Source organism: Alosa pseudoharengus, unplaced genomic scaffold (genome assembly GCF_046254945.1).
Source record: "Alosa pseudoharengus isolate Yale_2024_CS ecotype anadromous, Long Island Sound unplaced genomic scaffold, YU_APseudo_1.1 YU_APseudo_1.1_scf_19, whole genome shotgun sequence".
Lineage (NCBI taxonomy): Eukaryota > Metazoa > Chordata > Actinopteri > Clupeiformes > Clupeidae > Alosa > Alosa pseudoharengus.
This window is the reverse complement of record NW_027468657.1, coordinates 34,434,042-34,577,769: the sequence shown is the minus strand read 5'-3', so window position 1 is coordinate 34,577,769 and position 143,728 is coordinate 34,434,042. Positions and strand designations below refer to the sequence as shown.

The 143,728-nt window shown below is 40.7% G+C and overlaps 8 protein-coding genes and 1 long non-coding RNA gene across 18 annotated transcripts; 4 read left to right on the top strand and 5 right to left on the bottom strand.

The window, feature by feature from the left end:
* Positions 1–6,539: 6,539 nt before the first annotated feature.
* On the top strand, positions 6,540–23,035 carry LOC143132800 (glutamine--fructose-6-phosphate aminotransferase [isomerizing] 2-like). 2 transcript variants are annotated; one of them, XM_076292593.1, is made up of 20 exons: positions 6,540–6,672; positions 7,584–7,691; positions 8,906–9,013; positions 9,707–9,832; positions 10,248–10,306; positions 11,039–11,173; positions 12,760–12,821; positions 13,778–13,857; positions 14,124–14,201; positions 15,341–15,458; positions 16,613–16,776; positions 17,175–17,270; positions 17,936–18,033; positions 18,427–18,547; positions 18,678–18,835; positions 19,950–20,064; positions 20,414–20,541; positions 21,061–21,228; positions 21,442–21,603; positions 21,817–23,035. In XM_076292593.1, the coding sequence occupies exons 1-20, from the start codon at positions 6,666–6,668 to the stop codon at positions 21,859–21,861; spliced, it is 2,136 nt and encodes a 711-aa protein (XP_076148708.1). In that variant the 5' UTR covers positions 6,540–6,665; the 3' UTR covers positions 21,862–23,035. The 2 variants fall into 2 exon arrangements, with proteins under 2 accessions (XP_076148708.1, XP_076148709.1); XM_076292594.1 differs by lacking the exon at positions 14,124–14,201.
* A 4,875-nt stretch (positions 23,036–27,910) lies between these two features.
* On the top strand, positions 27,911–36,874 carry LOC143132803 (mitogen-activated protein kinase 9-like). 3 transcript variants are annotated; one of them, XM_076292596.1, is made up of 12 exons: positions 27,911–28,062; positions 29,918–30,072; positions 30,527–30,656; positions 31,177–31,235; positions 31,332–31,470; positions 31,703–31,868; positions 33,874–33,945; positions 34,599–34,781; positions 35,079–35,203; positions 35,302–35,365; positions 35,458–35,535; positions 35,664–36,874. In XM_076292596.1, exons 2-12 carry the CDS (start codon positions 29,957–29,959, stop codon positions 35,807–35,809), a joined length of 1,278 nt encoding a protein of 425 aa, XP_076148711.1. In that variant the 5' UTR covers positions 27,911–28,062; positions 29,918–29,956; the 3' UTR covers positions 35,810–36,874. The 3 variants fall into 3 exon arrangements, 1 of the variants encoding a protein (XP_076148711.1); XR_012988366.1 differs by lacking the exons at positions 35,079–35,203; positions 35,302–35,365; positions 35,458–35,535; positions 35,664–36,874 and having other exon boundaries at positions 29,956–30,072; positions 33,874–34,268; positions 34,599–34,735; XR_012988365.1 differs by lacking the exons at positions 35,079–35,203; positions 35,302–35,365; positions 35,458–35,535; positions 35,664–36,874 and having other exon boundaries at positions 33,874–34,268; positions 34,599–34,735.
* Positions 36,875–37,578: 704 nt separating this feature from the next.
* On the bottom strand, positions 37,579–43,242 carry LOC143132972 (uncharacterized). The gene is made up of 2 exons (XM_076292802.1): positions 42,383–43,242; positions 37,579–38,014 (listed from the first exon to the last, which is right to left on the bottom strand). The coding sequence occupies exons 1-2, from the start codon at positions 43,240–43,242 to the stop codon at positions 37,777–37,779; spliced, it is 1,098 nt and encodes a 365-aa protein (XP_076148917.1). The 3' UTR covers positions 37,579–37,776.
* A 27,149-nt stretch (positions 43,243–70,391) lies between these two features.
* Positions 70,392–89,988, top strand: LOC143132799 (ras-GEF domain-containing family member 1C-like). 4 transcript variants are annotated; one of them, XM_076292590.1, is made up of 15 exons: positions 70,392–70,830; positions 71,624–71,671; positions 81,325–81,518; positions 82,191–82,313; positions 82,760–82,897; positions 83,767–83,979; positions 85,017–85,091; positions 85,514–85,612; positions 85,892–85,994; positions 86,139–86,218; positions 86,629–86,724; positions 86,900–86,995; positions 87,091–87,214; positions 87,386–87,458; positions 87,563–89,988. In XM_076292590.1, exons 3-15 carry the CDS (start codon positions 81,327–81,329, stop codon positions 87,585–87,587), a joined length of 1,437 nt encoding a protein of 478 aa, XP_076148705.1. In that variant the 5' UTR covers positions 70,392–70,830; positions 71,624–71,671; positions 81,325–81,326; the 3' UTR covers positions 87,588–89,988. The 4 variants fall into 4 exon arrangements, with proteins under 4 accessions (XP_076148705.1, XP_076148704.1, XP_076148707.1 ...); XM_076292589.1 differs by having other exon boundaries at positions 81,321–81,518; XM_076292592.1 differs by lacking the exon at positions 71,624–71,671.
* Positions 89,989–92,087: 2,099 nt separating this feature from the next.
* Positions 92,088–95,907, bottom strand: tmem129 (transmembrane protein 129, E3 ubiquitin protein ligase). 3 transcript variants are annotated; one of them, XM_076292588.1, is made up of 5 exons: positions 95,680–95,907; positions 94,994–95,468; positions 94,437–94,596; positions 93,934–94,214; positions 92,088–93,840 (listed from the first exon to the last, which is right to left on the bottom strand). In XM_076292588.1, the coding sequence occupies exons 1-4, from the start codon at positions 95,882–95,884 to the stop codon at positions 93,960–93,962; spliced, it is 1,095 nt and encodes a 364-aa protein (XP_076148703.1). In that variant the 5' UTR covers positions 95,885–95,907; the 3' UTR covers positions 92,088–93,840; positions 93,934–93,959. The 3 variants fall into 3 exon arrangements, with proteins under 3 accessions (XP_076148703.1, XP_076148702.1, XP_076148700.1); XM_076292587.1 differs by having other exon boundaries at positions 93,942–94,214; XM_076292585.1 differs by having other exon boundaries at positions 92,088–94,214.
* Positions 95,908–98,583: 2,676 nt separating this feature from the next.
* Positions 98,584–104,219, top strand: atoh8 (atonal bHLH transcription factor 8). The gene is made up of 3 exons (XM_076292584.1): positions 98,584–99,578; positions 100,946–101,137; positions 103,540–104,219. The coding sequence occupies exons 1-3, from the start codon at positions 98,910–98,912 to the stop codon at positions 103,543–103,545; spliced, it is 867 nt and encodes a 288-aa protein (XP_076148699.1). The 5' UTR covers positions 98,584–98,909; the 3' UTR covers positions 103,546–104,219.
* A 2,389-nt stretch (positions 104,220–106,608) lies between these two features.
* Positions 106,609–125,759, bottom strand: st3gal5 (ST3 beta-galactoside alpha-2,3-sialyltransferase 5). Of its 2 annotated transcripts, none has more exons than XM_076292582.1 (7): positions 125,560–125,759; positions 121,105–121,201; positions 118,681–118,798; positions 118,107–118,444; positions 111,295–111,481; positions 110,639–110,797; positions 106,609–109,328 (listed from the first exon to the last, which is right to left on the bottom strand). In XM_076292582.1, exons 2-7 carry the CDS (start codon positions 121,140–121,142, stop codon positions 109,071–109,073), a joined length of 1,098 nt encoding a protein of 365 aa, XP_076148697.1. In that variant the 5' UTR covers positions 121,143–121,201; positions 125,560–125,759; the 3' UTR covers positions 106,609–109,070. The 2 variants fall into 2 exon arrangements, with proteins under 2 accessions (XP_076148697.1, XP_076148698.1); XM_076292583.1 differs by having other exon boundaries at positions 121,105–121,185.
* LOC143132796 (uncharacterized) lies at positions 114,735–116,346 on the bottom strand. The gene is made up of 4 exons (XR_012988363.1): positions 116,014–116,346; positions 115,348–115,417; positions 115,108–115,262; positions 114,735–114,826 (listed from the first exon to the last, which is right to left on the bottom strand). It is a non-coding gene; the product is annotated as an uncharacterized LOC143132796 (long non-coding RNA).
* A 10,204-nt stretch (positions 125,760–135,963) lies between the features above and the next one.
* Positions 135,964–142,542, bottom strand: LOC143132793 (cysteine-rich and transmembrane domain-containing protein 1-like). Its single transcript, XM_076292581.1, has 3 exons — positions 142,411–142,542; positions 138,747–139,060; positions 135,964–137,438 (listed from the first exon to the last, which is right to left on the bottom strand). Exons 2-3 carry the CDS (start codon positions 139,042–139,044, stop codon positions 137,335–137,337), a joined length of 402 nt encoding a protein of 133 aa, XP_076148696.1. The 5' UTR covers positions 139,045–139,060; positions 142,411–142,542; the 3' UTR covers positions 135,964–137,334.
* Between the last annotated feature and the right edge of the window lie 1,186 nt (positions 142,543–143,728).

The following is a 143,728-nucleotide window of genomic DNA, read 5'->3' as shown; positions in this document are numbered from 1 at the left end:
CCATCAGGAACATGGCCATCAAGGGGTGGAGCGCACATTGGAACTACTTCGTCAGCGGTGTTATTGGCCGAATATGTCGGCTGAAGTGGCACAGTGGTGTCAGGCATGTGAGAGGTGCCAGGTTGCCAAAGATACTCACCCTGTGGGCCGTACTTTTATGGGACATCTATTGGCTTCTCGACCGAACGAAATACTGGCCATTGATTACACTTTGTTGGAACCTGCAAGGAATGGACTGGAGAACGTCCTAGTCATGACCGACGTCTTCAGCAAATACACCCTTGCTGTCGCCACTCGTGACCAACGTGCCTCCACTGTGGCCCAGGTCCTGGTTACTGAATGGTTTTGCAAGTTTGGAGTACCGGCCCGCATCCATTCAGACCAGGGACGCAACTTTGAGAGTTCTCTTATCCAACAGCTGTGTGACCTTTATGGCATTGTAAAATCTCGCACCACTCCATACCATCCAGCTGGTAATGGCCAGTGTGAACGGTTCAATAGAACCCTACATGATCTGTTGCGCACCCTGCCTGTGTCCCAGAAGAGAGACTGGAACTCCTGCTTGCCTCAGGTGCTCTACTGCTACAACACCACGCCTCATCAGTCAACGGGTGAGTCGCCATTCTTCCTCATGTTTGGCCAGGAACCGAGGCTACCTGTAGACTTTCTGTTGGGCCGTGTTCCAGATCCAGTTTTTGGCACCGTTCATGATACCAACCAGTAGTCCACCCCCTATGGCTATACCACCCACGGAAGAGGATTCCTCCGGGGAGGACTATCTATTTGTCTTAAGGGAAGCGGCTCCTGAAGCAATCCCTAGGCCACCACCTGCCCAACCAGTAGCTGTGAGTCAACCTGCTTCCGCGTTGCAGCCTGCACCATTGCCTACGGACCTCTTGGCGTCCGCTCCATTAGAAGTCCCCCATGCCCTAACGAGAAACCAAGCATCTGTCCCTGTGGCAACCCCATCTGCTAGCCAGCATGACAGTAGTGAAGTGGGACTACGAAGGACCACACGCTCCACAGCTGGCCATCATTCCAATATCCACCATCTTCCAAGACCATTGGGGAAACTGGCACCAGGGGTTGCGAACTCTCTTGATCCTGTGTCTAATTCAGTTTCTGCTCATTTTAGGCCATGGAGTTAATGCTATTCTAGCCCTGTCTGGTCCATCGTTGGGGCAACGATGCAAGAAGGGGGGGTAGAGTGTAGCAGAAAGGAATGTGGTTCCTGTCTGTAGTCAACGTCACGTCAACTAGCAGGTAATTGGTCAGCCAATCGCTTTGGTGAGACTCATACATATATACTCAGTGACTGCCTTTTTCTGTTACGTCCGACTGGCTGGTTGTTGCTCACCCAATTTCCGCTATTTACACAGGTAACAGCGTTTCGGCGTTTTCCTCTCGAGGCTCTGCTTTTGTTTGACTTGGTGGCCGTTTAGTTATACTAGTGCCTTTTTGTGTATACAGCGTCCTTGTGGATCCTCCCCCATCTCTGTAGCTGGCGTCGCTTCGCAGCTGGTAGTTGCTGCTACTTTCACCCTAGTGCTTTTGCCCTCTGCAGTGCAAACTTGCTGAAACTGCGGGTAATTAACAGCGGGATGGGGAACTGCTGCCGTGCTGCTGTGTAACCGCTGCTGCTTTGTCTTGACTACGTCGGACCCTTTCTGCCACCAGTGTTTAGGCCTTCTACACAAAGTGCTGCAATCTGCCCTTGTATTTTTGTTTTATTGTTAGCGCCGCATAGACAAGCGGTCGTAACGCCGCAGCTTACACCTAGCTGGCTAGCGGGCCATCACTCTTCCTATTGTGTATTATCGTGTGACCATCATTGTTGTCTCGACTTCATGTTGTCTTATGTGTCACCCCCTCCATTCTGTGTGTTTAGTTAAGGTGTCCAGCCATCTCACCTCTCCAACTCTGATTTATGTTTGATTTTGTAACTTGTTTCTAACGTCTGATTTCTTTTGTTGATTTGATTTGCCATTGGCAGGAGGCCCATTCACTTGTGCTGTTGATAACCAGTGTCTTAGCATTTGTTTTGTTATTCACTTCTTTATTTTGTATATTTTGTTTGTGTTGCACTGGCAGGAGGCCATTTTTCCAGCTGCTGAGAGCCGGTGTCCAACTCTTAGTTATTGTTTTTCTTTAGTTAATTGGTTGGTTGACTGTGACCCCACTAATTGTCCTACCCTGTCCTGTGTCTTTCCTAGGAGCTGAGGCCTGCGGTGGAGGGTCTGCTATCTCCTGGTGGCGTTCCCCTTCTGGTGTGCTACTTACATCACGGGTGTTTCAGACTTGACCTGGCGTGTGTGTGTGTGCGCGTGGACACTTGCAGTGGTGTGACCTTTTCCTGGACGCCCCCCTCACTAGTTAGCCGGTCCCTTCACTGGTAAGCCTCAGTTCCTGTTGGCTGTCACCCCCTTTGTGTGTGTGGTGTGCTTGAGCTACATCAGCTGTAATTTTAGACATTGTCAATAAAATTGTGTTTTTTACTTGGATGAAACAACGTCTCTGTCAGTTAATGAACCTGTGTGCATATTAGACCAATTCACTATATACATTTCCCTGGGTGCAACTCCCAGGGTGGCGTAATCGATCTTACCTGGGTTAGTACCTATGTACTACTCAACTCCCATCTGCCACACCAGGCTTCCACGCATTCTTGTTTGTTTACACTGAAGCTGAAGTGCAAAACGAAAGTAGGTCTAATGTTTGCCTAACTGCCCCCATCAATGCAGATATTTAAAAAAAAAAAAAAAAAGTATAAAAAATATATCCTTGATTAGACTATGTTGGGTTTTGTGGAAGAGCAAATGGACTGTTTTAGTAGTAGTATTCAGTATGCAGTCAGATAGGTCACCATAGGCATATTTGGATTAGCTAAATTAACAAAATGTAGGAAAATAGAACAGACTGAAAATAAAGTAGGCACTGATCTTTAAAATTCTGTAGCCTAAATGTCGTCAGTCATTCTTAATCTTTGCAATTGGTGCACTGGCATGTTTAACTGTTAGCTGCAGTGTAATGTTAGATTATGTGTAAGTTAAGTACAGAACTGGCCCAAATTTGTGTCTGTGCTCCTAAATTTTTTAACTTGGGCGCACAAGTGCTCCTGGAAATTATTTTTATTGTAAAGCCCTGTATTATATGGAGACTTATACAACAATAGTAAGTCAACTATAATGTGTTCTCCATAGGTTTAAATATGTATATTATTTCCACAGGAACAATACATTTACCATTTCTTAGTGTATATAATTGTATAACATGGACACCTTTGAAGCCATGCCAGCCTTAGGGAACCAAAGGGTGAGTAAATGGTCTGATACTGACATTTCCTATTATATCATCCATTACAAGGCATTTGATCTCTTGGCCAATACTGATTGGATAAGATGTTCATAGACCACAAAGATTGAACCATGTTAACTCATGCGGAATAAAAGAGATGAAACGCAACAAATCCCACACAAACCCACACCATCACATTTACACACACAAACCCACACCATCACATTTATACGTTGATGCAACGCAACAAATCCCACACAAACCCACACCATCACATTTACATGATGGAACGCAAATCCCACACAAACCCACACCATCACATTTACACGCTGCACAACGAAAACACACCACAGCAAGGAATTTGAATCAGTTGCCCTTCACACAGAATTGCACATATCTGCTGTTCCTCGTGATAGTGTTTCGGGAAACTGGGGAGATTAACTAATCTACCAGCTCAAAACACATCATGTCAACCTGCACAGTGGGTAGAAGGCCGGTCATTAAGGTACGTGTCATTTTAAGTGTTGTTTCACACAAAACAGAGAACTAACTATAGGCTACCAACATTTATTACAGCTTGACCATAACATGATGACTAAGAGAACAAGTGCAGTTACTAATAGCCACAAAATAATTTCAACCATGTATTGCTAAACCTACAGACAAGCAGAAATGACTAAGAAATATCTTTGAGAATAAGATAGCAATATGTGACAGAGACGTATCCTTTATTCTCCCCCAACCCTATACAATCTAAATTACCCCACAATAACTGGAAGCTGCACAGAGGTTAGATATCTAAGTGAGCCAGTGATATCACTTGTATCCAATTGAAACATGACATGTACTTGTCTGAACTGGCAGGTATCATCTGTTTGACATGTGTCTTCTTTACTCTCTGTTATAAAGATAAACTACTATCAATAAAGGTTCATTCACAACCAACCAACCTTCTGTAACTATGGCTGTATGTGTATGTGGGTGGATTCTGGGTAAATTCCGGTAGGCCAAAGCAATAATACTGAGTGGACAATGAACTTGAGCACAGATGTGATAGAGATTGCTTTTCTCTGTGCCACTGATTGTCTGACCCAAAGCTAATCTGGAAAATGCTGTCATAGTATTACAAAGTAATACATAAAAAAGTAATACAAGTAATACATTACATAGTATTACATATGTGTTTATTTATATTCTTATTTAAAAATATGAAATATCAGTTAGCCTACCACACAGTATCATAGAAAACATGACCTCTTATAACTTATATTCGTATATCCTTATATCTTATCCTCATAGCCTGACAATTGATATTTTAAATGGAATCTAAACATTGGATATCTGAATATTAATTTAATGCCAATCCATGATATTTTTTCACAGTGGGACGTGACATCAAATGGGACATGACCAAAATTCTTCACAGATATGTTTCAGCATTACACACCTGTTCGATCTTTAGATCACGTAATGGGTGGAGCAGGTTTTAGATGCCATGCTGTGCAGCTCTGGTGCCATCCATCTTCCTGATGACATGACAGGTGCTCCAAATGTAGCCAAATTCTACACTCAAAACCAAACTGTTCTTATGCTTTTTGCTAATTGATCTAGTGCTGTTTTATCTGCTCATTAACTAACTTTCAATTACCAATGTGTATGATCTCTGCTAAACTTACCTGTTCACTTCTTCACTTACCATACATGGTCAATTCGTTTTTTTCCTGGGCGGTCCTACAGGGCTATCCACATCTGCCTTCAATGATATTGCTTGCTTTCATTTTATATTCAAGTGAATACTCTTTGTCTGATATATGAATATTAAATTAGATTAGATTTGACAATAAAGTTGAATCTAATCTAATATTCATCTCAGATGACCTTAATACAAGGGTGGTAGTATGGTCACACACATTTGATATGACTGAGCATAGGCTACTCTCAGTATGAAGCATGATGGAGATAACAAATAAAAATGATCGCTCAGATAGTAAACTGTACATTTACATTTATTCATTTAACAAACACTTTTATCCAAAGCGACTTACAGCAATAGAATAACATATCAGCTACATTTCAGAGGAGACATAGGTCTATAACCTATAGGTATCAAGGCCGTAGTCATGTCAACATTGGGGGTAGGCCTACCAAATCTGTGGTGGGGTCTGGGGGACCCCCAAACAGAATTTCAATACATTTCCTGTCATGCAAAAATATTATTAAAAATCACAAAAAGTCATTAGTTAAGTCAGTCAATTAGGGTATTCCAAACTTTTGACTGACATAGGCATAGATGAAATATGAATCCCTGGGCACAGATACAAAATACTTTTTTTTTTTTTTTTTTTTTTTAAACCTTAAACAATGACTTCTGGTGAGTTTTGTTGAAAGAGAAGAGAAGGGTGAAGAAGAAGCAACTTCATGCAGAGGCTTGGGCTTCAGGGCCCCCTGAGCTCTTGGGCCCAATAGGCCCATTCAGTAATCCATCCATAGACCTGTGGTATGACTCCATTTATCTCCAAAATGTATATTTTAACATAAATTACAAACTAGAGTATCTTTGTTAACCTCTATATTACACAGAATGCAATGGCTCTTTGACTAAAATTACAGACACCTGAGGAAGGCTTAGACTCATAGGTTTGGACCTAGCCTAATAAGATGAGGGACAGGATTCAGGAAATGGCTACTAAGACAGGCCCCTCTTCTGTCTGACTCGCCTCACGTTATCCCATGCTTTATAGCCTGCTTTCTCACAGAAACTATGTTTTGTGCCAGCATAGAAACACTACTACAGCTTTTATTTGGTGAATGGAGGTGCAAATTCCTTTCTGTGGTTAATGTCCGCGATTCACATTAACTGTAGGCTATAACCGCCAGTGCATTACACGTTTTTCCCAAGGTGCCGTCACTACATTTGAGTCCCATGTTTTGCCCGCATGGATCCGCGATTAAATGCGCAACATGCAAGAGTGCGTAACAACCATTTCTAAGAGGCCTATAAACAGGTTAAGTTCTGACATTTCCACTAGTATGCATTATTTAGGTTGTAAGACATGTAAAAGAAATGACACCGGCACGCGCAAATTCAGCATTTAAAATTTAAATTTATGCAGGCTATGGAAAATGGAAATGAAAAAGTTCCTTGTAACTATGACGATAACTAAACCAGGTGAATAGCAGTCATTCTCGGAAGGTGTTTTAATTATGCTAAAGGGGTGGAGTTGTGGTGCTAAAGAAACCGCTCTGCACAAATGCTGTCACTCAGCATACCAAGATCTCACTGTGGACACTAAGGAAGAACTGCGCATCAAAGGCATTACAGAGTGTACAGGACCACGAACTTTTATACAGTTTAAGAGAAGGACAACATAATGTGCGGTAAGATACAAACTTATATCCAGACATCAAGACTAAGACTTATCTAAGATTTGGTAATAACTCAGACGTCAAGTCTTGTAAAGAAACAAAATTTTGTCAGTGGTTTTTAATGTCGCTGTATTGATACGTTTCTAATACTTTTCTGTCAAATGAGGACATGGGCTATTCCTACTGGAATGCCCAGCGCTGCAGATACCAGAAATACAGGCTACACTCACTGGGCGCTACGTGTCACTCCTCCATCCTCTCAGGTGTTACGGCAGCTCTTGTAAAGCCTGCTTGTTTGTGAAGGCTGCTTGCTCCTTTCACCCATTTACAAAAGATATGCTATCTCACGTAGGATTTAGTGTTTCTAAGTTTTTCTTTCTTAAGTCCTTGCGTTGAGTTTGCAAACTTCTCAACGTGCTTTAAGTTGAAATACAAATAGCCTACTTATAGAGCTAATACGCTTCTGTCCGGGATTGATACTGTCTACCAAATGTGGTTCAAATTTGAATAGAAAAACGTAAGCTAGGCTTATCCAGACGCCACGTTACATGACAAGAGTTCTGTGTCTCGATGTAGTCATATTCTTTCTCTCTCTCTCTCTCTCTCTCTCTCTCTAGCCTACTGTATGCTATGTCTGTCAGCGTGTGTCGCTTTCAGTCCATTATGTCAGACAATGTTATCGAAGGCTAACACACCTAGACTGCTCAGGATGAGAGGATATTTAATTCAAAATTCAAAATGAAAATGTGTTGGCTTCCAACAGGACATAGGCAGTGTTGACAGTGTCGGCTTAAACCTGACATAACCAAATCTTAACAGCTTCAGTAGGCTATTTCTTGATGACAGTTGAGATATATAGAATTGTTTTAAACAAACCACCAAAGTGTAATGATGTGTAATAATTGTTTCTATATCTCCCACAGGAATATTTGCCTACCTGAATTATCAAGTGCCCCGCACAAGGAAGGAGGTCTTTGACACCTTGGTGAAAGGGCTCCAGAGGCTGGAATACAGAGGATATGATTCCGCTGGTGAGACTTCACTTGATCTAACTAACCATCACACAAGAGATTTGTCTGCAGATAATGTGAAATGAAATGTAGCTTCGGCCTTGTCAAAACTTCAGACAGTTGAGTGCATTCAAATTCAGGCCAAATATAGTGTTGTTTTTGGGGGGTTCCTACCATATTCCTACCATCTATCAGGAAATGCAGTTCCCTTGTTGTCCAACGTTGTTGTCCTGTGAATTCAAATAAAACTGTACTCTTTCTAATAAAGAGTGGACAGCTTCATGCTTTCATTCACAGCTGACAGTGACAGTTTAGTACCTCTAGTATTCCTGTAATTCCTAGACACATATTGCAATGCCTTTGGCAGTGTTTTCACTGTCGACAGAATAGTAAAGACATCTTATGTCTGTACAAAGAATGAATAGCCTAAACCACCCCTTAAGATGAAATGAAAGTTGGAAAGTTGAAAATATGTGCAGATGGCAGGTCAAGATATCTATAGGCAAATACTTCTCTTTTTTTGTAAGTACCCATTTCATATACCATGCCTGGTTCTTTGAATCCATTCTAAAGTAAACTCAGTAAAACAAAGTACAGCTTCAAATGTAGACCATAGTGGGAGTTGAGGTATATAAGAGCAGAAGCAGAAAGGGCTGGGTATAGACAGCTATGTATCACGTAACTGCTGGGAAGAGACAGTGCTGGGAGCCATGGAATACAGGAAATACTACAGTACATTTCCTAGCCTAATTCTACGAAAGAATGCAAAGTAACTACTAAAGAATGCAAAGCATCTTCTCTGTGTGACTTATTTGAGCTCCAAAAAAATCAAGTGTGATGCCTACGTTTAAAACGGCCTTCTCAGGTCATTTACAATTTTCCTGTTAGGAGCAAGTCAAGCAGGTATGACAGATGTCAAGCCAAACAGCTGTGTGTTTAAACCCCATGTAACATATTAACCTTGCTGTGTGTATATGATTCAAAGCCATAGGAGATATGCCTGAAACATTGCATATGTGCTTTATATGTTATATAATAACACCTTCTTAATACCATACATTAAGACATTTTTCTCAATATTCTCCGGCTGTCTTCCTACCTTGTTTATGTTTGCTTTGGAAGTATTTCATTTGTTTAACTGTGCAGCATTGTTGCCCAATCAGAAGTCATTGCTCTCTATAGACATGGGTATTCCCTTCTGTGTGTTTCACAACTGTATCAATGCTGGCTTGTAGGCATTGCAGTGGATAGTCCAGGCAAGACCACGAACAAGGATGCAAACAGTAACATCTGCCTCATCAAGAAGAAGGGCAAGGTTAAGGCTCTGGATGAGGCGCTCTACAGTAAGGCCAATAGCATTGCTTATGGTCACATTGTTCACAAACTGATATTGCATGCATTTATCCATGTATTTGATTTGCTATCTTTTTACATTTGGGAATACTTGGCTCAGAGATCAAGTCATTGAAGTCCTTCAATAAGTACATCTTTACATTCCCCATTTCTAGTCCCTCGGCATGGGTGTTTGCACAGAACAGAACTTTCTTGTTCAGACTTCATCAATTGTTCAATTAATTCACTGACATCCTCATTGGTTGTCAGCTAGGACGAAGAGTCATATTGTATGAATTTGTATTGTATTTATAATATTGTAAGCCTGTTATGTGTGCATAGTTACCCTGTTCATTCATTTCAGTATCAGTGCATTAATTGTATGGGCTTAGCATGGCCTAGCATTATAACTCCTACAAGTTGGTACTTATAGTATACTGTAAAATATCGTATCTTAAATCATTTTGTTTAGAACTAATAATCTAAGTTGCTAACAGCTTAGAGACTTGCTATGCAACAAACAGTAATTTGCTTTATTTTGAAGGAACTTTAAGATGTATTGTTTTGTCAGGGCAGCAAGCAGTTTGTGGCAACAACAAGCGTGTTATCTCTCTTTCCTCTGACCATAGAATGGTAGTATGATATAGCAGGACTGTAAAGTGGTCAAAACTGCATAATGCATAAATGTTACTACTATTAACCAGATGGAGACTCCATGGACCTTCAGGAGGAGTTAGAGACCCACTTTGGTATCGCTCACACTCGCTGGGCAACGCATGGAGAACCCAGTCCCATTAACAGCCATCCTCACCGATCTGACAAAAATAATGGTAACATTTAATTATTCACATACTTATGAACACTTAACAAGTTAATGCCTCTGTGAAACGTGTATGTTTTATTGTTATGTATGCTTGTATTTAAAAGAATTTAGTAGCCTTTTCTTTCCTAGTAGCATCCATGGATTTGTTTTTACAATAATTTACTTAAGTAAAGTGCTGAGAATGGGATGTGTGCATGAACCAGAGCAAGAACTCAAGTTATGCTTTGTTTTGAGTTGAAAGTAGGCCAAGTATGAAAAAGGAATTGCCAGTGGCTTATGCTGTAGGAAATATAATGATTAATACTAAAGGAAGTAGGCAATGTAATAATGTTTTATTATCTAACGATAGAAAATGGCATGGTACTATAAAGGATTATTTGGCACGTATGATAGAGATGACTGACTAAGTATTTTTCCATCAGAGTTTGTAGTCATCCACAATGGAATCATCACCAACTACAAAGAATTGAAGAAGTACCTGGTAAGGGCAATATATATGGACTGTGCAGGCCAGTTGCACACACCCACTAATCTTTGTGTGACAATGTATGCACACCCCACAGTTTTTTCCCTGATATTTATACTGAAAAAATTCAGTACTTATTTTTCCAATATTTGCTTATTACAAGACAAGTTTGCCAATTTAAGTTTTGTTTGCCTCATACTAAGTGAAATTCTATTGGCAAATCTTGCCAGATAATTATGCTTATTTTAAAGGTGCTCTAAGCGATGCCACACGTTTTTTAGGCTAAAACATTTTATGTAATTTACTGCAAACATCAAACTAACCGCCTGCTGTCTGTGTCCTGAATATGCTGTAAAAAAAACACGATCTCTGTGGACAGCCCAGGCTCCAAAAACGACAACAAAAACAACCTGGGCAAACCTAGCCCATAAAAACATAACAAACTGTTCCAGCAAATCACAGAAGAGATGCGCATTTAGGAGAGTTTCAATTGCACGTTATCACTTAGAGCACATTTAAGTAGTATTTCCACAAAACAAGAAACTTTCACTTACAAGATTTTCAAGAGATATTTCTTTGTAAGACCATGGCTGGTATAACTTGTTGTGCAACTGACAGAGCAAGTGTTAACAATGAAAAGGCCTAAATCCTGCGTACAGAAAGGGCATGCGTGTCATGTGTATCGTCCTGCCGCTGCAGGCTACATGGAGGTATCTCATGTTCTTTCTTTCTTCTCCCAACCCTCAGAACTCCAAAGGTTATAAGTTTGAATCGGAGACAGACACGGAGGTCATCCCCAAACTGATTAAATATGTCTATGACAACAGGGAGAAGGAACATTTGTCCTTTTCAACTCTGGTCGAACGAGTTATTCAACAGTTGGTGAGTGTGTGTGTGTGTGTGTGTGTGTGTGTGCAAAAACTTGCTAAAGGCACCAAATGTGGCAGGATCAGCCCTGCATGTGCAAATGTTTTCTAAAACCAGTCTCAGATGACAGCTACTTATACTGTATCTCGAGTGTGTGTGTGTTGTATCTGAATGGTGACATTAGTGTGATCGTTTTTATATACCATCCTATCCTATCTATTATTCATTTTTACATCACATTAGTGATACCATCTCACCATAGGAGTCGATTCTCCTTGTTGGAATGGGTGTCCTGATTTTTGTTTGCCAGCTAGGTGGGAAGGTGTCCCATTACAAGACAGGGAGGGTTACAGGAGTCAGTTAAAGTAAGATCTCCCCTCTGGAAAGCCTGAGGTAGGAGGGAGCAGTGGAGGGGTCTATCAAATAGCACCTCTAACTGTGTTCAGTCCTAATGCAATTTGTCAAATCAGTCACACTATGAAATACTATCATACCAAATAAACCATGATGTATCATACTGTGAAGACATACATATTATAGTATGCCATAGGCATGTCGCTTTAAGAATAATATAAAACCAGTTTGCATGCCATCAAGTTAGTACAGAATGGTGTTTTGGTTTTGCATGGTGTGGGGTGCAAAGATGAGGATGAGGATGAGAATGACAAATGTCATTGTGTGTGTGTCTTTGTTGGTATGATTTGTTAACTTACCACAGGCCCATAATTAGTATGTTAGAAGATGGTGTAACCCACTTAGTGACCGTCTTTTGCACCCTTGGACCCTATGACATCACAGCTTTGCAACTCAGCTAGAGCCTCAGCCCATCATGACATCAGTTTTCCATTTGGTTGGAGAAAAACACAGTTTTGCCTCTCTCTCTCTCTCTCTCTCTCTGTCTCTCTCTCTCCCTCTCCCTCTCCCTCTCTCTCTCTCTCTCTCTCTCTCTCTCTCTCTCTCTCTCTGTCTCTCTCTCTCTTTCGTTTCAAACATGCACTGGGATTGGGCTAGGTTGAAAGTGTTGCCATGTTTGTGTTGATAACATCTGTGAGGCTGCTGAGCACAACCATAAAACTCCTCCGGTCATCCACACGGACGGCAGAAGGGCCTAGAGAGGCCGCCCAGAGCCTCTGGCCTCACCTGAGCTCCTGAGAAAGGCCTGAGTTGTGAAGCGCCTCTGTGCAACCGTGCCCTCCTTCAGAGAGTGTGCAGTTTGTGAGCAGGGACCAGTGAGCGAGGCTTGCACAATAGCTGTCTTTTTCCCTCTGCTCCCCCTCCCTGATCTCAGCCCACAGTGTGTGTGTGTGTGTGTGTTTTGAGGGAGGGGGGAGGGGGATTGGTGTTACTCTAGCTCAAATGTAGCCATCAGTGAAACCTCAGTTAAGTTTTTAAGGACATGGTCACTAACACTCTCACTGCTTCTACCTGCCTGACATTTTAAATTGCTGGGTCAGTAACAGGAGAAGAATGTTCTCCTGATTTTTCTCCTTCACTGCTTCAGAAGAAGTGATTGTCTCTGTCTGTGATGTTGCTGGGTACTGGTTGGTTCGTGTTCTATCTCGTCCATACTGACAAAGCCTTTTTTTTTGCTGTGATTTTAGGAAGGCGCCTTTGCTCTTGTCTTCAAAAGCAGCCACTTTCCAGGGGAGGCTGTGGCCACCAGGTCAGTTCCAGTCTCCAGATTCCATGCATACATAAACACACACACACACACACACACACACACACACACACACACACACACACACACACACACTCGTGTCTTGGATAGTTAGGCGTCCTCTCTAGCCTGTGCTCCCTGTGAGGTGGAGGAGCCCCGCCAGACCCTTCCTCCAGTGCGGAGTGTGAAGGAGGCCTGAAGTCAGCTGAACCACAGCCTGTAGCTCTGACTCATTCACCAGCCACTCAGGTTTCCAGTTACAGTGCTGTAATGCTTGTGTAAGAAAACCTCTTTAAGTGCAGAGGTTATTGGACTTCTCAGTGACTGTCAGTTAATGAAAAATAAAGATAGGTGGCCACCACGTGTTAGTTGGTGCAGGAAGAAGATCCTGCCACACACCAAACCTGTGACATGTTTTTTTACAGTGTTCAGCTGTCTTCCTTGTTCACACACACACACACACACACACACACACACACACACACACACACACACACTCTCCCTTGCTCTCTTGGTCAGTCACAGGCATGGCTGGTTGTAATTAGGATCCAGGCCTTTCCTCCCCATTAGCTTTAGTTGAGCTCTAAGCTGACAGCAGGGCTGCTTTAGTCACAGCTCCCTCTTGCTTTTCCTCTTCCTCTTTGTTTTGCTCTTCTCTGTCTTTTTGTTATTAAAGAGGGCACTTCTCTGTTACATCACCACCACACACACACACGCACGCATGCACGCAGGCACGCACGCGCGCACACACACACACACACACACACACACACACACACACACACATACACATTGTCCTACTCAAGGAAAAACGGTCTAATGCCATATTACTGTGTATAGTCATTTTCATGTAAATATTCAAATAAGCACCTGAAAAGGTCAACATTTTGCTGTTGTCAGCGTTCATCGGCAGTGATATCTTGTGGTCATCTCTGTTTTTTCACTCCTGTGTGTCCTAGGAGGGGAAGCCCACTGCTGATTGGTGTACGGAGCCAGTTTGAGCTGCCCTCTGAGCACATCCCCATTCAGTACAACAGTGGTGAGCACCAACCCTAGTCTAGTGGCCAAAACTGCATCAATGCATTTTTGGGAGAGCCTTTCTGTTTTGAGCCTCCAATCTTGTGAATGAGGGCTGCTTGTTGTTTATGATGTTTAAATTTGTTTACATTTAATATGGAAATTCTAAAACTAACTGCATGTTTGTGGACTTCCAGTAACCAAACCAGTTTGTCCTGATTATTTTGGAGCTTTAAATAGACTGCATTCACTTCAGTCCTGATGATGTCATATTTGTTTTATTCATAGCTCCGTACTTCTCTGTCCTGCATGATGGGCCCAAGGCCTCTAGGGCCCCTGGGACTCTGAGTGAGCTGGAGCCCATAGGTGGGGTTCAGCAGCACACCAACAGCACTGGGGCTCTGCTGGGGCTTAGATACGCATGGGGAGTCTAGGGTTCTTCTTCGGGTTCAAACTTCACTTTTTAGTCCTAATAATTTGCATATGGTGCTGGGTGATTTTGCTTATTGCTTTCATCTTATCTTTGACATAAATATCCTCTCTCTAATAGCAAAAAGCTCTTTATGTATGAAAAATCACTGATATAAATGAGTTGTGAAATCTGCTTCTTACCTCTCTAAGGCACATTTACTAATTTACAGTATAAAGAAATCCATGAAGGGGCAGGATGTGGTTGTTGTGTTTGTGTGTGTGTAGTGTATAATTTTTTCAATGACACCAATCCAATCCATGCTACTCATCCCCTTAGAAATTAGTTTGTGTGTGTGTGTGTGTGTGTGTGTGTTGGGGGGGTGGGGGGGTTATCTGTTATCTGTTTGGGGTTGATTTTCTGTTATCTGTTTACACAAGATTATGCTCACTCCTCTCATAATTATCAAGTATTAAACGGGTTGAAAGTCCAAGGCTTGAAACCAGGAAGACAGTTCTGAAGACGGAAAGAGGGGAATGGATCAGGAGGAAGAAAATAGGCAAATATTCTGTGTTAACATTGACAATTGTCCAACAAAGGTCACTTAAAGTATGTTCTGGGAATGCCCCTCGTTAGTGTGCTAATTTTTGTTAGATACTAATCTTTGGTTTTAAACCCATCTCATACCACTGTTTGGCTGCCAGTGGTTACAATTCTCACAGATAGGCTAGTACAAACTGTGATGTACAATATCTACCTATGGAGATGAGTGATGTTATTATCCCATGAAAAAACAGACCGTATCTTCCTCAGCTTAATTCCCCTCTGTTTTGTCCTGTCATATCTGGTAGGTTTGGGTGCTTTGGTTCATTTGGTTCATTGGTTTTAGATCCCTCCTTTTGCTTTGAGCTGTGTATCCAACCAATCAATAATGTTTATTTGAAGTATTTACAAAGCTGGGAAAAGTTGAGTATGACTGTATAAAATACTTCAAATACACATTTTTCACCACCTGTTCATAATACTTGTCTATTTCAGTCTCCCTGGGATATATCTGAGAGATTGGAAAGGTAACCTCATGTGTTGTTCCCTTTAGCACGTATTCAAGAAGGAGTTCAGGAGAGGAATAGTCGGAACAAGACAGACTCTGTAGTGGAACAGCAGGAAGTTGTGGGTGGGAAGGCTGTCGAATACTACTTTGCCTCAGATGCCAGGTGAGTTCAATTGGAGTTCAATTGAGGTATTTTACTCATCTGTGAAAAAAAGGCATAGCAGCAGCTACGTAACAAGACCCTACTTAGTATGCAAGTTTGCAAAACACATAAGCAAAATGAAAATAGCTCACAATCCACACAGTAAGTAAAACACAGACTGAAAAAATCAAATGAAAACTTTGAACTCTCAAAGTTAGAAAACATTCAAAAAGTATGCACACGAAAAGTATAGGGCATTAATTGTGTGGTAGCCATGAACTACTTATGGAGAGAACTTTTTCTCTTTTTTGTCTATAGAGTATCCAGAGCAAATGGAGTTGCTGTTTTAACCAGGTCCAAATCCAAACACCGGGCCCCACAACTCCCTCTACTATTCATTTTAGAATCATTCACTGAACAAAACAAATCCACATTACAGTTATCACTTGCACCTGGTGCACTGCCGACATGGATACATCTCGTAACAATCGTGAAACATTACCTTGTCAGTAGATACAGTATAGCTCTATGGAGATTGCCTGTTGCTAGTCCTTGGCCTCCACAACAAAAGCATTTTTATTGTGTACAGGGGGAACAAGCCATGAGAAGTAGGCTATTTACAATGGAAAAGTCAAATGTAAATATATCGGGACTCTAGAGGGACCTCTAGAGTTGCCAAAAATACCTGAAACTGCATAGGGTGCTTCTAAAGGGAATGGCAGATGTCACTCTCACTTAAATGGATGTTACGCCCAAAACACACCCACACCCCTGTTTAGATCGCTTAAACAGAGGAATGTGGCTGCACAGGAATGTGGCTGCACAGACCTGAAAACAGACCTGAAAATCTAGATGCCACATAGGAAGACAATTTCTAGGAACTTCTGATGTCACAGCCCAGCCTTGGAGCCATTATTATTATTTTGCCAAATGGTGATGCACTGTAGGCTCCACTATCCAGAGGAAAAATGTCTAGACTTAATCAAATCTTTTCTTTGTCTCACAAGAAATAAATCACCTCTTATTGAGATCTGACCTGGTTCTCCTGACACAGAGTCAAACTTAAATTGGACTTGGGCTGAGACAAGATGAGGGTTTTTTCTCAAGAGACACACGTCAATTCCTCACTTACTCTGACATAAATAAGCTGACCTGGGTTGTATCACTTTCCTCAGTGCCATCATTGAGCACACCAACAAAGTGATCTACTTGGAGGATGACGACATCGCAGCTGTGATCAAGGGGAACCTGTCTCTGCACCGTATGAGCCGGCAAACAGGAGATTCCCCCTCGCGGGCCATCCAGACCCTGCAGATGGAACTGCAGCAGATCATGAAAGGTCAGATCCCCAATCTTGATGACAACTAATGATTACCATGGCAACAAATTTCCATTGGCCATATTACCTTAACTCCATAAGCTCCACTATTTTATTTACTTAGCATAGACATTTTTTGTTTTCATTTTAATAACATTTTAAGATAGTACATGTGCAGAATTACATCATACTACTGCCTGAACGATGATATTGAATGAAATTCATTCAGATGTTATTAAGATGTTTAATATTCCATCAATTTCCAATACAACACAGAGATATGTTGACTGTATAAGTAGCTAGGGAATTTCCCCAAGAGTAGAATGGTGCTCGTTCAAAGAGCAACCAGGAACAAACTACTGTTCTTGGTTCATTGACCTAGTTAAAATGGGAATGAACCTTCTTGTGTTCCTTCACAGGTAATTTTGAAGCTTTCATGCAGAAGGAGATCTTTGAGCAGCCAGAGTCTGTGGTGAACACAATGAGGGGCCGGATCTCCTTTGATGGCAGCAAAGGTACAATTGCTCTCCTCTGGGGTTTGCATTGGAATTACATCCTGTTCCACAAACAATCCAGGATGCTGTTTCAACACGCATGTGATCAGCGTTTAAATGCTAAGAAAGGAATGATTCATTGAAATGTAGTCAGCTTTTTCCCTTTGTGTACATGACCTGTGAAGGACAGATCAGAACAAGCATTTTATTTACTGTAAAATATTAGTTCCTTATCTGTTGTTAGACATAATTTGTGAAATTATTAAAGCGCACACAAACTCTGACAAATGCACTTTACTCTGATGAATATTATTTGCTATACTCCTCCCTGTAGTTTATTATGTACAGTGTTAATATGTACAAAGGGAGGTGGACACACAAAAGGCTCTTGGCAACAGTCGTTTTTCTCCTTAGGGCGTTCAATCTGGGTGCAATTTTATTCAGTTAATCATTTAAATGTTACTGTGGTAAAACATTGAAACATTTTGGCTTGTATACTAGTTGTATACTACAGTATTCATTCAGTTCAATCCAACTGTATTAATGAGTATTTGTGCATAGGTTGTTAGGTATGTTGTAGATTATTATTTTCACCAGATTTGTATTTTTTAAAGGAATGAAGCAATGAAATAATCAAGTGAATTGTATGTCAAAATGAATAAGGCATCTCATTTCTGAACCTGTAGTGATTTTGGGAGGCCTGAAAGATCACCTGAAAGAGATCAAGCGCTGCAGGAGACTCATCATGATCGGCTGTGGCACTAGCTTTCATGCAGCTGTGGCGGTATGAATTTGACTAACATCACAACAAGAATGGAACATAAATACAAATGGGACACTTTATACAGTTGAGGGTGGTGGGGAAATTGGCAGTGACAAGGCCATAGGAAATATATATTTGTTTAAACTACACAGACTACACAGTGGCACCTGGATATAAATATAAAAGTTAATGAGTATGACAATATATTATTTTAACAAACATAGGCTTTGAGTCTTAATTGAAACACCCACAACCCCATCCCTGCTCTCCCTCCTTGGACATCAGAATCTATGCATTTACATATTTTACACATATGAAGAGAGCGTATTTGTCTTGAGATATACAGTAGACACAAGTTGATGTATGTTAACTTGTGGAGGCATATGTTATAAATGGGATTGCTATTGTTTTTAGACCAGGCAGATCCTGGAGGAGCTGACAGAACTTCCAGTTATGGTGGAGCTAGCCAGCGACTTCCTGGACCGATACACACCTGTCTTCAGGGATGATGTTTGCTTCTTCATCAGCCAATCGGGTATTTAATGAGGCCTAGTCATATTGAGCAAAGCTATTTTGTGTGTGTGTGTGTGTTTATTTACAGGTGTTGTGAAATGTGAAAATGTGTTTTTGTGAACATGTGTGTGTGTGTGTGTTTGTGTGTGTAGGTGAGACGGCTGACACACTCATGGCACTTCGGTACTGTAAGGACAGGGGGGCTTTAACCGTGGGCATTACCAACACAGTGGGCAGTTCCATCTCACGAGAGACAGACTGTGGTGTGCACATCAATGCTGGGCCAGAGATTGGCGTGGCCAGCACAAAGGTAGAGACAGACACCGACACAGAGAACTACTGAGTGCACAGAGCACAAGTACCTACTACTGTAAAGCACATATGATGTCAGTTTAGAGCACAGAGCACAAGTACCTACTACTGTAAAGCATATATGATGTCAGTTTAGAGCACAGAGCACAAGTACCTACTACTGTAGAGCAGTGTTTCTTAAATGGTGGGTCGGGACCCAAAAGTGGGTCGCGGAACCATTCTGGGTGGTCTTGGAGCTTGTGGGTAAAAAATAAAATAAATAATCACCCATTTTAAGTGCTACTAGTACTATCTTAATATCCTGAAGACTTCACAAATGTAATGCCAAACATCAGCATGTTCTAAAAAAGTAGGCCTACAGGCACTTTGCGTGTCTTACCATGTAGTTCACCTTATCTGTTGGCTTGAACGCTAAAAAAAAAATATGGGTCGCGACTAAATGAACATGGGAAATTGTGGGTCCCAAAGCCAGACCAGTTAAGAAACACTGCTGTAGAGCATATATGATGTCAGTTTAGAGCACAAGTACCTACTACTGTAAAGCATATATGATGTCAGTTTAGAGCACAGAGCACAAGTACCTACTACTGTAAAGCATGATGTCAGTTTAGAGCACAGAGCACAAGTACCTACTACTGTAAAGCATATATGATGTCAGTTTAGAGTACAGAGCACAAGTATACTGTAAAGCATATATGATGTCAGTTTGCCATTATTTGTCATAATATACTGTTAATACACTGCATATATCTATATTATTATTTGTACTATTTTAATGTTACTGTTACTACATTGCACATAATCTGTACATGTTGTTCATACATTGTTCATATCACATAGCCATATCTATTCTGCTCTTATAAAGTAACTGCTAATACACTACACATATTTATATCTAATTTATATTACTCTAAACCACCTTCTGTAAACCAACTGCATACTACTGTCTACACTGCACTATATTTCTTGTCCTGCATGCACCACCTGTCTATACTTTGTATATCACATTGCACTTTTCTGCTTTTTTGCACTTCTGGTTAGACGCAAACTGCATTTTGTTGGTTTTGTACTTGTCCTCTGCACAATGACAATAGTGTATCACACTTTCTCAGGCATATACCAGTCAGTTTGTGGCCATCATTATGTTTGGTCTGATGATGAGCGAGGACAGAATCTCAATGCAGAAGAGGAGAGAGGAAATCATCATTGGGCTCAAAGATCTCCCAGGTGAGCCTATGTCCTGCTCCACAACCCTAGCACATCTAGTCCAAATACCCAGTCTGCTTGTGGTGCTGCTGATACATGGGGCAGCTTTCTGAGCAATCTTGCTTGTCAACCACATAACTGGTTCCATGGGATCTGGTTGGATGATCATGACAGTTTGCCTACTTGTTAAATTTATTTGCTGCCCAATATCAGAAGGAATGTGCCCTAACAACAATACTCAGGAACATTGTCCAGGAACATTGCTTAAACAGTTATTGTATGAAGTATGAATATCATCAGCTTTATGTCAATGTTGTATCTGACTCTGGTACTTAGCTCCCTCTCTCTGTGTTCCCTCTTGTGACCCTAGACATGATTAAGAAAGTGCTGGAACTGGATGAAAAGATCAAGGGCATTGCACAGGAACTCTACCAGCAAAAATCCCTGTTGGTCATGGGTCGAGGCTTCAACTACGCCACCTGCCTAGAGGGGGCACTGGTGAGTCCAGCGGTCCTCAAAGGCCTAGCTTCTTTTTGGGCCAGTCATTTGTAGCACCAGCACTCTTTAGCTTTGCCATTAGATATGTTTTGAATGATATTAGTAGGGATGTCAACCTGTTTCACAAACTCATGGAATGCAAATACAAAACGTGTGCCATAGCTTTTCACCTCCAGAACAGTTTACAACTCTTACACTGCGCAACTTAACATATCTGTCCCACTTTGACGTCAGACGGCAATGCATCATATCTGCAAAGCAGTATACTTACTTAATACAGTCATAAAACTATCTATGTGAAGATTGCTAATATTATTACTGATTCTCTTTTATGTCCTGTCATAAGATTTGCTATCACAAAAGGCTATTCAGATGTGTGGGAAACATTTCCTTATAAAATTTCAGTCTTAATTAATCACCTCACATCATTAAGACATGAAGGCAAACCCCTCATTATCAAACCCCAACATGTATTTACATGACTGAGCAGCTTGTATGGTTCACTCCTTGACCCAACAGAAAATAAAGGAGATCACCTACATGCATTCAGAGGGCATCCTGGCTGGAGAGCTAAAGCATGGGCCACTCGCTCTAATCGACAAGGACATGCCGGTCATCATGGTCATCATGAGGGATGCCTGTTACACCAAGTGCCAAAATGCCTTACAACAGGTCACTGCCAGACAAGTAAGTCAAACACAGAAACACACACACACACACACACACACACACACACACACACACACACACACAAGCTTGCCTATTCCAAGACAAAGCATGTACACCAGTAGTCACAAAGTTCTAGGAATACTTGCCTGTCAGTCTCAAAAGAGAGAGTGTCAAACTAAACATTTTGTTGCTCTTCTTTCTTCCCTCTCATCGCCACTCTTCTCCATCCAGGGACGACCGATCCTCATCTGCTCCGAGGATGACCCAGAGACCATAAAGTACGCCTACCAGACCATTGGGCTGCCCCACACGGTGGACTGCCTGCAGGGCATCCTCAGCGTCATCCCCCTGCAGCTCATGTCCTTCCACCTGGCTGTGCTCCGGGGATTTGATGTGAGTGACTTACCTTTACCTTTGTGTCCAGCTTCGGTGCCATTGGTGTCACATATGTTATGTTACCTTTGACACTCTGTCACTTGTCACCCATGCTACAGTACATGTTGCTACTGCAACCATTATTACTATTTTCAAGATGAATCGTTTCATTCCTGCATTATTTCTAAGCACTTCAATTTGACACGTGTCATTTTCCCTCTCCCATACTAGGTGGACTGTCCCAGGAATCTGGCCAAATCCGTCACTGTGGAGTAAAACAGAGCAATCGGGGATCTGGAGGAGTCTTCCAGTACATAGTGCAATTAAGTGTGTGTCTATGTGTACGAAGGTGTGTGTGTGTGTGTGTGTGTGTGTGTGTGTGTGTGTGTGTGTGTGTGAGAGAGAGAGAGAGAGAGAGAGAGAGAGAGAGAGAGAGAGAGAGAGAGAGAGAGAGAAAGAGCAGGGATAGGGAATTGTGAAGGTGAGATGGGGACATGAGCAGTGAAGCATGAGCAGCTGTGTATGTGTATGTGTACTGTATGTGGATGTGGATGTATGTGTACTGTATGTGTATGTGTATTTGTATATGGGTGGGCTATTGTGGGGATACTGTATGTTTATCAAACTGAAATGTGAAACTCCACTTTGAATGGAAGAACTCTGAATGGAGAGCACATCTTAATACTGATAGTCACTTTTAAGAAGTTGCTTTTTATCCCAAAGGAATTATATAGTTTACACAAGGCAGTTCTCAAGTATTTTGCAACCAATCTTATTACATAATGAGCCAGAGGAAAGCGTTTTGACGTGCTCACATGGTGATCTGAAGTACTTGTTAATGTGCAATATTGTCTGACATGGGAAGTTAGTGGCCCAGAGGTGAGGTCTCTCATATGAATGTAAGCTATACACAAATGCATTCCATTCTGTTAAACATATTCTGTATGATAAATTGCATACACGTACACAACCAAAGTTTATTTCATGTGTTACAATTTGATATCAGGCACCCTGACAATGGTCATTTGCAAGCTTTCACTGAAGATGTGTTAGCCTCCTCTCCAGAATTTGTGAACAGATCAGTTGATTCAAATCATAGAATAGTTTTCTTAACAGATGGCACAAGGGTATGGGCTATGATTTGTGTAAAGTTTATTACTCTCAAAGAGTTAAAGCTCTTATATGGTTTATCAGGTGATTGTGACTGTCCTATCCATGGGGATCAATCAGTAGGCCTAACTTCCATATCACTGGTCTATAATTGTTTCTTTTTAGGTGAATCTTATTGTAAGATCAAATTGCTATTTTTATTATGTATTTATATTTAAAAAAGTAAACTTTTTTTATTTAGTGATACAGTTGTAGAGTCAGAGTGGAACAATCATTAACTTTGCGATGTGTCTTTCTGTAATGTAGTGTGTAATAATTAAATAAAAAATGTCAAGAAGAAGTCTGAAAAACATTGTGCTGAGTGTGACATATCAAGCCCAGCTAAAGAACTGTGGCATGATCATGGTTTACCATTATAAATCAAAATCAGAATCAGCTTTATTGGCCAGGTTTGCGTAAACAATCAAGGAATTTGACTCTGGTTAATCTAATCTCCTAAATTTGCATAACTTTTAATGTAACCTCTGTCTTCTGAATACTGACAAATCCTCAAATTTCATATAATCATTTACATAAAATACATGGCATTTTATCAGCATTATGGCCGTGACATGCAATAGACACACTTTTATGAGAGATTACATTATGAAAAACTAGCAATGAAATGATTGTCTTTTCCCGTCAACTTTGGTAAATGATTTCCGGGTTACTGAAACACTACTGAACACCAGGGAACATGAAACTCGGTGGCCACTCCTTCACCACGCTAGGCGCCCCAGAACCCGGACAATTATGAATAACCACCAGAACCGTTGCACCCAAGATGACAAAATGTTATGGTATGTTAGTGTCAAGAGCCTGCATCAACCTAGCCCATACCCACTCATTTGTGATTTGCACATGTGCATGCACGCTCGCACACACAAACACACACACACACAGGCAAGAACACACACACACACCATTAGCCTCCTAACATACACAAACACATTCACAAGCAAACACACACACGCACACTCTTATACACAAAAGCAAACTCACACATGCACACTCATTGACATGCACATGAGTTGCAAGAGTAGGAGATTTTATTTATTTTGTGGAGAGTGGGACTGAGACTGATATTTTGTACCACCATGCGGTACATCTAGTTTATTGCTGGCGTTACTCATGTCTGGGGTATTAGCTACAGAGGATCTGACACTTCAAATGCTGGCACATCGTGTTGTAAACCTTTGTAGTAGAGACTTATGTTTCAAATTAAACTGTTAAACAGACGCGAATAGTAGGCTGAACACATCTGCCACAGAAGGAGGTTGTTATGTTAACTCAGTTAACTTATGTGAACAGTATGACAATTACAGGAAGATAATCGCTTAGATTTGTGTTATTAGGCCACTCAAAAATAGGCTATGTCAATCACTGGAGGTATTTTAATATTATGTATTGTTTTGCTAACGCTTAGGCCTTCCTATGGTTTTGATCAGCCTAATAATCTCTGAAATGTCACTTGGAAACACTAAGGTGTAATGTGTTGAAACTGGCATGCAACCAGAACGTTTATCGGCTCTGAGGTCAAATAAAGTCTCCAGTCCTGTAAATTCACATTATGATTAATCACATCCATAATGCACCATTAAAGGTTTTAAAAGTAAGAAAAGGGCACAATTTGTTCATCACACTTTACATTGATATACATCAGCTTTCCACAGCCACTTTGGACATTGTCGCATCAACACTGTGTAGCATAAACTTTTCCTAAAAAACGTTATGGATGTGACATGCATGGAACTTGCTGACTTACAAATTTAAGGAGCTGTGCTCTTAAGGCAAGCTGAGCATACACATTGCTCTACCATTCCCTTGTCAATCTGGAATTTGTCAAATGATTTGAATTTGTTGGAAGCTTGAGTCCATTTATCCCCTTTTTAAATATGTATAATATTGGGTCAGATTACTTAATGTAAATATGTATAATATTGGGTCAGATTACTTAATGTAATCTTAATGTAATGTAATAACAGGAAATGTAATCCATTACAGAGTACAGACTGACTACACACCATTTTTTGTAATCAGTAACGTAATCCATTGGATTACAAAAATAATGTAATTTGAATACTTTTGGATTACTTCAAAATAAAAAACTCAAAAATGAAATACATTGAATAAAAAAGACAGAGCTTATAAAATATATTGAATAAAAAAGACAGGGCTTACAGATAGCAAGCGGCACTTGCACTTGTGCTGGGTTGAGTGAATGGCCCAAAGATTTGTGTTGTGGGAATGCTATTTCTGCTACTTTATGGTACACATGTACAGTAGCCCCCACTTCCCCTTTTCAACACAAATTGCGTGTTAATGTCTAAACTTCACTCCTGATCTGGGTCATGGCACCAATGCCTTGTGCTGATTTGCGCGGCTCAGCCATGCACTCGCCCCGACTCTAACCCACAAACAGCAGCACCTTGGATTGGGGAGTCAAGCGTGCTAACAATCGAGCTAAAAGCCCGGTCTGCTGGCTCTCTTACTAGCACAACTCTTAGGCGAGGATCACATCAGCCAGCAGCAAGCGGCAGCGGCAAACGTAACGCAACGCTCAGACAATAATAAGTTTTATCTCGTTCCTAAGCAACACAAACGGTTTGTCAACTGAATACGCTCGCGTTGCGCTTTGAAAGTTGAACCAAGTTCAACGCTCAACTTGTTCAACGCTAGCATTACGCAAGAACCATAGAGAACAATAGGAAACCTGCCGCTGGCTAATGTGATCCCCGCCTTAAGGTGTTGGGAAGGAAGTTCACACAGTAAGTATATACTTTTTGATCCTGTGAGGGAAATTTGGTCTTTGCATTTATCCCAATCCATGAATTAGTGAAACATACTCAGCACACAGTAACACACATTAATCCCGGCGCAGTGAGCTGCCTGCAACAACAGCGGCGCTCGGGGAGCAGTGAGGGATTCGCTCAAGGGCACTTCAGCCGCGCCCACTGGTCGGGGTTCGAACCGGCAACCCTCTGGTTACAAGTCCGAAGTGCTAACCAGTAGGCCACGGCTGCCCAATATATAGTATTGTATATACAGTATACACCGATATGTACCAACTAGCTACATGTACTCAACTGGAATAGACCTACTGTTTGAGCAGACATTGGGGGGTGTCCTCATTTTGTCCTCACTTTATAGATAACTTGTACTCCTTTTCAGAGTCTGGTTGGTGGTCCCCCTAGTTCTGCTACATTATGGCACACATACTTCCTCTTTTAAACACAAATTATGACTATCAACTGGTCTTGTATTTCTGCACAGAACCACTCACATGAAGGGGAAAAAATAGGCATCCATTTTATTATCTAGGTGGGTCGCAGTTGGGTGTGCTAAAAGACAATAACCCCTTAAATTATGACTTCTGACAAGTTTTGTGCAAAAAAATGACAGATTGAGAATTAATTAATTGGATTAACTAATTAATATGATAATGATAATATAACCATCAACACATTTAAGGCATCTTGTTGTGAAAAAAGATGGCAATTACAAAGCATGATTATCACATATGTGACCCGTGTTATTTGAATGAGGGGCCCTGTTTAGATATCAGGGTGAATAATATAACCTATGTTATATGATTGAGGGGCTCTATTAAGACATGTCACATAACATAATCTGTTATTTGACTGAGGGGCTCTATTCCGATATCAGGGCTGGAGAACATAGTCGTGACTTCACACAGAGGGTTGGGCTTCAGGGATCCCTGAACACTTGGGCCCCTGGGCCTGGGTCCATTAGGCCCGTTTAGTAATCCATCCCTGCTCATAAATTTGCCTTTTTAGAACTTTTGAACCGTTTTGGAATTCCTGGTGTGTGATATTCCATATGTAGTCTTATTCGAGTTTTAATAGCCTTTTGTTTGGGATAAAAAAGCTGATTTAGAAAGTGTTCCATGTCCCACTGAAAAGAGTATTTTGAGTATTTTCAAAATACAAAAATACAGTATTTTATTTTGATACGTTATGGCTACAGTATTTTGTAGTTTATTTTGATACATTTAAAAGGAGGGTATTTGGGATTTTATTTCAAAATAGGCTACGTCCTGATGTATCCTTGCCCATCCCTGTGTGTATTGAAACACATAAACAAAATGTGTCCAATGTAACTATAATCTGATTATATTTTTCTTATTATAGTTACTTGTTTTTTGTAATCCAGATTACTTGTAATCAGCTACTACCCAACCTAGAATATTGCCATGTGAAAAATGTTGTTTCTGTATGGTTGCTCACCATTTTTGATGTACAAAGAGTGTAATTTTCCATCAAATTAAATCAGATCAGTAACAAACAATAAAATGTAGACCTAAATGAACATTTTAACAACAGTTCTATATTGTTGTTTCCCATGGTAAGGATGATATCTTTGCATGGAATTGCCTATTATATAAACAATACTGTGAAGTATACAGTATAACAATACAAATTTACAAAAAATATACAATAACAATTGAAGAGGCTATGTTTTTGGCTTACCCTGAACAAAGTCAATCCTGCCTGTTTAAAAAGCCTGTTCACTTTGCCAAAAACATAGCCTGAAAAAAGCAACACTTCCCCAATAATGTTCGAATGACAAGCCTTTATCCTGCAGAGGAGTTGCTGCTTACATCTTGTCATGGGCTTATGTCTCCAGCTGTGCTTCATAAGCACCTTTCGCTATGTTTTTTCTTGGTCAGTGGCGTAATGCTTTCTGGATGGATTTTTAGATCACCGCCAGACCACACCTGTTACGCTTATGGTGTAATAAAAGAGATGGACATGGCGCAAAATTCGAGTGTAAGAATAAACTTTGCATCGTGATAGGCTATACGCTAAGCGCTATGTTTCTGATCGTCAAAATAGGGCCCAATACCTGTAGAGGTTTATTTTGTGTGACCTTCAGGGAACCTTTAGGGAACGTTCCCGAACGATGCGTGTTTGCTGGAAACTTTGCCAAAATGGTAAGCCAGTTTTGGGCCACATTTGGGCCATAATGAGTTTGCTATCTGGGTCCCTATGAAAGGAATTCCCTGGGAATACAAATTGCATGAGCCCAAACCAGATGTTCCTCGTCACGAAGGATGCCCCAGTTTATGAAGTGTCATGCCTCCAGCTTCCCGGTAAGGGCGTGATGACGTAAAACACGTGTTGTAACAACCACCCTCCTACCATCATCACACACGTTAGGCTACTAATGTGTCGCCGCGGTACAAGGTTTAAGTATTAAGGACATAGTGTGGCTTGTAAAGCTTTTTGTTGTGTCGAAGAAAGGTTATGCGAGTGTTAGTGTTGCTCAACTGATAAAGACACGATAAAGCAGAAAACACCAGACAAGGTAGGTGGAGCCCGGTTTCATTGCCTGTGCACGCATAGGCTACAAACGCCGGTTCTTGGCTGCTGCTGAAAAGTACACTGTAATACGGCTCTGGCATTATTCCGTAAGTTTAAGGGTCAGTTAAACGTAATACATGCCTGAAAATCCGTTGAGATACGGACGAATTGCATATGCACAAAATGCAATTATAGCCTAGCTAGCCTGGGTTTTGTAGGTGGACAGCGAAAAAGCTGTCGACTAAATCACTAAAATATGTTAGTGAAACACTGGCATTATAGTGAAAAAGTAGCCTAACCTAAATGATTTTATATAGGCCTAAGTAGGCTACGGTTGTCTTTGGTGTTCATTTTTGAGAGGTAGGCTACAGCTAATCTCGTAGAGGGATGGTCAGACCAAATGACTTCAAAAAATTATTTCCATCCTAATGAACCAAAATAACATCATAGGGTGGCTATCTCTTAATCGTAAATAATATTGTCACCTTCTAGACTTTGTTCAAGTGCAATGCTTGAAAAAGTAATAATGAATTCAGCACATTCGCAAACCTCAAACTTGTACAGTAGGTGTGCTCAGTGCCCCCCTCACACACACACACATACACACATGATTGCCCACACTCATGAGTCATTGTGCTCTATTTATTTCTCTCTCATATGGAGTAGCCTATAACAGAAATATGAAATGTAGATGGGAAACTGAACTGATGAATTCATGTGTTTGAAATTCTGAAATAATTGTTCAGAAATGTTATTTCTGATCTTACATCCCATTGCAATCCTGTCCTTATATTTGTGGGAAAAACAAAGCATCCATCTATTTGTTAACTTTAATCGCTCTTATTTGGTGAAGAGACATTTCAAAGACCTAGTGAACTATATGTAGGCCTAGTGAATAGAGGTCCATCATATGAATGACACGCAGGGCTGTGTGTAGCCTAGGCTACTATCTGAAGAAAATAAATGGCTTCTTAACTTCTCGCCATCCCCCTCCTACAGCCCCTTTAAGAAAGCAGATACAAAAAATGTAGCTAAAATTTTAACATTTTGTACAAAAAAAGTGTGTGTGTGTGTGTGTGTGTGCGTGTGCATGCACCTGTGTGCATGTGTGTGTGTGTGTGTCTGTGTGTGTATGTGTGTGTGTGTGTGTGTGTACAGCAGTGCTTCACTATGGGATCATTCTGTGTCAAATCAGACAGAATCCAGGAAAATGGTTGAGCACCATCTCAAATAGCTCAGAGTTTGTGTACATTATTTGTGGATCCCGAAACTAAGACCTGTAAATATTCTCAGCATTACTGGACCATTAAAAGTTTGTAATGCATGCCCACTGATCTGATATAACCCTGTGGATTTGGAACAAAGTGCAAAATGACTGATTAGAGTGAGTCTTTTCATTTTTAGTATACTTTTTAAGTATATTTTGGCCAAATATTTGCCTGTACATCTGCCATTTTGCAGCAGTCATATTACGCTCTGTGCTATACGCCTTGATTTTTACAATCTGTGTGTGTGTGTGTGTGTGTGTCTACCAGTTTGTATGTATATGTGTGTTAATACATGTATGCATGTGTCTGACTGTGTGTGTGCTACTTGCCCACCAAGTGTCATATACCCCGGTATTTCAGTGCCCCAGGACTCATCAAGTTGGTGAAAAAATAAGAACAAATGATTTGTTGCAGTGTTAACCCATTTAAACTACTGCCAGAGGGCTTCCGAGAATATTATATTGCAGATCTGAAGACATATAGCCTCTGTTTGCTGTAAATGACCTGAGTATTACAAAATCAGGCTCAGTTTTATTTAACAAGGACTTGGAAAGGTTTAAACTATGTTTTACTGAGGTATGTGTCCTTTAGTCTGGCCAGCCTGACTTTCCGTGTCAACGCTGTGGCAGGATGACAGACGAGGGGGAGCAGTTTTACAACGTCCAAGTGGGGGACTCAACGTTCACTATACTCAAGCGCTACCAACAACTCCGCGCCATTGGCTCTGGGGCACAGGGAATTGTATGGTAAGCCACTGCTAAAAAGTGTGCCCTCAGCACCATGACATAATTTCTACAGAAGTTCATTTTTCATAGTGAGTGTTCTTTATTCTTTATTTGTTATTTGTATGCAGCCATTTAGCTGATGCTCTTATCCAGAGTGACTTACAGAGAGCTAATTACAGGGAGCAATTCAGGGTTAGGGGCCTTGCTCAGGGGCAGAGCAGTGGCAGCTCCTATTCAACCCATAACTGTCTTGCCTTACATTTGGAAGTCCAAATATCTAACAGCTAGACCATCACAACCCTAGCATAATGCCTCTAGCATCTCATATTAGACTTTTTCCTGGGTATTGCTCTCAGCAGACTTACAACATCAGTGCAACAGTATTTATTGAGCACAAGCATTTGCCCACATTTTTAAATGTAAGGAAAACATGTTATCTACATTGTGTTTGTTTTATTTGTTCCTTTGTTCAAAGCTCTGCTATGGACACAGTTCTAGAGATCCCAGTTGCAGTGAAGAAACTGAGTCGTCCTTTCCAGAACCAAACCCACGCCAAACGAGCCTACCGGGAGCTCGTCCTGCTCAAGTGTGTCAACCACAAAAATGTATGGAGCATTTTACTGAACATGAACATCAAACACATTTGACCATCACTACTTTACACTGTTTTGACCATCACTACTTTAGCACTGTTTTGACCATCACTACGTTTGCACTGTTTTGACCATCACTACTTTAGCACTGTTTTGACCATCACTACGTTAGCACTGATTTGACCATCACTTCTTTAGCACTGTTTTGACCATCACTACGTTAGCACTGATTTGACCATCACTTCTTTAGCACTGTTTTGACCATCACTAAGTTAGCACTGATTTGACCATCACTTCTTTAGCACTGTTTTGACCATCACTACGTTAGCACTGTTTTGACCATCACTACGTTAGCACTGTTTTGAGTTTCTCAGTGTGAGTCAGATTTGGGATTCTAAATCTGTATGGTATAGGGAATTTGTTCTGTCACTTTTATGGATAGGACAATATGGGAAACATAATTCTGCACCAGCTGACTGGCCGTCATGTGAATTGTCACGGCTCATTTGACACAAACTGTCTCTGTGTGCAGATTATCAGACTCATCAACGTCTTCACACCTCAGAAATCTTTGGAGGATTTTCGGGACTTGTAAGTGTCTATTTGCTTTCAGTCCCAGTCTTTAATGAGTGTGAATTGTCACCAAATAAAGACATCATTATCCTGCTGTTGTGACGTGCTCCCCAGGTACCTGGTGATGGAGCTGATGGATGCCAATCTGTGCCAGGTCATCCACATGGATCTGGACCATGAGAGGTTGTCCTACCTGCTCTACCAGATGCTGTGTGGAATTCATCACCTCCACTCAGCTGGAATTATTCACAGGGTGATTTTTGGATGACCAAGATCTATCTATCTTTCTCTATCTCTTTCTCTCTCTCTCTCTCTCTCTCTATACTGTATATATATATAATATATATATATAAATATATATATATATATATATATATATATATATATATATATATATATATATATATATATATGTGTGTGTGTGTGTGTATGTGTAACATTGAAAGAATGCTCTGAGTATAGAAAATAGTATTTATGTACTGCAGGACTTGAAGCCCAGCAACATTGTGGTCCAAACGGATTGCACACTGAAGATTTTAGATTTTGGCCTTGCACGGACTGCCTGCACTAATTTCATGATGACTCCATACGTGGTGACCAGATATTATAGAGCACCAGAAGTCATTTTAGGGATGAAATACAAGGAGAACGGTAAGGGACAAATATGTCTTCTATAATGAAGTTATAACATATGTTACTCTAGTCATTTATTACTTTAAATAATACACATAAATAAATAAAAAGTCTGAAACAAACTCATTGTTACATAATTTCAATCAAACTGCCATAAACTAGTAGCCTGGAAAAATCCGAACTCATTCACAAAGTGAATAGAGTCTAGTGACTCTCGATTGGGAAATGTTTGCAACACGTTTGCAACATGACGGGCACTAACTTTGAAATCATTGGTCCAGCCTTACCGATGACATTAATCAGAGATTCCTAACGTTACTTCCTACTTCACCTAAACTTTACAAACTAACAATAAACATTGTTGGGGTGCCTTGAGCAAGGTACCTAACCCCTCACTGCTCCCCGAGTGCTGCCATTGTAGCAGGCAGCTCACTGCGCCGGGATTAGTGTGTGCTTCACCTCACTGTGTGTTCACTGTGTGCTGTTTGTGTTTCACTAATTCACGATTGGGTTAAATGCAGAGACCAAATTTCCCTCACGGGATCAAAAAAGTATATATACTATACTAAACAGCATCAACAGTCAGGAAACAATGTATGTGGCTCTACCTTTGCGGTAAATACAAATGCATTTTTCCAACGGTTATGAACTATAGTGTTCCAGATTAGAAGATCTAGATGGGCTAATAAACTAGGGGGAGCTGTGGCGCAAGTGGCAGCACCGTATCACATATGGGTATCAGTGCCATCAGGGTCCATTCCAGCCTGCGGTCATGTCCCGATCTCACCCAATCTCTCTCCTACTCGCTTCCTGTCTCTCCAATGCACTATCAATATATGTGACCCTGCAAGGCGAAACCAGTCGTTTTGGTAAATTGTTATTGTACTCACACTCACATAAACTAAGCTTCCCAACGATATGTATATCGAGGGTATTGCAAAAAGTATCGCTAAGATAACCGCATCCAAAGTTGCCATGGTTCTCCTGTAAAGATACACCAGAAGAGGAGAAAATCACCTTTTTAAGTAAATGGTCACGTGCGATAGTGTGAGGGCACAGCTATGATTAGCCTTACGGTAGCGTGACTTTGAAGCGGATGACTGACTATGCAGTTTCAACCGTGCAATGAGTCTTTTTCTGCCCACTAGTTAATACCTGGGACGGTCATAAGGTGTCACTATAGAATAAAATTAAGGTATTTCGGGGGAAGTAAGGGGAGAGGAAGTTCTGTGTGTCACAGATTGTGTATAGCCTAGCCTACTTTAAAATGTGCTAGCCTACTTCAATGGAAAACTTCTCCTGGTCCCTAAAACGACGCCAGGATATTTCTAAAAGTTCGTGCTTTTGACCGTTCGTGCCCTGAAAGGCAAATCTTTCACATTCATGTTTGGTTACATCTGCCAAGAACGTGTATGCAAAAACGTGAAATTCGACATTTTAACCTGTACGTTTGTTTATCGTGGATTTTCTCAAAATAGCACCGTGCGCAAGATCACTGGTTTTGCCTTGCAGGGTCACATATATTATATATATAGGCAAAAAGCCCAAAAATATATACTTTAAAATACTACCATAAACTAGTTCTCACCAAACTTGTGACAGTATGAATATAACCTCTGTTCTCTGAAGTAAAACTAGAGACGTTGACTGAAGGAAAGTTATTCTCTGAGCAACCAAACATACTTATCTGAACCAATCTCTGACCACTAGTTTTTTTCACTAGTTTTTTTCACAGGCTACTGGCTATTTATAAAGCATGCTACTTAACGACAACACAGTATACACTATTAAGCCATGTGGGTTTAAGTAAAGGGGCACATTGTAGCAATATTCATTTGAATAATGACGGTAAACAGTTTTCCCTTGTTCATGATCAGTGAATTGATATTATTGTTTATCAATTATTATTGATATTGTTTTTTTAATCCTTGTATTTGCTCAGCTCTCCATAGCCAGGAGTATTTACTCATAAGTATAGTTCTGTCCACCTCTGCCATGTAACCGTGATGCTGCTTCTTTGTAGTGGACCTATGGTCTGTAGGCTGCATAATGGCTGAAATGATTCTGCACCGGATCTTGTTTCCTGGGAAAGACTGTATCCTTCTTAGCAGTGTTTTTCTTTAACCAGTACTTACTTGGCATGGTTAAAATACAGTATGTTTAATGAAGGTTTGAATATGGCACTTGTTTGCGCTATGTCATGTCAGGTTATTGACTTTTGTGTGTTCTTACATGACTCATTTATTATATTTGCATGCATTTTAATCATGATGAAAATACTGAAAATATTAAAGAAAATATATAAAAAATACATGTCCTTATAATCTCTTGTTTTTGTTTACCCTTTCTACAGATTGTGTTTATTTCTGTGGATTCTGTTTTCTGTTTAGCATCTGCATACCATTTCATAATATGTATGTATCCTTTTCCATTGTGTACCATGTTTCATTTGTTTCATTTGCCCATTTCCTTTCACTTTCTGCACTATGAACATGTTGCCTGTTCAGCCACCAGTGGGAGACAGCCTCCTTTATATGAGTGTTGCACAACAACCCTCATCATCAGTAACATGGGAGAATGTGCATGCATATTGTCTCTCCTCTAGGATGATTCAAATCATTCAAAGTTTTGAAAGAGAAACAAATTATGTGATTTTGTATAATTCATTTTTGCTTCATTTTGAGACAGCTACGTGAATCATGTCTCTTCACCATCTAAATACAACAAGCTCTTAACTACAATGATTAGACATTGACCAGTGGAACAAAATTATTGAAGTCCTTGGTACACCATGCTTGGAGTTTATGAGTCAACTCATGGAAACTGTCAGGAATTATGTCATGAGTAAGCCCCAGTTCCCAGGGATCAATTTTGCTGAGGTCCTACCAGACTGGGCCTTCCCCAGTGAATCTGAACAAGATAAGCTAAGAAGTAAGCCTCCTGCTCCTGTCCCTTTTTACTTCTCTACATTTCTGTGTATTTCAAATTAAATGAAAGTTACTTTTCCTTGTTTAGTTTTTTTACCTTTAATTCACATAGATATGTTTTTTCATGACAGTTTTATATTTATAAATAACAGAGCATCCTTTTATCAGAACTTCTGAGGTTGTGGCAAAGAGCAAATCGTTCAGATACAATTGCATTACAGTCCTCCAATAGTCTCCATTGACCTCCAAGACTGCCTTGGTAGCAAAACCATCTCTCACAGTTTTATTGTTGCCATGACAGCCAGCCAAGCACGAGATCTTCTCTCCAAGATGCTTGTTATTGACCCTGAGGGAAGAATATCTGTGCAGGAAGCCTTAAATCACCCCTATATTCAGTTGTGGTATGACCCAGCAGAAGTAAATGCTGTGAGTAGACTATTCCATTGAGTATACACCATGGGGTTCATGCCTTCTCGTGCCTTGTTTTGATGTTTTTACTTGTCTGTGTTTTTTCTGCTCCACAGCCACCTCCACAAATCTCAGATAAGCAGTTGGATGAACGAGAGCACAGCATTGAGCAGTGGAAAGGTGATTCCTCCTCAAGCAAATCAAATACAGTTCATCTGTACAATGAAAGGACTACTCTGAATATGCTATATTGAGATTTGTTTTTTCCATAGTGTTGATATTTGAAGAGATTATGGACTGGGATGACAGAAGTGAACTAAACATGGGAATGCAGAGGGAGGAGTCATTGGGTATCTATGATCCATTTCTCTGGGCTTGCCACACACATTGGTATCTTGTGTCTGCAGTCGGTGACAATATCCAATAACAAAATAATATTTTGTCCTTTGTATTTTGTGTGTGTGTGTGTGTCTGAAAGACTCAGCTGTGAGCAGTGTCACAGGCATCTTACAGTCCTCCTCCATCTATGATATGTCTTCCGTGTCCACAGAGCAGACACTTGCTTCGGACACTGACAGCAGCATTGCGGACCCTCTCAGTGACCCACCGGACGAGGGCCTATGATGGGATGCTAGATATCCACGCTGCCTGTGTCACACATCTGCCTCTCCCCCACAGAACACCTTTCCCCTGGTGTTACATGGTTATGGATGCTTTGTTTTATATTCATGTGGGTCTTTTCTTGTGAAGTCCTGTTGTTCATTTTCAGCTCATGGCGGTTCTTGGTATCTTGCCAATATCATTTAGGTCTTATATCAACTCTATTTTCATTTTAGTGGCCTTTTTCACCAAGATAGCAGCACTACTGTGGATTCCATGAGGTGGTGCATGTTTCTGAATTACTTGAAATATACTAAAGTAGACTTCAAGTAGTAATGTGCAATTCCATTTGATTTATTCCTCTGACAATTGATTAATGAACCAAAGTACTTAACATTAAACTGAATTTGGCTCAGTATGGCCGTTTTGTATTTGCCTCTCAGTGCAGGGTGTATTCGATAAGTTCTTCATTCATTTTAGGAAATAGCTTTGTGGTAAATCAGTCACAGCCAGTTGTGACCAGGGTTAGATGGATTGGTATGTAATGTAAATGATTAGTTGAGATCGCTCTTGTGATACATTCTTGTCCAGTTCACTGAAGAACTACTAACTTAGAGGTCAGAAAACTGGCATGGCAACTGAATGTTTCTTAGCACCTACTGTATAAACATCTGTAAGCTTTCAGCAGTATTCATATTTGGGAGTTGACTGAAATTACTTCGTTGGTGATCAAAATTTAAGCATGCAGTGTGACTTCTTTTACAGTCCTGCATTCTGCCTAAGTACTAATTTTTGTTTACAAACCTTCAAATTTGTTTTGTTGTTAACAAACATGTGTGCATGTTTGTGCTCCTGAGTAAGTGTGCTATATCAGAGGATGCTTTATGTGTGCATGCATATTTAATGAATGTAATGACATGAGCCACCACCATGTGCTCCCTTTACCAGTATACCAAGTGCATTCTATATGTTAAGGACAATTCTATACAGGGACACCAAAGTGGGCTCTACTCGAAGATGATCTGGATTAAAATGAGGACGTTTCACAAGTTGAATTGTGAAGTGTTCTGACCGTCTGCATTGTGTGTTGTGTGATGGCTTCTATAAATGATCTGCAAAAACGGTATTTGCTTTCACTGTAATGTGTCTGTGGGAACTGCCACCGTGCGTAAATGTGTGCTACTGCATAATAGCCCAGCAAGTAGAAGCACTAAAAGACAGCTAGACTGTGCAACAGCTGTGAGTACAAAGGCTTTAAATGGGTATTTTACTACATAATAATATGGTATGTGGCTACTTTGTACGTCACACCTACCTTAAAAGAAAACAAGATAGTTATTAGCTGTCGGCTTTTATATAAAGGTCTTCATAAATTAATTTCATGGTCATGTGAAAAGTGGTTCATGATTGTGAACCCACAGTCGCTCATGAAATACCCTGAGTATACCTTTTGAGTTGTGCTTAGTGTGCCATCTTCTGCTCATTCTGGAGGAACAGTTGCACACGATGCTTTGAACAATATTTTGCAGAAACCTTTAATCATGGCTTGAGAATGGCATATTCTATAGATCATTGTTATTATTCTTGGGTAGTGGAACACTTTAACTTCAGCTCTGAAACCTCTCCAGACATGGATAAGATCCTGTGTACTGCCAGGACAATGAGCCCTTGTGCTGTAACATGACAAAACTATTTAATTATATCCAGTGGAGTTGATTTAAACTAAATGATCTTAACCCAAGATGGAACCATGGTAAGCAATTATTTACTCTTCATTGATTAGTTACTTTTAATTGAAATGTCAACTTTAGACAATATTGCCACTCTTAAAATGTCAACATACCAAAGGAAACCCTGGGACCTAAAAACATCAACTTGGGAATTACCTTTCTCATACCACTTAAAACGAGATTACTGTTTTCCTCTGGTTAGAAATGGCATCAACACCAGTGTACATCAGAATAGTATTTCCTGGGTGTCGCTGTCATGTCTCAAAATCCCTGCACGATGCGCTCGGTTTTCTTTGCCTCGTTGTTGAGCTCGCCAAACGCATCAAAAAACTGCTCCATCTGGCTCTGGAGCTCGGTGTTGCGGCGGTCGGCGTCGGCTCGTGCCCGCTCCACCTCACACAGACGCAGCTCCACGGCGCAGTACCAGCGACGCTGCTGCTCCAGGTTGGCCCTCAGACCCAGCACCTCCGCCTCCAGGGCCTCGTTACGCTGCTCCAACCTGATGACCAGAGCACATGGACACAGACACACAAGAGCCAAATCAGCATTTGCATCTGCTGTGGTGCTTGTGTTGACTTTGGTATCTGGTTTGGTATTTACCATTCCCGATAATGTCCCTTTAGGGACCGTTCGTTATTTATAAACGGGGTCACCGGAGGAAAATAGGGGAGGGTCATGTCTTTTTATTCTTTGTTGAGGGAAGGGTCACCTAACTTTTTTTTGTCTAGGAGGGTCATCCATCTTTTGTATTAATGAAAACAGCAAAAAATCAAAGTGGCTTGTTTGATTGTTGATTTCTGTCGCCATATAACGTTCTCTTTCGTTCCATAGCTCTGTCAACATTGAACAATGAAAATGAGGGAGATTTCCCGGGTTTCTCACGCAAAATACGGAAAATGTCAACATTCGTCCCCATTAACGTTGGAAGGGTTGGAGCAACAAAGTAGCCTACTTTATTCACGCCTAACAGCCTATATCCATTTGGTCAACTTTATCCAGCCCTAAAAAAGCTAAATTTAACTTTGGTTTACTTGTAGTTTACCGTGTAGCCTAACTTTAAACAGTGTGCATGCTTAACACAAAGCACACTTGTGCTTCATTCATCCACACAAACGTTTTGACAAGCATTTCTACCAATTGACCTTGTTCCTGCCCATCTCTAGCTTTGCTGTCTCCATCCTTTCTGTTTTTGTTGTTTGCAAAAAAAATATAGCCTATAGTATTTATTGGTAACCAGCAACAAGTGCAATTTGTTAATCGCTGTCATTCTCTCTCCTGCCAACAAAAATGTGTTAGGCCTACGTTCCAAGTAGCAGTGCGTAATTCTGCTTCATAAAGTTGAACAAATACATTTGGTCATATAAATAGCCAGTTTATGGTCTACAGTGTAGTTGGTAAGTTATGGTAGGCCAACTTGGAGTGAATATACAGGGGGAATTCTTTGTCTAGCTGAGTAGCCTGGCAGGTGCGCACGTAGGCATAGCCTACGGCCGAACACCGCAAGCGCTAATGAATCTTGTATGGCAAGCCAATTGAGCATTTATTCAGATATCTTGATATCAGGCATAATTGTCATGTACATGCAAGCCATTTCTGTCCACTAGTTAACTAGTGAGCCATTTCTGTGTGAACTAGTTAACTAGTGACAGCCAAAATGCTCACTAGTTAACTAGTAAGGCCCAAATTCTCTCTAGTTAAGTTCATATGTTTCATATCTTACTAGTTAACTAGTAATGCTCAGCATGTTCACTAGTTAACTAGTGGACACTGAAATGTGCACTAGTTAACTAGTTTAAAGACTTCTATATTTTACTAGTCAACTAGTAAGGTACAAAAATGTTTACTAGCTGACTACTGAATGTCAAATTCCCACTTGTTAACTTCTATGTAATTTGGCCAGCCGCTTGGGCATTTATTCTGATATCTTGATATCAGGCCAACATGCAAGCCATTTTTGTCAACTAGTTAACTAGTGAGCCATGTTTGTGCACACTAGTTAACTAGTGACAGCATAAATGCCGACTAGTTATCTAGTGAACACATATTAGCTTCACTAGTTAACTAGTGAGAGCCAGAAATGTCTACTAGTTAACTAGTAAAGGCCAAAATGCATACCAGTCAGCTAGTTGAAGGCTTTTGGGCTCACTAGTTAACTAGTGACACCCAAAAATTTGCACATGTTTACTAGTGAAGGCAAAACACCTCACTAGTTAACTAGTTGGAGTAGGTCAATGTCACTAGTTAACTAGTGAACCATAAATGGCTTACTAGCTAGCTAGGTGATGGCAGCAGGCTCACTAGTTAACTAGTTGATGCATCCTTTGTCCAAACTAGTTAACTAGTGAGGTCATAAATGTATACTAGTAAACTAGTTGAAGCCTAAATTCACACTAGTCAGCTAGTGGCGCAGAATTAAAATGAGGAGGTGGAGAACTCTGGAAATTGAGGCTTTCTATTGGCTCCCTATGTCCAAATAGAAGATGACAACCAATCACAGCGCAGAATTTCACAAAATCCCACCCACAACATTTGCATGTGGCACACAAGTTAACATGCTGGCCAAAGGAACTTTAACTAGTAAACTAGTGGCTTCAGTGTGACACTTACATGTAAACTAGTGAAGGTAGAACTGCTCACTAGTTAACTAGTGAAGACACAAATGCCCACTAGTTAACTAGTGAGGTCTAAAAAGTGTCACTAGTTTACTAGTGTGCACCAAAACACCCACTAGTGAACTAGTGATGGCAATTTCCATTCGACTAGTTAACTAGTGAGGTGCAAAAAGTGTCACTAGTTTACTAGTGTGCCCCAAAATGCCCATATAGTGAAGGCCATTTCAGCCCCACTAGTTAACTAGTGAGATACCAAAATGGTCACTTGTTAACATGTAAAGGCCAAAATACCCACTAGTTTACTAGTGAGGGTGTTGTGGGCCTTACTAGTTAACTAGTGGCATGTATATTTTGTTCACTAGTTAACTAGTTGCACCTAAAAAGAGAAACAAGCTGACCGTTTTTGTCCACTAGTTAACTAGTGGAACAATTGAAGTCTCACTAGTTTGCATGTGTGGCAGTGAAGCAGCTTACTAGTTAACTAGTGCGCACAAGACACACACTAGTGGCTGTTTTTGGAGCTACTAGTTGACTAGTGTGAATTTTGTCTTGAACTAGTTTATTAGTATACATTTATGACCTCACTAGTTAACTAGTTTGGACAAATGATGCATCAACTAGTTAACTAGTGAGCCTGCTGCCATCACCTAGCTAGCTAGTAAGCCATTTATGGTTCACTAGTTAACTAGTGACATTGACCTATACTGCAACTAGTTAACTAGTGAGGTGTTTTGCCTTCACTAGTAAACATGTGCAATTTTTTGGCTGTCACTAGTTAACTAGTGAGACCCAAAAGCCTTCAACTAGCTGACTGGTATGCATTTTGGCCTTTACTAGTTAACTAGTAGACATTTCTGGCTCTCACTAGTTAACTAGTGAAGCTAAAATGTGTTCACTAGTTAACTAGTGAGCCTTTTGGCTCCCACTAGTTAACTAGTGTGCATATTTTGGCCCTCACTAGTTAACTAGTTCACACAAACATGGCTCACTAGTTAACTAGTTGACAAAAATGGCTTACATGTACATGACAATTATGCCTGATATCAAGATATCAGAATAAATGCTTAATCGGCTTTCCATAATCTTGCTCTCACGACAACCACGTCGTTAACTTAAATAGGCCTAGGTTAACATCACTCTGAGTTCGCATTCAAGCAAGCAAAACGATGATTTGAATACATCTGTTTCACTGGAAGGGCAAGGGGTAACAACAGGACAACACAGAGACAGGCCAGAATGCAGGACTAATGTTATGAGTATTACAGTAATATGGGATATTCTACGGGAAAATATTAAAACTGAATATGTTGATGTGTTAACATAGCATAGAGCGTAAGAGCGTGGACGGAAGACATCGAAAATTGGCCGGGGAGGGTCATGTCATTTTTGAATATGCTGCTGGAGGGACGTTGAAAATTATATTGCAGGCAGGGGAGGGTCATGCAACTTTTGATCGAAGCACTCAAAATCCCTCCGGTGATCCCGTTTATAAATAACGAACGGTCCCTTAGTTGAATTTATACAATGACAAACACATTTCTACATCAAACATTTTGAAGAGGGTGCTAGTATTTAATGACTATTGCATATACTACTTAGAGAATTGCAATAGGCCTATGTGTCTGTCATATGTACTTCAGAATTGTTTTCCAGATATTTGAGCGGGTTCCCATAGTCCATGGATACAGTAAGCATGTAAACTTCTTTTTCATTTTATTTATCCTTTTCTAAAGTTTACCTTGATAATGACAAAGTGATTGTGCTGCTTCTAGACATAACAGACCCTCGTCTTATCTTAAGAACCAAGAAATGTTCAGCAGGGATACGACCTTTCCTCTGAGTCTATATTAGCTTGCTGTAAGTATGTGGGAGTGTCTTGTTCAGCAGCAGCACTGTAAATAGCTGCTTCCAGCATTACACTAGAAATAGAGTCCATTTCATCTCAGTGCCTGTTTTCCTGTTTTGTTTATGGCTGCAGAGACTCGACTGAGGAGAAAACAACATCCTGATTTAACCATTGTGAATTAACCCTCCAATTGACCCCAAACATTTCAACCATGCCCTGTACAGTAGAAATGTTGAACGTCATTAGGGAGTGTAGCCAACCACTTTAGAAGAGGAGTTAATCAGGCGGTTTAATGATGTCTACACCAAACTCTGTAAATTCACTTCAGCATAGCCAATCATTTAAAAGGATTTTCTGCTTCTTATTTCAAAAATGAAATCCAAGGATTTGAAAGCAAAATGAGTTTTACCTCCTTATTTGGGTTTCATACTCCTCCCTCTGTCGGGCAATCTTCTGCTTGATGCTGGTGAGAAGCGCGGTCATTGTACTGGACGGCTGGCTGGACTGCTGGACTACATGGACCTCAGGTTGACTAGTTGGTGGTGGAACAGTGGCAGGTAAGGAAGAGGGGTAAGGGGTAGGGAGCAAAGGCAGATTTAGAGAGAACGTGTTGTGGAGGTCTCTAGTCCCTTGAAATAAGACTTCCCCACCAACGTCTCTGGCAAAAGGTTGCGTCTGAGGATTTGTGTTGGAGAATGGGTGTGGAACCTTTAATATCTTTGGCCTGGACTCCACTGCAGTGAAAAGAAAGGGGTCGGGCTTGCAACCGCTTCTCTTGTTCGGCTGAGCATTTGCTCCTCGACTTCTGTCCTCTAGATTCTCACAAGAGGATATCCATCTATTCTCTGTCTTCTTTGTGAAGTCTATCCAGTCCTTGGGCTCAGAAGCCTCTGATTCGCTTTCGTCACAGTCCGTGTTGAGGCTGTCCTCGGTGGGGCTCCTGGGCATCTCAAGGTTGTCGTAGAGGGAAAGGATGCTCTCGTGTGTGCTGCTGCAGCTAATGGTCTCATGGTCCCCAGCGGCCAGCTTCGGCCAGCCCTGTCCTCCCATGGCCCATCCACTGCTTCCTGGGCCGCTTGGAACACTGCCATCCTCTCTCCCTCCGAGCGTGGGAACCACGGCAGGAGGGACGGTGACCGGGATAGGGAGAGTTCTGGTCACCCCGGGGTCACTGCTCTCTGAGTGGGACAGGCAGTTATCGTACAGAGGGTCAGTGAAGGCAGAGCTGGCCCTTCTGCGTGTGCCCAAGGGAATGGTCCTCAGCTCCATGTCCCGCCCAATTAAGTGGCCAGTGGGACCAGTGGGGTCAGGGAGGACTGAGCACTGTGAGGATTAGGTCCAGTAGAGGCTTTCAGTTCTATCCCTGTTGCTCAATGGGTCTGTCGACCTGAGGCATATCCTCTGACAGGAAGTGTTGTGGTGTGACATGAGAGGGAAACGGGACCAATGTGCCCCCTCTCTCTCACTTTCTCCCTCTCCCTCTCTCTCTCTCTCTCCCTCTCTCTCCTTCTCTCTCTCTCTCGCTCTCTCTTAGCGTTACTTAAAGATCAGCTGTTGCCCAGCTCCCAGCGGGAGGGCCAAGGCATATCTAAGAGCACACCCTTATTCAGAGGAGTGCAGATATGTTCTAATTGTGAGCCTCACTGGCGGTGAGATACTTGTACAGTACAGTACTTGGCAAGCAGACATTTGACTTAATCTTGCCAATGGTATTTTGTAAATGTTTGTAGGGTCATCCTGCAAAGACGTTGACTTTGAACTCTCCTGTTGAACCTAACTTTGCCCTGTCACGCAATATGAACCAAACTTCGCCCTGTCACGCAATGAACCAAACCTTGATCTGTCACACAACATGAACCAAATATCGCCCTGTCATGCAATATGATCCAAGCAATATGAACCAAACATCGCCCTGTCTCGCAATATGAACCAAACTTCGCCCTGTCACACAATGTGAACCAAACCTCGCCCTGTCACGCAACATGAACCAAACATCGCCAGTCAGGCAACATGAACCAAACATCGTCCTGTCACGCAATATGATCCAAGCAATATGGACCAAACCACCCTGTCACGCAATATGAACCAAACCTCGACCTGTCAAACAACATGAACCAAATATCGCCCTGTCACGCAAAATGAACCAAACATCGCCCTGTCACGCAATATGAACAAAACCTCGCCCTGTCTCACAATATAAACCAAACTTCGCCCTGTCACACAAAATGAACCAAACCTCACCCTGTCATGCAGTATGAACTAAACCTCGCCCTGTCACGCAACATAAACCAAACCTCACCCCGTCACGCAACATGAATCAAGTGATATGAACCAAACATCTCCCTGTCACGCAATATAAACCAAACATCACCCTGTCACGCAATATGATCCAAGCAATATGAACCAAACTTCGCCCTGTCACTCAATATGAACCAAACCTCGCCCTGTCACTCAATATGAAACAAACCTCGCCCTGTCACGAAATATGGAGCAAACCTCGCCCTGTCACGAAATATGAACCAAACCTCGCCCTGTGAACCACAGTGAAACCAAACTCCAGCAACTGCATTCTGAGCAAGATAGGAAGACCAAGATATGGTGAGCCCTTTTGAGGGTAAAAAAACACCTAAAAACTATTTTTTTTTTTTTTTTTAAACAGAAATGTTAACTGGTAAGTAGGACTACAAGTATTATGAATGTTATCAATTTAAATTTCTATTCATTTGTAAGGGACAGTGTGCAATTAAAACATAAATGTAAACATTTGATGCATTGCACCAGAGTTAGCCTTGGGCTAATTTATAACACCCCAAACCTTGAAAGCCAAGGAGACATTTAGTATGTTTGCATTTGTTCACCTATGCCTTTCAGGAACTTCCAATATCTGAGAATATAGAATAGAAAGAGTTTGGGATATAGAGTATGTCCGAGAGAATCTTTACGTCAACAGATTTTTGACAAACCCTAAACCTAATCCTGCAAGGATGCATTTGCATTCTATGCCACTTTTTGGCTGACATCTGTAATTATTAAATGTTGGAAATGTAAAGATGGCTGTCCAAAAAAAAAAAATGTTACATTTCATATAATTAAAATGCACTGTATCTTGTATACAGTTGACATCGAACACCCAACTGAATGCAACCAAAGTAGGCATAAGTCTACCCAGAAATGACCTATGGAATGAATGACCAAAATGACCAGTAATGGCATGTTTGGCCCTTCCTTGCAGACTGACTTTGGGCATTTCATTGGACACTGCATTGTACAATGAAACTGGGAACCAGAATGTCTTCGATCTGATGTAGTTGATGACGTTGACCACTAGGTGGAGATGTATTCACATCAACTCATTTTGGTGATCAGGGATGGCATGTCTTCATACCACAAAGGAGAATGTAAAATAAGCCACAGGGCAGTGTTATGTCAAGTGCTGGTAAACCACAAAACACGTCTTCTTCCCTCATTTCATCTTTCCCTGCGCATTCCTCTTCCATCGGAATGAACTAAATTGGCAGTTGCTAAAACTCACCATGAAACAAATCATCTTATTTGAGAAAATCTGAGGATTATCAAGGAAAACATCTGCATAGACTTGATCTGAGACGGTTCCCAAATTATTTGTCGCTTAAACCACAGTTAGGGTGTTTTGATGAAAATTAAATAGCATACAATAATGCATATGAGAAAATAAAATATGAATCAGTGAGTTGTTAATGGGGTTAATAGAGGTAGATAGTAGTGATTTGGAATGTGGTATAACGTGTTGAAAGGATTTGTTTGTGTGAAAAAAAAATTCTGAGAGAGTCAAGATAAAAGTCATAGGCCTAACTGGTTCAGAAATGATAAGAACACGAAAACTACTTTCAATGTCTTGATCTTAATTGAGAAATATAAAAGATACTGGAGTGTTTCAGTAGCACCACAGTGAAACTAACTGATAGTTTAGGGATAATCTGTAATTTCTTAGTGTGAAATGTCTATTTCAGTTCATATTTGTTCCTATTCAGTTCAGCCATGGCTCTGAGAGAGACATGCAGGAGCAGAAGACATTTCTCACTCTCCTAGACCTGCGTAGTTGTTTGTAACCACGACAACAGCTGCCATGACAACTCTGATCCCTGTTTTAAATAATAAAGCATCAAGAGGTATAAAAAAAAGTAGCTAAGATGGAACTGTAATTATGCAAGGGTGGTCATTATGTAGGGAGGTGAAATTGGACGGTGCCCTTTTTTAAAAGCGTCCATACATATTTGCATACCATTACAGCAAGAGGATATTACCTTTGTGACAGATTTTCAATATAGTGAGACAGTAATGGTCCATACCAAGCTTACTCTCCTTTCTCTCTGTGTTTCTCCTTGATAACTAAGCTGTGATCCCACTGCGGCCTCTCTCTAGCCACTTCTGGCATCATTAGCATCATGCTAATCCTTTACATTGTCTTTCATCCCTGGAAGGACAAGGTCATTGTCAGTGGCAGCACAGCACACTGGAAGAGAAAGAGGAGTGGGTTTACTCAAGACTCCATTGAACTAAGCATTAGACACAGTGATGGTCAAGCGAAACTATCCCCATCCTCATTTGCCATGATGGCTGTAGTTGTGCGTTGATTCCATGGGTGGTTATTTCATTCTGTGATCTTAAAACAAGCTAAGCTAACTGGGTGATCGCTAAGTTTGACACAGGTGTTTTTTGCATATAACTCTTCTAGCTTGGAGATGGTGGAGCATGAAGAGAGCCCTGCGACGACAGCAGCAGCAGCCTCAGCAGCCTGTGCTCTGTGATAAGTCACTGTGCCGTGCGTGGGAACAGCTCACACTCCCATCCTCAGCAGCACCACCGCCAGCCCCGTGACAGAGTATCAAAATAGCTCCCCTCATCTTCTGGTGCATCAAGAACCCTTACAATCCTCAGGCAGCATTCACTTGCCCCCCACCCCCTCACTCCCCGGCACACACACACACACACACACACACACGCACACGCACACACACACACGCACACACACACACATATATGACACAACCACTGTGTATACATATAGGCACTGCACAACATACACATAACCAATTCTCATGTGAACACACATCAACTCCCACACAGGTACAAAACGAGTAACTGCATGTGTACGTCATCGCTGCTCCCTGTGTGAGTTGCTTGTCTTCTATTCTGTATTGGAACAGGTTTTCAGTTTCTGTTTTTCTCAGGGTGTGTGTGCTGAAAGAAAATCAATCTGTGCACATTATTACTGCCCATGGTAGTGCATGTGCTCTTCTTTAATACCACTTCCCTCTATTGAAGTTCAACAATAAGAGGATGTTATTGTTAGTGCTATTGTCAATCACACTAGTGTATAATATGCATTCTTACAAAGGGTGGTAATAAGACATTTCTATCACTCAAAATAATGACTTGATTTCATTCTTTCAAAGTGTAGTTGACATGCTAAATGATAGAGGAAATAACTGTACAGAAACTGACCAACAAGAATAAACCTTTTCTGACCAACAAGAATAACCTGTTCCAGGGTCACAAATCTATTTCTTTTTATCAGAATGTGTAGGAAATGCATGTCCACATAGTGAAAACATTCATTAAAAAACTGGCCTTCTGAACAACATTTGGCTTTATCTGTGTTTACGGTTGGGTTCAACACTATTCTACCTGCCTTCTGCCTAGTCTTGTCCTATGACCCACTCATTTCAAACACACTTTGAATTCTAGCATTCAGTCTTCCTTTTAAAGCCCACAAAGCAATCTGCCAGATATAATCACAGCCCTCTCCTTCAGGCCACACAAAGAGAGAGGGGAGAAGATTGAGCTCATTCCCCCTCCGTACCCACTCACAACAGAGCTCTGCCCCAATGCATCTGCTTGCTTTTTCAGCTGAAGATATAGTTTTGAAATTCAGTAAGTGCATGGTCAGATGTCTGGTCGATGATGAATCAACATATTCACCTTTTAATTCAGAGGTCTTTTGCATATTTTGCTAGTTATTGTGCTACAATCTGACATCCACTGTGTGATCTATTTCCATAGACACTAGTGGTGTACGCTTTTATCTAGAGAGATGAAGGAGACGACACTATTTCATTTCATCTATATTTAGTGTGATGGATATTCAAAAAAAAAATACATTGGCAAGAGCCAGCAGTCATTGAACTGAGATTGAACAGCCATGGACTAAGATAATTTCCTTTCATTTTCATCTCATTTCACATTCTAAAATGGGATGGAGCGACATCGAAGAATAGCTATCCATGAATATGTAGCCAATGCTACCTTTGATGACAACATATTTGTTCTCAACTGAATAGAGAGAAATAGTGGTCTATTATAATTGCCTGCATTAACTGTTGTTACTTTAGTATAGCTTACAGTTGTTTTTTATGTGTTTTTCAGGTGCTGTTTGGTGTTAATGATGCTTATTTAGTTTGTAGAAATTAAATATAATTTATGTTTATCGCTTTGTTTCCAGTGATGTGTAAAAGTTCCTATTTGAAATACCGGTACCCATCTTTGTCCTTAATTTGGCTAATGGAGACAAAGTGACTCCATCATTCCAGCCCTTCAGAGAGCATTCAGTGGTTCCAGCACAGCAGGCGATGAAAGTGGCCTTAATAGAAAGCAATAGGTACTACATTTGCAGCGTGTCCGCAGGGAAGACATACACACACAGCTCCTTTCCCCTATATATTCCACCATGTTATGAACTACCATGTGCCCACTGCAAGGTTGGACATATTCGAGGATTGTCTGGAGGTTTGATTTATCTGAGTGTGCCAGACTTCCATGCCATGGAGTGTAATTGAATTCCTCTTTTTTCACTTAACTCACAGTCCCATTGCATCTCAGGCAACATGGAGTGGAGTAATGAGCGCTCCCCTGGACCTCATTAGAGCCGTATATCCAGGAAAATCAATTAGGGCCCAGGAAGCAACTTAACGAGCCTTTGTCTGATCTCCTCCCTTTTAAGGAAAGCCTCAGCCATAGCTATTATTTAACTATTAGACACAGGGGAAAGGTCCAACTCCAGCATGAACAGCAAAATAGGGGAGTGACAGAGACCAAGAGGGCTACAGTGTAAATGTAGGTTAAATCATCTCATGCACATTTCAACTGCATCCCAACGGATTTGATATAATGGGATTTCAATACCAGGGATTTCAATACCACATCTATTATCTAAACCATTGACATTTAAGATGAAAGCTTATGTTTAAATCGAAGAATCCTGACATCATGAACAGAATGCCCATCCTTTGTGTCCCACGACTTTGGTTGGTGTAGTCCCAGATATTCCTTCAAAGGTGAATAATAGGATATCATCATAAAAAAAAACATTTTAGTATCAAGTGTAGGCCTACATAGGAAATTTCATTAGACTTCAAATATAATGGACATTCCATAATCAGCATTTGTAAATCAAAAATTGTAATGTTCATTTCTCATCCCTCCTGATCCTCCATTAGGTCACTGCCATTTGTGGTTCAAGTTGCAGAGTATTAAACAGATGAAGAAAAGGAGCTGGTTACTTCAATAGCTCAAATGAGATTTCTCTTCATAGAAGATTATGTGGTTGGATGAACTCAACTTGTGATTTAGAAGTGAAGAGAAAATGGGAATGAGAGCAGAACATAGCAGACTGAGAGACAGACTTTGAAATTGATTTTTTAAAAGGGACGTCTCCTTTGACTTGAAGCAGTTTTACATGACCAGCTGACCCAAATAGGTTACACTGAATGCCCAAAAACATTAGGAAATTCTCTCTAAACTGAGTTACTTACGTTTGCCCCTCAGTAAAAGCATAGAAGCCAAGAGTCCTCAGCTCTCAAAAAATATGATATGCCACATGCACCCATAACATGTCATGGGTCCCCAGAACAAATTACTATACAGCTTTTGCACAAAAGAAAACGTAAATGATTTTACAACCTGATCAGGGATATCTCACCAGCAATTTAAATAAATATACAAATACAGAAAATGCATATGTTTAGTAAATTGTACTAGTAAATTGGCAGCGGTAATTATATGTTTGCAGCGGTAATTACGTAAGGGATAATAATAGAACGCCGGTCATTATCAGAAAATAATTCCCTTCAGGACGAAACAAGACCCATTCGCTGGTGCATCGGGGTCCTGTCCACCCTGTCGGGACTCATTTCCTGATAATGACCAGCGTTTTATACATTATCCCTTACATAATGTCTATAACGTGTCTGATCTTTTTGGACTGCTGTTATCCTCCAATATGTCATAGTTTGGTGGTTACCTGTAACCTAATACAAAACTCAAAACTAATACAGGATCACTAGCAGATCCACATTTCTTTGCTTCGGGGGCTCGGATACGCCGCTGGTCCAATGTGGACGGGAGGGCGAATTGTGACAAAAGTATTTCGGATTTAAACGTATATGAGCTAATGTGGACTTAGCCTTCATGTCAAAGATTGAATGACATTTGCAAGTGTCATGCCATAAGGGACGTGTCTGTTCCACCATGCTGCATTGTAGGTCTGTGCATCATGTGATGCATCCCATGCACTATGTACTGGATACTTAACTTGCAATTAGGGTTCATTCACACAAGGAAGAAGGTGTGGTGTCTGGTGTGTGGAGAGGATCTGGAGAGCCATGTTTTTTTTTCTACAGCATCAGTGGTGCTTTGCTGCATCGTTGCTCTGAGAATGACCTCACTGTGGCTCCTGGGAGAGATCTGGGGAATGCCATCTAATGGACATGGATCTGCAACTCAGAAAGACCCATCAGCCGCACGCTGAGAGGGAGGGGAGGCTGGGGGGTTAGCAGAGAGTGTGTGACTCCTGTGTGTGTGTGTGTGTGTGTGTGTGTGTGTGTGTGTGTGTGTGTGTGTGTGTGTGTATGTATGTGCGTGTGTGTGTGTGTGTGTGTGTGTGTGTGTGTGTGTGTGTGTGTGTGTGTGTGTGTGTGTTTTGCCTTGTATCTGTTGGCTCATAAAAGCACCAACCAGTGAACTGTCAGAGAGGCCCCATTGCCCTGAATCCAGTATGTGCCCTGCAGCTGCCAGTGCTTCCTGAGTAGCAGGGTCAAAGCTAGAGCTCCTCTTGGTGATAATTTCAAAGGAGCACTTCCAGGACATTTATTGTATGATTTGGGCTTTTGCCATCAAATTTTGAATGGTTATAGCCTCACAAATCCTCTTCAGTTCAATTTTTAAATGATTGCTCTAACATGCACAGTAAATTGTTCTGCTAATTGGATAAAAATCTGAAGTATACTTCCATTTTCTTTTAGTCTTTACAAAGCTTTGCTTCCGGAATCCTCTCCCCCATGGATGTCACTGCACATCTCCTCTCAAGACAGTATGTAAAGAGCACAATCCGGTCCCACACATTCTACCCCACTGATTTTGATTGTTATTGTCCTCCGCCCCGTTCATTATTTATTGCAAACAGGGATTTACCCGTATGACCTTCACTAGTCAGGCGTCCGTGGAGCCATTCAAATCTTTTTGTAGAACCACTCACTTGCTCCCATGATTAATATAAGACATATTCTGGTGCCCTGGTGCTGTGCAAGGGTTACTACTCTACTAGACAAGAGACAATGAAATTCAAATTGTCCCCAACTTCATTGCAAATGATTATCCTAGGCTGACTTCTATATATATATAAGACAGAATGCAATTTATTCCTCTTAAGACAGAATGCAATTTATTTTAAATTAACTTCATGTATTCACCCATGTTCTCCATTATCGTGTCACTGAGTGCCAGGCTCCAGCTGCAGGAGACAGCCCAAGGTGATGGTCTCATGCTTGCGTTATGCATTGTAGCAGGTTGTTTAGTAAATGCCATTGCTAGAACATTTCTGAGAGAATATTTGAGTAACTGTATGTGGTAAGGGTGGAAAAGACGCACAGTACAGGACGGCAGGAAGTCTCTCAGTATGTCCTTACGAGGACATAATGGCCCAGTGTGAGCTCTCCCTCCTCTTCTCTGTGCAAACTGAATTGTGAATGGAGGGAGCAGGTAGTGAGTACACACACTGGCTGGATCCCTGCAGGTTGAGACAAACAGATCAATAACACATGCATGTTTCATACTGAGCTATGTGCACAACTGTCCCCAGACTATGGGATGGGGATGTCACCCATCCAATTCAAATGTAATGAAAGCAAAGATGACACTGTGACTGTCATGTCCCAACTCAGCATGGGGAGATCTTTGGGTCAGAACATTTCCCTCCATCTCTTTCGGACCGCCTCTTCTTCCCCCATCGGCTCTGCCCGTACCTGGACTCCTCACACTGGGCCATTATTTCCTGAATCTCAGCTGAAAGTTTATCTGAAGACCTCAAATCTGCAACCACTGACACTGACATGATGATGATACTGGTGCTGACATGGTGTGTGTGTGTGCGTGTGTGCATGTGCGTCTGTGTGTGTGTGTGTGTGTGTGTGTGTGTGTGTGTGTAGTGGATGGGGGTGGGGTGGGGGGTAGTGTTGTTTGTATGTTTTTTATTGTGCCCTGCAGATGTAAATTACCCTGTGGCTAACTCTGCTACAATGCATCAAAATGGCAACATTTATGTTTAAAAAATGGGGTTTCCTGTCTCTTGTAGCTGCTCCCCCAACACCCAGGCTAACCTCTCCTCATCCTCTCTCTCCTCCTGGCTGCTCCTGCTCCCTGGAGACCAGCAGCCCCTCACTGATCCGCCAAGCAGCCATCCCTCATCAGTCTACAGCAGGCAGGATGAAGGGAGAGGAAAGAGAGAGAGAGCACTAAGGAAAGAGGAAGAGAAATATCAGGATACTTGCCTCCTTTCTCGCATTTGCCCCATTTGATCTCTCTCTTACCAACAGAAAAAATGTCAAAAGAAAAGCTTGAAAAAAGCTGGAAATCATGGACAGATCGTTGCATATTAGGTCTTGCAATGAGGCAGGTAATAAATCTCACTGATAACAAATTGGTCCCCAAAATGTGAATGTAAATCATGACCCATGTTTCCTCTGAGACAGCAGAGGGGAGTGCGCCGCACCAAATAAAGAGGAGAGGACTTATCCAATAGTTTTGCTATGAATGTTACAGTGTGAGTCTGGAAAGGATGCGTATGTGTGTGAGTGTGTGGGTTTGCGTGTGTGTGCGTATGTGTGTGTGTGTGTGTGTGAGTGTGTGTGTGTGTGTGTGTGTGTGAGTGTGTGTGTGTGTGTGTGTGTGTGTGTGTGTGTGTGTGTGTGTGTGTGTGTGTGTGTGTGTGTGTGTGTGAGAGAGAGAGTTGTATACATCACATTAATGTATATGTATATGTATATGCACATAAGCCCTGCATGTGGAACTGTGTGAATGCAAGAAAGGCAATTTCATTAATCCTGCGTTGTGGTCCTGGACACGGCTGTCATGGTTTAGGGTGAATGGGAGAGAAATGGAATGGCTTTGTGGAAGTGCACTGCTGGCTTTGCATGATAAGCAGAGCCTGGTGAGGAAACCAAGAGCATCCCACATTCATCTATCTCCATGAAGTGGAAGAGTAGAGTCATGATTCAGTGAATAAAGATGAATAGCAAAGGGAGCTCAAAGCAATATCTTCCATGGCCGTGCTTAATTCTGTGGTTAGAGTCAATATTATGATGGCATTTTAACTAAATCCATTATGGAATCGGAAGATTCATTTCACACGTCTCTATATAAAAGCTTTATGCATGGTTTTATTCAGTTTTGTAAGAAGACATACACTGTTCACATGAGAAAAGCTTAGACAAACATGGACGTTTCTATGATAACAAGAGCTAAACAAGTTTTATATTTATTGCATTTGACAGACACTTTTGTCCAAACACTGAGTTTCTGACTGCGATTACTGGTATGGACATTTAAACCTAACCTCAAATATTGTCCAGTTGATTACCTCTCTTGAGTGCTTACAGCCCTCAGCCTTTAGAGATGCTGTTGTCAAGTGCCAAGCCACATGACCTCACAGGTTTCAAAAGCACACATATCTTCAGCATACTTCAGCATGGTTGGACCTGCAGCACATGTTGCCAAATGTTACACCTCTTCACAGGTCTTTGTTCTTTGCTGTACAGTAAGCCCCCATTTGTTTGCGAACTCCACAGATGATGCAAAACTCTTCACTGCAATTGTGGTTGGAATCATAAGATTCCAACAGAATCTTCTGTGGAGGCAAATCAATTTGCTCTAATTCATGGAATTTATTTTTTATTTCAAAGGATATTGTTATTTCAAGTCACTTTATTTATAGCTCAGTAGAATTAATCAATCTTGAGTTATGTCAACATGCTTTCCATTCAAGTATGATATATATTAACAATATATAAAAAGACAATAATAGATAATAGACAATAAAACAAAGTATACAAGGATATATAATTTATGGGAAATACAAAAAAACAACTAAATAAAAAAAAGTAATAAAAGCCAATCAAACCAAACAAATAATAATGCATAAAGTAAATACTCAAAACATGATCAACTATAAAAAATCACAAAGCATTATAAAAGAGGACAGACACACAAAATTTCCAAGTAGGGCTGATGAAAAGAAAATTAGCTATAAGGTGTATAACAGTTGACCAGCAAATAATTCATAGTAGCAGCAGCAGTACATTTATACTGTGTATATTGGCCTAGTGCATTTTCTAGCACAAATGGCTGCGCTTTACACAAAGACAGACATAGACATAGAGACAGAAAACATAAACAATCAAGTCCATGGACAATGGTATAAGTGAAGGGTTCAGATGCAAAAGCCTCTAAATGCCACCTATGTCAAAAATGAGATAAAGATGGTGAGGGGATGCTCTCCACACATAGTATACGCTAATCAAATAATTTAACTTCTAAACCCACTAAATACCACTCTCTTCCTGGTCTAAAATATCGATTTATAGGCAAAAACCTATAGGAGACTTTATTTAAATGCTCGTTTAAAAGAAAAGTGGTCAGATGGATTTAGAGGGTTTTGCATCTGAACTCTTCAAGTATATAAGTATAAGTATATATACTCTTTTGATCCCGTGAGGGAAATTTGGTCTCTGCATTTATCCCGTGAAGCACACAGTGAACACACACTAATCCCGGCGCAGTGAGCTGCCTGCAACAACAGCGGCGCTCGGGGAGCAGTGAGGGGTTAGGTGCCTTGCTCAAGGGCACTTCAGCCGTGCCTACTGGTCGGGGTTCAAACCAGCAACCCTCTGGTTACAAGTCTGAAGCGCTAACCAGTAGGCCACGGCTGCCCTATGGTGACCCTCTTGGCATCTGCAGGTTATGGTGACCCTCTTGGCATCTGCAGGTTACTTTGGTAAGGGCTGTCTGTAGAGCTCTAAAAGCAAATCTAAAGTCCTGACCAATCTCTCTAGATGCTGGAAATCCAACTGCTGATTAGCTTCATGGACTTCTCATAGCAACAGATTGCCCAACAAACTATAATGTATAACAAATATAAAAACATATAACAAATATAAAAATAGGACAAAACATTTCATATGAACATTATAAAACAATTACAAAAACAACATGCTAGATGGAGCAGCGTGATTCACCTGCATACCTGTAACCTATCAACCAAATTCATAGGATTTGCTTGTTGTTGCTGGGTGTGGATCCTTGCATGTGCAGATAGATTATGGACTTTTTGATGGAGAGACGGCAGACAGTCAGAGTAGACAGTGTAACATCTAAAACTACAGTGAGCACAAGATCACCACAAGGGTGTGTACTGAGCCCCTTACTGTTTACACTGCTGACACATGGCTGTGCTGCCAACCACATCATAAAGATTGCCACAGCACAGTTGTCGGCCTCATCACAGCAATGATTCAGCCTACAGGAATGAAATGGAGTATCTACTGTAACAGCCTGGTGCACAACACACCTTGCCGTCAACACCAACACCAAGAAGATAGTCACTGATTTTAGGAGGACTGGTCACCTGCACCATCTCCCTCTGACTATCAGCAGCTCCGAGATGGAGAGGGTTCACAGCACCAAGTTCTTGGGGATCCATCTGACAGACAATCTGACCTCCAGTGACCTCCACAGCCGTCATCAAGAGGGCACAACAGCGCCTTCATTCCCTGCGTAGGCTGAAGAAGGTTGCCATTCCCATCCCACCCATGACTGTATTCTACAGAGGCACCATCAAGAGTATTCTTAGTCACTGCATTTCTTCACGGCACAGCAGAGGAGAGACACAAACTGAACAGGAATAGTGAGAACTGTTGAAAAAATATAATTGTTGCTTCGTTGCCACGTCTGCAGGACATCCACACTAGTAGACGTATAATAAGTGGGATAATGTATAGAACGCTGGTCAATATCTGAAAAATAAGTCTCTTCAGGGTAAAGCAAGACCCCTCCACGTCCGGTTCGCCCAGTCAGAACTTATTTTCCCGATTCTGCACATTATCCCTTACTTACTTTGTAGAAATCTGCTTTCACTTTGACATTAAAGAGAGGATTTTGTAAATTATTATAAAAACAGGCCAAATAAAATCAATCAAGATTCCATTTATAAAAGCAGTAAATGGGGAAATACCAAAGGGGAGAGGGGGTGGGGTGCATACTTTTTATAGGGACTGTATAACCATCTAAAAGGTATAATTTAGAATTTACACATAGGCTTGGTTCTGACGCATCCATAGATTACTCTATACAAATCGATGTAGCCTACAGCATGTGAGTGTATGTTGGCACACAGATCCACACCTACACATATGCCCACGTGTAGAACACATTGCTTACATCAATATGTCTTAATTAATCCCATCTGTCTGCCATGGATCATCTCAAATTCTAACAAGTACTCTCAGCAATGATTGTGTTGACTCATACGTACAAGTGGAACCTCACATTAGTTTATGAATCACACCACTTTGTCTCTGGGTTCAGCTTGCTGGTGGTGTGAGCATTTGCCTTACAGCCTTGCCTCATCCATTATGGGCAAAGGGAATTATTGAAAGTAGCATGTTTGCAGAAAAATACAAATTAATTCTCAGAGTAAGTCAGCACTTTAGCAGGAGCCTTTGGGTTCTTTGAGCTTTGGATGGGGGTTGAATCTTTATGCTGCACTATGTGTCAGAGGTTGTACGCCATTTTGTAATTTTGCAGTTTATACTGCCTTTCAGATTTTTTTTTTGAACCAGTGGATTTGAGAGAGAGAGGAGATGGTACTACGCTCTGGGTTTATTTCAATACATTTACAATACATTCTTTACAATAAATGTACTTATTATTCCTTATTTTTTCCCTTGCTACTTGCCTTTGACTGCTGGACAACATGCTGTAAAGAAATATTATGGTATACAATATTATGTACATTTATATTGCAATACACTTCAGTGTAAGTGGAAATGATTGAAAATATGGTGATGCCCAGTAGCTTTTATCTTCAACACATTTTTACTTATTTCATTGATAGGATTTTGGCTGGATTTTGGCACAAAATAGTGCCTCAAAAATTGAGAATCCAGCCGTGTCCTTTTCAAAGGTCACTTTAAAGTAGATGTGGAAGTTCTTCTCTATAAATACCATAACTCTGACCACTGTGGCCAGAGGCGATGCCTTCCTCGCTAGCAAATGAGCACACTGCTGCAGGAGCACTGGGGGAAATGGCCTTGGCAGCAGCATCACCAGCGGTGACGCTGAATGATGAGCGTTGTATTTATCTATGACTGCTGCCAGCAGTTTCTATATAAGGTACTGACATGGCATGTCTGAATACTTCTGACTCACATTTGTGCACAATAACCCGTGGTGCTTTTATATTTGATGTAAAACACATTACTGAAAAGTAACCTGCAGATTAGAGTTTCTTATGCTATGAGATGGAGGCCAAGGACACAATGCTATGTGACTCCTATTCAGTTACACATCTGTTGAGCTGCAAGAAAAGATAATGAATCTAAGAAAACTTTGGAAATCTCCCAATCTGGCTGGCACATATGCAAAAATGTGAATGGACTCCCCATACATCTTACCATTATAATCTGCCCACTTATCTCTTCAAACAGAGTGGTCATGCAACTATTGCTCTGTTGCTCATTCAAACCTGTTGCTAGGAAACTGGACAAAAGCAGATAAAATGGGGTCTGGTTAGGATCACCTGAGCTACAACAGTTTAGAGCATTGTGAGCGTGTATGCCACTGTTGCTGTCAGAAATGAATGAAACATGTTTTTTGACACCAAAAAAATGATTGCCCATAACATAAAAACAAAAAGTGGTTAATTCCTGTGTACCAATGCATTTTGGGTAATGAGGTTACAGCCTACATACCTGAAAGAAAATATTAAAATGGGAAATTGCAAATGTATTATTAAAATGGGAAATGTCATCATAGAAATCCAGCCCCCTTCTGGAAAAGCGGTTATCATGGGCTCCTGGGTTTTCTGTGATTTTGGAAATCACTGTAAATTAAAGAATTGCCAGACAGACAGACAAATTCAAATGCATGAACTATACCCACATTTTCCACATTTTAATTTGACCATCACATTACTGCTTTGTGAGTCATGACTTTGATGGATGTGATTATTCAACATTCCCACCGAAAAATAGGCGGCATCACCCTAACCCAACCAAAATAAACCTGCTGATACTTATTACAGTTGCCATAAAGAGGTTATTGGTTAAATACGCTGATTATTAAAGGGTCAATATGCCAGTTTACTGTAATGTAAGTAAACAATGTACCAAGTGCTACAAACTTCAACAAAACTATGAGTTGTTACATTTTCTCAACAAAAAAAAAAGAATGGGGGTTATAGGATGGGGGTATAGGCTATTACATTGGTTAATAAGTTGTTAAGCCAAAAATATCAGATTAGCCAAAAATGATACAGTGGTAAGAAATGCATTTGGATGTGATGGTCACACTCGGGGAGTTTAACAATCTTTAGCTTAGCTGTAGGGTCATAACTGCTGTAGCTGATGAATGTTAATGAGCCAGTAAATATCATAAAAAACGCAATATCCTTGCTTCTGTGCATTTATAAAATGTAAAATCCTCACACCCCTGGCATCCTCACCTCCTTGGAGAAATTCAGCTCTGAATCTCAGGGGTTGGGCATTTTGATGTTAAGCTTGTGTCTGTCTAATTAGCTGAAACATGTACTCATTATGGGTCTGCAAGTCCATGTGCATCCCTAGGGTCCGTCCTCTGCAGTTATGGAGACCGCTGGTCTTTGTATTACACTCTTGAAATGAGCTCCTGTTGGTGTCATCTGGTGGTGAAAAGCCCTGCACTCATGTGCTCCCTGTATTCCCTGGGTACCTCATGTGGAGAAATGCATGAAGAGTCCAGAGAGGCTAATAGCCTACAGTTCATATTCATAGAAGCCTACAAATGTAACAATTTCAATGAGGTCTTTACCATTTATAACCATATTGGGTAAAATATATGGACAGATAAAGTCATTTGACATTGGTGTTGTCCTCACAGGGGTTGTGGTCATGCAGTAACAGACTTTTAAAAAAGGCATTCAGAACATGTTTGATGATGATGGAGGTTATTGTCCAATGTTTATACAATAATACCAATGGTATGAAATGGTTCCTAGTGTGTTGATAAGTGTACACATTATGAATGTGGATAATACAGTGTAATTTTTGAATGTTAAAAGTTGCAATTGGTGAATAAACTCTTTTGATAGTTAGATAAACTCTAATAATAGGGGGATAAACTCTATTTCTGACATTTCAGAGGTGAATAAACTGTGTCTACTTGCGTTTAGCCTCCACTACATCCCTGGTTGTGATCTGATCTATGAGAATATTGTTTTGTATTACTGTTGTCAGCATTTGAGTTTTGTGTGGCCAAGCAGCTGTTGGCCAAATTGCTATCCACATGCTTGGTTATTTTATCTCATTTGTTTTTTGTGATTGAACAGCAGCTTGGTGGGGTTTCATCCCCCTCTATGAGTATATGTTTGTGTGTGTGTCTGTGTGTCTGTGTGTGTGTGTGTTGATATTTATTTAGTTATGACTGACCAGGTGGTTGCACCCATTCAGCCTGGCCTATGGTGCTGTGATGAAGTGACCAGGAGGCAAAGCCAGTCTGTCTGGAAAAGACAAGTGGCCCTGTATCAGTCAGGAACAGGTTATGAGTTAGGCTAACAGGCTGTTATGAGTTATGAGTAACCAGTTTCTCTTGTAAGTTTCTTTCTTTGCCACCCTGCAATGTTTCAATGAATTAACAAATCTTGGTATTACTGCCTATTCGCATAGCATGGTTTCTGCAGCATGATAGCCATATGGTGCGCTGCAGATTCAAATTAAGGCCCATACAGTAATTAAAATATATCCAAGCACCACCAGTCAAACGTTTGGACACGCCTACTCATTAATGTGTCTTTCTTTTTGTTACTATTTTTACATTGTAGAACCTGAAATATCAAAGCTATATCAAAAAAGTACTAAGAAAGCAAAATGTGTCATATATTAGGTTCTTCAGAGTAGCATACTGCTGGTACTCTCTCAACCATCTTTAGCAAAGTCCTTATAGGCAAGTCACCCACTCGGCGGTAATATTTGTTTTCGTTTAAATTGCACTGTTGGTAATGTATTAGATTCTTCACTTAAAAAGAAAAGAATGTAAAAGAAAGACCCATGAATAGAAGTAGTATAATGTATGTATATATATCCAAATCAAAAGCACCTTGCCTGGGGAAGGAGGTGACTGAGACTGTCTTTGGCATCACTGATGCCGAGTGTGTGCAGAGGAGTCCACATGGTAGTCATGAGCTAAGATTACATAAGAGGCTGTTATCCCAAATTCATCTTGTAGACCTAGTAATGGATGTGTCATGGAGGACATGACAGCCGTATCTGCCCAAGAGGACAATTAATGAGGCCATGTCTCTCTTTAGACATGTGCAACAGATGATGGGCTTAATTGTCCTGCAAAGGCGTACGCCAGGGGTGTGTTATATGTGTGTGTGTGTGTGTGTGTGTGTGTGTGTGTGTGTGTGTGTGTGTGTGTGTGTGTCAGTGTGTGTCGGTGTGTGTGTCATGTAGCCAATGCATGAATGTGCAGACGTGTAGGTGACTTCTGCAGTGCACATGCTCTTGATGTGTTTGCTGTTGCTCTCCATGCATATCTATAGGCACAGACACACGTGTCTTGCTAGACCCAGGCATATGAGCATGTGCGTGTGTGTGGGAGTGGGGATGCATGCCTGTCTTTCTGATTGAGAGGATTTCCATTCAAGAATGTTTGTCAGTGTGTTGGACCATGTGAGCAATGCGACAGTGCACACTCCACCCTCTCTGCAGAGTGATATTACTACTGCTCTGAGCCCTTTTGAAATCTATTTTAAAAGAGTAGTGTGGTTTGTGGTATGACCATAGGTCTCTATTGATATTAAAGGATTTTCATATCAATGGTAATTCATCATTATAATAATTCACATAGAGATTCACAGGTTTGCTTCGCCAAAAGAAATAAAATCCTCCTTAAACCATATTCTTGTTATTTTCTACCAAATGCAATACAAAGGGACTTCATAGACATATTATTAGCTGTTTAATGTACACCAGGTGGTCATATTATTCTGTCACATATCACCATGTCATGTAACATGTGTAATTGGTGCTTCTCTATTATTCATTCACAGAGACAGGCCATCCTCTATGTTTCAAGTCAACATAAGAGGACATTAGTCAGGTCTGTGTTGACAGGAGCACAAACTGCTCGGTGAGTTATACTCCTCCTAATTAACAGATGTGCAATGAAATCATAACTCTCGGTGTACGGGTAGGTGGCTGGTATCTGTTGGCACGGAGCAAAGAAGGAGGCATGAGTAAAGGTGTCGTGTCAGAAATAGAAGCCTCAAGTCGACGCAGAGGCAGGTGAGCGACTTGATAGCTTGTGTTCCCAGAACGGCAGGCTAGGAGGTGTCTGGTTGTGCCTGGGCTCCTGTGACTAATATGTGAGACATGACTTCACATCTGCTCCTGGCCTCATTACCTGTGTACAGCATTAGGAGGGGCGCCGTGCCGCGCTTTACCGCCCGGGGCAGCATGGGAACACCTGCGTCAGCACTAGACTGCAACACCAGTGGAAAAGCTTCTGGCTCTGGATGGCGTCAGCTCATCCAGTGGAAGTGATGACACTAGCTGAATCATCCTCAGAGATGTCATTGCAATGCCGTTAGAGTTGTTTTTTGTTTTGTTTTAGGCTTTTATCTTTTTATAGTAGAAATCCAATAAATCCCCCAAAAAGGTTCTTCTGACACTGGCAATTAATTACGTTAAAGAGTACTGTTAGATATCAGTCAGCAATGCATGAACATCACCAGTACAAATTACAGCATTCCAACAAAGCAGTGTAGACGAGTTCAGAAGAGTCTCATAAGATATTAGTGTGGGGGAAATGTGGACATATTTTTTAAATGGAAAGAGCCAAGTAAAAGCAGGAGGAGGAGACCCATTGTTTGGCTGCCCGGCTACACATGTTTGACATGACTTTGCCATGCCCACAGGCGCTGTGTGAGAACTCACCCGGAAAACTGGGTTGTCAGAGAAGAGATGAAGTTTGACAGGACTTGTGAAAACAACATGCTGCGATGTGTATGTGTATAGAGGGGGCACACACTCACTCTCACACACACATATACACGCAGTAGTTACATGAATGCACAGGACGCATGGCAGTGCTGTATGCATGTCAATTACAGTTTTTTTCAATCGCTAACAAGCGCTTAACCATACTTCAGATACTTTTTCTAAACTCTTAACACAGACTCACACCTACAAAACACAATTGGCCAAATGGATAATTTTCTTCTCAAAAACACATTTTGTTAAACATATATAACACATCTTTCTCTGCACACACTAACTTTACCAAAACACTGGAAATCAGACACAAAATGAAATAATTCTGTCATAGAATAACACTTGTTTTCACTTCACAAGGTACATGCAGTCAATCAAAGTACACCAGGTTTCAATATGCTGGCTATTGTTGACATTACAAACACTGCATAGACTTTTATGTTTCAGTTTTACAGGTATTTGCATGCAAAACATGCAATCCACCGTTTTTACACTAAATTTCTTGGTTAGGAACTGTATGTTCACATGTAATGTTCACATTCAAAAGCATTCCAGTGAAAAACAAATCATTTTTTTTCCCTTTACTGTTTACTACAGGAGGTACAGTATAAACTGTTTACAGTACGATAGAACAGAAAAAGTTTTACAGTATTGCTTACAGTGAACAAAATATCCATGAAACACACAAGAGCATTCTAAACAAAAAACAACAGCAAAAAGCCCAGATAAAAAGGCGGGGAACTAAAAAAAGCACAAAATTACTGTATTTGATCTCTGCAATCTAAAACCATTTGGTAGCAGAAGCAGAGCAAAAGCAGAGGTTTTTGTAGTGTATCTAAGGTTTGGAATATTGTGTTTGCTATTGAATGTTGTGTGTTAACATTCGTAAATACTACAAAAACAATCCATAGTTTTGTTGGAAGGTATAGCTTGTCTGTTAAGAAAATGTAAGCATTGTGGAAATGTGTTCACTGACTGCATATTGTATGAAAACGACATGAAATGTGTGAATGGTATGGCCACAAAAGACCGATGCTGTGCTAATTGTGTTTAGAGTTTTGAAAATGTAACAACTGGTTAGACAAATGCTTGTTAGCGACTGAAAAAATCTGTAATTCACAAGTGAATAGAGGTCTAATATCCAAGGAGAAAGCAATACTCATATTCTTAGCACGATGATAGGAGTCAGTGACATACTGCAACGTTGTGAACAAGTCAGTGTCTGTTGCTGTAAACACGTGCATGCCTGGTGCATAAATCCATGTGTTTGTGGGGGTGTGTTGTATGGAAACCCTCAAGGGATTGAGTTTAATTTCTGTGCTTTGATTTAAACAGAATTTGATCATCTTTTTTTAGAGAATGTCAACAAACACCGTACTTGTTTGGGAACCAGTGGGCCCTCTCCTGCTTTCATTAGTGTAAGGTAAGCTCGTTAAACGTTTCCCTTTCTCGCCTTAAACGGAGAAGCTTCCACCTTCAAAGAACAGCCCAAGAAATCAATACAGGCCTCCGTTTTCTGTGGGGGCACAGAAGAAGTGTCTTGGCAGAAAGAAAACAAAAGGCGTGCCTGATTAAGCATTATCCTCTTTGATTCTTACAGTCCCCATAGGATATGTGTGTGTGTGTGTGTGTGTGAGAGAGAGAGAGAGAGAGAGAGAGAGAGAGAGAGAGAGAGAGAGAGAGAGAGAGAGTGGATGGGTGCACTCATGGGAATATACATGCTGTATGACCATTTGCGAATTAGTGTTTCATGGAAAATGGCAAAGTCAGGAAAAACCATAGATCCACTGGTGTTGATGGATTCTGTGATGACCAAGCAGAAATCAAATGTGCAAATCCAGTTAGGTAATATGGAAGGATAAACTGAGCCTTAGCTTTGATATACAACAGTGATATGCAGACACTCCTCACCTAGAAATTGGATAAGACATTTACAGTTCACTTCAGTATTTAGTTGCTGCAATTTTGCTTTTTGCTTTTTGCTTTTTTATTTTCCATACTGGTATGTCCATGTGTAGTTTGTTACTGTAGGTTTATGAAAATTGTAGCAAAGACTACCAAACTTAATGTCCATTGGGTAACATCAGGTGTTATGCATGCAGAAAGTAAACATAGGGCACATGAAGATGATCTCCTTTCCTCCTTTCAAATAGGCAGTGAGAGTGAGAACATCTGCCATTACATAGAGGAGCCCTGGAGATTTCAGTTTTCTGTTGCCGGATTAAAATCCATGTCTCAGAATCATCATGTTAAGTTAACTGACACTTTATGCAGTTCTCATCTATATTTTTGATAGATAAGACAGTGTGATCCATATTTTAAGCAACACAAGATGGAAAATGGCACATTGTGTACTGCAGGTGTGACTGAAGATTACCATCTGCCATCCTGCCAGTAAGGTGACATGGTTGCAAGGGGCTCTCGTTGTTTAACTCCATGCCTGTGTTGTGTTCTGCTCTCAAACCTCAGTGCTTGTTCTTGAGAGCTGTTTTTTGTAGTTCAAAAATAATTAAGATATGTGTGTGTGTGTGTGTGTGTGTGTGTGTGTGTGTGTGTGTGTGTGTGTGTTTGTGTGTGTGTGTGTGTGTGTGTGTGTGTGTGTGTGTGTGTGTGTGTGTGTGTGTGTGTGTGTGTGTGTGTGTGTGTGTGTGTGTGTGTGTGTGTGTGTGTGTGTGTGTGTGTGTGTGTATCTCTCTCTCTGTGTGTGTGTGTGTGTGTGTGTGTGTGTGTGTGTGTGTGTGTGTGTGTGTGTGTGTGTGTGTGTGTGTGTGTGTGTGTGTTTGTGTGTAAGGAAAGAGTATGTAGATCCTGTAAATCCTCTAATTTCTGGTGACAGAATTAGTCCACAACAGCAGGCCAATGGAATTATTTATGTGGACAGAAATATCCACAGATGAATATTTATTTCTAAATACGTTTCCATTCAAACTGGGGAATAAGATTATTTAAATTGAGTCAATTGAATTGACTGGTGCCTATATTTGATTAATAATTAATCTGCAAAATGAGCTTTTTCTGTCTTTTATCCATCTTCCATATTTCCTACGTGAATACTGCCAAATTTAGTTCTGGACACGGAAGACTTACATCTATTGTTTTAAATGTTTATATTTATCACTTTCACACAAAGATATATGTTGAAATAATGTAATAAAACAATAATTATACAATCTAGTCATGTCATATCAAACAATAGCATTTCATAGTGTATATTTGAAACACAGAAAAAAGACATACTGTACTGCCACTTGAGAATTGTGTTTCCCACAGTTTTATGTGACTGATGGAGGACCATGAATTACTACTTTGAAAACAGATCTAGAGACAGGCCATATTGCTGATACAGTACAGAGATTAGGACAGGGCAACCAGGTAACTGAGGAGCTGAGATAGCCAGTTTAGAAAGGACTATCTGTTATTTGATTTCCTCTAGCTGTTCAAAGACTCTATGGTACTGTCAATATTTAGCAGTGTGACTGCAGATGATATAAATGGTGGTAATTTGTCAAACACCACAAAAGGTGTATTATGACCATCTACTAGCCAATTGCTGTACTGTTCCGTCCTCATGACTTTGCTTTTAAGAAAGTATCAGTTGTAATAAATGCAAAGGTATAAGTTCTGTTCTGCTGATTTGCTGTAGTTTTCATGTAACATGTTTTACTGCAGGCTTTTTGTTACCGTGATTGCCAGTAGCCTATTTGGTAAATGGACTGCATTTATATAGTGCTTTTCCACGCCTCCGAGCACACACAATGTCACGCCTCACATTCACCCATTCACACACATACTCACACACCGATGGCCTAGGCTGCCATGCAAGGTGCCAACCTGCACATATTTCGACGGTAAATTGTTAACAGTGATGGCTACTGTCATATTGTGTGTGAAAGGTGTTTGCCAAGTGTTGGGTAGTCTGTCTCACCTGCTACCTGCTCCCACCCTTTCCCTCTCCTTCCCCTTCTTTTAAACTGCTGTCTGCACCGGGCAGTTACAATATACTGTAAGTAAATATGTTGTTAACTTTGATCTGCCCACAATAATTGGATCTGCACATTTGAATTTAACTGTGTATTCATACGCAGACATGAGGTCAAGCATTTTCAAAACAGAAAATAATACCAACTCCGTGAAGTGGGGAATGGCTGAAGTCTTTAAATATCTCACCTGTAATGTCCACTTATTACCAAGTCATTGTGACAGTTCAATGTTACCATGCAGTGTTACAGTTAAACCAGTTTGCCCCTCAAAGTGTAGACACTGAAGTTTTTGGGTATCCAAATTACTCAATGGGCCTGAAATGAATTTCCAAACACATAAACAATACATTTGTAACATATGTCAACAGATGTTTTCGTTGTAATTGTTGCAGGACACTCTGTTAACCTTAATTATCTGTGATGTGTGATAAAGTATAGAGAGGGAGGGAGGGAGGAGAGAGAGAGAGAGAGACAGAGACAGAGAGACACAGAGAGAGAGAGAGAGAGAGAGAGACAGAGAGAGAGAGAGAGAGAGAGAGAGAGAGAGAGTATAACATAGTGAGCATGATCCTGTCCTACTGAGCCATCCCAGCGTGAGCAGCAGTCATGATGTGTCGGAGAAGCTGTGTCCTGCTCAGATTAATTACTGACAGACTGTCACTCACTGGGTGTTGCTCTAATGAGCCCTTGACCATGTTCCAGCAAGACACTGGATGGCAACCGCAGCTTAAGACTCTCAGCATTCAGTCCCCAATGAATATGTCAATGTTGGAATGTATAAAAGGTAAATTAATGGCATGGATATCTCTGACCTGAGCTCAAAAGGCACTTATTGAGTGAACACTATCATTTCAGACCAATTGTGAAAATTGCATGCACTCCAAATCTGTTTGGTCTTAGTCAATCGATTAGGAATGATACACTGCAAAGTTCATTGGAGGCCTTCGGGATGGGCTACCACAGTATTATTTGAGCAAGGGAACATCAAAAGTGCTATTCATGGAGATGCCAATGTACCTAATTATATTACTGATTTTCCCAAATTATGAAATCTGAAGGCTAAACAATTGAAGTTGGTACAGTATTACAGCTCCATCTTTAAAACGAAAATTAATCTTTTACATGAAGAAGATAAAACTGTAGGCCTGTGTTATGGCACATGGAAGAGTAAGTTTTGTGCAGGATTAAGTCAAATGAAGTATGAGTGAAAGGAAGTCTAAAATAAAGTTGCTCCGCACACAATAACTGACTTTGTGACATCCAAGAAAAGTCTGTCAATTCTGAACTTCTGAAAGAACAAGGGGCTTATACACTGCTCAAGAGTGGATAAAAATAAAAATGTACCCAAATGTCATGATTTTCTTTTCATCTTATCTGAGAACACTGCGCCCCCCTCCTCCTCCCACCCACCCACACACACAGCATGTACACAGAGAGAGAGAGAGAGAGAGAGAGAGAGAGAGAGAGAGAGAGAGAGAGAGAGATGCACACAGTCAATCCCTGCATCTGCAAACAGAGAGGCAGTGTGCAGTGTGACTCTTAAGGGTTTTGCACTGCAAGCTGCCAAACTGGGAGCTGCTTGTGTGGCTCATACACTCTGTACTGCCATCACCACAAATAGGACACCTTTTTTCTCACAATCTGTTCCCACTTTTGTAGGTTTGTAGGGAGAGAGAGAGAGACAGAGAGAGAGAGGAAGAGAGAGAAAGAGAGAGAGAGAGGGGGGGGCGGTGTTCAGCTATTCTGCCTAGGCAACTAAGAGGAGACTTTGGGGCGCCAGTGAAAAACAGGCCTTTCAGGAGTAAGAAAGCCCAACACAAATAGTGTAGCTCTGTGACTGTGGCCTCCTGAGTGGCACTGATGTCAAATAATGTGTAGGTTGTTTTCTCTCCTTCTTCATGTAGGGAATTCTGATCTGTTTCTCTGCTTGTATATTTACTTACAAATATATACTGATACCTTGACTACTGTACTCATTTTCAGCATTGGAAGACAACGGCAATCTATACATCTTGTGTTTGTGACATAATTAATGATAATTCCTGCCTTGGATGTGCGCACCAACAAACTACTTTTCATTTGACAAGCCTATATTTTCTGACAGAGCAAAATCTGCATTTTCTTTTGACAATGTAAATAACTAATTTCTTACAAATCATTTGTTTGAGGGGGGCACAACATTTAGAGAACTCTCCCTCTGCCAGTGATGGTTAGTCGGCCTTTCCCGAAGCTGGGTCAAGTACAAGGTGTGAAATGCCTTTTGTGCAAGGAGAACATTCCATTGTGGATGAAGTTAGCTTGACATACAAATGAGTTAAAAGGAAAACTAGCAATTGGACCCCTCAAGCAAGGCATTTGTTGGTGGACTTGCCGATGTAGAAAATTCACAATGAATTCACTTCTCTTTTCAGAGGGTTAAATAGGCTACTATGTATACAAAATTTAAAATGATACATAAAATATTTCAAAATCTACAGCATATTTTAGCACGATGATCCCATTCTTACTTGTCTTTGACATTAAATGCCTAGCAAAGGGCATGTTGTACATGCACCAAGTAAACATAATGGAATGCTACATTTGAGAAACTAATGGCTGCTGATCCTAATCAAAGAAGACAGATATACATTAGGGTACACTCCGTCTGTGATACTGTGAAAATATCCACAATGGAATTCTGAACTCAGCAGTTGTCCAACAGGTCTCCTAATGGAGAAAGGAGAAGCTCAAGTACCAGCACTAGGACAGCGCAGCCAGGCAGAGACTGATGTACTCCCCAGGGTCCCTTTCACTCCCAATTATGATTAGCGCTGTGGGGGTTAAAAAATATCTGTGTCTACTCTCAACAAGCCCCATCAGTTACCCCTATCATTTAACAATAAAAATGCAAATGGATAAGTTAACAATAAATTCATTATACCCTGTTTGCCAAATGGGAATGAATTCCTATTATAGGCAATCAATTACTTTCCCTAACTAAATAACAATAACACATAGCCTCTACATAGTTATTTAACTCCTATTTTGAGCTGTTTGTGAAAGTAAATAAAGTTAAGATATAGTAGGCTAGTAGATGAGAAAATACACTTTTAATGGTCGTATAGTCCAGCTTTTCCTGGAGTTATTCATTAGTTGAGCAAACGACTGCCTTGAGATTCTTTTTTTTAATTTTATTTTTTAAGACACAGTATGCTGGGTAAATAGACAACATCTTATGATGATGAAAACACCCACCAACCAATAATAGGCCTAACCCTACTCAACCATCAGCCTAAACAGTAAACAGTGTTCTTTTTTACATTGAACTTTCATCAGTGGGTGGTAATGTACTTCCATCAGTGAGCACTCTCAAAAATGAAAACTAGTAACCATTTATAGTTGAGATTTGTGTGTGTGCGGGGGGTACTCTTTGAATAACAGACTGCAGAGTCTAGAGTATATAGAGGGGTAGATGGTATAAAAGGTTCCTTCCATCCTTCATCATGTAACCCGGACACAGGACGCCTAGCCAATCTTGTGTGCTGTCTGCGCTGCACGTGCAAGTGCAAGTAGTCTAAACATCAATGAAACTATCCAGCCCAGGTTATTCGTGAACATGATAGATAGATAGATAGATAGATAGATAGATAGATAGATACTTTATTGATCCCCAAGGGGAAATTCAAGAACATATCAGTTACAGAAAAGAAAACGTATTATGATGTCATATTTCATGACCATCATTTGTGGTTTCTGCTTTGCTTTGCTACAACCTAGATTGTATTAAACGTGCGCGTGATTTCCACACCAGTCCCTATCCATCTCAAGCGCGCGCCTGCTCGCGCAATTTCCTCCACTCCCTGGTAAGCTTGCTTGAGCGTGTAGCCTGCGAATTGGTGCTTTCACTCAAAAGCCACTGATTCAACGATCACAACCGAGACCGGCTGTTTGGGCAACCACACCTTGACTGCGTAGGCTATTGCGATTATTTACTCGTACTCAAACCAAGACTGCAGCAGCACGAGGAACATGAGCCTTCAAATGCATCTGCTGGAATAATATTTGCGTCTGCTACCTGTTCCATCGAGGAAACTTCGGTGTTGAGCGAGAGATATTACGTTTTCGGATATTCATGTTATTGGAGCTGCAACAGTAGCCTGTAATAGGCTTGAGAGTATCATCATCCTCGAAAGCAATTCATTTGGGTATACTTCTAGCCTACGGAAACGGACACTCGTTAAGATTTTAACCATTTTTGAATTATCAAGTCTACGGTTGTTATATTATTAGTCTGTTCTACCCACGAGAGAGAGGATGGGGACACGGCGTGTGTAGAATTGGTAAGTAAAAGCTACTCGTCTGTATCTTGATGACATGCTCAAAAGCGTTTACAGAGAACGCGTGTAGGCTGTTAAGAGCTTGACTGGCCGACGATCAGTAGGCTAAAAATGTTTAGGTAGAACTGGATTAGTGCATCTTTATATATAAATACAAAATGTATTTTAAAAACCGTTTACTGCATACAATATAGGCCTGCACTGTAATCGGCATGTGTATCCCTTTACTTTACGTGGTTTGGTCTCCTTTGTGATCAGGCTACTCCCATACCCTTCATTATGCACCGCAATATAGCCTATACATTTACATACACCAATGATTCTACAAATTTCAATTTTCAGCGGGTTGGCACAGCAAAAGTTTACCGGATTTTAAAAGTCCACTTCACAGCGCATCCAGTCAGTGGTCACGCAGAAGCTAGGTGTAGTGCGTGGTGGGTTCAACAACAATACCACTACGATATGACATTAAAAATTGCTCATGGTGAGTCAGCTCTGAGGCTATGCTGGGAAAGTGTTGAAACACAAAAGATCTGTTGGAGTTTTTGGCTGGGGTTTGTCAGAACATAACAGCTGCCAGCCTGGAGAAGGTGATTTGATAGGAATCTGAGGTGGGTTACAGTATAAACTCCCCACAACCTTAAAGCCTTAACCAAGTGTTCTTTCAACAGTAAGCTCCATAGACTGTGCAGTGTGTCTTTACGTTTTCCTAAATGAAAACTGGTAGACATAAGCCTATACTTCAAACAGCAAGAAACATATTTTTAAAGATCTCGAACTCAATGTTTCACAACAGATAAAAACAAAGAAGGACACCCTAATACAACTGAGGAACATCTATAAGGTAATGAGAACACCCTTTCTATGATATACAACCTAATAATCTGGCAGTGAAGGGTGTTTGCAATTTATGCTCTTGTGTAAGGACAATTGTGCAGTGGAAGAATTGACAATCACAGATTGCTTAACAAGAATGGGAGCATGGCCGCATGTTTTTTAAAATGATCTCTGTAACCTGTTGGTTTGGTAGAAATCCTCTGTGATTATTGAGACACCATTCTGAAAAGCAACTCCTGTTCTCATCACGTCCTCTGAGGGACAGAGAAGTCGCCTTGAGGTTTTCTGTTTCTTTCATAATGTTCTACTCAAGATCTGGGATGCTCCCCATGTCTCTCTCTCTCTCTCTCTCTCTCTCTCTCTCTCTCTCTCTCTCTCTCTCTCACTCACTCACTCACTCACTCACTCACACACACACACACAGTTGTTTTTGTCAATGGAATCTCCACTATTTCATTAGAGGGGTGTAGGTCTATGTATTTTCTTTGAAATGTATCCTAGCCAGGACTATAATGAGGAGTGTATCACCAGTTGACTACATTGCATTGGTGACTGTTTAGTAATGTAAACCCAGATTTGAAAGGTGGAGAAAAAAGTCAGCTTAGCTGTGAATATTAAGTGTTTCCTCTACAATCTAGAGCTAGCCATCTTGTTAATAGTTAACTGAAACTTTTAGAGGTAAGAACTCTGTCTCAGTAACCTGAACCTACAGTATTCTGGCCATGAACATGTGGTTTGTATGGAGTTATAGAATGTTATACCCACATAAACATGGTGTTTCCACGTTTAAAGTTGTGTGTACTTGGACACAATTGTGTTTTCTTTTTGTATTTATTACAGATTTACTACTAATGTAATGTTTATTTTAATTCACTTTGGACAAAAGTGTCTGCTAAGAAACATAAAAAGTTTCAGATATGGTTTAAGAAAGGGTACATTTTTGCTTTCAAGTCAATATTGGAATCACGGTAATGTTGAGGCTGCTCTCGAAGACTGCTCTCGTGAAGCTGAACAGTGCTGTCAGAGATTCCCATGGCTGTATTGGTTTCCCTCACTGAATCAAGTGGTCATTGTGGCGTTCGCTTTGTTTGCTCAGCTCTGTTTAGTGTTGCAGGAAGTTGTCCTGCCAGATTCTTTGACATCAGTAGACATACAAAAGGATTTGTGTGCCTGTGTGTGTTATCACTATTACAATAACAGCTGATTTGGATCTTTGAATCGCTTGTCTCCATCATCATGAGCTGACTAATTTAAACATTTTCAGTCTGTCATCATCAGCTGGATTTTTTTTTTCAGAGGGTATGAAGCAATTTATTTCTGTTACAAGAACAAAGAGTATTATAGTTTTGTATTGTGAAAAGCTTGAATATGACAGGTTATCATCAGTACATAAATGATTGATCAGCTTTCCTTTTACAGGTCCACAGGGAAACCACTAGCGTATGTGTTGTGTAATATTAGAGATGGTCACAGTAGGGAGGTACAGTAGGAGCACCAGTTGCCTCGCTTAGCAGCTGTTAGTGTGAGGCTGGTGATGTGTTATCAGTGCTGATTACTCTGATCCAAGAACAGTAATTTCCTGTGTATTAGATGCATGATGTATAAACCACACAACAGTGTTTTATGCTTTAAAAGTGTATTGGCTGCAGCCGTGTATTAACCACAGTTTATTAACATTACTTTATATTGTGTCTCAAAGAAATACATTTCACTTAATGTAAAACGAAGGGTTATGCACAACTGCGGTTCAGTAGACCACTATCTCACTGTTTGATAGCAGGGTCCAATTTCTGAGCTAGTGTTCTCTCCTGCCCTCCTCCCACAATACAAATGACCGCCAATGGAACGGTGTTTCGACTGTTTGGCATGAATGAGATCTCTCCACTATAGTGCATCTACAGTAACAGTCTAACCATGTGGAGTGATGTCATAGTTGTAGTTGTTGTTGTTGTTTTATTGGACCCCAGCCCTAGCCCCGCCCCCACCCCCACCCCACACCCTGCTTCTTCAGTGGAATCAAGTGAACTCCATTTCCATATCCAGATGGAAATCTGTCTGATGTTAGTAGAAGATAAGACAGTAACAGTCTGTGGCTTCTCTTTTCTTCTCTATTATTGCCTGGGGCCCCTTTTTTAGTGTAAACATCAACCTCCTGTCTCCAGCTTCACCTCCTCCTCCCTCAAAGGTCTGCTAGTTCTGGTCGGTCATTACAAATCGGTCCTCTGTCTTTCTTCCTGCTTGAGATGATAATGTAATTGAGCTGGTAGTTGACCACGCCTATGCTGTGTAACAATCAGGCATCTGTGTGCTGCAGTCCTAAGATTAGCTTTGTCTCATTAGCCCACAGCCTGTGCCCAGACTCGCTCTGGAATTAGGGCTGCATGGTGTTCAGAATGCATCCTCACGCCTGTGTTGAGCTCTTTGTCGTGCCTTGGGCCATGGTATGTGTGCTACACTGTAACCTGATAGTTTGTGGGTGTACATGAATGTTGGTTTTACAGTTATCTGCCCTCCCTTTTGGAGGTGCTACATAATTGTGGTGCACCGTAACAAAACAGCCAATTAGGATTAATAATATTCATGAATCGCTGACCTAATAATTTTGGCACGCAATCATAAACCTCTGTGTAACAGTTATTCAGTACCTGTTAACCCAGCCCTCTCCACTGCAATAGCACCATCAAGCCTCTGCCACTGGGAAAGCACTACACACCCACGTTTACGATTCATTTTGAAATAATGTCAATGAAATACTATATTTTTTGTTACCATTAGTTTTGCTAACTAAATAGTGCTGGTATTTCAGTGTTTTTCATAAGCCTTAAAGTCTTTTTTCATAACAATACTGAATAGAGCAACAATAAATTATGTCAAATCCTTAAATTATTAGTTGAAATGATATGTGATTTCTGAGAATGTATAGTAGCTGTTTGATTCAAATAACCTCAGGAACTCTTTGAAATGCAGTGTTTGCTTAACTAGATAGAAAAACTCCTTTTCACCAGTCATTGCACTTGTTATTGTGTTTGGTTTCCTGCATCCTATGGCCTTTGAAATGCTTCCATTGGAAAGGCCAGGGGCTATGACCTTGAGGTCAGGTGACAGGGCTTTGAGTCTGAAGAAGTGACATTCCTCTCCGTGCTGACAGCCCCAGGCCGTCTGTTTGATGCGTTAAAACATTAAACTTTACGTCTGATTTCAAATCTCACGAAAATCCACAAATGTGTTTAAACTGCTTACATGACAGACAGACAAGGACATAAACCAACGACATCAAAAACAAAACCCAGATATGAAAATGCATGTAAACAATCACACATACATACACACAAAGCCTACTGACTACCTTTACAAGCATGGCATGCGTCTGTCCACATTAGAAGAATGTGTGTACAGATGGTTCTCTCACAGCATTCTGGCTCTCACAGGCGTTGGCATGGCTTGTTTTGGTTTTGGCTCATGGTCCGCCTTGGTCACTGTGGGACTACAGCATCGCTGTTCAGGGACTTGACTAGAGGCAGCATAACCTCCTCACCAAAACTAGACCCAACAAAGGAAACTCCCTCATCTAGCACAGTATGTTAAACATTCCGATTGACTTGTACTCACATTGCGCTTTGGGCATGCACTTCACACCACAGCACCACCACAACACATAACACACATACTGTACAGTACCCTCCAGAATTATTGGCACCTCTGCTAAAGTTGACTAAAAACCGGTATAAAACATAATCTGTTGGTGATATATTGTAATCTCACAATGAAAAAAATAGGAAAAATACAACCTTGAAGGGAAGCAAATTTATTTTGAGAAAAAGGAAAATCTCATAAAGAAATACATATTTTTAACAAAAACACTTCGCTCACAATTATTGGCACCCCTGCTTGTAATACCGTATTAAGCCTCCCTTTGCCTGACTAAAAAGAAGCACAGCAGTCACCAGTCTCGTTTAAACTGCTGACAACAAAACCATTCTCAGTCTGTCTGTATTTGAACCCACTAAATGCATACAGTAGAGTTTAAGTGCACAGATCATTGTGTGGGCTTCTGGAAACTACATTTCCCAATGGAGGGAATAAAGTATCTGTTTGAGAAGATGGAAATAGCAATGCTGTTGATGTAATCACACAAATCCCCTATGGGACTATACCTTCTCTGAGTAATCAAAGGCTAATGCCATACAAGTAGAGTATAAACACTTTCCAGGGTACAGTTACAGCAGATGTTCACATTTTACTCAGTGTTTCCTCATGTGTGTACAAGCGTAATGTTTTATTGTTGCACACTACTTTACATTTTATATTAAGAAAACACACTTCTGGATCCTCCATTTATTGACGGCAAAAATTCCCTCACTCATGAGTACAATAGCAATACAGCAATATTAGATTTGGTCTGCATCTTGGTGTGGCTTTATTGACTTCCTGTTGAGTCAATCAATGAAATGGTGCTCTTTTAGAATGTTGCCAGGTTCTGCCTGTGCTGTCTAATACTGAATTATGGCTATCACATAAATGCCACCCAAATATATTTAGGATACAATGGTTTATATGTGAAAAGAGACTGAATGTATCCCACCTGCACTGTGTTCATTTAACTTTTTCACTGATCATGATCAATCTGTACAGTATGTATGTTATAGAATTGCACCATGTGATGGAGTGTGGAGGGGGGGGGAGTGTCAGTGTGATGTTGCTTGTCTCGACTTGACTTGAATAGTCTTTGTGTTGGCCTGCTTATATCCTCATCCTTGCCCTCCAATACGCAGACAATACAGAGTGACTGCTCTAGCTGCTTACGATCCAGGGATGCAGTGGCCATTTTGACCTGACCTATACAGCCCCCTGTGTTGCCTGCACAGCCAAGAGCCAAGGAAACACCATCTTAATATGCGTAATCTAAAGCAGACCATGTGTTGTCATTGTACTGATCCACTGATGTGATGCTACTTGTATATAGAGGTGTGTTGAGGTCTCATTGTCAATTTGATATCAGTTGCTGACCTATTGTGATATGGTATTCTTAAGCAGGAAATGTATGCGTAGTTTCTGAGCTACTGTAAATACAGGCTGACATATATCAGGATTGATGAGGTCAGTGAAGAGGAAACCAGTACTCAGCAAGTGTGATAATACTCTATTTCATGGCCAAAATGACATCCCATGAAACAAGTGAAGTCCATGCAGTCCTTGTTCAGCACAGCTTAAAGGACAGAGGAACAGTGTTTAGTTTAGTGTTCCAACACCCCCCCCCCCCCCCCCCACACACACACACACACACACAGGCATCATTGAATACCTTTCCTGCAAAACTAGCTGGATGTCTAAGAAAGGAAGCGTAGCTGTCACCTGCTAGTCAGTTGTAATTAGGACTCAGGAAGGGAGATGAGCGGGAGGAACAGGAACTGAGAGGCAGTGGAGATCTGAAGAGGTTGCGTTGCGTGGGGTGACCAACACACATAAACACTGAGGAGACACATGAAGGCTGCTTCCTAATGTTTGGCCGCCTAAAGCATAGACGCACCGACATGAGTGCACCAGCACTGTCACTTGCCTACGCATATCAGCGTTGAAATGTTCAACTGACAGGCATTCGATAAACTATGGATTTTATTGAGCGGTGCTGACGAAAATACATCTGAATGGTAATCTACACGGCAGCGGCCGTGTGTTGAAAACAATGGAATGGAAGAACTTGAATGTGGAAAGCGGAGTGTGCTGCACTCATGTTGGCACCTCTGTGTGGGGGCCTTAGCTGTGGGCACACATGCACATGCACTACACTACACACAAAGGTGATTCCCTAATTTATAGCTAGTCAGACAAAGCCTTACCACAGGCCTGTACCACTACTACTACTAGTGCTACTGCATTGGCTCCCTCCCTGAAGGCATGCATCAGATGTGGACTTGCAGTCTTAGTGGTGCCTGTAAGGCAGTGCTGTGGTAGAGGACAGTCTTGCCTATAGCTTAGCGACAAGAGGTCAACATTCTCATTGGGTGTGAGTGCCCTCTGCATTGGGCTTATGTGTCTTCAGAAGGCTGGACACAAAGCTTGCCTCATTTTGATGCCTTTGCGTACTTCAATTCGAGCAGAAAAGATGGTTACTGGACACATCTCCTACAACAGGATTAAACAGTGTGAAAGGGAAACAGTGTAAATATGCTTCAAATATGTCTGTTGTTTTTACACTTCACTGCAAGGCTACAAGAAGATTACAACTATAAAACCTCTCAGAAAGAAATGTACAGTAGCCACATATTTTAAACAGTTAATACACGTAACACATAGATTTATATACTTTCAAGACATATTAAATGCACACAATGAGATGAGTTGAATGTGTAGATTGTGATATTTTATGTAGAAATAGACGTTTGAGTCGTTAGACCATTGGTTCCCAAAGACTGGGTCGCGACCCACAGGTGGGTCGTAAGAGATTTTATTTGGGTCGCCAGCATAGCATAGTGACAATTTATGTTGTGTAATACCCCTAGCTTATACCTTATATAGCTTAGGAAAGCTAACAGCTTTCTATAAGATCTAGTTTGTTAACTACCACAGTCTCGAGTTGGGTCGCGATAGTCTGTCATTTTTAAAAAGTGGGTCCCCAGAAAAAAAGTTTGGGAAACACTGCGTTAGACCATTACGCAGTATGAGCATTATGCAGTGTGTGTAGCGTAGATAATGTCATAGAGCAGTTACTAATCACAGCAGCAAGCGGAAGGACGTTCTGTCTTACTGCTACTACATAAAGATGTTTTAATCATTTAATCATTTTATTTAAATCACCACCTGAATCCCATTCACCACCCTTCTGAAATTCCCCTTCTGTAGCATAATGTATGTCCTCTACAGTGCCAGGCAGCCATGCTCTGTCAGAAGTAGGATCTGATGAAGCATGAACCCCCCCCCCCCCCCCCCCCCCCCCGATATAGAGATATGGGCCCCCAGCAGCTCTTGAGTTGCTCTCGTGCCCGTGTTTATGTCTCCTTCTGTTGTCCCCACATGCTCTTACTTCTGCCCACATACTGGGAGGTCTATCAAGGACAAGGAGGCCTTTTGTCTGCATGTTTCCTGCTGCATACCCAGCCAACAACGCCTAAACGCCTGAACAGGGATATTAGCATAATATTATAAAGTATTGTACAGTGCCTAATGCTTTTTAGCATGAGAGAGAGAGAGCAATCACTCAAAAAATGTGTGGAAAGTATAGCTAGGTTTATGAAGTAGAGATTCATGTAGTGCATAACAAACTATGGACAATGACTTCCACATTAAAATATATCTTTGTCATAAATTGTGCTCTAATATTGACTTTCACATGTGTAGTTTTTGCTCGGCTGTTGCTTTAGCTATTGTTGTCTGAGACATGAACAGATGAATAGACACTGTGCAGTTGATCATGTTTCCTATTGTGCAGATATTGTCCTTTTTGGGCCCCAACCTGATGTTCCTATCAAAGTGCTCCCCTTGCTGTCATGCTATTGTTCCTCCCAGGAAACAAAAGGATTCTCCAGGTCATTAAACCTGAGCGGTGACACTACCCTGGTGACGCCACCCTGGTGACACCATTGCCTGATGCAGGAACTTGGGCAACAGAAGGAAATGAAGAAATGCATGAGATGTTGTGTGCTTTGGCTGTGCCATGTGGAAGAATCTGCCTTCGGAGACTAGCAGGGCATTCACATCACACAGCCTTTGTGTCAACACCACACCCATCCCCCCATCGCTCACTTGTCCTCGTGCTCCACTACCACTAAATAAATAAAGTGTGTGTGTGTGTGTGTGTGTGTGTGTGTGTGTGTGTGTGTGTGACAGAGTGAGAGCTCAGTCACAAATGGAAGCTGAGAGTTGTGGAAACTGGAGACATGTCCTACTGCGACCTGTCACCTCTTAAGAGCTGTGACCACTTCAAGCTTCAGAGGTCAGCCACTCAGCTGAGGAGCTGGGGTACTCCTAACCCCATTTAAGGCTTGCTCCCCTCACCACCCGTAATATATCTCTAAACACTTTGGACAGATAAACAGAGATATCTTAGTTTTTTAAAGCTATTCAACCTAGTATGTTATAAAATACCTAAACAAACCCCCGGAAATGTGTTGGATTTCAATCAATAGCTTCACAAGGCTTCATACGGGTAGTCACGCAATATAGACTCTAATGACTTCCTAAACATCCATAGTATATTCACCTAGCTATTAAATTATTAGATTGACCATGTTATTGCAAGGAATGAGTTGTGTGTTTCACATGCCAGTGAACGCCTGTGTTCAGTGTACCGTACAGTATGTTCAGTGTGTCCAGTAGGCAGTCTACAGTTAAACTGTCACCATGTTTTAGTGCTTCCCTCATTCATTTCAACTGAGATAAGAGCAGACTTTGGAGCACAGGTCAAATGCCCACATGGACTATCAGGTTCTGTTGGACAAAGAGAGTTTTTTTTACTTCTACACTGTCAAACAAGATATGGTCGAGTAACTGCCACACCTTTCTGAAGAGGAAGTTTTAATGTTTAATCTGACCAGTGTTTGACCAGCAGAGAGCAGGGCTGGGATTGCCGTGGCGACAGCTAGACCCATATTTTGCGTGACTGGAGCCTCTCCAGTGGTGCAGCTGTCGGGGAGCAAAGCAGTGTCCCACAGCAACTGCTGATACTGTGTCCCCATAACAACTGCTGTTGGGCAGATGAAAAGTAGGCTTTTAGCTCAGGGTGGATGAGAGAGAAAGACTCACTGCAAAGCATCTCAGCACTACACTGGCACATTGGGCAGTTTGATAACAGGCTGTTAACAGGCAAATAACAGGTCGTTATTTGATAGGCGACCAGCTGAAGCCATATGTAAATCTTTGACATTATTATTACATTGTGACCGCATCAGTGATGTCCACCATTGTTACATATTCTTATCCATGCCCAGACTTTTACATACATCCTTCACAAGCCATTTTACTATGATCTTATCAATTTACTTTAACAACATAATATAGACAAATCATTTCCAGTGTGATTGTTCAGTATATGTGCCCTTGGTGAATATTAAAGATCAGAGACCTAACTGTAAGCATGATCATACTGAGATTTTCCACCAATATATCCATCCAGTGTGTGACTTCAACTAGAGATGAAAATGTAAGGTTTATCTATGTGTAAAAGGGTCTCCTTTTCCTGAGCTATTGTGTCAGATTGCTATTTGGCTCATTTGCACTGGTTTTGCATGGTGGCCAAGCGGCTTGTCTCACGTATGATACACCTTATGGGAATAGCATGCAAGTCTGCTGGCACACTAGCCTTGAACAGCTGCCATGGAAATAGTGGCACATTGTCGCAACAGATTGTGCTTGTGTTGGATTGACCATCTAACAAGTGTGACTTGTTCTCAGATCACCGATTAGAATAACAGTCAAAACATGTTAACACTACTGTTGGACAGCATCAGCTTGTTAACACTACTGTTGGACAGCATCAGCTTGTTAACACTACTGTTGGACAGCATCAGCTTGCTGTGACTGTCAAAAAGGTTTTTCTGTTTCGGTTGGGTGCTATACCTCACAAGTGTAACTCAGTTCTATACTCTCCCTCTCTCTCTCTCCCTCTCTCTCTCTCTCTCTCTCTCTTTCTCTCTCTCTCTGTTCCTCTGTCTGGGTCTAAGATAGGAATGCCCCAAACTGTGTGCCCCAGCACTATGTTTGCTCCCAGTGGCTTGGGCCCCCCTTTGGCCTCCGGTGAGGAGCCCCCTCAGGAGGGACCGGGCCCCGAAACTGGATTTGCCGAGAGCCCCCCCTTCTCTTCGGCCTCCCTGGACACCCTCATACAGAACCTGGTGCCCACCACAGACTACTACCCTGAGGTATGAGCCAGCATTGCTACACACACCATTAACCTTGTTGCCCCCTTGTATTGATGAGGAGAACCGTGTTTTCAGATGGCTGCAGTGTAGACAATGGGCCTATTCTCTCAGTGTAACTGAAAAATCACTAGGCTTGTGAAGCATGTAAGAACAATGCCTTAGTGTTAGTGCCAGAATGTGACACTACGGAAACCTTATTGGATCAATTTTAACATTCTATGTGCTGCTCACCCCTCATCACATTTACATGTGCACATAAATGGTTCGGGTAAAACAAAGCTCACTTTTAATTGCCAACCTACAAAAACTATACTCTTAAATAGTGGCATATTAAATAAATAAGAGTTTAATTGAATGACATTTCAACAAAAGACTGACTAGCTGTCCTATCATAACACTTCCAAATGAATGATGACTTGTCATTGGGAATTGCTATATGTGACGAGTGTCATATTTGATTCTAATTAAACTTCATTGGAAATTCTTTTTGAAAAGAAAACAATCCTCCTATGATGTCAAAACCACTGCATCAAGGTTCATTTACTAAGAAAAGATAAGAAAGGCTAGTGCACAAGAAACTGTATACATTTTATAGGCAATAACATGGTGTTCCCCCCCTAGGTCTTGTTGCATGTGTGACTCCTGTTTTACTGGCCTTTCTCTCCCCTGCAGAAAGCCTATGTGTTTACATTCCTGCTCAGTTCGCGCCTCTTCATCCCCCCCCACGAGCTCCTGGCACGTGTCTGTAAGCTCTGCATCCAGCAGCAGCAGCTGGAGCAGACACCCCTGGATGCGGTCAGTTTCCAAGCCATACTGTGTGTGTGTGTGTGTGTGTGTGTGTGTGTGTGTGTGTGTGTGTGTGTGTGTGTGTGTGTGTGTGTGTGTGTGTGTGTGTGTGTGTGTGTGTGTGTGTGTGTGTGTGTGTGTGTGTGTGTGTGTGTGTGTGTGTGTGTGTGTGTGTGTGTGTGTGTGTGTGTGTGTGTGTGTGTGTGTGTGTGTGTGTGTGTGTGTGTGTGTCTCACATCTCGATCCAGAGTGCCAAATATGAAAGAACAAAATGCTTGGTGATGTTTCAGTCAGAATAGAGTGTGGTGTGCTGCCTGACGTATTTGGGCCAGCTTTGATATCCTCTTCATCCCCTCACTGCTCATTCTCTCTGCTCGCCTCCTCACAGAGCAAGCTCTCTAGCTGATAGCATGCTGCTAACTGTCACCTTTGTGGACTCCCGTTGCTATTTCTAGGCCAAGGTGAAGAAGTTTGGTCCCAAAATCCTGCAGTTGTTGACAGAGTGGACAGAGACCTTCCCCTCTGATTTTCGAGAAGAGAAGATGGTGGCACATCTTAAAGACATCATTCACAGGATAGCACCTTGTGATGAGGTAATGTGAAATAGGGGATGTGGAGTAAGAAGTGTGAACAGAGAAATGTGATTTCTATAATGGGCTTACTGTAGACATCAAATCTCCAGCATGTCATCAGATGTCATTTGGAGTTTAAGAAGAAATGTGGAGTTTAAGAGATACAGACGGGAGAGAGAGGTGAAGCTGCAGCTCCAGTCCCAGACGGCAGCAGTGGGCGCCGCACTGGGAGGGGAAGCGGAGGTGGAGCATGAGAGCCCAGCGCTGGGGCACAGTGGGACATCTCAGCTCGGCTCCCTCTCACTGCTGTGGAGAGAGCAGACAGAAGCAACCAGACCAACATGGAGAGTGGGGGGGGGGGAGTGCAGGATGGTGAGAGAGACTGGGGTAGAAGGACCGAAGGGGTAAAAGAAGACTTACGGGTATAGGGAGGTGGAGATGGGGGTGTTGAGAGAGAGAGGAAAGACATGGACAGAGGGAGGAGAGGAGGAACAGAGCAGCAGAGACAGGCTAGTGCAGAGCGTGATGAATGTGCTGCTATTTGTGGTGGCACTGGGCACAGGAGTGGTGCTGGGTAATTGATGACACACATGGCGTGATTATCACAGGTTCCTGACCCAGTGGCCCCACTCTCCTCCTGTTCTAGAGGAGCGGAGCCAAGAACCCTCTGGATCCCTCATCACGGAGGCAGGGCATAGACACAGACAAAAGAGAACTCTAAATGCCGCTTGTAATCTTGTATTGAACTACAGTAGTACAGTTCTGAAAGCCGTGTGGATTTTGTTTATTACTGCCAGAAAAAACACTGTAAATGTGCCACAACTGTTTGTGTCTTTTAATGACAACAGTGAAAGGACATTTGGGGACCAGCCTGTGCTTTGTCTTGGCAGGCTTACAGGAAGAAGCTGAACCTGGTGCTCCAGAATCTCAATGCCAAGCTGGCAGCGATGGCTCAGGGCGACGAGAGCATTGTCAAGGTCACGGCCTCCGTCTCTGACAAACTGGTGGCCTTCAAGACCAAGCCGGCGCCCATCCAGAAGGACATGATCAGCATCTGCAACGACCCCTTCACTCTGGCCCAGCAGCTCACGCACATCGAGCTGGTGAGCGGGCAGCCGAGCTGGGGGCCGAGCGCTGTAGTGCGGCCGGGCGGGCGGGGTGGACGGAGCCGGGGGTCACGTGAGGACAGGGGTCAGCGCAGGGCCGAGAGCCTTCATGTGGAGGAGTGCGCTCAGATAATGACTGAACAGGAATAAGAAACTGAGGAATAAAGACTAGTAGATTAAAACATCTTCTGTATTGAATCAGCTTGGTGCCCTCTGCCTACCTGGCGCCACTGAGACCCTGAAATCTCTGGTCCCATTAGCTTCATTACCAACTATTATTAGATGTGTTTATTAAGTGCTGTTCGTTTTAGCCTGCAGCTGAGCAGAGTGAGGGCCCAAATGAAGCATTTTGGATAAGAATAGATTGCTGTTAGAAGCCAGAACAGAAGAGTCTCTCCCTGCTGTCACTGGGCTGATATTAGTGTGTATTTTTATCCTAGTGAGGGTTTTGTGGGGTCGTGGAGCGGAAGGCTCGTCCAGCCCCAGGCTGTGAGTAAAGCGTGCACTCTCGACTGAGACTGTGACATCATCCCGAAAGTCACTCGAAAGTGCCTCAGGGCTGCCGAGTGAGCCGGCGCTGACGGAATGTGACCTGACAGTTTTACGCCACGCCACCGAGACTCTGACACACACACACACACACACACACATGCACACACATGTGCACACACACATTTACACACATTCATTCACTTTGCGTGACAGTTTTAGGTTTAGATGCAGGCCTGCATATTCAATTAGAAAACAAAGGCATCAGGACAGATTCAGACATGTTCATCCACACATGCCCCTGCGTTCTTTAGTGTTGGAGTAAATGTTCCATTCATCTCTCTGAGTCTGTCTGTCTATCTGTCTCTCTGTCTCTCTTTATTTCTCTCTGCCTCTATGTGATTGTAGCATCAGTGTGTGTATGTTTGCTGACGTGAGGTTTTAGAAATGTTATTGAAGTAATATTTCATTAAGACCATCATGCAAGCATGAAAACCACCCTGGTTGAGATCAATCTTCGGATGTAAAATGTTTTTATTTTACAGGAGCATTTGAGTCACATTGGACCTGAAGAGTTTGTCCAGGCTTTTATACAGAAAGATCCCCTGGACACCACCCAGGTAGATTTGTTATGGAGAGCTTGTTTTTATTAGTAGACAAGAGTGCCCATTGTTCTCAATCTGACTGAAATAAATAACTTATCTGTGTTTCATTTTACAATAAAAAATCCTTTCAGCTAGTTTACATATTCAGTTTACTCTAGTGTGCTGGATTTAAAGGATATAGTTTCCTAATGTATATAACCAATAACATCAGCTACAGACAGTGTGAAGTGTACACTGAACCAGCTACAGACAGAGTAACGTTCACACTTGCTGCAAAGAGGACAAAGAAGAGTCATCAGTAATGAAAGTGGTGATGAACAGTATGCTCTGCTCATGCGCATGCTCTGCTCATCACCGGTGTCATCACAGATGACTCTCCTTTGTCTTCTTCACCTGTGCATCCTTCCCTATGCTCACCAAATGTCTTCCACTCACAGCCTTGCTTCAGCGAACAGAGTAAATCGTCCTCCAATTTGGAAGCATATGTGCGCTGGTTCAACAGACTGTGCTACCTGGTGGCCACCGAGATCTGCATGGTAGGTGCTGGAGCCCACATTCCCATTTTAAAGAAGCTTTATGACTCACACACAGCAGTAAAGCAATGCTTCACCCGCAATCATTGGATGCCACAAAAATTGAACTGTAGTGCCACCTGGTGATAATTTACTGTCATAGCATTAGAAGTGTCTGCAAACTGCAGAATGCAGAAATGTAATTTAAACAACAATCATGTGACTTCATTCATTCAGTATGCAGTAGACTGATGGGTAGTTAAAATACAACAGTAAATGTCTAATGTCATCTGTCATGTTTAGCCTGCCAAGAAGAAGCAGCGTGCCCAGGTCATTGAGTTCTTCATTGATGTGGCTCGGGAGTGCTTCAACATTGGGAACTTCAATTCCCTCATGGCTATCATATGTAAGTGTGAGGCTTCAGTGGAGCCATATGGACGTCCATTTCTTCTGACTGTGTTCACCCAGATCTTGAAACATTTAAACCAATCTACAAATGTTTCTCTAAGCATATATTACATTTGTCATAATATGAATATATTCTATTCAGCTGGCATGAACATGAGCCCAGTATCTCGCCTGAAGAAGACGTGGGCGAAAGCGAAGACGGCAAAGTTCTTCATACTTGAGGTAAATGACACCCATGTCTCAAAGACCATCAAGGTGCACCACTGACGAGATTATCAACAGACACTAAAACCCATAAAAGTCTTTTTTCCAGCTTCTTTATGCAAGTGTCTTTATACCACCCATTCAGACTAGTTGTTTGAGCCCTAATATGAGTCAAATGTCCTTCAGGTTGTCATCAGTTTAACTGTATGTGGCATTGGCATACATATTGGAATAGTTTATACCACATCTGAGACACCAATGATATCCCAAGTGCTATGCTGTTAAAACAGCTTTTTCAGATTTCACTAAATACCTTGTCTAGAAGATGAGTGGTGTAACTGTAAATATGGGCATAGGTCACATCATACTGTATATGTTGTCATTGCTTTATGAATTGTTATTTAATTGTTATTTGACTTTGCAAACAGCATCAAATGGACCCTACTGGGAACTTCTACAACTACAGGACAGCCCTTAGAGGAGCAGCACACAGGTCCCACACAGCTCACAGCAACAGGGAGAAGGTACCGCTGCTACTGCAGGATTACAACTGCAGAATATTCTCGGGGGGAAGCAGTATTTTGTGATGATGATGATGATGATGTTGATGAGTAGTATTAGTTGTAGTGGTACTAATGTGTGTAGTAGTGTTTCCAAAACCTGAGAGATCTTGTGTCTGATTTTGTCCTTTCCTGTCAGATCGTCATTCCTTTCTTCAGCCTCCTCATCAAGGATATCTACTTCCTGAATGAGAGCTGTGCCAATCGTCTGCCCAATGGGCATGTCAACTTTGAGGTGTGGTGGACTCAGTTGGCTAATCATACTTCCTTTTTATGTTAGTCATCTTAGTGTTGGAAAGGTAAATGTTGACCATGAGGGTTTGTCTGCAGAAATTTGTGGAGCTGGCCAGGCAGGTGGGAGAGTTTATTGCCTGGAAACAGGTGGAATGCCCATTTGAAGAAGACCGCAGCATCCTGCACTACCTCCACACTGCACCCATTTTTAATGAAGATGGTATGTTCCTGTGAGGTCCTGAGTTTGGAATAATGGCCATCTGATCCAAATCCTTCTGATTTGAGATGTAGTCTTACACTGTTGTAATGTTATGTGACTCTGGTTATATACAGATTCATTCCTTAAGTGACTTGTCCAGTTTCTGTCTCTCTTCATTTGCGTGTGTTGTAGGTCTTTATCTGGCATCCTATGAGAGTGAAAGTCCAGAGAATCAAGTGGAGAAGGACCGCTGGAAATGTCTCAGGTATGACGTTTGTCACTTACATGTACTTTTCCACTTTGCCTGTCCAGTGGGCTTATTAGGAGAGCTTTCCCCCACACTCAGCTCATTTCTCAATCTCTCCACAGGTCCTCCATTCTTGGGAAGACCTGAGACAGACCTGGCAGCTACCTTTTATGTGTAATTTGGAGAGGGTATTTATTGCACTAGAAGAAACTGTGAAGGAACTAAGCTGGCTCTTAGATGTGTTTATATATGTAATGAAGAACAAACATACTTCAATACAAGAATTGATGAGCCGGATTCATCGTCAAAAACGACATGTCAAAAATGAGCAGTGAAACATGAATGGTATAGGCTGTAACTGCTGAAGTATTTGAAATGTAGTGTGTGGAAGCATTTTGTGTGTATGGATGTGTGTCTTTCCATCATTATCTCTTGAGAATTCTTCAGAATTTAAAAAGAAATATAGTTACAGGGAAAATGCAGCTTTTAAAACTTTTTATTGAAATTATGATGTGTTATTTTTAAGGGTCTTTTGAACAATACTGTAATCTTGTAGTTGTAACTAAATTATTGTCCAGGGCGCTGGTTTGCCCATGAAGTTGCCTGTTCATATTAGACAGGGGACCATTACATGCTGTACTGTCGGCATAGATTTGAGCATACGTGTGCTGACGGGCAAGTGTATGCCTGTGTGTGTGTGAATGAGTGGGTGTGACTGTGTTTGGGCGTACATGTGTGTGTTTGTGTTCATTGCACTCATTATCTGTACACTGAGTCTCAGAACTGGACATTAGAGCCATAAAGATAACATGAAAAGACCACATGCTACCTGAAGTCACTAAGTATGGGGCAAATCATTGATATACTATGTTTACGTCAGAAAACAAGCTGTTCTGACTATTTCACAGCTGATGTGGCGTCTCTAATACTCTTATGTGTGTTTTTTCTGATGTTTACCTTTTAAAAACAAAAACAATCAAATGAAGAGAAATTGTATAGTGTGTATAAAGGACTCCCTGCCAAACTTCCTGTGTCACAGGGACTGCTCTACTCGACTGATATTCAGTTGTTTAACATGTTCATGATTCTGTGATAACAGATGTTTGTTTTTATTATTTGGGTATTTTTATGTTATTTCCTGAAATGTTGAAAAGTTCTACCAGGAGGTAGTGACATGCGGTGTCTGTTTTCAGTGGGCATTATGGTTGTACTTGAAAATTGCAAGCGTTTTACCTTTGCAGTAGAATCACGCATACCATTCTTAAGCCTTTTTGTAAATATAGTTTTTAATTGTTTAATGGATCATAGTGGCATTTTTGGTGCATATGTTACTGAATTTAGTTTTAGTCATACTCCTCTATGTGTCATTCATCTAAGCTCTCTTTTGGACCATGACCTTGGTGTGTTTGTGGACCTTTGTTTTTCTGTAAATATATAGTGTGCACAGGCATATGTTTGGGATTTGTTTTTTTTCATTTGAGGGTTATTTAAATAAATATTTAAGTGATGTGTTAATTTAAGCACATTTTGTGTGCTGTTGTGAAGCCATGGCATAATTCCTGAAGCATTCTCAACCTCATTTTCCTCCCATACAATCTTCTGTGACATTGAAGAAGCACTGGGCACACTGGAGTAGAGCTGACATTCTCTTGCACCTGACTTCCAAGCCCTGTTATGCACAGCCCCTACAGCACAGAGAAGCAAGGCTGCTGTTAAAGGAAAGCCAGCTCAGTACACTGGTTTCATTACCTGCAACTGAGCTGAGCACATTCTACAGGTGTATCATTTATGACATTATTCATGTTACCACGGAAGTATTGACTTTTATTTCCAGAATGACTGTGTAATTACAGCCCAAATGTGACGTATGAAACTTTTGCTTCTTATCATGTCATCATCAGTGAGATATTCATGATATACAACTGAGAGGAGCATCTGTGCCTGTCCTATTGATGTTAACCACATACATTTCTAATAGTTTATGGGGGGGAAAATAACAAAATGTATTTGGTGCTAGAAGCTTATGCTGGCTTCATTTGGTTCCATCACACTTTACTGTAATGAACAGTCCCAGTGCAGGAATGGGCTCTTGGAAGATGTCTCCCTCCAAACATGCAGGTTCTCAAAATGAACTTGAAGTCAAACTACTGTAAATCCTAAATCAGCATTCCTGCTGCACTTCATATAGTATGCCTACACATGTACCTCATCAGCCTGAATCTATATAGTGAAATCTGTAGTGTTATGTGGGCCTCATATTCATTATGATTAATCTCGCCATAATCTTAGAAAACTAAGCCTTTTTTGAGATGGTTGCATAACAACTTGACAGAATCCACACAGGTCACTGCTGTCCATATGAAGAAGTCAGGAACCTCCCCACCCCTTATCAGTGTTGCTATGTTTAGTGTTTCTCTCTTGCGCTGTGTTTTAACAGTATTCGCCTATCTTATTTTTTTGTGTTGGTTTCTTTGTATTACTCCTGCTTTGTACAGTAGACTTGATATTGAAACTGTCCTTTAAAATAAATTGTTTGGGCTGTAGCTAATGTTTCTTGTGTGTGTGTTTGATGCTGAATGATCTTTAACTCATTTGTTCAAATGCCAATACTAAGCTTCATGCCTGTTTGTGATTCCTAACTGAAGATGAATTAGATTGCTGACATGCTTCCATTTTAATTTTACAGATGTAAAAATGGTGAAAAGCAGATTGTTCTGCATTTATTCGTCAGTTCAAATTAACTCTGGTAAAAGTAAATCAAATGATCTTTTTCAAACTTTAACCTTTAATACAATATAATTGAATACAATATAATTAATATACAATATAATAGCATTTAGTATGTATTCATACTTTCACTGTAGAAAAAAAAATATTTTGAAAGGATGTGAAATTGTTTTGTTGATATGAAACATGTTTCCTTGAAAACGGTCAAGTCCTTTGAGGGAAGAAGAGTCTGTTCTCAAAAAAATTGAACTTCGGAAGAATGGAGAACAAAAATTCTGAATCACAAAAACCGTTCTGTTTAAAGTTGCAAGGATTGTAGCCTACGCACATGCAAAGTTCACATAATAATTCCTAAAAGAGATTCAGAACACAATTTTGAGAGAGAGAGAGAGAGATTATTTATGATGAGGGAATTTAAGGCATCCAGTAGCATATGTGACACACACATACAGTGCTTCCCCTTTTACAGCATTTATAAATGGAATCGTGATCGATTTAATTTGGCCTTTTTTATAATAAAAATCAAAGTGAAAGCAAATTTCTACAAAATAATATTAATTAATTAAAAATATAATGCAAAATAAGTGATTGGATAAATATTCACCCCAAACCCCCCACCCCCCTTAAAGTGACTGACCTAAATCAACAGTGGTCCAACCAATTGGTGCTAGTAGTCTCACAATTAGTGAAACGGAGATCGCCTGAATGCAGTGAATGTGTATAGTTTAGTAATATAAAGACTCAAAGGTCCAATTACTAGTCAATCTGTATTCCTGGCCATAATTCCACCATAAGAACAGTTTATTGAAAAGCATGAGTGAGGTGATGGATACAAAAAAATCAAGTCATTAAACATCCCCTGGAGTTCAATGAAATCCACTATTAAGAATATGGCAAATGTACAAATCTGCCTAGAGCAGGCCGTCACCACAAACTGAGTGACTGTTCAAAAAGATTAATTGTGGAGGAGGCCACCAAGGCACCTACAGTATATAACAACTCTGAAGAAGGTAAAAGCTTCAGCAGCTGAGATGGGAGAAATACAACATACTTTTGCCCAAGTTTTTCACCAGTCAAAGCGTTATGGGTGAGTGGCAAAGCTCTTATTAAATCTGGACTAAAGTTCGCCCAAAGACATGTGGGAGACTCCAAGGTTAAAAGGAAGAAGGTTGAGATTGAGCTTTTTGACCATCAGACTAGATGCTATGTTTGTCCGACACCAAACACTGCACATCACCAAAAACACACACCATACCTAATTTGAAGCACTGTATAGCATCATGCTGTGGGGGTACTTCTCCAAGCCCAGACCTCAATCCTATAGAAAATCTGTAGCTGTAAATGGGTAATGGGCAAATTGTGGCCAAAGGTGCATCTACTAAATGTTGACTTGCAGGGGGTGAATATTAATGCAATTGCTTATTTTGCATTGTTTATTTTTAATTAATTAACATTACCTTGTAAAAAGCTGCTGTCACTTTGACATTAAAGAGGGGATTTTTGTAAAAATAAAATGGGCCAAATTAAATTTATCAAGATTCAATTTATAAAACCAGTAAAAGGGGGGATATCCGGGGGGGGGGGGGGGGGGTGAATACTTTATATAGGCACTTACTGTACACAAATACAGAACAAGAAAGCTACTAACACTGTAAGGATAGAAACACAATTGTGAGATAATGGTCTATCCACCAGATTTCACATTCCAGGCACACAGGGAACTGATACTGTGATGCAGTGAGATGTCATGGTCAAGTGTGTGCCAAAACGTCACAGGGACTGCTGAGTGTGAGGTCGTCCAAAAAGTGGACAGTGCAAGAACAGGATTACTTTGTGTGATATAAAATACAAAAAGGTAAACAGAAAAACAAATCCTTAATACTCTATAAAAACTAATATTAAAATATAAAACAGAAATACTAGGATTTAAACTAAGACATTTATTTACATATTACTTCAAAGAGATGATACAGGGTCAGACACATTACAAAATTTGGACAGAGGACAAATAACAATTCCCTGAGTTATTGTTCATGAAGATTATCTAGTCATTTTATAATGTCCAATGCCTACAAGGATTATAGCTCAAATATATGACACAGTTAGTGCCAGGACAGTATTATAAAGTCCAACAGAAAAACATCGTGTTTCATGTGGAATTCTGTGTAGGGAAAGACCAAATTCATTTATTCATCTTAAATTCAACAAAAAGCTGTGACTGAAATTAAGGGCTGAAAACCCTTAAATGTTGTGGAGAAACCCTCTACATCTGAAACACAACATTTTTGTAAACTGATAATGAAGATTATGGCCTTCTGAAGGTTTCCATCCTTCCACATCAGGATGACAGCCATTACAAGCTGTGTTTGCTAAATGTATCTATTAACTGTTAAAAAAAAAAAAAAACTTTGTCCAGAGTGGCTGGCTGGGGAACCTGCACCGTACGCCGGCGACCTGGGTTCGATTCTCTCCCCGTGGTTCTTTCCGGATCCCACTGTCCTGTCTCATTAAAGGCATAAAAAAGCCCCCAAAAATATGCTTAAAAAAAAGAAAAGAACTTTGTCCCCTTAGATGACATGTTAATATCTAAGAAACATCCCAAACAGAAAATCATGAAAAACATGCTTCAAAAGACACCAAGGACACAGAGACACATAGTTGATGATCCTGCAATGTAGCATCCTGCTGTTGTCCCACTCTGCCATGTACCTGCCCATAGCAGTAACTGAGCTAATGAAAAAAGGCCATTATCCCATTAGAAACATTGTATGATTACACCACAACAAGGAATGCACAATACTTAAATTTTCTGGCTTAACCTTGCCTTAGTTTCCAAATTTAGACAGCACTAGCATTATGCTGTACCTTAAATTTCTACTTAAAAATAATGACTCAAAGCTCAGACTTATAATAAGATGATCTGCGTTCAGTCATTGCCCCGTGTGCCTGGACGCCTGGTATTGCACTTTGGTGGAGTGGGCTGTGAGGTGACCCTTTTGTCAGTTTTTGTCGCGCTGGGAATTCCTTCAGCACAATTTTCAATATGCAGCGCAGTCCAAGAGACCTTCATGAAACTCTGCACATTAAAAAATTATGCTCAAGGGATATCAAAATATATTCTACAAGGGGGTACACAATTCTTGCATTATGTTAAGCTCAAAACTGGAAATGCAAGCCCTTTGGTAAAACTATTATGTCCTTTGGCAGGATATTAGCAGGACTCTTAGCTTTTTCAAGAATTAAAACTGTGGTGGCTGCAACATTGGTGCTCACTCAATGTTGGGGGAAGGTTTAATTAATCCAGAATTATATAAATACAATAACACTATTTGTTTTAAGAAAAATCAGCATTTGTAAAAGTATCGCAGAAAGTAACGTAAATGTTGTGTCTAGGATGTGCAATGTAACATTTCTACATTAATGGCCTGACAAAAACAAGGCAAACTGACAGAAGGCACGTACAGTATAAGCTCCATTGTCTTACTGGTGTGATAAAAGGAAAAAGACAAGAAAAAACAAGACGTCAAAAGACATCCAATATGTGGCAGTCTATTCCCTGCTGTAAAACAGCAGCACAGATCCAACCAATTGTTTTTAAAATCATTCCTCAAAGTGTCTTTGAATTGTCTGTTGAATTCAAATGTCATCTGAACCATTTCATCCATCATTTCACCTGTGGGTAGAGTACAAACAAGAGTATTAATTCAAAGACATGTCAGAGGAGAACGATACAGCTTCAAAGGCCTCTCATTGTTTTTCTCTGTACTTGCATACCCCTGGCTTTGGCCAGAGTCAGTGGGCAATGCAGACGTCCAGGATGCAAAACTTGGCCCTGCAGGTGGGACAGGGCACCCTGCTGCCCAGCCAGGTCTCAGGCCGCTGCTGGTCCTGCCGGCTGGCAAACCACTTGCCCATACAGGTCAGGCACCACATGGGGCGGCAGTAGCACTGCTGACACTCGCCCTCTCCCTCTCCCTCTCCGTGGCACAGATGCAGCAGCTTGATGTTGGCAGTCTCCTGCATGCAGCCAATGCAGGCCTCCAGCTCCTGGGCATACACATAATATACATTTGCTTTAAGAATTATGATTACACAGTCATCAAATTGGGTTTGCTGATAATATTTTACAAAGTAAGCCTAAGTCAAAAGCATACTCATATCAGCTTTGGGGAACTTACTAAAGGCCTGTTTTAGGCATATTTTACACACAAATGAATTTCTAGAATCTAGTTTGAATGACTTGAGTCTGCGAGGATGTGTTGTTCTCACCTGACCACTGGGGCTTTCATAGACTTGGTTCAGCTCCACGAAAGACCTGAAGGTTTCCAAAAAGAGCTCACTCATGGTGAGATGGATAACCACGTTTGCTGCATTCCTCACAGGAGCCTGCAGTTTGTCTCGTAGTTCAGTATACTCTGTAGAATTTAACCTGGCAACATCCAAGCCAGGGATTAAAGTTTAATCTTCTTGAGTAAAGAGTATCATAAAACATCATTCAAAAATGATTGCCCTCAATTAATCTCAACCCTTCATCTTGACCTAGTGAAGAAGATAAGCGATTACACTTTGGTAAAGAACAGGTATGGAAAAAGAGATAGGGTTAAAATATTACTGTCACACAGTGACCTAGTTACCAAAAAGTAAGTAGCCTACGTCTTATATTTACATGACATAAGCGTACAGTGTCTAAAGCTGAACGTTATTGATTCTGGGAATGTCTGCTTTTCAAAAATGTATGGCAGTAATTTTGCTTTACTCTGCATGAGGATATTTAGGCATACCAGACATGCACAATGCAATCATCCCATGTACTGTAGCCTACTCACCTGATGTCAAAGGGCTTGACATTGGGATTGATACTGGCGACACTAAGGGTCAGGATCTGCACTGGCGTGCCAGAGTCAGGTGAAATGTCATGCTGCTTCGAGTCTGTGACTGTCAGGTGTGTGTCCTGCTGCAGGGCCACATGGACATAGTAGGTGGTGACCTTCATGATCCAGGTGTCTGTGACAATGACCCTCGCACCTGGTGCACCTGTAGCGAACTTGTCGATTCTGCGGAACTCCGTGTTGATAGAGGAGGCTACAGCTCTCCAGCTGGATTGGGGTAAGGCATGGGAGGCCAAGTTTTTTGATATGGTGTGATTTCCCCATTTCTGGCCAGACCAATAGTGAGCGACGAGGCAACTCAGGAGCAAGACAGCAGCTGACACAGTGAAGTACAGCTGCCATCCTTCACTTGCCAGGTACACATAGATCAGTTTTTTATCTGGGGCAGCTATACACATACCCAAGTAGTAACCTGACAAGATGGAAAGAGATACGTTATTTATTTCTCTCTCTACAAAAACTATCATCTTTTGTCAGGAGAAATGTCTAGGCCTAAATTCAGTTCAGTAGGTCAAAACAAGGAGCCTAGCCTTGCCTAAGCTATCGCTAAAGTCGAAATATTGGGCTTCCTTTTGCCTCGAACGCCTATACAGTAGAAATAGAAATAGGACCGTAAAACTTACCAAGAGGCAATGAGCAATGGACAACGAGGGTTAATGTCGTTCTCCTGATGTGGTACTGGACGAAACCTATGTCTTCACTCCCGAGCCAAAAAGAGAACAAATTCTGAACGGTAAAGCCTGCTGATCTGAACTCATTTGGCGTAAACACAAAACAAAAGGCAAACACAACATATGCCAACGTAAATGTCACATCGGGGGAGTCCATCCTCACAATCAGCTGTTGCCAACACCGACTTCCTGTCAGTTGATGCGGAAGTTTTATAATAAAAGTCCCACTGAGCTTCACATCCCGAGTAGCCTACTATGCCTACCACCAAAGCCCGATAAAGGGTCGACGCTCATTGTTGTATCAGGAGGCTAGGCCTACGCAACATGATTTAAAAATAAAAATATAAGTTATGTTGACATTTTTGTAAAGAACTTGGACATTCTGAAACAATTATTTAGAATAGCCTACGCCAAGATTTTTTACAAATATGAAAAATGTTACGCCCATAGGCTGTAGGCCTATATTTGTGTGTGTGTGTGTGTGTGTGTGTGTGTGTGTGTGTGTGTGTGTGTGTGTGTTTGTGTTTTAAAATATTAGATAATAAAAAATATATATGTGTTCTTAAAACATTGAACGTAGTCGTATTGTAAACCCCTAACAGTGTAATTTGTGTTTATTGAAGAACAAACATCCTTTTTGTCTTTTCCCCCTTAGCTTTACATGTTGATGTTGAAATATAAATTATGCATATCTGTACGTTCCTGCCAGATTAATGTTTGTAGCTTACTGATTTACTTTCAGGAGCATATAAACAAAAGAAAAACATGACATGACCACCGCGATGACAGATGCTGGAATTAGACCAAATTGGCCTCGAGCCCAACAAAAGTTTGATCACATTCAGAATTCTGTAAAAATCTAATAGACTTAGCCTACCTCCTGTGAAGACTAAATATAAAAGCCATACCAAATATTTATTGAATTCTAACATCATCTACAAATGCATCTGCAAATGACAGAATAAGGATGACCCATCTTGCATCATTTAGGATAAATTCGGATTACAATTACATGTTAAACCAAACTCTTCAAGGCATTACTCTCCAGTGCAGACACAGTGTTTAATATCAGTGTATGTAGGCTACTGCTGACATTTCACTGTGTTAGGGAATGTTCATGGTGATTGGAGCTGAGAAAGACTAGGGACACTTTTAGACAGCTTATGTTATGCCTAGGTTAGGTTTGCCCTACAGGCCACTATATAGTGCTATAGGGCACAGACTGCAATAGATAGATCAAAGCTGAACAGGACTGACCAGGAGTAGAACTAGATAATTTCACTAAAATATAGAAATGGCCTCACATATGATATTTATGATGATATATATGACATTGTCATGTCCCATCTCACAAAGATCCACCGAGGGCTTGTCCCATCCCGAGTCCCATCTCTATTTATGTTTCTGTACATCTTTCCCAACAATAATATAGGCCTATAACTTATTGTAATGCTGGTTGATATGGTTAACACTACATACCCATTAAAAATATTCATTGCCTACTGGTAATGCCTAATGTTATTTTCACAAAATATGTTCCTTTATACTTCACTATCATTGTTTTGATGGGATAAAACAGTTGTATTCCGAACTCTCAGACAGGGCAATAAATGACCTCATCAGAGAGCCCCTGCAGCTCTGCCTGTTAGAGATATTTACCTTTGGGGTCTTGTGGAGGGCTGGCGTCAGCCAGGGCAAAGTACATGCCAGAGGAATTTAATATCTGGAGGAAGCAGCAGGTCGCTGCAGCAATGGCACATTGCCCAGGAACAACTGGAGGCTTTTTTTTAAATCCCATGTCCTTCTGTTTCTGCAGATTCTTTCACATTGGGGAAATGTGGTATTTGAGGTGTCAGTATGATCACAATACAGGCTATGTTACTTAACTTAAGATAGCCTATATTAGTTTATTAGTCTATGTAAAGAATTTAACCGAATGTGTGAATGGACTGGCATAACATTTAATACTTGCTGAAAAAATATCCCTTTACTGATCTTTTTGTTTTTTGCTATAACCCTTTATTTCTGAACCATATCACAAACTGCTTCTGAAAAGGGCTTTCTATTGTTGATCTGTATTATTATTACCTTAAAATGTGCAGTTGCCACAAAATTATGCAGAGTGCCACAAGGTGGCGTAGCAGATAGGAATAAACACAATTGTTTCTTGCTTTTCAGAAATGTAGCCTACATGGCGTTAAATCAACGGGGCCAGAATGAAGCAAACTGAACACGAAAAATATGAGATATTGCTATTGTGTTGTCTACCTGTTTGTCTATTGTTAAGCCTACATGATTGTTTTAAGTCTGGAAAAATGTTAGGCTCATAGAGCCAAATAAATCGAACCTTTAAATTGTAGGCTATGCCTACACCCAATGTTCACTGAACATACATTTTCAATAGGCTATCTAACTTTTCAAACAACATAGTTATTGTGCCTTCATTCACAGGGCAACAGCACAAACCCTTATGATGTCATTGAAAGCACACTGGCGTCCAGTAGGCTGGTTGAGGTGTCTGGGTGTCACGCAGCAACTCCGTTGCAATTGAGTAGGGAATTAGCATGGCCCAACGATCTAAGCATACAAGATGTCACAGATCAAGTCTGTTGCATTTCCTATAATAAGTCGCCCTTTCTAGCCTAGGATACATTCCCGAAAATGTAAAGGACTTAAGGCAAAGTTTAGATTTAGATTAATAGCGCATGTCGCAATTAAGAATGTGACAAGTTCTCCAGGTAGTTTCAGATGTCAAATAAGATATTGCTTCAGCGTAGCGGCATAGGCGGTGTTATTATTTGAGCACCGCCCGGGGTCGTTTTATTTTGGGCGGTCTCCTAGTGCTGGCGGCTTGCAGACTTATCTCGCCAACAGGGGCTTCTATGTAAACTGAGGCTAAACAAATACATATGAACCTCTGAGTTCAGGCGCATTTACTACATTTGCTGGCAATGCTGCATGGCTCCAGAAGCCGCCGGGAGTCCAAGAGAACAACACGCATCTGCTTAAGTTGTCTGGTCAGGATTTTAACATCTAACATGGGCTTCAACGCCGTCAGACAGTGTCTAGCTGTGTCTAGCTGAGTGATTGCAGAAGAGAAGCGTTTCTTCGTGGAATAGCCTGGTGATAATCAGCAAAGGTTTGCGTCTCTCTTGGAGTGGAACTACTGAAATCATTTTAAAATGAAGAATCCACATCTTCTGAATGATGGCAACTGGAAGACACTCAACGTAAAGGAAGTGCCGGTGAATAAAAAGTTCAAGCGCAAATCACGAGAGCCAGTAAAACGTGTTAGTGAGGTCAGGAGTTCTCAAGATGACTCTAAATTGGACGAAGACTCAAATGAGGACTCAATGGACAACACTTTTGTTTTAAACAGTCAAAAAAGGCTTCAAGCCATTGCTTCTGTCGTCAGTGGAGAGCACATTGGTCATTTGGGGATTTCGGACACGGCTCTTGATATGCGGATAAATGCATTGCCTGCAATCAGCGGTAAGGGTCTATCACAACCCCAATCATTGTCTGAAATAGCTTCTGCTAAGGACACAATTCAGGCGACATTCCCTCAAGTGGCTGGCTTTGACAATCAGCAGGTTTTTTCTCGTGAACAGAGCTTACAGTCTCGTGTTGTCCTGTGCCAGCGCGCAGAGCGACCGCTATCCTCAGCCTCACAGGCGTCTTACATGAATAACAACGAGCCGTCGGAATCGCCGAGGAAACGGCTGGGAGAGGCGTCTGGCGTCGTCACTGAGATCAAAGCAATTCAGCAGACACGGAGATTGCTGGCAAATGCCAGAGAGAGGACCCGGGTGCATACCATAAGCGCAGCCTTTGAGGCGCTTAGAAAACAGGTATTTTCCGCCAAACTGACCAAAAGCATTATTGAGTTCATTTTTTCAGTTTGTCAGAGTTTGTCACAGTTGCTTTCTATAGGCCTATGCTGTAAGAAATATGATCGCCAAAGTAGCCTACCACCTTAACAAATATTTTACAAATGTCTTTTAAGGTGCATTTAACTTAAACCATCATGAATTAAAGCAGCGATGACAAGTGTAATGCTTAGGCCTAGGTTGTATTTTTGGAAGAGAAGAGGCACATGACCTTTGACATCAGACAATTAGGCTATCACAGGTCAAATTGGAGATGGCACAGAAAGATATAAAGTCAATGAATTAATTTATTAAATGCATATGATTCAGTAGAATGCCCATCCCACACAAGTGGACGTCTTTTTTAATAGCTGGATAGTTCACAGTTTAAGAAGTCATATCAATTCTCCTCATTCTTGGATTTTGCTCCAAACTTTTGCATCTTGTCTTGCAAAACACCCTCTTTGTCACATTCAAGCAGATACAATAAGGAAATGCAGAAGCATTCGTTGGTATTTGTATCAGATGAACAAAAACAAATCTGTCTCTCTTGACACCCACACACCCACATTGACATAGCTAATCCACTGCATTGCTTCTATAATCCCAAGCAGTCACAAACATCATAGCCTTCCAAAAATAAGCACACAAACAACAGTTAAAAGATAAGTACTCGATGGACTGCAGAAACATGTGCTTTCTATTCATTGGCTGCATGTCTACAAGCTCTCCCTGTTGATTGCAGATAACCATACTAGCATACAGTTGCCCTTTCTAACTGTCCTGTTATTAAAATACATGCACGGAAAGCTAAAGCAGTTGCTGACATCTCTGATTCCCCCTCTGTGTGCAGTAAAGTGAAATGCTGTGCTCACATCTGTTCTGCAGTGTCATGCAGAAGTAAAGAAGAAAGAGGCTACTGTAAGATAAAAGCCCCTACAGTTACATGCTGTAGGCTGTTGTGTAGAGACAATGTCTACAATTCATCGTTTTAGTTTCAGTCCATATTCTGAACATACTCTCAAATTCTGACATTCAACAATGGGATGCAAATCTTTAATATGTCTAATTTAATGCACTATTTATATAAAGCTACACAGATTTTTTTTTTGTTTTTATTTTTTTTTTTAAAAGGACAAGTAACCCCCTGCAGGAATTAAACATCAGGTTATCAGGTTGTTATTATAAGATAAGGAATATTTTATAATATAAATATTACGATATAATATGCACAACTAGGCTACTTCAATCCTCTCTCCTGCCATATTAATACTGCATAGATCAGTGCTATCATGGCATCCCTTTTAGATTTGTGGGGGGGCCCACAGTAACCCTCTGGTTCCTCACAGGTGCCATGCTACTCCTATGGGCAGAAGCTCTCCAAGCTGGCTATATTAAGAATAGCCTGCAACTACATCCTGTCCCTGGCTCAACTTGCAGACCTGGACTACACCCCGGACCACAGCAACATGAGCTTCAGGGAGTGTGTGGAGCAGTGCACCCGCACGCTGCAGGCTGAGGGACGCTCCAAGAAGAGGAAGGTAATGGTGTGACTGGGCCTGTGTGGGTTGGTCCATGTGAAAGTGACAGACCCAACAATTATGGAAACACACATCATGTAAACAATAGTAGCACTTTGTCCATTACGTTCTCTCCCTCTCTATGAAGAAAGCGGTTTGCTAAATATGGTATTTAACTGGTGATTAGTGAAAGAATAGATGATTTCATAAATATTTAAAAGTTCCTTGACTTCAATGCAATTCATTAGGATCATTTAACTTTTAAATGCACTCTAAATCAGAATACACAATGTCATTCTAAATACAAAATATCAAATGATTGAGAGTTGACATAATGTAACTTGTATGTCCTTGAACACAGACACAATATTAAGAATAGAATATCAAAGAATATCAAAGAATAGCACATTCTATTCAACTCATGTCAATAATTGTATATATTTTGGCTGCACAATACAGCATGACAGACACGAAAGAAAACTGTAGTGGCAGCTCGAAAAGTAGGCTACTGCCGCTGGAGAATCACCAGAGTATAGCATTCCCATCTGGGACACACACCCGGCAAGCTCACAGTTGGTGTTGATAATTTTGATGGGTTCTGTCAGACTTGGTGGCGCAATCTCTTAACCAGATATGTGTGCTGTTTACTTCTTTTGTTTTGTCTTTTTTTATATCAGCGGACACCATAACAAAGCTGGGGTAAAATATACTCGCTCCAATTAGGGAGTGCATTCCTTTGCTTAGTAAGGACCCCATTAAATTAAATCATCATCAACTTGTGTTTGAAAAGGAACTGGGTGTTCAGCCAGTTTTTTCCTCCCTAAACAGAGGAGCAAAGTGCCTCGGGTGAATAAAGAGGGGTGATTGATGCCTTTGTGTGCAGTTTTATGACATGGGGAGTCATGTAAACCAAGGCTGAACTTCCTTTTGTGCTCTCCTGGACCCACACGGTTAGAGGCCTTGTGTGTATGGTCATTCCTCAAAAATCAACAGGTCTTTCAAAATGCGTGATGAAGATCCAAGTAACAACAGCTCTCTTCATGGTTTATCCAGTATATTTCTGGCCAGTAATTTCTTCAAATCTTCACATGGTGGTAATAAAAATATGTGTTTGTGTCAAAATAAATAAGATTTAATAATAATCCAGCTAGAGTAAAAGTTGTTGTTGTGGTAATGTGTTTTCATTTAAAATGCAAAACATAAAATCAATAAGTAATAAGCATATAGCATGATAAGATTCCATAATGTTAGTTGGAACCTTTAGATAAAAAAAAAAACAACAAACATTTTTCAGTAATCTTAAATTAGTAGGAACTGTTGCAAATATTCTTTGGTGCAATTTTGTAAAGGAGTATTCATTTCAAACATGCTGAATGTAAGTCCTGTCTCTTCCTCCTGCACTCTGTGTGTGTGTGTGTGAGCTAATGTGTTTCCCTAGCATAAGCTTATTCAGAAGGAAACTAGCTGAGCTGCTGCTTTTTTTTCCTGGCAGTCCCAGACACCAGATGTTCGTAACGCTAGTTGGGAAGTCCTGCTGGCGCCACTCAGGGCAGAGGGCAGGGTGAAGGCACGCGAGCAGGATCCCAGAGAACTCACTCACTGCAGGAATTGGCACATTCCCCAGCCCAGTGCTGGCACATTCCCCCGCTGCTCCCCTCCGCCATCTGTTCCAAAAAAACACTTTGAAATGAAAAACACTGATCATCACTCTCGCAGGATACAAGCACTGAGGAGCAGCTGTTACAGAGGCCGGGGGGAGAGAGAGGGAGAAAGAGAAAGAGAGAGAGAGAGAGGGAGAGGGAGAGAGAGAGCGAAAGGGAGGGAAGGGAGAGAGGGAGGGAGGAATGGGGGCTCTGTGTAAGAAAGAAATCCCTTTGTCAGAGCGAGCCAGTGAGTCTGAGGGGAAACTTTGTGGAAAAAACACTGTTTTCTCAGTGAAGCTTGATTAGAAGACATTCAGAGCTGGACTTCTGGGGTTGTTTTAAGTGGAGTTTTCATCTGAATTAAGCAGCCATTCACACATTTTTTACTCCTCAATTTTTTTTAAACTAATACGCATTTGATTAAATTTACATTTGAAACATTTGACTATTATAATGTTTCATTACTTCAATGACAATAATTGATGTACAATCATATAAATCATATGTAAAACTGCATAATGTTTATACACAGTTTTGTTGGAAAATCTAAACAAACAAAACATTCCATCTTTTTAACTTTGGCTGACTTCCCGTCCCTTTGAAAGGGCCAAAGAAATTCAAGCTGTCCTATGAGGTCCGTCCCTCAGATTTACCAAACTAGTCTTTCCAAAAAACAAATATACATCTCTCATTCTTCCATTTGGATTTATGCTCATTCCCCACCTGTGGTCAGGTTTGTTTGACATCTAATGAATTTATGCTTTGCTTCTGAATTGGCAGGAATGAAATGAAGAATGGATCTCTCGTGGCATCTAAAGGAGTGAGGAGGATTTAACCAGGAGACTGCAGAAGAAAGACTTCACTCAGCTCAACACTTGCGGTCACCTTCATAACTTACTCCCTCAGAGATCCTCTATGCCACCATGGAGATGAATGTAGCAAGCACTTTGTCAAGTTAGAAGAAGATGTTAATGATCTTAAAAGGACAATAGCTTCATATTGGTTGTACACCATCCTGGGTTGCCCATTACTAAGTGTTGGGATTAATCAATTGAAGGCATCTGATGCTTTAGTTGCCAAAAGACTGTTTCTTAAATTGCAGAATGGACATCATTTGAGTAGGGGCAAAGCCATGCCTCACACTCAAACCACGTACAAGAACTCATAACCATAATGAATTGGTTACAATAGAAAATGGAAACCGCCTTATAACCGAATATATCATAATAGACATACTAGACAGATTTTTTTTTTTTTGGGGGGGGGAAATTGAAGTTGCTTGGATTAGAGTTTTCCTGTAATCTGATACTCTGACAATCAATTAATTCTGCACAATCACAGTGATAAAGGCATAACAGACTTAAGAGGTAACATTCTGCAATGTGAAAAGAATAAAAAAGGATAATTTGGTTTTACTAATGTTAAGCATTTAACAACGCTGAATAAACAGTATATGTACATTAAAAAAGAATGAGGTTTATTCAACATGATATTTCTTAAACTCTGGGACCAGGGCTACAAGATAATACCACTTTTTGGGGGATTTTTTTTTTCTTTCAGTAAAACACAATAATCTCATGCAAGTCAGATAACTGACTTTTACCATAAACAGGCACTTCAACCGTTTGGTAGATGTTCAAAGAAATTGAATGGGAGGGTCCTTTGAAAAAAAAAATCAGATTTTTCTACTACAGCCTAATAGTGCAAGATAAAACAAAAAAAAAATCATGGTGTGCCAGTAAAGGGTTAAGATAAAAGGCAGTGGTGCAGTCACTGAAATCAAGTTCATGCATATTTTAAAGCATAAGCCTGCCCATGTAAAACGTTATACTGTATATCTCTTGGGCTTGTCATCTATAAATATAGATAATATATTTATATTATAAAAAATAGCTGTTATTTTCAGAAAGGTAGATCATGTATTAATTAAATTTACATTTTTCACACATACTGCTAAGCCTGTTCAAAATTCAACTGAAAAAACATGTTTTTCAAGCTCATATGTGTGTTATCCCTGCTTTGGTACCTGAGTAAGTGTTGAAATGGGTTTAAAACATCTGTTTTATTTTTAAGATGAAAAATAATATTAAAAAGAAAACCGCTCTGTCCAATAACCCCATTACCATCACAACATTATGGATTCTAGTCCCTGACAGGACAAAATGAGTCGTATATGCACAAAGGACATTTCCAGATCCTCACTGGAACAGATGCAAGAACTGTAAGATGTGGGCAGCAGAGATCTTTCTGTGCCCTCAACACACCAAGATGGTCTTTTGAATGACACTGGCTGTCTGTCCTTAACTCCTATTTGAATGCACTCCACACACAACCACACTGAGTTGCACTGGCCCAAACAGCTGTCAGTGGTCACGTCTATCACCAGCATAGCCCGATGACCTCACAGCTCCAGTTGTAAACCAAAGCCCAAACAAAGACTGATTCACCAGAGCATATCCAATTTGCTCTATTAAATAAAGACCAGCTTCAAAAGTTCCCACTCATTATCATAAATGTAATTGCCTACAGTCCAGGAACTACTGTCAGACTGTGTTGTCATTGCTCTCAAACTGTTACTCAGCCTCTCAAAATCAGCCCCAAATGAAATCTGCATCTGAGTGAGTCAAATGAAGAATGGTGAGCGGAATAAATGGAGTGAAAGGTAGTGAGCAGGTTTTTTTGAGAAGTCTCCCTCAGTAAAATCAGTTCGTTCTGGTTTGCTGGCATGCCGCCCTCAGAAGTTGGAACGCATTCAGCCCTTTACAGTCCTTCAAATTGGGGCTGGAGCCGGAGAGGAAATACTAGTATCCTGTATATACAACCTCTGTCTGTCTGCACTAAAAGGCAGCGTGAAGGGAAAGCAAACGCAGACGGCCAGGAATCGCTCCGATCTGAAATCAGCCGTGAACACTCTGCTGTGAACGGAGTCAACAAATGACAGTGGAGCTCTTCCCGTGTGCCTTCCACTCAAAGTAGCTCATTGAATTTGTTAAGGTTCTTTTGTTTTTTTTCTTCTTCTGGGATTTTGTTCAGAGTGCCTATATCAATCTATCATTGAGATTTAACCAAAACATTTAATGTCATAACTTAAATTCGGAACTTTCAGTAATTCTGAAAAGTGAACTTCAAACAAGGACTTGCAGATGGCATAGTCCTGTGTTTTCATGGCAAATTGGTGCTCCCATGACAAATGAGAAAAAGGAAATCCTTAGAAACTGACACATGAATGAATTTGAGTGCAGTATCCACTCCATCTATTGGCAAAGCAATGTTATTACAACACAAGCACTAACAATTTGTGTGACATTCAAATTCAAGTTTGGTGACAGTTCAATGGCATGTTCAGCTGAAATACAATGCTCTATTAGAAGTTGTAGTAGAATGTATTTGGCCCTCAAATACAAACATGTGTTGAATGCAAACAAAATAAGTTTATGCTCAGCTATGAGTTATTCCATTCACCCTTTTTGCACATTAGTGCTCCCATGACAGATGAGAAAATGAGAAAATGGAAATCCTGAGTAACTGACACATGAATTTGAGAGCAGTATCCACTCCATCAATCAAGCACTAATTGTCAGAAGACGTACAGACTGTGCCACAGAGACACGAGTACATCCTAGAATGAGTACAACTGTTCATGAAAACAGAATTTGAGGTGGCCTTAATCATTTAACGTGTTAACTGGCTTGAGAGGCGACTCCAATGGTGGTCACTGTTGTTATGTTAAACTAATTAAGTTAAAGATGGTATCAAGTCCAAACATGTTTAGGTTGTCTTTGTTGCAAACATAGGAAATATTGTGTACATTCTAGGTCACATATTCGATCAAAACAATCATCACACAAGTTCAACAGGAACTTCCAGCCATTTGTTTATTTGGATAACAGTGATAGAGCATATCATTGGTACTTCCTTTGCAGAAATGGAATGTAAAAATATACTATATTGCCAAAACCTTGTCACAAGTACAACTATACAGTTGTTAGCCTGCATCATTCTGCAGCAACACCAGTGGCGTCCTTTTTTGAAACAGTGTACAGTAAAAAAGTCTTAATAGGTCTGGAATGATGGCCTGAGGTCCACTGATCAAAAAGACAAGTACAAGTGAGATCTTTTTTATTCTTAGTTTCCCCCCAGATGTAAAGCTTAAATGAAAGCTTTGTTGCAACGCTGCAGGATGTACAACATGATAAAGGCCTAAAATAAATACAGTGGAATGATACAACAAAATGATAAAACTATGGTAAAAACAGTCAGATTCAGAACAATCAAGTACTAATGGTCATAAGACGTACCGTACAGTGCCACAGAGACATACAGTGTACATGTCTACAATTATTTACAGGTCAAGTGGCCGATTACACCTTTTTCAACAGACACACACACACACACACGCTCACACGCACGCACACACACGCGCACACCTCAATGTTGAGCTTAAATAATCTAAACCAGGGGTAGGTTATACAGTCACTGGCCTGAGTAAAGTTCACATTAAGTTGCATGCATGTTTCTCCCAAATACAAACAGAAAACACTGTAAAGTGCATATATTTATAATCTACATACATTAGACCAGGGATTCCCAAACTGTGGTACGCGTACCCCCGGTGGTACGCGAGCTGCCACTAGGGGGTACGCGAGATGAAAAGGGCAATGGCGGAAAGGAGTTAAAAATGATTAATTAATTCATAAATAATACATAATTTCGAATCGGGTTATAATGATATGGAAACGTGAAATTAAAGGAAATCATTTGTAAACTCTATAATAGGGTATGTTTTCATTAAAAAATAAGCTACACACAATAGGCTACACGTGATTTCCTGCGGGCAGCCAGAATATCTGGCGCGTTAGTTTCGTTGAAGTATAGGCTAGGTAGAAGGCTGCGTAAACATGGAAAACTGCCTAAAAACAGGGACACTGTCCAAAAGGCCTAATTAAAGCGATCGAAGAGGAGAAGCGAGAGAAACAGAGCAGGACACAGGTAACGATGGGATGGGATGGGGGGCAGACTAATGAAGGTGGAGATGGAGCGCAGGGGGATAAAAGAACGAGACATAAAAGACTGCGCGAAGAAAGCTAAAGTATGATGGATTGGGAGACAGACTGCCCAAAGCCACAGTGCGTGGTCTGCAGTGAGATGCTACCTAACCATTCTAATGTGGTTCTCCACTGTTTTTTGTAACGTGAGAGCTCATAGACCAGTTGCACAATTTGATTATGTTATCATGTAGGGCGGCTAATTAAACAACGATGCCTGGAATGCGTCAATAGAATGAGTTACTTTTTTATGTGTTGGATGGTGGGGGTACGCGAGCCGAGTCAGGATGTAGAAGGTGGTCCGCGGGGAAAAAAGTTTGGGAACCGCTGCATTAGACAATATCATCTGCAAACATTTCTAAGCAATGTCATTTGTAAGTACCACTTAATGTAAACAGTCTTTGCACCACACATGAGTAGAACCTAGGTACAAAAATGTCAACCTTTTTCCCGTCGAGATTAATCATACATTTTATGAATAAGATGTTTCTATATTGCAAGTCATTATAGATCTATTGATTTGCCTTATGAAAATCATAACACCAGTGTGAAAACTATGAGACAATTTCTGACTTAGCTGCATATATAAATATAAAAGGATGAGGTTAAAATCTAAACAAATATAAAAGGATGAGTTTAAAATCTAAACAAAAACAGTAACAACCTAAACTCATGAAGACAGTAAGGCAGCAGCAGTGAGAGTATAGCGCTCACTCTAAAACATTACAATTAAAATGAGAATGAAATTGTAGTCTAACTATATTGTTTCAACATGCAGACATGCCTCTTGGAGTCAGACTACAGCCCTATTGTGTTTATTGAGTTGATCAATATATCAAAATGCTCCCATCCTTGATTCCAAGAAATATTATGATGAGATCATATTAAAACAGGACTACAGGGTTTTTCCCTCCTCTAACACTTATCTCAACAACAGAGGTGCGTTCAAACTCGGCAAACTTTGGCGAACGTTTGTGGTGAAAATGTTTTTCTAAAGAGTTAAATTGGAACGATTTGGTGTTACCATTCCATTGTAGCGGTGATTGCATTGTTACCTTGGTCAAGCCCACGTCCAGCTCCACTGGATGCTCATACTACCTCCTCCTCTGTTTGCGAGTCTTTGCAAATGTTCGCCTGTTTGCGAATTTGAACGTATCTCAGGTCATCTTGGCCATCTTGGCCAAAACACACGGCTTTGAAAACGTACGCCTCCACATTAACCATCCGACGGGGCAGAACTGCTCTGGGCAGTCAAGAGAGGTGGCATCAGCTGGGGCAGAAACTGCAGTAGATACCCCCTGTGAGATCTGTGATGGTGCCCTCTGCCACTAGGCTCTGGAGGAGTGCCCGTTCCTGGTCCACATTATGCATCTCCTGGGTCAGCATGGCGGACATGGGCAGACTGTCGTAGTAGTGCAGCGGCGCCTCCCTCTGGCTGAGGTTATAGCCAAAGCCAACTAGGCTCACCTCATCACACAAGTAGGATGCCAGGTTAAGAGCAGACATACCCAGGGTCGGCACGTTCTGTAATGACAGGAAATCACACTATTTACTATTTTTACTCCTTTGTGATATAAGGCTTCATCAACCAACAACCTGATTTTGGGAATGTCTGCAATGACATCATATATGGTTCACAAACACTCTTCTCTTCAACTAAGAGTGATATATTGCTGATTCTTTCATGCATTACATACGCAAGGATTTCCTGTTTCTTTTTCCTTTTGAGGACATACATTAGCCCCTTTGAGATATACCCTGGACATCATCCGGAGGTCACGCTGTATGTGTGAACACAAATGTCCGAATTATTTGACCTTGAAATCACCCGGGTCTTACACTGCCCTGTAGTACTAAGTGCAGAGGTTCCGCGGGTGCGGGTATGTCTGAACACAAAAGGGTAAAACGCGGGCGATTCACACCTTTGCTGTGTGAAGCTAATGGTGTCCCCATTGCTTAACTGTATAAGGCTATGACTATAATAATGAAGTTCATCCATTAATTCTTGTTCATGACAGACTGGCGCTAATTTGCAAAGACAGGAAGTTCCCATGTAGGACCTGGGAACTGTGTGTTATGCAAATACAGCGGTAAAGTTGGTTTTATATTGGCCATTGGATATTTAACAGATTTGATCCATTTAGCACTGGCTAAAACAGACAAATTTGTGCCAAACCAATTTGTATATGTTTATACCTGCCAATATAACACAAAACACTTTGTATATAGAATTTAAAATGTAAATGTCCAACATAAAACCAATTTTACCGCGGTAATGCACATCCACTATGTGAACAGCCAAAAAGCAAGCCAAATTCTGAGCCAATATAGCAACCATTGCATTACTATTTAACCGTAGGCTATGTCCAGATTGTCGTGATAGCCTTTATGTAGACAGTGTTTCAGCTGGATGTAAACAACAGCCAAACGTAGGTGCTACAGAAAATACGATCTTAAAAGGACAACTTTCAATCTCTTGGATCTTCTTATTGCAAGTGCATCTTGGGGCAAGTGGGACAAAAGGTGAAGAAGAGAAAAGAGAAAATAAAACACATTTTCAGACCTTCTTTTAGTTTCAATGATCTGGACTTGCCTTATATTAGCATTATTATATCATTAATAATGAACCTATATTGTGCCCCATACCCCGACAATACAGTAGTATTGTGCGTCAACCCTGGTTCCTCCCCTCCCCTTAAACCAGCTGGAGTATTTACTCCCGGTATGAACAAGTCCCACCTGGGCGATTTCTGTATGTGAGGGTCAATTACCCGGGCATTGTCTTTGAGTTCATATCTGAAAGGGGCTATTGAGAATAGAATTATTCTACCTACCTGGTCCCAACCCCAGAGCCGGAACTTTGGCTTTGGGTACTGCAATAGATCTAAGGCCGTCTCCCTGATGATCTCTGGATTCAGGACGTAGAACTGCGATAACTTTATTGGGATTTCATCAGGCACCTTCTGCCAGAAGAACAGCCAGTCCCACAATGGCTGTGTATTGGGAGGAAGCCATTCATAGTATTTTAGTAGTTTGAATTTCCCCTTGGGGATCAATAAAGTATCTATCTATCCATCTATCTATCTATCTATCTATCTATCTATCTATTCCTGCTATTTACAATAACTTCCCTTTGTGCCGTGAGGGGAGAAGCATATCTATCTATCTATCTATCTATCTATCTATCTAGTATTAGGGACTGAACAGATCAGCTGATTTGATTGATGGACTTCTGTTTCATACTACCCATAATCATTAAATCGCTTTGATTTATTCTGCTTGCTGCACTTCTGCATGCTACAATCAAACCTGCAAGGGGCCCTCGTGTACAAACAAACACCAACAACAAAACTAGAAAAATAGAGAAGTGGGAACAAGGTTCTACAAAAGTACATACACCAGGAATATCCTCCCTGAGTCGAAGTTCATCTTCTGCACTTTCATAATATTGCTTTTTAAAGTGTGCTGTTGATGCCAGGATAATACTCACCACTTTCTGTTTGGTAATCATGGCATTGAGCCAATTGAAGTCCACAGATTTATAGATCACAGCCACATACTTCAGCTTTGGGTCCATGTCCTCCCAGACCTTTGGACTGCCCTCTGGGTAGCTCATTCGAATGGTGGTATGGTTACCCACATCTTTAATGAAATTTCGCACTGGACCACTGTTCAGTCTGGGGAAAAAATACTCAGTTATCTAATGATTCAACCAATAAGAGATTACATTATATTTCTGACACTTCTATAGGTGGTCCAATTAGAATTGCCTGCATAACTTAATGGATTAGGCAAGTGGATCATAACAGTTCTGATATGATCCTCATGGCTTTTTGAAAATGTTTTGCCATCTTGAATATAACCACAAAAAGTGCTCCTGTTCAGAGAAAATTACAGATACATTATCTGTGAATCATAAACAGTTACGTATTGCTCTAAGCACTAAGCAGTTGAATACACGTGGACCTGCTTAGCCCGGTGCAAAACAGAGTAATAAATGTTGCTGGTCATTCAAGGTCTTTCTCTTATCAAAAAAACTCAACAAGTTTATTAAAAGAGCTGGCTCTATGCTTGGAAGTACACTTGAGCCCTGTGGTAGTTGAGAAGGATGCTGCAAAAACTCCTTTGCATTATGGACAATATAATAATAATAAAATAATAACATTTATTTATATAGCACTTTTCAAGCACAAAGCACAAAGTGCTCTACAGACAAACAAACAAACAAAACAAAGCAAAAAAACAAAACAATAGTAATGATAACAACAATAATAATAATAATAGTAATAATAATACAAATGATAAAATAGTAAACTACCAAACTTATCCAAACCAAACACAAACTTAACTAAATATATATAAAAAAGAAAATAGAAAAAGGTATACAGTATAGTACCCAAGACAAAATAAACAAACAGAAATTATAATAATGATAATAAATTAGCAGAGACATGAGTGGAATCATTCACTATTTAAAGTGCCCATATTATGCAAAAATCACTTTTTCTGGGATTTGGGGTGTTATTGTGTGTCTCTGGTGCTTCCACATGCATACAAACTTGTAAGAAAAACCATCCATGCTGTTTTGAGTGAGATACAGGTTTCAGAATTGATCCCACCTTCAGCCTCTGGGTGAGCTGTTCAAAATCGCCACGGGTTTTCTACGTCACAAACCGAAATATTTGAATATTCCCACCCCCTCAGAGCATACGTACAGTGTCTCCACCCACCAGGTTCAGCAGTAAACTTCTCGGATAGCAGCCATTTTGTTACCGATTTGGAAGCACTGGTTCGGGTTAGACACCATGTCGAAGTCCCATGCGAAATGCTCTGTTGTTGGCTGTACAAAAGAGCACAAAACACTACATCGTGTCCCAGCCGAAGAGGACAGAAGAGCGGCATGGATTGAGTTCATTTTTGATGGCAATATCCCTGCTACAGTTGGCAAGAAACTGGCAACAATCATTTCGAGACTGACTATTTCTCAAACTACTGTCAGTACAAGGCAGGATTAGCCGGGAAACTCATCTTAAACGACGGCGCAGTTCCAACTTTGCGCGAAATACCTGCAGATGAGGAACATGTAAGTAGCTGCTAGTTCTATACAATTTCATTTGTAAATTAGGGTAAACTCGTGTGTGTTGTAGCAGTGTTTTGCCATTGACACCGAGGCGGCTAACCGCTAGCGCTAGCTTCTAACATTAGTTAGTTTACAAGTCTGCTTGGTTTCTCCTGCAAAGCCATTGTCCAGCGAAACTTTCGAAAGTTGTGCATTTGTAAAATATTTCTATGCTGTAATTGGTTGCGCAACAAAAAGTCAGTTTAAAACAAGTGTGTGTGTGGGCGAGATTACAAGTTTGGTCGTCAAGCTACAGTAGATTTTTGCCCACCACATCAGAAGATACAGTAGCTAGGCCTAGCTCGCCCCTAATCCAAACATATGTTTCTGATCTTTTTAGCAGCTAATTCATGTATAAGGGAGATGTCAAATTGTGCACGTATTTACCTGTGTTTATTTTGCAATTCTACACGAACTAACCAAGCAGTGTTTTGCTAAACTAACCAAGTAGGTAGTGTTTTGCCACCGTACAAGGCAACGCTAACCGCTAGCTTAGCAATCTGCATTGTCTCGACATTCAAACCCTGTGACAAAATCGGTCATGCAGTACACATCCTCGGCGGTTTCGGGGAATTTGCTAAAATAATGCGTTTGGAAATGTTTTCTGAACTGGAATATGTTAGTGTTGTCCAGGGTAGAACGAGTGTATGGTTGAAATTGCTACATCACTGGACAATTTACACTCAAAGCCAACCATTATTTGTAATTAGTTTCTTCTCTTGTGTAGCAGCTAGTATTTATTAGTGATCCTTTTTTTTGATGTAGCTGTTGGCATACATGTAAGATGAAGTTGATGTCATTTCTCTTTTTGTATAGGCCAGTACATCATAAACATTACATACAGAAGAAAGACCAGCTACAAAATATATTGGTTGCCAGACTGAGCCCCCTGAAAGAAAGAGTGTTGGCACACAACTGTCTTCTTGGTCATTACCAAAAATATGATATGTACTATATATATTTTTTTTGTCTTGCAGGAACTCCTGCATTCTACAATCTAGAAAAAGGAGCTGACCAAGAAGACTGTCCTGAAGGATATTGCCAAACTCGGTCCCCACTATCAGACGTCCTCTTTGGAGGCGTTCCATAGTGTCATTCTGCGGTTCGCACCCAAAAACATGGTCTATCCATATCTGGGAATGCTGTGCAGGTAAATGAAACTGTTTATTCTTTGATAATATTTGCCCATTCCTTGAAATTGTCTTCATGTCTGATTTTCTTTTTACTGTCCAAGACTGGCTGCACTGCATTATAATGAGAATGCTAATCGAGGACAAGCCACCACATCTTCAGGGGATCCTCTTTACAAACTGCGCTTTCCAAAATCCAGGAAGGGAGAGTGCAGAGCCAGACCAGTGAAGACAGATGCTACATTCCGTAAGTTTTTTTTTTTTTTTTTACACAAAAACAAACATTTACATTGTACATGACAAATTACTGCAACAGTGCTTTCAACACAATAAATAAAACCAAACAAACGTATTTAAATACCTGAGAAACTACAAAATCTCATGTGCAAAATGAACAGTTGTTGAATAATGTAGTAAATTATACTAGTGATTCACTTTTTTGTGTGTATGTGTATTGCACAGGGTATGTTGATTTGATGGACATGATCATGGAGGAAGTCTTTGTTGACCCATCATCGTATGGAGACAAGATTCTGAAGATAAACATCCCGCCGGACCTGTCTTCACAATATGAGCATCCAGACAAGGAGGAGGTCATCGCCAGCTATGTCTCAAGATTCAATCAAGGGGCGGGAGTTTGAAGCCTACATATCTTCCATGGGCGTCAGGAAACTCCCGTCACGACACATGAGGCGATCACTACCCGTATCTTTCTACCAAGGAAGCCCCAGCACCAGCTCACAAAACTTCTGTAGGCTTAATACCTGTAACGACTGAGAAAAATGAACATTGCTAGTCAAAAGGTTTTATAATGTATGTCTAATTTGGAATCAGTGAATCATTCAATACTGTATTTTTATGTACAATGACAGTGGTAAATAAATGTTTATTGCATGTGTAAAATGCTTCATGTGAATTTGTGTAATATACAGTTTGCTAAGGAAATACTTGGCTATGTTCAAGAAAAAAATCTGAAAGAGGCTTTGGCAGACTATATTTGCTTTATTATGTTGTATGAACAGTGAATGTAAGTAGGTTATTACAGATAACTCACTGCTCTATTCCCCATAACTGTAAAGGACCGTAGTCAGCCCTGTAAATGTTGCATGCATTCTGCAGTGAGAACACATTTAGACCGTCCAGGTTTAGAACCTGTTTGCCTATCATACATGGAGGCCTTTCATCCAGCTGCTGCAGCCGTCTTGTAACCTGTTATGCATAAGGTAAGTATCTGCAGTGGCATCTTGTCTGCAATCATACATTGCTGACATAAGTATAGGAAAGATCATGTTACCTGTGGTACCTCCTGGCAGCATAAATTCTCAGGCTCTGACAGCATTGTTGCACAATTTCCACATGTGCACCTAAACAAACAAATACAAAAGGGGTCATGCATGAATAAAGCTAAAGAAATAATAAACCTGGTATTTTTTACCCAATAATAGCACCCACGATTACATTTGAACGAGCGTGCTCCAGCTAGCTAGTACTTTTTCTCAGCCTGACGTAAGTAGGTGAATGGTAAGTAGTGCTAGGCTAGACTTTCTCAAGTTTACAATGCGAACACATCAGTATACACCAATATATCAAGCGCATACATGCAAGTCTCATAAGTATGACAGAAAAATACTACTGTACTTTAGGAACACTCAGTACAGTGAAAAAAACTAACGTTAACGTTATTAAATATTATAAGTTAGAGCAGGTTACAGGATCTGCCAACCGAGCGAAGCTTGAAGCAGCGGGGTGTTTACAAGACATAACTTCACGTTTAGTGAACAAGAAGCACAATATAGTTTACTACTGTGTGAATACAAATTCATTAAGTTTAATAAATAATGAATAATAATTCATAATAGTGCCTGACCTGGCACTATCGATAGCTAGACTAGCCTAACTTAGCTTTCACGGGCTAAACACTGACTATCTAAGTTTCAAAAAAATAGAAAGTTTCACTAACCATTTAGAAGCGTCTTGCTGAATTCTCTGAGTCTAGGGTAGTGCAGGAGACTCCCCTCCTTCAGGATCAGATTCTGGTTCGAACATGTATGGTTGAACTACTGCCGCCATGTCCATGTGAAAGTTAACGTAGTAGTAGTGGTAAGAGTCAGTGGGGCGTGGGCAAAGATTCTAGAAGCTTTGGGCGTGGCCAAATTAGCTGCAGATCATGAATATGTAATGAGCAGCAGAAAACAGCACACTCTGGAAGGGGCTGAAACAGAGGGTAATAGAGGTAGGTAACAATCGTTTCCTACACGCTATTTCCACCAAACAACTTCTGAAACATGTTTTATGGAACTCAAAGACCTATTTGAACTTGTTGAAAAATAGTCAAAATATGGGCACTTTAAGGAAAGCAATTTTATATAAGTGGGTCTTTAGACTAGATTTGAAAACAGCCACAGATTGTGCAGATTTGATGTTATAAGGGAGGCTGTTCCAAAGCTTGGGTGCTCTAACTGCAAATGATCGGTCACCACTAGTTGACAGTTTACTTTCTGGAACAACTAAAAGTCCCAGGCTGGAGGATCTGAGGGGCCGAGCTGGACAGTAGGGGGTTAATAAATCTGTTAAATAGTCAGGTGCCAAACCATGTAATGCTTTATAGGTAATAAGGAGGATTTTATTTGAGACATCCAGTCTTTCACATCAGCTATGCAATCCTGCAGTACAGTTAGCTTCTTAAGCATGTTTGGTTTGACTGAGAGGTACAGCTGTGTGTCATCAGCATAGCAGTAAAATGATATGTTATGGCGGCGAATTATGTGGCCTAGAGGTAACATATACAGGGAAAACAATATTGGTCCTAAAATTGAACCTTGGGGAACACCGCAAGTAATAGCTGAGGTAGAGGAAGTAAAATTACCTATTGAAACAAAAAATTTCCTGTTGGATAAATAGGATATGAACCAGTCCAAAGCAGGACCCGTTATGCCAACCCATTCTTAGTCTTCTAATTAAAATAGCATGATCAATGGTATCAAAAGCAGCGGTGAGATCCAGCAACACCAAAACAGAGTGCTCACCAGAATCAGCTGCCATTAGTAGATCATTGGTTACCCTGATAAGAGCAGTTTCAGTGCTATGCATATGACGAAAACCTGACTGAAATTTCAGAAAGTTGCATCAAGACCACCTTTTCCAGAATTTTGGAGATAAAGGGCAATTTAGAGATTGGACGAAAGTATTTTAGAATGGAAGGATCAAGGCCAGGTTTTTTTAGGAGGGGCTGGACACTGGCTGTATTGAAAAGGTCAGGGACACACCCTGAGGAAAGAGAATTATTTAAGATTGATACAACACCTCACATCCGCTGCATGAACTACTGGTCAGACAACAGAGTGTTTTCAGCTGGAGGTTGCTTCAGCCTCGCTGTAATAAGGACCATTACAGACAATCATTCCTGCTATTTACAATAACTTCCCTTTGTGCCGTGAGGGGAGAAGCATATTCTGAGAGACAATGCAAAGTTTACATTCAATTGCACATAGTCTTATCATAATTGTATTATTTTTGTATATATGTGTGATATATGTTAATACTATTAATTGCTGCCATAATTTCCCTTTGGGAATGAATAAAGTAAGCTAGCTATCTATCTATCTATCTATCTATCTATCTCTTATCTGAAGTACCAAAGTGGGAGAGAAATAAATGCTTATATCATACAAAAATAAATTTAGCAAATAATTTGAAATATACAATCCATCCATCCTCTCCATAAATTATTACAGTAGGCCTAACCCTCTCTATTGATTGGTGCAAAACTCATAGCATCTCCCATTTACGTTTGTCCATATACTGTAGGCGTTAAATGTATTCAAAGTGACAATGTGTCGCTTTGAATACATTTGTGTTGTAGCAGAAATGCAGCATGATTTTGTTTTGAGTCTCAGTGCTTTAAGCATGTCTCAGAGTGAAATCAATATCTCGATTTTCGATATTTGCCATATCCAATTATTTCCTAGTAAATTATTTACTATTTACTATATCAGTAACAAAAATCAACATACTGTTTAACCATATGATTTAACAAGGGAAAGGGGTACCTACCGAATAACCATGTCAAATTGGTCAATTAGTGTTCCAAGTTCCAGCCCACGTAAGATCCCTCCATTGCCAACCACCACACATCGCTGGCAATCTTTCCCATGATGTTCCTGAGTGGGGGAGGGCGGCAGACGCCTCAGGACCTCCATGAGCTTGTCCTGCAGGTCCAGAAATCCAAAGGGAGGGGGATATTGGAAAACTGTATCCGTTGAACTGGTTTCTCTCCAGAGAAAAGGCTCTATCACTGGGGTGGTTGTGGGAATCCGAGCCTCAATTCTTTTCCGGGCAAAAGTAGGTCTGCATTCTCTTGTTAAGACACTTCGCACATAGGTATGCACCAACTGGAAAATTTTTAGAAAATGGTTTAGTGCAAAGGACCTCAGTTTTTCCCCCAAAAAACATCTTATCTGTTTTATATCACTAAGTCTGCTGCTATTACTTTTGCAACTATAATTTATTTTAAGTAATTTAATCCATTAAATTATTTGCACTGTTCCATGGTAATTTCCATATTGATGCTAACAAAATTCTCACCACAAATTTACTCGTAACATGTGAAACCATAAATGCTCGTTACCTCTTGATGTTTGGGATCCACAGGCCATTCATAAGGCTTTGGGTTGGTGTTAAAAACCACCCCTTTCAGAACCCAGGGCGAGGCAAAGGCTAGAACGATGAGAGGCACAAGGAAACGCCTGTGGCAATACATCACAGTCAAAATGTTAAATCAAAAGCATTAACTACAGAATTAGTCATGATGTAAATATGATCATGATGTAAAACTGTATTTTGGGCTCCAGCGCATGGCGTAAAGCTCGTTATTCACCCGCGCAAAGCTTAATTCGGTATTTTGCACGTTTATTTTTTAAACATTGCGACCAGGGGTGTGGCAATTAACAACCTAGGGAGGGGCCTGGCGCGTTGTCTAAAAATCGCTATCATACACCACCTAAACCTGGTCAGAAGTCAATGGCGAGTTGTTCATATGCTATTTTAAGAGCGCATGTCAACAGTCATATTGGCAGGTGCACGCACCATCCTATCATTCATGAACGCACACCAGCGCACGTCCATGCAAAGCATTACAAATTGCACGATTACAATGGGAAACATAATTAGAATAAAGATATTACGAAATACTGAGTAGTTATTCTAATTATATCTCATGATGAGTAGTTATTCACCATCATTTGCAAATTGGTAATGACAGTTAAAAGTGATTAGGGGAGAGGCGAGAGACACGTATGGAGCACAGCTGAAGACGCACTGTCACGAGATATAAGCAACTCCTCTGCAGGATAAATGTTGTTTTATTCAGTCATTTGAGCAATATTAGGGTAAGTGTTGCTTTTTCCAGCCTATGTTTTCGATGGTAACCCATTGTCAGTCAATAGTGAAAGTAACTGCATATAACTGTCTTCGTTGACTGACACCTTGGTGAAGTTAGTTTCACTTTGCCAATGAGTTCAAATAATAGACGAGTGCAAATGCATGAAGGCTATGCTAGGTTTTAGTAATGCATGGTTTAAGAATGACTATTTCATACGGTCTCGCAAGCAGCCTCCTTCAAATGCGCCGTTGAATGCCAAAATGCCGATGCATTTATTTGACATATCGCGCTTTGCGCCGTTAAAGGGAATGCCAGATGTCATTCTCATTGGTTTAAATGATGTTACGCCCCAAACACACCCATATGACTGATTAAAAAACCTAGGAACACCTTGTTGCGCCATGCGCTCCACTTTTGATAACGAAACCCCTCCCAATGTGAACTGGACATCCTACTAAATTTGAATAGACTTTTGATGAGTGACGAGCACTTTAGAATGTCATGATAGGGCCCCTAGTGAATTTAAGAATGTTTTCATTAGATTTTGTGATCATGTTCTCATAACAACTAAGCAGGGGTACATTTTCCAAAAGGAACTAGTTAGAACCATACAGTTTTGATGTGTTTCCCAAAACCATAGTTTGAACCATCAAGGTACAAGCTACATTGGTAAAGGAGAAGCCAACAGCTAAAGTAGCCAGGCAGCTACAGCGCTACACTCTGGAGACATTTAGATACAAAGCATGAAGTTGAAGTATGAAGTTACTAAGTTATGGCACAAAAAGTTTAAGAACCACTGGTCTAGAGGAATACGCCTGGATTCAGGGGAAACTAGGGCGGGGGGAATGTCTCTGATTTCAAAGTTTTTCTCGGAGAGGGGGCAGACCTTGTGAGGATGCACATGTACTGGGTGTTTTTTATGAAAATACCACCAACAGCGGAGTAACAACCAAAACGATGGTGTTTAGTTTGCCTTTGTAGCCATCTCTGGCTAGCCCTTGCTCGAGACATAATTTCTGTAGAGGTTTAAAGCAAATACGAACTTCAATTTCTTCAGAAATCGACTCTAAACATGCTTCAATTATGTTTGTATCAGCAGCCATTTCGCACTGGTTTCAGTAGGAACTTTCCCCATGAACACAACGGAAGTGAGATCAGTGGGCGTCTCTAGCTGTTTTCCGGTTGTGAGAGTTTTGGCCCAGAAGTTCGTTCAGCATGATGCAAGCTTCTGGTTATCCAGATTACTTCTACTGTATGGCCGCTTTGACAGTGGCCATCAAGGCTGTGGCCTCCGCAGATCACCAGCCCCTCACACTCTCCACCACCGATGTGTGTGTGGCACTGAGCAGGACTAATGCATGTAAGGCTGCTGGTCCTGATGGTATCCTTGGACACATGCTCAGGGCCTGTGCAGCTGACTGAGGTTTGGACTGACATATTTAATACTCATATTTAAACTAGCCCAGGCAGCTGTCCTCGCGTGCTTTAAAGGCGTTACAGGTCTCTTCGCAACCCAACCAGCAGGTTCAGAGGAAGCTTCTTCCCAGCGGCTGTCAGCCTACTGAACTCTAGCTCTGCATCCCAGTGACAACCAATAAACTAAACTAACAAATCTTGTTAATGGTGCCTTTTGCTTTTTATTAACATGTGACACTTATACTAAGTGCTTACCTTTGACAACAAAAGCGAAGAGTTCTTGATACCAACATGGTGGGAAGGGAATGCTTCGGCTGTTCTCTTACAGCTCTTCTCCTGATGAGGAAAACCCCTGTCCATTTGATTAATCAAAGATAATTCTGCTAACAAAGATAAAGACTGTTTCTCTGATGATAATATGACTTGTACAGAATGTAACATGACATTCTATATGACATTTCTTTAGTTTGTAGACGAAGATATTATCAACCAATAATATCCATAAGTAGTTGATATTTTCCACAATTAGCTCAAAAACATAAGGTGCACTTTTGTCTCAACTGTGTCTCTGTACCCATATGGAGTACACTTGAGACAATACCATGGTACCATTGAGACACCCATTTTTAATGACGTAAAGTTAATTAACCATTCATTGCTAAATTTAATAAAGAAAAAAATAACAATTATTAATAAGTATTTTAATTTAAATTCATTCATGTAATTCAAATTAGCACTGCTTAAAAGGAATAAAACAGGAATATATATTTATTTGATACACAGGAACCGATATGGCGAACAGTACAAATGGAATGTTCAAGTTCAAAGAGGACACTAATACGCATGTGCAGAGCAAAACTCACAATTTGGGCTTGCTGCGCACGCAAGACATTTAAAGGGGACCTATGCAATATTTTCAATTAAAAGGGCCGTTCTGTAACTAGTCATCTTTTCGCCAATTTCTCACTTTTGCTGTTGTATTTTTCTCTACAGAGCTCCCCTTACAGCTTTGGGCTCCATATTTCACAAGCCTCTTTGTTTTTTTCACTGGCTCTGCCATGATGACATCTAAAAAAAGAAGCCACTATAGCTAGCCAGTAAGACTAACCAGTGCTTGATGGGGACGGGTGTATGTCAAGAGAATTTTTTTTTTCGCTCATTCTCGCTTCTCACGGGACTTCCGGATAAAGAACACTGCCAGGACGCTAGTGCAGATCTTGCAAGGATTGTTTTCCACTTGGAGATGGTAGAGGGAGCAGGGAAAGCCACCATTCTCGCCACAACAGGTCATTTAAGCATCACAATTATTTCAAAGCTGTGTGTTTGTAACGGATGCCAGCTAGCTTAGCTGTGCGTGTGGAACGTTGGTAAACCTCACTCCCCGACGCCTCAAGAGTGCTGATGGCATGCAAGCTAGTAGCCTGGGCTTTTAGCTCAACTGTCAGCACACTCGCCTCCCGATCCGAGGTGCTGCTGTTCGCAGGTTCTAGTCCAGGCGTGTGCAGGGCTGAATCACCGGGTTACATGTTCAAAGGGGAACTATGCAACATTTTCAATTTAGTAACACAGATTAGATGTTAATTTTTTAGATGTTCATTATCATGGCAGAGCCAGCGAAAACACCAAAGCGACAGTTGTGAAATATGCACCCCAAAGCTGTAGGTGGAGCTACGTAGAGAAAAATGTGACAATAAAAGTGAGAAATCGGTAAAGAAATGACTGGAGTTACAGAACGGCCCCAGAGAATGTCTAACTTAATAAGGGGATAACTTTCCCTCTCAGGAAACTTCTGGCTTCTGAACTAGTTGCAGTTCCACTCTGATTCCAATGCAGGGGTGCTCGCGGGCGTGTGCAGAATGAATGGAGGTTTATGGAGCTGTAGAATCTTAGAATCTATTCTCGAGATATACATTTTTGTCTAGTAATTCAAATGTTGCATTCGAAAGGGGAGGCAAAGAAAATACACACTAGGCTATTATATTTTCTAAAGTCGCTTATTTGTTCTAAATGCCTTTTAAAAATGTCAATGACGTCATTCATTAGCAGAATGCTTGCGTGTTATGGGCAACAACGACCCAACCTATAAGAAATTGAAAGGACATAAGTACTCGTTCGTTCAACTTTAAGCCTATAATCCATATTGAACTTGCAGAAACTACAATCAAAGGTGCGATTTTTCAACGACAATCAGGTGAAAGAGACAAATTTAGCTGTGTAGCTCCATAGACCCTCATTCATTTTACACTCGCCCGTGATCACCCCCAGAGGAACTTTGGTGAAACTGCAACTAATTTTGGTACAATGGGGAGGTGAACAGGCTCTCCGTAGACGGGCTCTGACGGCCCTTTAAAAGGGGTTTCAAGCAGGGACGTCACTAGGATTGAAAGACTTGGGTTGGGTTGACCAGGGTTGTAGGTAATGCGCGTGCATAGAGCGCGCCGAAAAAATCATCACACCTTAAAAGGGCTTCAATGAATTGGTAGGTAGGCTACCCTTTGAGGCCTAGGCTATTTTCAGTGTAATTTTACTGTTAAGCTCATTGTAAGGGCCATCTGTTAAACTAGGCTATATAGTTTTCAAGACTATATAAGTTTAAGGCTACCCATATCTGGGAAAGTATGATGTGATCATGCTTGTAATAATAATATACAAAATAAAGATTTCTATAGTTATTTTTTGTCAGGGGTTACAGCTGACACACCATCACCACTGTGTGATTTAAAAATACACATGTGGATGAAGTGACCCCCCCCCCCCCCCCCCCCCCGCCCAAAGGTGAGTTGTTCTCAGTTAAGTGAAACCTGACTAGAAGAGAACACAAGACTTGCACAATAATCCTCTCTTGAGCCATCGCTGACTGGAGGTGAATGTTAGCCTAGAAATCCAGACGCACCCTAGCGGCGGCAAATTAATTTGCTCAGCCTGTACGTCTAGTATCAAACCATAGGGATTTCTATTGGCTGACGCTGTGGACGTCATCCAATCACAGCGCTCTATTTTGTTAGAGAGTCTTAAGGCGGGCTTAACAGGATAACGACAGTCCTGCGACGGTGAACAACAAAGAAGGTGGCTATGGCGAACGAAGAGCGGTTGTTTGAATCGGCGTTAGCGTCAACTTTGGAGGACTTGGACTTTTTTTGAAAGTTGAGCAACACAATGCACTTAAGTCATTCCTTTCGAAGAAGGATGTATTTGCCGTTTTACCGACCGGATACGGATATGGTCGTAGCGCTGGCCTATTGCATGCCTAGGCAGTTTGAAAGACAATTCTCTGCCCGCCCCTTGGATTAAGCGAGGTGAATGGTTCGATTCCAGACTATACATTTCAATGATAGGATGGCCCGCCAGGCTAGGTGAATGTTGCAGAATACCATGGAATTCTAAACAGATTACGCACTACTTCTCTCTCTGCCCTTCCTCTCCAGTAGCATTTGATCAGTGCTCTTTTTAAAAGTTGAACTAGGGCAGTGCTTGACTAGCTAATACAAACTACTGTTAACTTATGTGATCACTGAATAATCAAGCAATCATCAAACAATATTCAAACCTTAACAATTGTACTAAGTTATGACCCTTTTTTACCAGATACATCATATCCTTTGAGGCCTAGGTTATTTTCAGTGTAATTTTACTATTAAGCGCTTTGGTCATTGTAAGAGCCATCTATATTTAGGGTTATGCTATATCGTTTTCAAGAGAGTGGCTACCCATATCTGCGAAAGTATGATGTGATCATACTTGATATGTTATGTCAAGGAAAAATACTTTGTGTCTCATGATTTTTACATTCATGTCACCTGAAGCATGATGGTATATATTCAAAAGCACAGTTGATCTGTGCATGCTATGATCAACTTTTGATTCTTTGATATGGAAACCAATTTTAAGTGTGTAGGCTATACTGAGATGGTGATGCGTTTTAAATGGGTAGCCTATAGACAGTATAGTCCAGCGTATCACGTAGACTACACCACTAGTTTCAAGTGGGCATGATGTCCCAACTGTAGCCTACACTCCACTTATATGATGTTCCGATAGTAGCCTACTACGGTCTTATGCTTCTAAAATCTAGGCCTAAATGACACAAATTAAACGGTAGGGCCTACAAGCCCCAATGAAAGGAGTATGAACAACAAAAGCAACATGTCTAATGTCTTTATTGGGACTAGCCTATAACTCACTACGGGTGCGTTCATAAATGCAAGCTAAACTACTGTGACGCTCTGAATAAACACGATAAATTCCGAATGTACGAAGGGTTAGTGTGCTCGGAGCAAGTGGCAATTTACAAACGCAAACTATGTTGACCAAACCCTGCTGACTAGTGCTAGTGCTGACTGCTAAATCTACGAAGTGATTGTAGCAGCCGTCCGCGTAGATTATTTTTACTTTCCCAACAGCACAACTGTCTAGGTCTAGGATAAGCAAAGGTAAACCGTCCATATCATGTATCAGTAGGCCGAATCGAAGTTCATAATGTAATTATGCCTATAGCCTATGTTTGGTGCCAGGGTGTCTATGTCATTCCTATAAGTGATTTATAAACAAAATATTAGCTAACCTACGTTGTTTGATTGATGACTCATATCTCTGATATCTCCTTGGTTTCCCATTCTCCAAGTGTTGAATTGTTCATATGGTGCTGTGCTGACTTCAACTCTCCTTTATCCGTTGTGTCAAGTAAAATGTAAAGAGAGCATATCTACCTACCGTTAAATCCATGTAGCCTAGTCAGATGATGAACTTCAACAGTAGACTACTGTTCCAATGCTCCATCACATCACACCCCTCTCAAAAGGCTACGGTGCCTTCCTAAACCTAAACATCCAAAACTATCCTACATACAACATAGGCTACAGCAGCGTTCTGTGAACAAGCAGCGTGAACCTAGCGAAAATAGAATAGCTGCTAGTTCCGTTATTCTAGCGAAATGGGCTACTTCAGAGAATGTCTAATAAGGGGAGAACCTTCACTCTCGGAACTCTTCGGGTGTGGTACTGCATCTAGGGGCGCTCACGGGCGAGTCCAGAATGAATGGAGGTCTATGGAGCTGTACCCCTCAAAATCCACTTTTCTCGGGATATAATTTTTTTTCAAGTAATTTGAATATTGTATTCGAAAGGGGAGGCAAAGACAATACACTTGGTTGAGTATTATATTTTTTAAAGTCACTTAATTGTTCTAAAAAGCCTTTCAAACGTGCCAATGACGTCATTCATTAGCATGATCATAGCATAGCATAGCATCAATGCTAGCGTGTTATGGGCAACAACGACCCAACCTGTAAGAAAACGAAAGGACATGACTCCCGGATTATTTCACTTTTGATTGAAAATCCATATCCATTTTGCGAAAAATAAAATAAAATCTGAGGGTTTCAGTTGTTAAATAGGTGAAAACAACAAATGTAGCCATGTAGCTCCATAGGACCCCATGTATTTTGGACTCGCCCGCGATCGCCATCTAGGTGAACTCTGGTGAACTGCAGCCAGATTCGGTTTGTATGGGATTAATAGAGAGTGGGGAGGCTCTCCTTAGAAGGGCTCTGGCTACTTGCACAATCAGTCACAATCGCTTCCGCGTTCTACTTAATACTGCTCAGCTGTTTCCGGTGGAACGATGGCGACAAGCAGCGTGAACCTAGCGAAAATAGAATGTCCGTGCCGGATGTATCTATTGCTAGCAAAGGCGGCTAAGAGTTAGCCATTGTTTCAAAATAAAAGTACCGCTAACCTTGGGTTTAATGGAGATCGTTCAGAATAATGAAACAAACTTTTGATTTGACTAACCCTATAACCTATAACATAAACCTATGTGAAATAAATAATTTATTAGGAAAAAACTGGTTAAATGTTCAAAAATACGTTTAGTTTATGAAGCTTCTTATGTGTTATGATTTGTATAGTATTGTTTATTGTTTATTAGGCTGTTAATTAATTAGACATTGTTGTCAAGTTGTTGAGCTGAGAAAACTAAGTCTTGTGCCCCCTTAACATGGGGGTGAAATGACATCCCCACATCATCAGCTTTCTGAAAATGTACAATTTATGTCGACTGAATCGCCCGGGGGGCGTACGGGCATCATCATGTGCCAACCGCGTCATAAACAATGGTATGGTATAGTGAAATTTAAATTGTTGAGCTGAGAAAACTAAGTCTTGTGCCCCCTCAACATGGGGATGAAATGACATCCCCACATTATCACCTTTTTGGAAATGTACAATTTATGTCGACTGAATCGCCCGGGCGGTGTACAGGCATCATCATGTGCCAACCGCATCGTAAGCAATGGTATGGTATGGTGACATTCAAGTTGTTGAGCTGAGAAAACTAAGTCTTGTGCCCCCTCAACATGGGGGTTAAATGGCATCCTCACATCATCAGCTTTCAGAAAATGTACAATTTATGCGGATTGAATCGCCCGGGCGGCGTACGGGCATCATCATGTGCCAACCGCGTCGTAAACAATGGTATGGTATAGTGACATTCAAGTTGTTGAGCTGAGAAAACTAAGTCTTGTGCCCCCTTAACATGGGGGTGAAATGACATCCCCACATCATCAGCTTTCTGAAAATGTACAATTTATGTCGACTGAATCGCCCGGGGGGCGTACGGGCATCATCATGTGCCAACCGCGTCATAAACAATGGTATGGTATAGTGAAATTTAAATTGTTGAGCTGAGAAAACTAAGTCTTGTGCCCCCTCAACATGGGGATGAAATGACATCCCCACATTATCACCTTTTTGGAAATGTACAATTTATGTCGACTGAATCGCCCGGGCGGTGTACAGGCATCATCATGTGCCAACCGCATCGTAAGCAATGGTATGGTATGGTGACATTCAAGTTGTTGAGCTGAGAAAACTAAGTCTTGTGCCCCCTCAACATGGGGGTTAAATGGCATCCTCACATCATCAGCTTTCAGAAAATGTACAATTTATGCGGATTGAATCGCCCGGGCGGCGTACGGGCATCATCATGTGCCAACCGCGTCGTAAACAATGGTATGGTATAGTGACATTCAAGTTGTTGAGCTGAGAAAACTAAGTCTTGTGCCCCCTCAATATGGGAGTGAAATGACATCCTCACATCATCAGCTTTCAGAAAATGTACAATTTATGCGGATTGAATCGCCCGGGCGGCCTACGGGCATCATCATGTGCCAACTGCGTCATAAACAATGGTTTGGTAAGTTGTTGGTAAGTTGTTGAGCTGAGAAAGCTAAGTCTTGTTGCCCCTCAACATGGGTGTGGTGGTGTTCCTGATGTGCCTGAGGTTGTGCCCGGTGGGTGTGGAGGTGTGCCTGGGGGGTGTGGAAGTGTGTTTAGTGGGTGTGGAGGTGTGCCATGGTGAGCAATCAGAGTTGCACATTAGACTCAGCCCAAGCTTTCCCAGGTCATTACTAGGTTCTTGCCCGTGCTGTAGGAATTACATTATATTCAACTTTATTGTCATTGCACGAGTGGAATACCTGTAGCGACATGCAGTCTTAATCCTGACCACTGGTGAAAATGAATAGGCTAATTGTGCATCCATGAAATGCGCCACTAGATGGTTCTATACACATACAATTTTGCAAGGTGTTGGTGGATTGTTTGGGTACTTCATCGCTACAACTACCAAGTGGAAATTAAAGTACATGAATTCCACTCTCACAGTACAAGGCACAATTCAAACAAGCATCCCAGTCTCACATGCATACATTGTATTGCCATATGCAAAACTTTATCGCACCGGTGCTACGTTGGTAAATCATCCATCGCACAAGCTGATTTCTATTGTAGCATGTGCGATGTACAGCCCTGCTGTTGGGTGTGCCTAGTGGGGGTGGGGGGTGCCTGTTGGTTTTGTCCTTTGGCTTGGATGATATTTTGTCAAAATTTGGCGCATCAGCATAGTAAGTGTAGATACCTGTTGAAATGTGGTGCAAGGCAGAACAAAAGGCATAGATTAGCTGATGGCATATAGCTGATGCTGTATGTATGGTATGTATGGATGCTGTACAGTGTTGCCACAGTTACCTTGAAAAAGTAATCTGATTACTGATTACTCCTTTAAAAAGTAACTTAGTTACTTTACTGATTACTTGATTTTAAAAGTAACTAAGTTAGATTACAAGTTACTTTATTAGTTACTTTCAGCAGCTGCCGACAACACCCCCACCGCCTCAACATAAAAATGATAACCGGTTTTGCCAATACTCACTATACTGGAAGTGCATTTGAACAGTAATGCCAACAATGTATAGCAGACATCCCAACCTAACCTACTTAGATACTGAAATGCAGATGTTTGTTCAATAATGTCTAGTCAGTACACCAAATAAGGAAGGCCTATTGATAGAAATTGTGATAGTAAAATATGTAGATTTTGGTAGTTTGGCCTTTTCATGTAGCCTTGGCAACTAGCCATCTAGTATAGGCCTGAGTAATATGCAAATGAAATTACACTTGTTAAACTCACCTCAACAAGTCTTTTGCAATCATTTAACCCGCCGTGAGCAATGCTAAAGTCACTGTTACAAACCAAAAAAAGTGGTCAAAATAGACTAACGCGTTACTAAGTAACGCGTTACTGGCATCACTGATGCTGTATGATATGAATGTTTGGCTTAGTGTAGTTCAGTAGTTCTCAAACCTTTTCTGTCATTCCCCACTTTGGAAGTGGGGAATTTTCAAGCCTTACCTGAGTATATGATTGTCCTTGTCAAAAAAGATAGGCACAAAAAACAACCACTGGTGTAGTCAAACACCTTAGGTGGCCTTATGGTAGACCAGTAGACTTGCACCGTAGTTGTGTTCACATGAAGAGAATTTGGGCTGATGTGTGTGAGGTGGTGTCAGAACATTCATGTAATGAACAACACTACACAGAAGATATTGAATCACCGGTTAGATCACATACACCAAATTCGCTGAGCAGCACATGTGTGATGTTGGGTAACGTCACTTCTGCTGACGTTCAAACAAAAGAGCTAGCTCGCTATGCCCTCCTCCTCCCCTCCTTTGTAATTGAAACTATCCTAAACGCGCATCTTGTCAGTGATTGGCTGGAACAGTTTGTTATGCTTATAGTCTAGGCTGGATCAAGTTGTTTTTGTTGTCGTTTTTGGAGCCTGGATGTCCTCAGAGACCGTGTTTTTTTAGTGTATTCATTCAGAGCACGGGCAGCTAGCGGATGGTGACGTGATGTTGGCTATATGTAACAAAAAATGTTTTAGCTTAGAAGCTGTTTAGAGCACCTTTAAGAAGTATTTTTCCTGAAGCAACTGTGTTTCAAGTTGCATTCAAGTTTAAACAGACAAATAAAGCATATCTAAAAATAGCTGGTAGCAGGGGCAGAGCCAGACATTGTAAACATTCGGGGCTTAGCCCATTTAATTTGTTTTTAAAATAACCCCTTAAATAATGACTTCTAGTGAATTTTGTGTAAACTAATGGACACATTGAGACTTAAAAAATGTGAAACTAACATTCAACAGATTCAAGGTATCTGACTGGCACTACACTGTGTAAAATTATAGTTTTGGGTCTTTCAAGAGGCAATATCTGTTCATATCTGTTTAGCATATACTTTGTTAATTAAGCGTTTCTTATGGTTTGTATATTATAGTATTTGTTTATTTTCATTAGGCTATTGTTTGATATGACATTATTGTTTATTATTGCTATTATCCTTCTTCCTCTTCCCTGATCTCATCTGTGTGACAAATATATAGAATATCTTATACTATAATATACATAATATTATGATATATTTTACAGTATGGCCAGTCATCATGATACAAGGGTATTTTAGAAGGAATGCATTATCATCTTGACATAGGCATTTCTAAATTATATTAATTTTGTAATTTAGCAAGATTATTCATAGGTTTCATCAGGTCCCTTTACACAGGTGCATAAAATCAAGCACCTAGATTATGAATGCAGACTGCATGGTGCTTGATTAACACACTTATGGAAAGGGCCCTTTCCTCTCAATATATCTTTTTTTTTTGTTAGTTAATAATTAGATTATAATTAAAACAACATAACATGACTTTTATATTTATGTGGACTCCTGGATTATAAGATCTGTGGTGGTGGATAGGATATCAACAAGGTTTTAAGGTAGGCTAACAGTTAACATTCTTTTGTGCAACATATGACACTGAAAAGTTGACATGGGCAGATAACTGTTAATGGGTTTTTCTGACATTTCAAAACAGTGTAGCCTAATTTATTACAAGACGAGGATCACTTTGTTTTGGGAGCTGGAATTTCTTATTCTGCAGTAGGCTTAGCTAGTAGCCTAGAAATCTAGACGCACCCTAGTGGCGATATAGGATGGCCCCGCCAGGCTACTTAGCTAGCCTATGAGAGTACTGAATTTGCCTTTTCCGCCGACGAACGAGGACATTTAACGTTAACGTTAAGCATTTAGGGAGCTAGCCAAGTATCCTAAAGTTAGCCTGCCTAACTAACTGACTGAAAGCTCTTAACGTGAAATCACCAACCTGAAACAACACCATCCGTCAGTTCACTGGGCGATGCTGTTGCTTGAACGGAGCTGGGTGGTCTTTTGAAAAACTTTCTAATATCCATAACGTTTCAACAACATGTACACAAAGTGTTTTATCCATAGGTTTTATCACAGACTGTAAACGTGACAGACTTCTGACAGAGGCTTTTTGGAACACCGAAGCCATGACGTAGCGTTGTCAAGGCAGCATTTTCACTGTATCTAAACAAATCAATCTAACCATTGAAATCAAAGATTCTAGAACAGAGCTCTGTTCTAGAATCTTTGATTGAAATCACCATAGCGGATAGCCCAGAGACCTGGCACAGATCGTGTTGCCAAATTATTTTTTAATATTGGGCTTTGAAAATAAGGGATATATTTCCTCAGTAATAGAGCATTTTGTGACATTTATAGAGAAACCGAGGGGAAGTTATATTGGAAATAAGAGTTGCCGGGAATTTAAAACACAAAAAAAAAGATTCGGGGCTTTTGAAAAAAGATTCGGGGCTTAAAGTGCGTATGTCAGGTTAAAAAACATTTTTGACAAATGAAGTGACATGAAGCAAGATAGTAGTGAGAAGTGATTTTTCTTGAAAAATCAACTATAAATACAATAGAACAATATTTACAGTTATTTTAATAACTACATTTATGAACATTCCAGGAAACATTCCAGACACAATGATGACCTCATAAGAGGTAGTCCAGCAAAATTGGTCAATTAAAACACATGGGATAAGGGATCATACAGTAGGTTTTTTTACACTGATGAGGCCAAAAACATGACTTCATTCCAGTATGTCATGCTAGAGTCTACTAACTGCCTGACATAAAAATATCCTGATACCTTTTTATCTTCATGGCAACCATTATTGATCTTAAAATGTGATGAAGAGGATATGGGTAAGTAGCAATGCTTGAAAATGCCAGTTGTGTCACTTGCCATCACATATAGGCCATTATATAGCCTAAACTAAGTAGAATCAGTAAGCAACTCATTAGTCTATGTTCCAATCATGGGCATATATGCTTTTCTTTAGAGACCTGACTATAAAACCATCAGTGTATATGTGCTACCACACATTTGCTCTTTATATACATCTGCTTATCAACTAATGTTAGCTATAGACAGACTATTAAGTTTCCTTACTGATTCTACTTAACTTGTTGTATATGAAAGCGATGTGATGGCAAATGACACAACTGCCATTTTGAAGCCATGATAATAGTGATTCGATCCTACTCACACCCCTAATCAATTTCTCACTGATGATTTGATGGCCATGATTTACCAAAATTTTGTAGCCTATTCGTCTTTACTTTGTCCCTGCCAGTCAGACTCATGCTTATGAACCACTGGTATGTCATAGAGAACATTTTTGGCCTTATCAGTGTAAAATAAAATGCAGTTAAAACCCATTCTCCCCTATGCTTAACTTTGCTGGACTCCCTCTTATGAGGTCATCACTGTGTCTGGAATGTTCATAAATTCAGTTATAAAAATAACTGTAAATATTGTTCTATTGTATTTAAAGTAGATTTTTCAAGAAAAATCACTACTCACTACTATCTTGCTTCATGTCCCTTCATTTGTCAAAAATGTTTTTTAACCTGACATACGCACTTTAAGCCCCCTAAGCCACCCCCTAGCTCCGCCACTGGCTGGTAGGCTAAATGTGCCCAAAAGTCATGCTTTTCATCAGACAGGCTTTGGTTTTAATAGCGCAGTTCTGTACAGGGTAAAGTAGGCCCTACGAACATAAATATAACCTTCTCCTACACCAAGACAAAATTGTTGCGTTGCGTAAAACTTAAAGTGAAATTAGAGGAGGATAATGCTTCCAAAATAATTAAAGGTTTTTTTCTTTTGAAGCACTGTACATCCCTGCTGTTGGGTGTGGTGATACCCGTTGAAAGGTGGTGCAAGGCCATTTTAAATGTAGGCCTAGATGTTGTTAATCACACTCATTACAGAGCTGACATTTGCCTCAGAGTTATGTAAAACTCAAATGGCTTTGTGCTCAGCAAAATAATATGATAGTACAATATTTTAGCATTAGCAGGATGTTTCATCTATCCATCTAGGTAACCTTGCATTTAAAAGTGGTTGCAAGTAAAGAAACCATATGTTTCACACACATATTCCTGAAATGTTGTACTCATAGGGCAGGTAAAACAGTAATTAGGAAATCTGTGTCATACACCCAGTCTTATACAATGCAATATTAGTCAACTGATGTAACCTATGATCTTAAATCAATAATATGTCACAGGGGAACACCAATTCATGGACACATGCATGTGTCTTCCAGCTGTGATGTCCCTGAAGGATGCGCTGCAGGATGAGAGCGGCTCCAGTGCCTGAGTGTGGTCATCTTCATTGACCAAGCATCTACACAAGATGACCACAAATGTATGCCTTAAATTGTGTGGATTAACAAAAGTATTGATATAATACCCTTAATATGGGGTTAAAACATCAGCTTAATTAAACATCGACGTCCAGTCCTTTGTGTCCGGTAAAATGATTTTTATTTCTCCGGCAGTTGCAATTGATATCAGTGGTTAATATGAGTGCCCTCAGTAAACAGCACAACAGGCAAACAGCAAACAGTTGGAAACCGTCACGCAATTGGCTTCTTAAGAGATCGCGAGATTGCGAGCGCGCACTCACCTACGCAGTAAGACGCACGCCCTCTCGATAGCACTGACTACGCTACCGGACATCGGCAAAATTAACGGGAAGGTCACGTCATGAAGCAGGATCTGAACCTGCGACGCTGGCACAATGCTTCAAGTGCTTTAAACAGCGACGTGCTACGGGAGCGCTGTTTGATGTAGTGATCGGTGTTCTTTCCATTATGACAGTCTCGTGACGCTGGCCGTAGCGTGCGTGTGTCAAAGGCCCTCCTTATAGTAAAAAATTATTTTTATTTCTCCGGCAGTTGCAATTGATATCAGTGGTTAAAATGAGTGCCCTCAGTAAACAGCACAACAGGCAAACAGCAAACAGTTGGAAACAGTCACGCAATTGGCTTCTTAAGAGATCGCGAGATCGCGCGCCCGCACTCACGCACGCACGCAGGCTACCGGACATCGGTAAAATGAACGGAAGACCGTGTGACAGGGCTGGTCACGTCATTAAGCAGGATCTGAACCTGCGACGCTGGCACAATGCTTCAAGTGCTTTAAACAGCGACGTCCAGTCCATTGTGCTACGGGAGCGCTGTTTGATGTAGTGCTCGGTGTTCTATCCATTATGACATTCTCGTGACGCTGGCCGTAGCATGCGTGTGTCAAAGGCCCTCTTATAGTAAAAAAATATTTTTATTTCTCCGGCAGTTGCAATTGATATCAGTGGTTAATATGAGTGCCCTCAGTAAACAGCACAACAGGCAAACAGCAAACAGTTGGAAACAGTCACGCAATTGGCTTCTTAAGAGATCGCGAGATCGCGCGCGCGCACGCACCTACGCACGCACGCCCTCGCGATTGCACTGACTACGCTACCGGACATCGGCAAAATTAACGGGAAGGTCACGTCATGAAGCAGGATCTGAACCTGCGACGCTGGCACAATGCTTCAAGTGCTTTAAACAGCTACGTCCAGTCCATTGTGCTATGGGAGCACTGTTTGATGTAGTGCTTGGTGTTCTATCCATTATGACAGTCTCGTGACGCTGGCCGTAGCGTGCGTGTGTCAAAGGCCCTCCTTCTCGTAAAAAATGATTTTTTATTTCTCCGGCTGTTGCAATTGATATCAGTGGTTAATATGAGTGCCCTCAGTAAACATCACAACAGGCAAACAGCAAACAGTTGTAAACAGTCACGCAATTGGCTTCTTAAGAGATCGTGAGATCGCACGCCCGCACACAGGCTACCGGACATCGGTAAAATGAACGGAAGACCGCGTGACAGGGCTGGTCACGTCATGAAGCAGGATTAGAACCTGCGACGCTGGCACAATGCTTCAAGTGCTTTAAACAGCAACGTCCAGTCCATTGTGCTACGGGAGCGCTGTTTGATGTAGTGCTCGGTGTTCTATCCATTATGACAGTCTCGTGACGCTGGCCGTAGCGTGCGTGTGTCAAAGGCCCTCCTTATAGTAAAAAATGATTTTTATTTCTCCGGCACTTGCAATTGATATCAGTGGTTAAAATGAGTGCCCTCAGTAAACAGCACAACAGGCAGACAGCAAACAGTTAAAAACAGTCATGCAATTGGCTTCTTAAGAGATCGCGCGCACGCGCGCACGCGCGCACAGACGCACGCAAGGCCCTCCTTCTCGTAAAAAAATGATTTTTATTTCTCCGGCTGTTGCAATTGATATCAGTGGTTAATATAAGTGCCCTCAGTAAACAGCACAACAGACAGACAGTAAACAGTTAGAAACAGTCACGCAATTGGCTTCTTAAGAGATCGCGGGATCGCGCGCCCGCACGTACGCACGCATGATTTTTATTTCTCTGTTTGTTGCAATTGATATCAATGATTAATATGAATGCCCTCAGTAAATAGCACAACAAACACAAAGCAAACAGTCACAAACAGTCACGCACTTGGCGGCTTGACTGCAAAAGTGAATGATGAACTCCATAGCCAAAATGTATTTTGAATAATTTATTTTCTCTTAAGCCAAGGCATGTTTCAATACGTATTTTTATATCTTTTGCTATTTAAAAACATAACAATAATGCAAATAGTAATCTGAGAAGAACAAGACAATAAACATGTATTTCTAATTATCAAAATGCAAATAATTTAAAATAGATATTCAAGACAAAATCATTTAACAGTATACAGCATCTCCTAAAGATCTTAAGCAAAAAAGTTTTTAAAAAATATTGAAGCATCAAAATATGCAACCCCTGAATTATGTGTTTCACAATTTCTTTCCTTCTGCTTTCCAGTATAGCTCTGCCTTAATCAGGAACCCTCTCATATTTATGCCTCTCATATCTAATATTGTATCTAGGTATTCATGCAGATTTCTATTGTTTATGGGCTTTGGTGACGAGCATTAAAATGAAAACTCTGTACAGAATAATCTAATGTCTTGCCAAACTGACAAATTTGGCGTGTTTTCTTTCCTGTGGTCCAGTGTGGTGGAGTTGAACAGTGCCTAGAGTAGGCCTACTTTTTTAATTTGGTTGACTGGGAAGACAGCAGCCCCTCATGGTCAAAAAAGAATGTATAACCCAAATGTGTGCTTGAACTGACAGAGTATGCATTTGAATAATGGACTGAAAGGTTGTCAAGGCAGACTGGGAATGAGATAAGTGATTCTGTTGCCCTGGTACGTTTTGGCCTCAACAGCTTTCGACTGTTTGCCTGACCGACGCACCACTCCTGACCTGATGGATAGAGCTGAAGCTTCAGGGGGATTGTGGAAACAGGAATGGAAGTGTGGGTGCACTGGGATGCCTTCATAAGTCAGAGATGAAGACGGAAATAGGACAGAGGTAGAGTGAAATGGAAGGCCTGGACACCATGCTGATGGAGTGAGGATTGGATCTAATCCATCTCGTCACTCATTCGTCAAGCATGGGTCAAGTCAGGGCACTTTATCCTTCGATCAGATGCAGAGATGATACACATTTATTTGCTGTCATGCAATCTACTCTGTCAAAGCCTATGGTAAATGTAAGATTTAAATTCATGTCTTTTAACATGATTGCCTGAGTTTAAAAAAATACATCTGTTTCACGCACAGACGCCAGGTATTGTATTTTGGGAATGCTGCTTTCAATACTAATTTGAATGTGGACAACATTTGTTAAGTGGTTTGCATTAATATTTAACTCAACCAGAGAGAGGTGTGTATTTAGAAAGCATGTAGCTGGGCAACAGATGTCCAGGGGATAGTAAGCTACGGCAGGAGAAAAAGAAGAGGGCTTAGGGCTCCATAACTGGTGGGGCCACAAGTTTGGGAGTGCAGTACAGGTGGGCATAGTACAGTCTAAAGTGATCAAAACTTTATGTTAGCATGTCCCATAGACAGCAGCAGCAGAGTGCAGTCCAGCATGCAGTCAGACAAGTGTCCGCAGAGTCATCACGTCTCCTGTCCTCCACCACATACACTGAAACAGAAAGAGAGGTGAGCAATGAGAAATATACAGGGAGATATTTACAAATGATAAAAACAGCTAGAACTCGTAAATGTAAAAGAATCCAACAAAACATTGTGAGGGAATACATTTGCTGCATGTTGCTTGCAAAATTTGTATTTTGATGCCAAAGTGACATCACACTTGTCGCAGCTCTCTCTATTTCATAAAGGCCTTTGATAAAAGACAGTTTCCCCTACTCTGTAGTTATGGATGCTGTGTCTGTTTACTTTGAACTGACAAGTGACGTTCAACACAATAAAACTGTTAATTATTCCCACAACATGCCTTATATAGTATGTGAACAACATATCAAATATGAATGTTATTATATTTAACATGTCAAGTTCAACATACTTAGTTTTTTTTATCAAACTTAAGAGTTGACTGTGTATGTTTAGTCTTCAAGGCTTGAGCAGATCTACTGTGTGCCTCACACTTATAGTAGATGTAACCACAGCCTGTTGCTTCTCTATTTTTAATAATTTGTTTTTTTCATGCATATGTAGTAGACAAATTGGTCCTACTTGTTACAGGTTCGATACTTTACTAAAAATGACTCTGAATGTGTTACTAAATAACTTATTGAATCCGCTGGCGCGTCGGAGTCCGGTTCGCCCTGTCGGGACTTATTTTCCCCATAATGACCGGCGTTCTATACATTATCCCTTACTTATAGTATGAGTCCCTGATTATATGTTGTATGATAGATAGATAGATAGATAGATAGATACTTTATTGATCCCCAGGGGGAAATTCAAGGTCTCAGTAGCATACAGACAACACACACATATTCACTAACAGCAGAAAAAGTAATTAAAGTATATAATATAAAAACACAGTTAAGCAATAAGGACAGTAGAATATAAAGAATATACTAAATACACCAAAATACAAATTATAATAACTAACACTTAATCTAAATTAATTCTAAAAAACAGTATCCACATAGTGGTGATTAATCAATCAAGAGTGGTGATTAATCAATCAATCTTTTTTTTAAAAAAAGAAAGAAAAAACAACAACATACATCTTTTTTTTTTTTTTAAATGGATGGATTTATAGCATTTTGAAAAAAAATAACTTTGAATTTATCATCAACAATATTTTTGTTTGAGTTAATTATTTAAATCAACATGTTCTAACTGAGCCAAAAAAAAACATTTTAACAGGATAAATGGAATATTCACAAAATGTGTGGGTACAGGTAAAAAATGTAATTTTCCTGAAAACTATTGAAATGGATTTATAGTGTTTTGGAAAAGAGCTCCTCGTATGTACCTGTGTTCTTAGGCCCTTCCTCGTACATTGGGCCAGCTGGTGGAGCATTTTGCCATCCAAATGGTTGTTGTTGTGGATATCCTTGATAGGGTGGCTGACCAGGTCCTGGGTAAGGCCCACCCGGTCCAGCAGGGTAGTTTGGATACGCTGGGTTTTGAGGAGGGAAGCCTGTGTTGGGCTGTTCCATGTTGACAGGGTAGCCCTGTGGAGGGTATCCGTGTGGAGGGTATCCCTGAGCAGGATAGCCGGGCGCTGTGGGACCTGGCCCAGGGTATGGAGGTGGTTGTTCAAAATTCATTTCCAATCACTGTTGGCTGTGGAAGCAAAAAACATTTGTTGATAAGTACAAATAAAAAAATGGAACATCCTGTATGAAATCTACATTGCCCTGGGGTGGATGGGGATTCATTTCTCTATGAGGAGGGGGCATTCTTACAATAGTGAAAGAAACGCAAAATGATTATGAGGAAACGCAAAATTATTGAGAGGGAATACAAAATGATTATGAGGGAATGCAAAATGATTGCGAGGGAATGCAAAACCATTTATTAACTGGTTGTCCTTGACGGAAATCTAATTAATTAGAATCTATAATTCGAGCTTTGACATGTCACATTGTCCTGCTGGAAGTATCCATCAGAAGATATAGGTACACTGTGGGTACAGGGTTGGACATGGTCAGCAACAATACTCAGGTAGGCTGTGGCACTTAGGTCTACATCACTGTTGGAGACAGGTAACGACGAGTGAATTCAGCTGTGCTTAATGGAGCATAACTTAAAAAAATAATAATAATTTAAAACAACAACAGAGATTGCGAGGGTTGAGTACCTTTCACATGTCAACTAATGTTAACCCAAGGTACTGTTTTTCTGATCATTTACTTGTGACCAGAACAATTGAAGAGGGTACCAATTTTTGAAAAACATAATTTGGAAAACACCTGCTGCTTGACAGAACACTATGTTCTGACTTATTTTCACCAGTGGTACCAGTTTGGTAAGGCATGAGCTTTTGGTTGCCAAATCTAAATGGCTGCCAGGATTACCTGTCTTTGTAGGATTACCTGAGCTGTGTGTGTGTGTGTGTGTGTGTGTGTGTGTGTGTGTGTGTGTGTGTGTGTGTGTGTGTGTGTGTGTGTGTGTGCCTTCAGGTACTCAGATCCTCAAATATTTCTATGTAGCCAAAATCTGGATTGTTTTTATCCAGAGGTTAAACAGGTTAATATGAAAAAGAAACGGTTGTTTGAATGTTTTACGGAAGGTAGGCTAAACATTTGGCCAGTCACTAACATAGCCAAGCCAAGATAAACAACGGTTTTCCATTCTATGTAATCTTTAAAGACATTTAATTTAAGGAGTGTCTGTATTGAGAAACTGACGTGTCCTGCAAAACCAGCCAGAGAACATAAGATAAGATAAGAACATTTTCAATGGCCTTTTATTCAGAGTCCTACCTCCTAATGAAATCAGGCAAATGTAAATATTAACAGCTGAATGTACAGTGGCTTCAATTAGTAATGGTGGATGAAAGCCATTTAGCACTCTGGCAATCTGTTTCTATCAGACTGCTGTGTGTACCTGTACGAATTTACATCATGCATGCAACATAACCAGATTAAGCTGGACCTAGGTCAAAACAAGACAACTCTCTGTTATTGTCTGTGATTGCAATGACACCACTTACATTGCATTGTCATGAGGAACACTGAAATTGACCTTCGCTTCAACAAAGAGAATTTGAACATTTATGACATCACCCATATATCTGACAAACCAGTACCATGTCTGAATTATGGGTGGCACAAAAAAGGTGTTCATATCCATTAAGGAAACTGTGTGTCTGATGCACATGTAAAACCCACATACAGAATGCAAAGCAACAGAAATCTACTATTCGTATTATTCTAAAGAGCCGTGGTAGTGTCGCAACCGGACAATTTGTCAAAATGCGACATGCTAATGCATTTTACTTTACTTACTGCATCGCTTCATATTAAAACACAATTCCCAAATCACAAGAAAAAAATATGAAATAATAAAAATGTTTAGATTCAAAGAAGAATTACCACCAAACTGCTTATTTGATACTCTATATGCCTAAACGTTCAATCAGCTTGATAACTTGGGGAACAGTTAGTTATGAAATCCCTTAACACATTGGGTCAACTACCATACTGGCAGTTTGTTAGGTAAGATACCACAATATAATTCTAGACCTAGTAGCCTATTGACAGCCTAATTGCTGTGAACAAAACAGATCACAAAACCAAGTTCTTGAACGTTTCAATGAAAATAAAGAATACAAATTGATTGGATTACTTGATGCCTATTAATTTCACTTCTGGTAAGTCACAAGAGTGAGTAAAGCATAACTGTAGTAGAAAATAGCAGCTAGGTGCTCATTATCTAATCTATGTGTGCCCAAGGAGTGGTTTCACCAACTGGTAGGGATAGACAAGTTGCCTACCGATTTTTATAGTAGCCAGACATTAGGGACAGTATCTGCTATGTGTAGCTCAACACAGGCTAGTTCAATGACAAATCTCCTCTTCTTTCCAATGCTAATAGAACATTTACAACAAACGTAACATTTCCATGGAAGCTACCTTCAAATGGCCTTGCAAAACATTTCTCTGTTTGTGAACACTCAATGACCCGTGACGTGTTGTTTCCACAACAAACTGACTCATCCACCAATAGCCCTCTGGGATCCCATTAGCTGCAAGAAGGACACCAAACACATAAAAATACCTAGTTGAACAATAATGGTGGCCACTCCCTCTGTCTAGCTATTCTCATTCTAAGTTCACACCTGACACCAGAAGCTTGTATTTGTTACACCTTACAAAAGGAGACCACAGGTGTGATGTGAAAACTTAATGCATTTTCACTAAGCCAAATTGACTTTTATAGGGCACTTCCATTAAATATTAAAGGATTAACATTGTGTTTAAACATATGCTTATAAGTAAGCATATTTTACATCTTAACAAGTCTTATCTTTTCCTTCATTGGTTAACATTATTTCTTCTTTTGCCTAGACGACACATAGGCCAATTTTACCTTATTGACTACATAGCCTATAGGCTAGTATCCAAAGCTTAGGTCCACATCTGTTAAATATTTTAGAGACAGCTAACGACAGCAAGTGGAACCCAGCTGTGTTGATATTAATTACTTAAATACATGAATAATAATAATAATAATAATAATAATAATAAGGAGAAGAAGAAGATGAAGAAGAAGAAGAAGAAGAAGAAGAACAACAACAACATTAATAGCCTAATATATGTGACGTAGGCTATGTAGCCTTGGCCTGTAGCCTACATCCCAGGTTTGCCTGCGCACTTATCACCGGTGACAGAATAAAAAAATATATACCCTAGATCTAATTACTCGGCGTTGTAATCACATGATCTTGAACTAATATAACACAATGGGCTATTGAGGAACCATCATGCCTCCAGAGAAATAACACGACAACTAAGAGTAGTGTCACTTTCAGTCAAACATTAAACCATGAGTATTGATCTCTACCCCATGTAGGATGGGAGACAGCCATAGCCTAGGAAATTAGATGTGCGCATTTATGAAGCCCAAGACCCCATGACAGGGAATGATAAGAATTACGAACAGGCTCGTTTTTAATGAATATCACTTACCGCAAGGAGAAAAAACTCCAAAAACACTTCACCACACACGCAATGAGGGATCAGACTGATTTCACTTTATCGCTTTCGGTGGTAGCCTACGTCGAAAGGGAGCATAGATCGCAACTGATGTTGCAGCGGAGTGATGTCATTGCAGACGTAACTGGCACCTAGCGGTAGGCTACTTTACATGATGACCAATGTTCATGAGTCATCCGGTAGAAGCCTGACCCCAAGCGGATTGAGGACAGAATCAATTTTAATGCAGATCAACGTCATCACATTTGTCACAAAAAAAGCATTGATCACACACTTGTTCCGCACAGAACAAACAAACAAACAAACATAGGCTATCAAAATTGCCAATAAGTAGCCTAAATTCATATAACCTTAAACAAAAATGTCCAACTTAGTAGGCTTATACTTTGAATACATTGAATCCTTTGAATCCTAAAAAAAGTTTGACTTGGATGTGGAAAATGGTTTAATGTGGGAAATTACACTATAGCTTGGTTTACGCATAAGGTAATGTGAAATATGTGAAACATTGCTTGCACTAATCGACATCTTTTCCTGGCAATGATGTACAAGAAGACCTCACATTGCCTAATCCCACCAGCTTGTATAGCTGTAACACAGTTCCATGCGATTCCACTTCCTTTTGGCTACTCAAGGATCCGGTTTCATTCTGTGGAAAGCCTGTATCTCGCAGAGAAACAATTTGTTTCAGTGGCAACCTCTCAATTAATTTAATCAACTTAAACTTATAATTGACACAAAAACACTGCACTGAATTGTAGGTTGAATCATGTTTAGTCAGGGCAAGTGTACTAAGTGTATGTTAAAGGTACAGTCAGGGATTTCCAGGAAGTTACATTTGTTTGTGTTTATGTATATATATATATATATATATATATATATATATATAGATTTATTAGCAGACACTTTTGTGTATATTGTTATTATTATTATTATTATTATTATTAATAAACAAAACAATATTAAGTTATTGTACTGAGAATCCTGTCATAAATGAGATTATTTCAGATACACTTCATTACGGTATCAAAAATGTTACGTTGCTCTTGTAGACGCTGAGTTGATCAACTCTTTGTTCAGAATTAGAGAAATATACGACAAAAGTAAGTGTGCCCTGTGCAATATACTTGGCTATCAAATGATTCAAAATTGCATTCAAAAGTTGACTAATTACCAAACAAGTTGACTAATTACCAAACAAAAAAACAAATACTATAGAAAGACTATATTGAAAATATAGGGCTAAAAAATGATACATGTATTTGGGATCTACAAATGGGAACACAGAACA

What these genes read in the sequence shown, in the direction of transcription:
- atoh8 (XM_076292584.1), top strand. Translation starts at nt 98,910, where the DNA reads ATGAAGAATCCACATCTTCTGAATGATGGCAACTGGAAGACACTCAAC. An exon ending in TTGAGGCGCTTAGAAAACAG is followed by an intron (nt 99,579 to 100,945) that starts GTATTTTCCGCC and finishes GGTTCCTCACAG; the next exon opens with GTGCCATGCTACTCCTATGG.
- LOC143132972 (XM_076292802.1), bottom strand. Translation starts at nt 43,242, where the DNA reads ATGGAGCTGAGGACCATTCCCTTGGGCACACGCAGAAGGGCCAGCTCT. An exon ending in TATGAAACCCAAATAAGGAG is followed by an intron (nt 38,015 to 42,382) that starts GTAAAACTCATT and finishes TCTGGTCATCAG; the next exon opens with GTTGGAGCAGCGTAACGAGG.
- LOC143132803 (XM_076292596.1), top strand. Translation starts at nt 29,957, where the DNA reads ATGACAGACGAGGGGGAGCAGTTTTACAACGTCCAAGTGGGGGACTCA. An exon ending in AGTGTGTCAACCACAAAAAT is followed by an intron (nt 30,657 to 31,176) that starts GTATGGAGCATT and finishes CTCTGTGTGCAG; the next exon opens with ATTATCAGACTCATCAACGT. An exon ending in TTGGAGGATTTTCGGGACTT is followed by an intron (nt 31,236 to 31,331) that starts GTAAGTGTCTAT and finishes CGTGCTCCCCAG; the next exon opens with GTACCTGGTGATGGAGCTGA.
- LOC143132799 (XM_076292592.1), top strand. Translation starts at nt 81,327, where the DNA reads ATGCCCCAAACTGTGTGCCCCAGCACTATGTTTGCTCCCAGTGGCTTG. An exon ending in CCACAGACTACTACCCTGAG is followed by an intron (nt 81,519 to 82,190) that starts GTATGAGCCAGC and finishes TCTCCCCTGCAG; the next exon opens with AAAGCCTATGTGTTTACATT. An exon ending in ATGGGCATGTCAACTTTGAG is followed by an intron (nt 86,996 to 87,090) that starts GTGTGGTGGACT and finishes GTTTGTCTGCAG; the next exon opens with AAATTTGTGGAGCTGGCCAG.
- tmem129 (XM_076292585.1), bottom strand. Translation starts at nt 95,884, where the DNA reads ATGGACTCCCCCGATGTGACATTTACGTTGGCATATGTTGTGTTTGCC. An exon ending in CCATTGCTCATTGCCTCTTG is followed by an intron (nt 95,469 to 95,679) that starts GTAAGTTTTACG and finishes CCATCTTGTCAG; the next exon opens with GTTACTACTTGGGTATGTGT. An exon ending in ATGAAAGCCCCAGTGGTCAG is followed by an intron (nt 94,215 to 94,436) that starts GTGAGAACAACA and finishes GTGTATGCCCAG; the next exon opens with GAGCTGGAGGCCTGCATTGG.
- LOC143132793 (XM_076292581.1), bottom strand. Translation starts at nt 139,044, where the DNA reads ATGAATTTTGAACAACCACCTCCATACCCTGGGCCAGGTCCCACAGCG. An exon ending in GGAAGGGCCTAAGAACACAG is followed by an intron (nt 137,439 to 138,746) that starts GTACATACGAGG and finishes TTTCTGTTTCAG; the next exon opens with TGTATGTGGTGGAGGACAGG.
- LOC143132800 (XM_076292593.1), top strand. An exon ending in TTGGCGTGGCCAGCACAAAG is followed by an intron (nt 18,836 to 19,949) that starts GTAGAGACAGAC and finishes ACACTTTCTCAG; the next exon opens with GCATATACCAGTCAGTTTGT. An exon ending in TGGGCTCAAAGATCTCCCAG is followed by an intron (nt 20,065 to 20,413) that starts GTGAGCCTATGT and finishes TTGTGACCCTAG; the next exon opens with ACATGATTAAGAAAGTGCTG.
- st3gal5 (XM_076292582.1), bottom strand. Translation starts at nt 121,142, where the DNA reads ATGTTGGTATCAAGAACTCTTCGCTTTTGTTGTCAAAG. An exon ending in TGGATCCCAAACATCAAGAG is followed by an intron (nt 118,445 to 118,680) that starts GTAACGAGCATT and finishes AAAATTTTCCAG; the next exon opens with TTGGTGCATACCTATGTGCG. An exon ending in CAATTTGACATGGTTATTCG is followed by an intron (nt 111,482 to 118,106) that starts GTAGGTACCCCT and finishes TTTTTTCCCCAG; the next exon opens with ACTGAACAGTGGTCCAGTGC.